Source organism: Trifolium pratense, linkage group LG4 (assembly GCF_020283565.1).
Source record: "Trifolium pratense cultivar HEN17-A07 linkage group LG4, ARS_RC_1.1, whole genome shotgun sequence".
In the NCBI taxonomy this organism is placed as follows: Eukaryota; Viridiplantae; Streptophyta; class Magnoliopsida; order Fabales; family Fabaceae; genus Trifolium; species Trifolium pratense.
Window position 1 is genome coordinate 13,310,995 of NC_060062.1, and position 137,567 is coordinate 13,448,561.

Consider the following 137,567-nt stretch of genomic DNA (forward strand, 5'->3'; position numbering starts at 1 on the left):
CTTGAACATTTCTTTTCTTCAAACCAGTATGCAACTCTAATGATTTAAGATTATAAAATGGCTGAATAATAATGTTATACTTTGATAGAATCTGCAGCCAAAAGGAAAAGAGAAAGAATGTCAACATATTTTGAAGTTAGAAAAAGGAACAAAACAGATAGATCACAGTACAAATGTTATAAAATAATGATTTCTAACTACGATCCAGCAGTGATATCAAAGTCTTTGATGTCTTTGCAACCGTAAGGTTTCATGACTCGTGACCGCAATTGAGGCTACATTATAATTATATCTAATATCAAAGATCAGATCATGATGCGACCACAATTTTAACCTTGATACATTAGACAAACATGCTTCGAACGAGTTAATGATATGCACATCAGATTTTGTATCTCTAACTCCAAAATTTACCAATGCAAAACAATAACAAATCAACTTTTGTCGACATCAAAATAGGAATGTCGATAATTTTATTAAATAATATTCAACAATTCATTAATCTATTAAAAAATTATAGAAACTTCAGACACAACCAATATACCTCGATAGTCTGGCTTTCAAGAGCTAAGGATCGAACATGAGACAATCCAGAGAAGAAGTCGTTAGCACTTTGAAGCCTACCCATATTAACTTTACCTTCCTTCAACATAAAGAAACCAATGGAAGCCTCATGCAACAAATTTGAATTCTCAAAAACAGTAACATCAGTCACAGCATTAAATTTCCAAATCAATTTTTCGAGCTTTGGCACATTCATTCTCACCCAAGTCTTGTTACAATATGCATCAAAACAACTTGTTACTCTCATTCTTTCAATTTTCGCACCACATACATCCAAACCTTGTAAGTGATAACATCTTTCCAAGTTCAAATCTTCGAGAGCGCGACAACCAACACGAAGATGTATTAATCCGAAACACATATCAAGATGCAAATTTCTCAAAAGAGGAAAAGACGACTCAGAAAATAGATCGGATAGAGAAGGCTGATTATACAAAATAACTAATGATAACGACAATGTATGCAAAGATTGAAACCCGTTTCTCATAATCGATGATGGAGGTAAACGAAAACCCGATTTCAATTTCAAAACTTTTAAAGATTCACTACTAATAACACATCTAGGAAAATTGAAAAAATCATCTGTATCAACTTCCGTGTCAACTTCAATATCAAGTTCTCTAACATTATGCCTAATAGCATTACGAACTAAATTATTTAAACGCGAAAAACTCAAACAAGCGCGAAAACAAAGAGCCCTAATGTCTTTATTCTTCGCGTTGCGAATAGAAAGCACTTGAGTGATGAAATCCATATTTTGTGAAGATAAAGGGTATCTTAATTTTTCAAATTTGGAAACTTTTTTATAATTTTTGGTAGAAATAAGTGGAAATGGATTAAGGGTTGTAAAATCAAGATCAGGAAAAGTAATCCAAAGAAATTTCCATCTCTTAGAAAGAACACTCATTTGTGCAACACATTTAATTGGAAGTAAAAGAAGGATATGATGAATAACATGATCAGGTAAATCACTGATTCTATCTATTGATGATAGTTTCAATTTGGCTTCATTTTCTTGTAAAATTTGAGCTATTTTCTTACGTTTTGCTGATCTTGTTTCCATTGCATGTGATTGCATCATATCCCTATACCTTTTTCTACATTGGTTAATTATAATATTAATATGTTCATGGAATGAAACAAAACAAGTACTTTAGTTTTTTTGTTTGTACTTTAATTGTTTGTTAGATTTTGAACTATTCAAAAGTAAACACAGTTAATTAGGAGAGTTTGTTTTGATTAGGAAACTTTCTGTTTTGTTTTTTAGAGAGTCACATAACTTATTGGCTATTAAAACAGTTGTCTAAAGACTCGGACATAACAAATTAAAGAGCTTAATGGAAGAGAAGTGGAGAATTACAAGTTCGTATCGACATCACATCATATGAAATGTTCTCGTAGACCTTTTTACTTTCTCTTTTTTAAAACGATAGATCTACTCGGTTATTTGACATACTCCCTCCGTCCCGAAATATAAGGGAAAATGAGTCAATAAAAATTCATGTATTTGGTTAAAAACTTTGACTAAATACATCAATTTTGGTTGATCCATTTTCCCTTATATTTCGGGACGGAGTGAATATCTTTTACTAGTAAAAGGAAGGTTGAGTTGCTCCAAAGCCTTCATTGTGATGATGTGGCACCTCTAATAAAATTGCTTACAAAAGGATATATCAATACTAAAAAATGAAAAAATGAAAAATTAAATTAAAAGGGACCAACTAAAATTAAATACTCCTAAAACAAAACGGAAATTTTTCATATAATTTGTGATTGTGTTAATCCTCTAGAACTTGAAAGAGCGCAACTTTTCATATATAAAAAACGTTTACAAAATTAAACATATTTGTAGTTGAGTAGTATCCTGTATAAATGTGCAATAACCTATCCACTTTCTCACATCATGCAATTGTAATACTCATTTTGTGTGTTCATTCTTTAATCTATCAACCTCTTTGTACTGAAATGTGTTTCTTGCTCAAAGGAACTTCAACAAGCTAAGTATCATCGTTTCAAACTCTCATTTTTTTGCGTTATGAGTATATTTTAAAGATTACATAAATTCATTAGTGTGTGTTTCTATATATATATAGTTACATTCCCAAGCATGCGACTCAATGTTTAAGAAATTGATATACATAGGTATGAGATAATTGTCTTTCATTTAAGTTTGTAAATTATAATTGTTTGATTGCTCTTATGATCTTATAAGACATCATATCTAATAACTTTTTTAATTATCTCTATCTTTTTTCAGGTTGAAAATGGTCATTTAGTGTTTTGTTCTACAGTTGCAAGTTTTAAGTAATTGTTAGAATATTGTATTTATTTTCAATTTTCAAATCTATTTATCTATCTTCTATCTATTAAACAAGCATTGTGATGATTTGACACCTCTAAAAAATTTCATGCAACTTCTTATTCAAGGTGAATAAATAAATAATATAACTTTTACAATTCTACAACTTTCTATCTATCTATCTATCTATAATAAAAAAAAATGATTTTGGATCATCATCGCTTTATTCAAACAACTATTTGATGATCCTCTTCAAATTTTTCATTGGCTTTTCTTATAGGATTGAAGCTGAAGTCACTATATATTTAGATTAACCAAATCTTTTTCCATTATTTTATTTCATAATATTGTGGATATTACATTGTATATGTGCTAAAACTTTCCGGTAAAAAAAAAGTGCTAAAACTACAACCGTCTTTATGTTCTACATTTTTCATTCATAATCATTATGAATTATGTCTTCTAATAATTGTGGATTACGTTTTTCTATAATGGAGTTATGTGTGCGGTCAAAATCAACATGCATTTTTTGGAGCTAGATATATGACCAATAACATGTATGTGACGGTTCGTCTTCAACAAGCTGTGTATTTTACTCTTGGTTATTTTGAAGCCTCCATATTTTTGCCTAGCATGCTTTAGAGAAAATTTTCTCTAGCTATATTTAAACATTACTCTAAAATTTATTTTGTGTCCATTTCATCATCCAAATCATTGGTCTTGAGACTAACATAAATTATATCTAGGCAGATTATAATGGGTTTAAAACAAATGCAAATATTGTAAAAAATAAAATGCAAGTAATATAATATTACGTTTATATATGGTATATTATATCTATGCATATATACCTTGGAAGTATTGGAAATTAATAAGTAACAAATAATGTAAATTAATTGTGCTAAAATAAAAAAAAGAGGATCAAAATTATAAAAGAAAAAAAATGAAAATACGTCACTAAAGTATGTATATATAAATTATATGTATGCTCAACATAAAAAATATACTATCGTTAACGGTATTTTTTCGGTGAAATCCAGCTATGCTAGTTTATTATCTTCAAGGCAGGACGAAACTTTGGATAACAAGGTGTTAGATGCTATACAACGGTTATGGAGAACAGATGTACCATCTAAAATTAGTTTTTTTGGGTGGAGGTTAATTTTAAACAAATTACCAACAAGGGTCGCTCTTCATCGCAGAGGTATATTATTTAATCCCCATGATCTGCCATGTGTTTTTTGTTTCCAGCATATTGAGGATTGTGCACACCTTTTCTTCTCGTGTCATTTTAGTAATGGAGTATGGTACAAAGTTTTATCTTGGCTTCAAAACTCTCTTCCTTTGGGAGCGGCAGGAATCGACCATTTTATGGCCTTTGGTGAGTTGTTCAATGTTAAAGATAAGGGGCGTATTCGTCATTTGGTTTGGTTGGCCACCACTTGGAATTTATGGAAAGTCCGAAACAACGTTATTTTCAATGGTGACATTTTGGACGTATCGGCGCTTTTGGAAGAGATTAAGCTTACTTCTTGGTTATGGTTCTCCCGTCGGTTTGGTCGTAAAGCTTGTATTCCTTTTTCTAGTTGGTGTTTAGATCCGTTGTCGTGTATCCTTAACTCTTGAGTTATTTGTCCTTTGTTGTAAGGGTTTAAGTACTCATTATTTTATAATATAATATCATTTGCTTATCAAAAAAAAAAAAAAAAAAAAATATACTATGTATATATAATGACATTTACTATTCTTATTCATTATTCAAAGGTTACATATTATTCACCTTCTATTAGAATGAAATAACTTTTTGCATTGAATACCTTATGGGTTGATGGTTACATTTCAAGTATTGGTTTTTGTTGTGGTTGATGAGTAGATCTCTTGAATATCAGTTATGTTACTCAATGATTAAAAAATTATATTAGTTTACATATATGTCTTTTATTGTTCATAAATTTCAATTTTTTATAGGTTCTCAAAATCTTTCAAGACATCAACTCTAATAATTTTCATGTGTAACCAGGTTACTGGATTTATAAATTGTATCCTTTATATTGCTTTTATGATCTTGCAAGACTACAATTCGATCTAATAATTTTTTGTGCATAATATTTTGAGAATATGATTTAAGAGTACTGCTCTATATTATAAAAAAAAAAGTACCCCTCTATAAAAAAAGAGTATTGCATTCTAATAAGCACTGCTAAACTATACTGAAAACCCGAATAAAAATTATTCAATAGCAAAAGACAAAAAAAATCATTAAAACATAAATTTTAGAAATTGTAGAAACTGTAGATATTAAAACATAATTACATAATTACATGCAAAATAATAAGGTGATTTAGATAATCTTATTCTTTACATATAGTGTGTGCATGTGATTTGAAATTCACTAAAAATTCCAAAATTATTGATTTAATTTAAATAATAATGAAAATATTTAAATAAAATAAGTACATATTCTATAAAGTGTTAAAAAAATGTTTAAGTTACGGCTCAAAATAAAATAGTGAGATGTTTGTAAGAAAAATATAACATTTTTTTAAGCAAATAATAAGATGACATGTGAAATTCTTCTAAAATAATAAACTTTCTTTACCTGAGCCAAATAACTAAGCCTAAATTCATATATATGAAGTCATCATCCAAACTTATATATTGACAACAAAAAATATTCACATTTATAACAAAAATAAACTAAGATCTTATAAAGAAAATCAACATCCAAACTAAGATCTTATTGAAAAAAAAATACATCAAAAATAAAAAGCAAAGTGGTACATGTGACTATACAGTTCCAATTCATATAAAGAAAACTAAGATCTTATACGATTACACTATTAAAATAAAATATTATTCTAAAATATTATAAGAGATCTATTACATTAAATTATAAACAAAACTACGATATAAATTAATGAAAAATCTCATATTTCTAAATAACTTTTTTTTTTTTTAATTTATACTTATATACTAATATTAAATATAATCATATTTTAAATTAATGTCTATCTTTTAACTATATATGATTATACTTATCACAATTATTATTTTTTATTTATAAAAATATTTTAATTATATATTTTAATCGAACCCGTGCAACGCACGGGTTTACCCCTAGTATTAATAGAAAGTATATAGATGAAAAAGAGAGAACAATAATTTTAGTAAAGAAAGCTTAATTTTTTTTTACTAAGTAAAGTAACCTTAATAAGTATTGATGTATTTATAAATTAGGGAAAAGCTAATGTGTATGTTAGTGATTCAAAAAATGAAATATTTTATCGTAACTCATGTATGTAATTCACTTTTTAAACTTAAGTCACTAGGTTTGGTCTAGTGGTGAGAGATTTTGATAGTATGCAGGAGGTCATAGGTTTGATCCTCTCTGACTCTATTGTAACCAAAAAAAAATAAAACTTGATCACAAATTAAATACACAAAATTTAAGAGAATATTTCTATTTTGGATTCTTAGCAAAAACACATGTTAGCAACACCTTATAATTATTATAAATGTAAAGTGATGCAAGTAATATTAGCTAGAGAACATCTGAGTTGTACTTTCCAAACAAATAAATTGATTTACAAAATTGATTATTCATCATAAATGATAAAGAAGGCAATTACTCACACTAACACAGCGTTACGTTTCGTAAAACAACGAGGACTGGACAGAATAGTACAGGACAGAACAAAATAATATATGACAGGACAAAACTGTACCGGAAAGATATATAGCGATAATAGTTTTATATTCGAAAATAAAATGGGTATTTTCGTTTTTTTTATAGTTGTGTTGTGGACAAAAAGTTGTAATGTGGTTCAGTGAGGGACAAAAATTGTTGTTTTTGTCATGTCCCTTGCTACCTAATTTGTCCAGTCCTGTAACCAATTTCAAATCAAACAGAGTACAACAAAAGTTGTCCACTCCAGTCCCTTGTTTTTTAGCATATCAAACACACCCACAATCTTCTTTTTACCTTCACATTGAGACAACAATAAATTAAACATGTTCTTATCCTCTTTTATTTAGTCTTATATTAGATGTCATGTAAATTTATATATTATCGCATGCTTATTTTTTTATAGGCCCTGCTTGCAATTTAAGTGCGTACATACTTGATATAATTATAAGATAAATTTTTAATGTATGAGATCCATATTTCTAATAACACATCAAGACAGAGATCGATTTTATATTAAAAATGTATATGAGTGCATATATTTTAACTCACATATTAGTACGAAGGACTTTTTTTTTTTATTCCACATGAACTTATATTTTTATTAATATATAATAATATAAATACCCATATTTTTTTATATTTTTTTATGAAATCTATGTGTTTACCCATATTAATATATGATGATTACTTTTTTTAATTACTACATATAAACGTATATTTCTTTTCATATATTAATGCGGGATTTATGTTATTTTATTGTAATTTCTACGGGAACATATATTTCTACTTATCATTAATACATATGACTTTTTTGTATAATTCTACTTAGATCTATATTTTTAGTCATATATTAAAAGGGAGACTTTTTTTAAAAATTCCAGCGGTAATCTATATTTCTGTTTAAATGTTTATACGGGGATCGATTTTTTTGTTATTTATATTGTAGTATATATTTCTACTCATATATTTATGCACAAACTTTTTTTTTTGTAATTCATATCCACCTAAAAAATCTATGACACTATACATAAATTTTACAGTTATTTTAATTATTAAATTATATAAAATTGTAAATATTTATATAGTTGTCATTAATTATTGGATTTAATTTATATACACTGACAGTGTAAAATATTTTTACACCGTCGATCAATATCAACCATGTTTTCCGCCACATAATCCCACTTCACCCCACTTTATTGATATGACATGGCAAAATGGTGGTTGTTTATTGGACGATCCTGTAAAACTATTTTGTTTATCTATATATATATATATATATATATATATATATATATATATAAATCCTAGATAGTTCTCCTACCACTAATCCTAACCCTAATTGTATCAATCAATCATAGCCTTTGGATCATTTCTTTTTGTGGATAAATCAAGAGTTAGATAATAAGTGAAACAATAACCTCTTTTAATGTTTTTTTAGTGCCAAGCCTTTTGATTGACATTTCCACTATAATAAAAATGGTTTTGTGAATTAATTATTTTATAATATATGTCATATATCCCTCCTTATATATATATATATATATATATATATATATATATATATATATATATATATATATATATATATATATATCCTAGATAGTTCTCCTACCACTAATCCTAACCCTAATTGTATCAATCAATCATAGCCTTTGGATCATTTCTTTTTGTGGATAAATCAAGAGTTAGATAATAAGTGAAACAATAACCTCTTTTAATGTTTTTTTAGTGCCAAGCCTTTTGATTGACATTTCCACTATAATAAAAATGGTTTTGTGAATTAATTATTTTATAATATATGTCATATATCCCTCCTTATATATATATATATATATATATATATATATATATATATATATATTCTCTACGGTTCTGAGACCTCTTGAGTTAATAAATTTTAAAGTTTTCAATCTTTTGAACTTTAAATTATTACTTTAAAATCTTTTCTTTACTTATCTTGCTTTTGATTCAACCCATAACCCTGAGTGTTGGCTTGTTTTGTAAGAAGATGCTGAATAGCTGGGTGGTCCAGGTAGTAAGACCCGCAGATAGGGCAGTGAAACCGTTGGTTTAGCCTAGTTGTATTCTTCTTTGAAACTCAAACAAAAATAAGGGGGAGAAGAGACTCACACAGTAAGATTAGTCAGAAAAGTTTTGAGAGTTTTAATTTCTAGCGAACCAGTTGAAAATTTAAAGATAAAATTAATTCAAAGATGTCTCGGTTACTGAATAGAGCTTTGAGTAGCATTAGTGGTAGAAGTAGCAGATCCAATAGGACTTTAGTTCCGCCTACTTCCTCCGATACTGAAACAACATTAAACCAAGATACTTTTCAAAATCAAGAATTAGAAGTACAAGAAATGGAAAATAAATTAATTAATTGGAATATGCCAGAGATTAAGTTAAATGAAGTTTATAAGATTAGCACCTTTGATTTTAAAAGTCAAAAGATTATACATACTCTAGAACAAGCTAGAAACGTAAAGAATAAACAAGAAACTTTTACGTTATTAGATAAAAAACTATTAGACAAACATTATAAAGATGGATTCAGATACATTCACTTGGGACTAGTTCAGGTGGCGGTTAAACCCTTACATAAATTAGGATTAAATTCACCCATATTACTAATTTTAAGAGATTCTAGAATTAGAGACTTTCATGACTCTGTTATAGCCATGTTAGAATCTAATCTTAATGATGGTCCTGTTTATTTTAATTGTTACCCAAATTACTCGATGAGTTTAAATGATGAGATCACAAGTTCATCTTTAGTCATCTGCGTCCAACATCAAAATGATAACTTTACAGAAGGAATATCCAATGTAGATATTATTACTAGAATAACCTATAAGATCACAAATGTTAACTACAATTATAAATCTTTAAGATCTACACCTAGAAATGAAACCTGTATTATAGAAGCTAATCTAAAGAAATCCAGTATAATTACCCCGAAAATATTAACCATTTCAGAATTAAAAGAAAAAATCCCAGAAGAATGGATAATAGAAAATACTACGCAACCAGAAAAACTAGAATCAAGATCTATTAGAGATATTATTATTGATCAAGATGGAAACATTCGAATTAGAATGAATAGAAGTCAATCGTTTAGATACAATCAGTCGCCCAGCATAGGATCTTCCTCTGCTAGACGTTCTGTAGACTCTACAATTAGATTAAACTTAGCAGGAGTAAATTTCGCTCCAACAATACCACAACCTATTTATCAGGAGAGAATCAGTAGATCTCCTTCACCTACTGAATCTCAAATATTAGGAATGATTAAAACAGAAGAACCTTTTGAAATTGATAAAATTTGGATTAGAGAAGAATTCTTGTTAGATTATAATAAAGATAAACGTAAATGGTATTTCGATACCTTTTTAAAGGATGAAAGAGACTCATATCTCAAATTGTTCTATCAATTTTTAGAACATCATGAAATTAATATTTACTTCTTTACTTGGTTTGAATTATATTGTTTAGAAAATAACATATTAAACCCTTATGCTAAAAAATTATTTCTAAACACCAAAACAAGAATGAGTATTAAATGGAAAACTTCTAAAAAGGAAATAGTTGAATCTATCCATCCACCTTTAGAAGCTTTAAAAATTACACCTCCTAAAGAAAATATTGAGATAGAAGCCTCACCATTTAAGGCCATAATTAACCCGACAGAACAGAAAAAAGATGTAAATAATATTCATAGTCAACTAAATTACACTAATCAAATATTATACACCATGTCACAACAATTAGAGAGAGTTGAACAATTTTTACCAGAAACTTTAGAAACTAAAGTATCTGACCCTACTAGGCCAATCTATCATTATAATATACCTACAGATAAAGAAGTTAAAGATTTGACCCTAGGATTTAATCCAGAACAGAAACTAGATGAATTAGTAGATAGATTAAAAATCTTAAATATAGGATCTACATCAGAAGTAAAAATTAACACTTTATCATTTGAAAATGAAGAAGAGAGTATTATTTCTCGATTAGACAAGGCCCCTCAGCCTAAAACTCGAAATTATTATCCTAGACCTTCCTTTGCTGATGTTCAGTTTGAGGAAAGAAATAGTTTCATCGGAGATAGTTACTCCGGAGACTGTATTATAGAATGGAACATAGATGGCGCGTCTGAACAACATATATTAAATATTATTCAGAATATGACTATGGCAGCAACTGCCTTCAAAATTAAAAAGAATTCAGATAGAAAAACAAAAGATATGCTTGTAATGGGATTTACAGGTCAATTAAAAGGATGGTGGGATAATATCCTCAGTGAGGAAGAAAAGTTAAAAATTGATTCAGCAATTAAAATAGAAACGAATGAAGAAATTTGTGTTACAACTTTATTATATGCTATAACTAAGTTTTTTATAGGAGAACCTTTAAAATTACAACAAAGAGCGTCTGATCAATTATTAAACCTATACTGTCCAACCATGTCTGATTATCGCTGGTATAAAGATATGTTTCTTTCTAAGTTATGTCTGCGTCCTGATGGGGCAGCCATTTATTGGAAAGAGAGATTTATTAGTGGGTTACCTAGATTATTTGCGGAGAAAGTTAAGAGCAACATTAAACAAAATTACAATGGTGAAATACCTTTTAATTCATTAACCATGGGAGAAATATCAAATTATATTGTAGAAACTGGTTTACAGATCTGTACAGATTATAAAATACAAAATAAAATTAAAAATGAAAAAGCAAATAATAAAAGAGAAATGGGATCATTCTGCGAGCAATATGGTGCTACCCCCATACGAGCTCCTAGTAACCCTAAAAGCAAAAAGAAATCTTTTAATAGAAATAAGAAAGATCTTAAAAAATATTATAAGAAAGATAACTACCAAAAAGAAAATTATCAAGAGAATAGAAAGTTTTATAAAAATCCAAGAAAAAAGAATAGAAAACACTCTTACCAAAAATCTAGTAACAAAACTAAAGATATTAAATGTTATAAATGTGGTCGATTCGGTCACTATGCCAATAACTGCAAAGTTAAAGAGAAAATTCAACAAATTAGTGGTCTAGACATATCGGAAGAATTAAAACAAAATTTAATTCGTACCTTAGAAAATATAATGTTATTATCAGATGAAGATCTCTCTTCGTCTTATGAATCTGAAGCTGAAGATATTAACAATTTAGTTGAATTTAGTGAATCTAGTGAAGAAGAATCAGAAGGATGCTTTAGGTGTAGTTTCTGGTGGTGAGTAATAGGCTAATTTAGCAGGACGAGTGTTTGTTGAGGAAGGGCTCGGAAGTCGAGCGGTAAATTGTAAAGGAGTAACAAGAGCAGGCCTAATTCCTGAGGGTGGTCTAATTCTTGTAATAGGCTGAGGGCTAGCCATAACTTTGTTCAAATAACTAGGTGATCCTAATGTTAATGTTTTTTCTGATGATCTTGACGAACTTAATGCTAAGGTCGTATCTGTAATTTTCTTTGGGGGTCCATAATTATCACGAGGGTCAGCAGGAGCTTTACTCATGTTTACCCTGCAGAAATTCTCTGGTTAAGAAATCTGGCAATGAATTTTTGATTCCTTGTATATGCTCAATTTCAAAATCAAAACAGGAGAGTAATGCTTGCCATCTTGCGAAAATATGTTTTGAAACCAAGTTTTTAACATCTTTTTGTAAAACACTAGTTGCAGCTTTGCAATCAGTTTTTAATAAAAAGGGTTTTGAAAACAAATCATCTTGAAATTTTGTAATGCATAAAACAATTGATAAGATTTCTTTTTTAATAGTACTGTATTTTAATTGGGCTGGGTTCCAAGTTCCAGAATAGTATCTGACCACTTGTTCCTTATCCATGCCCGGCAGTCTTTGCTTTAAAATTCCTCCAAACCCAAGATCAGAGGCATCAGTTTCCACTAATAATTTAGCTGTAGGATCTGGTATTCCTAAACAGGGTAGTTTTTTAACTATTGCCTTAAGTTGTAATATACTCTGGGTCATTGTATCATCCCATGGAGGTGGATTTTTTCTAAGTCTTTTAAACAAAGGAATACATATGATTCTTAGGTTAGGAATAAAATCTGACACATAATTAACACATCCTAAAAACCTTTGTAATTGGGTTTTATCCTTTAATTCATTAGGAAATTTACTAACAAATTCTAATGACCTACTAATTGGGGTGTACATTCCTTGCGCTATATCAAAGCCTAAAAATCTAATTTTTGACTGATATATTTTTTAATTTTCTCTCAGATAATACTAATCCATTATTTTTAATGATTTGATAAAATAATTCCATATGGTGAAAATGTTGATTAATAGAATCTGAAAAGACCAATATATCGTCTAGGTATACTATAGTAAAGTTTGAGTACTTATTAAATATAGTGTTCATAATGTTTTGAAATTCTGAGGGAGCATTTTTTAATCCTAAGGGCATAACATTCCATTCGTAATGGCCAAAAGGCACAACAAACGCCGTCTTGTATTTGTCTTTTTCTTCTAGCTGAATTTGATAATATCCAGATTTCAAATCGAATTTAGAATAAATACTTTTGTTATGTAATCTATTAATTAAGTCTTTTTTATTAGGTATTGGATACCTAATCCATTTTAATGCTTTGTTTAAGGGTTTATAGTTTATTACTAACCGAGGACTTCCTCGTTCTAGCTCTGAAGCATTAATCACATAAAATGTCGAGCAACTCCAAGGAGATTTACTTGGCCTGATTAAACCTTTATCTAGATATTCCTGTATTTCTTTCTTACAGTAGTTAAGGTGTTCTTGATTCATTTGTATAGGGCGAGCCTTAGTTGGTATATTAATTTCTTTAAAATCTGGCTCGTAAGGTAAAGAAACAGTATGTACTTTTCTTTTCCAGAACGCATTGGGCTGTTCTGAGCAAAGATCTTTTTTAAATTTTTCTAAAATATGATTAATCTTTTCTTTAATGGCTGGGGTTTCTAACTGTTCTTCTATTCTTCTAGAATGTATTTCTTTATTAATAAAATTAATTTGTTTCTTCTTTTTATTTATTAAGTTAATTCGAGATACAGCTATATATATATATATATATATATATATATATGGGCATGTGAAATTTCTATTTTGAAGGGTTATTAGTATTGTAGAAGAATGATATGTTTCTGAAATGTTATGATTTTATTGTATCTTTCTTTTTCTTTGTATTTAACGAGTGAGACTATTTTGTTGATTTTGCAAGTATATATAGATTTTGATGTTCTTTATTCTATTTTAACACTTTATCATAGTCATTGTATAACCCTTCTACCCAACCCTCTTTCTCATCCTTATTTCTTCATTTCTTTCCCTTTTAATATTCAATATTTATTTTTTTTCTTAGCATTCTTATTGTCTAATTTGTGATATTTCTGCAGTGGGACTTTGCATGATATTTACGAAACACTACAAATAAATTGTTTGAAATGCAATTACAAATATAATTCATATTGTTAATATTTTTAATTAAGTTTTATTGCTAATATTATTTTGATAACATCTATTGTTTCAATTATTAATTTACTATTTATACAAATAATTTTTTGACGCTTCATTATAAAACAACGCATAATGTCCGTGCATCACACACTACTACATTTACCAAGATCGATGCTCCACGCATTCCATTGAACCATTTTGACTTCATGTCATTCCAAGATATTTTGAATTCAACTGAAGAAGAAAAAATAGTTGGTAATGATTATTAGCTTTCGTTTTAATTTAAATCTCATATATTGATTGATATTTTAATCTAAATAATATGTCTCTATTTTAATTGTTTTAGATGTTATTGCGTATGTGATTGAAATAAGTGAATTCAACATTATTATAATATAAAATACCGCATTAACACCCGTGCATCGCACGGGTGTGGGACTAGTATATATATATATCCTAGATAGTTATGGAATTGTCTATCTAAACCTAATCCACAAACCAATGAAAACCTTTCATTTAGCCACATCATCCACTTACATCCATTTAATGTGGGGTACTAATTGTAATTATTATTGTTTTGGGTTATTATTCATTTTAATTTTTTGTGTTCATTTTATTATTTTGTGTATTTTATTGTTTTTTTTTTCAAAATAGTTAATGTTTTTGTTAATAATCTTTTGTCCAATCTTTGTTAATATAAGGAGTTGGTCGTTTGTCAAGACTACTTTTTTAATGTTGGTAAAAAAAATTAGATAAAATAAAATTTACTAATGGTTGTTATGCCCTGTATGATTTTTAACATATTCGATATTTGAGTATGAGTTAAGTTGGTTTATCTTTGCTCCAATAAGTTTCAAATTAATATAAATGTCAAATTCGATAATGCAGTAATTTTTTGGTAAGGGATAATGAAGACTCCAATAAGTTTCAAATTAATATATTTGCTCCTATTGTTTCAATTTTAAATTTACTACTTATGCAAATAATTTTTTGACGTCATAGTATAAAATAGCGCACAAGACCAGTGCATCGCACGGGTAAGTGTCTAGTAAGTCACTAAATCTACAAACGTATTTTTACCCGTGCGGGTCTGGATACTAGTTTAGAATAAAAACGAAGACATAAATTTTCTACTAATTAAATATATATTTTACTTAGAAAGTTAGGATTTGATAGTATTCTTAATATATATCTTTGACCTAAAATAAAATAATTAGTATATATCCACATTTTAAAATATGTTATTATATTTGAACACGAAGTAACCAATGAGGAATAATTTTCATCATATTTTCCAATTTTGGCATGAGAGGTGACCAATGGGAATAAAGCTTTGACGTATTTACCTTTAATTGTATGAAAGGGATCAAACCAAACTTCAATCATGTTATATTTCACCCATCATTGTTATATTTCTATGAAAATGGAAGTCCTTGTTAAAGATTTATATTTTGATTTGTTGTTTATCAAAGCAATGAGTAACATAAATCTTTAAACAATTGTAATCTCTTTGATCAGATCATCAGTTTTTAGAAGATTGGGGTTCTAGGATAGGTTTATGTCCCCCCACCCTCTAAATATTTGTTTTTTTTCGTTTCTTCTTTAATAAAATTTTAGTTTTTCGGAATAAAAATACATAAAATTTTATGTGGCAAATTAAGGTTAGAAATTTCTATCTCGTGAACCCTTGTCGCCGCAGCATAAGAACACAGAGTTTTGAAGCTGCGGTTGTCAAGGTTTAAAAGATCAAGAAAACGGAGAAATTCCTAACTTTAATTTGTCATATAAAATTTTATGCATTGTTATTCCTGAAAGCTAAAAATGTATTAAAGAAGAAAAAGTCATTGGTCGTACGGAGTTGTTGATTCTTGGACCGATTCAATCTTAGAAGGAGGAGTAGCTTTCGCCATGAAAAAAATGGAGCAATAATTTTACGAAATTCGTATTACGAATAAGCTTATTCAACTTTCTACTGTCAATGATGTTGAGTTATTCAAGATTAATGTTGTAGGGAAGAATTTGTGAGCAATCAATATATGCTTTCCATAGCTCTCTCTGGCAGATAACATCCTTGTAATAAAAAATATATATATATATATATATATATATATATATATATATATATATATATATATATATATATATATATATATATATATATATATATATATATATATAATATAAGATGTTGTAGCAATTTTACATTTCATGATAATTTATAACTCTTGCCCATTTTATTTCTGTGACTCAATGTAAAATTTTTAATCATTGTCGATGGAATAAAAAGAATATGTGATTATTTTCTCTTCTTTATTTTTTTATTTTTTTTAGGCACTCTTCTTTATTTTTTGACGATAATTATTTTCTTTGTTATATTTTTTAGTTATTGTAAATATAACTAATGACATAGTAAGAATTAAAGTATGTTACATTCTATGCACAAATGAATTAAAAATTAATTGATTTGCGGAAAATCAATTAATTTTTGGATTAAATATATTTTTTGTTTCTACAAATTTACGAGTTTTTAAAATTGAGGAGTGCTATATGGCATGACACCCTCTAAAGGATTAAATATATCAAGTGCCTCTTATCCGTTTTATAAAATACTTAAACAAAAAAGTATGCATAAATATAGGTCCCGTAAGTTAAAAACTGAGTGTTGTATCATTAATTAATAGATATATTAGAGTGTGTTTAATGGAGTCAGTGGCGGATCCAGGACCCTGGGTCAGTGGGTGCAAACTTTTTGGTCTTTTAAAATTTTAATTTTTTTTAAAATAATAACACACTTTAGTCTTCAAAAATATTTATGTCGATGCATGTAGTTGAATAATTTGTCTTCCGATTTAATGTTGGAAAGATAATTTTTAAAATTTTTGAGATATTAAATGCATAAATTTTTAAATTATTTTTTTTAAAAGATAATATTTTATTAAATTTGCATACACACAATATCAATGTTAATACACAATACCAATGTTAATATGGATACATTATTAAAAACTACTAACATAGCATAGTGGTTGATGATTTTACGCACAAGGTGATATGATTATCAAGTGTTTCTATCCCTTGGTTTGGATTTTGAACATTGGTTTAGATTTAAAAAAATACTATTATACTCTGTAAAAAAATACTATTATACTATTAGTACATAAAAAGTTGTGAGTCAGAAAACTATTGAAAGTAGTCAATGATCTCTGCCAAAAAGCTGGCCAGCGTCAATTGATGGGAGGAATTTTGGGGCTTAAGTGCAAAATTTATGGGTGTAAGGTGCAAAACAAATATTTCAGGGTGGTCAGAATATTAAAGTACAGAAAACTTAGTGCAAGTTTTGAAAATCCAGGGTGTGCAGGTGCACCCCCTCACACCACACTGGATCCGCCCCTGAATGGAGTGTGTTAGAGGCTATGACTAGGCATGGCAATGGGTACCCGCGGGTACGGTTTTTACCTTCCCCGTTCCCCATACCCGAATCATTGATAAATACCCGTTCCCCGCCATTACCCGACGGGGATGAAAAATTGAACCCAATCCCCGTCCCAAATGGGTTCGGGTATACCCAAATGGGTTCGGGTATCCCCGAACCTTGCCCTGCCCTGCTGAACCTTACCCGAACCCAAAATTTTCCCGAACACTGACATACATACAATACAAAAAATTTCAAATAATAAAGTACAAACCAAAATTTCAATGCATTAAACATACAAATGAAATGATATTCCAAAATATCAAACCAAAATTATCAAAACCATAAAATAGTACCGGTACAAACCAATATTCCAAAATACCGTCAAAACAACCACATAACCAAGAATGTTCTACATCATTGTTCACTGAAATTACTAAAAAAACAAATAACTAAGACCATTGTTCATTAAAAATCCTAACTCAAGTAGATAAATTATATGATCTGTGACATTATAAATAAATAAATAGGGGTAATATAGTAATTTTATATAAACGGGCGGGTTCGGGGACGGGTTCGGGGTGGGTACCAATATCTCCGTTACCCGCCCCATCCCCATGTTTTGAAATCGGGGAAAACCCAAACCCAGTCAAATAGGTTTTTCCCCGTCAAACTCGGGGTGGGTTCGGGCGGGTACCCGCGGATACGGGTTCTGTTGCCATGCCTAGCTATGACCCTAACATTCCTTTTTTTATAAATTCAATTTTTCGTGCAATTTTGTTAAGTTGATTGTTTTTCACCATTTTGGAGTTTTTGGAGTACAATGTTTTACTATATTTTTAAATATTAAAAATCTTAATTATTATATCTTAAATGGATATATGCAATAAATTATTAACCATGAATTTTCAACTATTTAAACATATTACATAAAAATATAGGATGTGTCATTATAAAAAAAAAAAAAAATATAGGATGTGATCATATTCTTATCTTAGTTTAGAATAAAATTGAGAATCCTAGTCATTGTTGACAATATTTGTAACATATCATATAGGGTTAAATACATTGTATCTATGCAAGCTATTATCTAAATGTGGATATTCTCATTTCTAGAAAAAGTTTAAATATTCAAGATAATGCATGAATTTTTTATTTTATTTTTTTGGTAAAAGAATATAGTGCATGAACTTAAAAATGAGAAATTAAATCCAATGTATATGCATTTTTATTTTGGCAAAAGAATATAGTGTATGAACTTAAAAATAAGAATTTAAATTCAATGTACATGAATTTTTATTTTGGTAAAAGAATATAGTGCATGAACTTAAAAATGATAAATTAAATTCAATGTACCTGAATTTTTATTTTGGTAAAAGAATATTTGGTGCATGAACTTAAAAATCAGAATTTAAATTCAATGTACACAATATATATCTTGTTTTGGTAAAATAATATTACATGAACTAGAATTATTGAAACTCCCTATAAATTTATGGTTGAACTCATTACCTTTACAACACTTGTAATTCACTTCTCCAAAATATGACAACCTCTCTCGAGTTTGCATAAGGTTTGGAAATTTCTCTTTACTTTTTTTTTTTGAAAACTTGGTATCCGGCCTTAGGACCGACTAATCCAAGGGGACCAATCCCACCGCCCACTTGCGGGGGTCCCATTTAAAGCCAGAGTTTTTTTGTTCTGTATGAACTTAACCCACCGAAATTGGCACCAGTGGGAATCGAACCTGAGACCTTGAGAGGAGCATACTCCAAGGGCTCAAGCCAACACCACTCAACCAACCCCAAGTGGGTTAATTTCTCTTTACTATTTCTCATTCACAAATGATATTCTTTTATAATTTAATTCATTTTTGTGAAGCTATAGAGGATTACCTCAGTCGAATAGTTTTACTCTATTAAACTCCGCCCTAAAATATAAGCAAAAACTAGTCAACAAAAGTTGATGTATTTGGTGTAAAATTTAGTCCAAATACGTTAAGTTTTATTGACTCGTTTTTGCTTATATTTTGGGACAGAGAGAGTATAATGTATCAACATATATATATATAATTATTTTTTGTTATTGTTTTTTTCGTAACTTTTCTATGACATTTTCCAGATAAAGCTCACATTGCAAACGAGAGGTCAAATATGTAGTCTTTCTTTGAGGAGTACAAATACATCGCACCAATTACTCTCCGGAGAAATTTGAAGATTGACGCCCGAGGAATACCATTCTTAATTGGCAGAGGCTTCTATGATACTATTTTGGAGATAAAATAAAAGGTTCAAAAGTATCAAGTGATTCCAAATTGCAAACAACTGATTTCTTTGATCAGTTTATCAACTTTTAGAAGACGGGGTTCTAGGATAGGTTTATATGTCCTCCCTCTCCTCTTTTTGTTTCTTCTTTAATAAAATTTTAGCTTTTTGAAATAACAAATGTATAAAATTTTACATGGAACCTTAAAGTTAGGAATTTCTCTCCTTTCTTCATCTTATGAACTCTCGCGGCTAAAGTCTAACATAACAAATTTTGAAACTGCAGTTGCAACGGTTCAAAACACTGTTGTTTTAGGTCTACCTGATTGTAACTATATCTTTAGTTATGCCTAAAGCAACTGAGTTTTGAACTTTGCAAGTGCAGCTTCAAAATCTGTGTTCTTAGGTTGTAGCGGCAAGGGTTCATAAGATCAACAGAGGAGTGAAATTCCTAACTTTGATTTTCCATGTAAAATTTTATGCATTGTTATTCCCCAAAGTTAAAAATTTATTAAAGAAAAAAGTAAAAAGTCATTTTGCTTGCTGCTCGCTGCAAAAAGTTGTTTGTTCTTGGATTGGTTCAATGTTGATGATTAGTCCCCAGATTGTAAACTTCTAATAGTTTGCTAGGATTAGCTAAAAGTTGATTGTTTGAGTCGTCCTCCATTTTTGTGCGGACACTGAGTTATGTTTATGTTCTCCCTATTTTTGTGTGTGTGTATATATATATATATATTATTAATATATTAGAGATTAGAGATATAAATAAAGGATGATGTTGTAGGGATGAATTTGTGAGCAGTCAATATATATTTTCTCTTGTTATTCAAGTTTTTTTGACGATAATTTTTTCTCTTGTTATATTTTCTTGTTATTGTAAATAGTTAATGACATACGGAGTAGTAAGAATTAAAGTGTGTGACATTCTACATGAAAATCAATTAATTTGTGAGTTAAATATATTTTAGTTTTCGTAAAATTACGAGCTTTTAAATTTAGTCCTCAACAAATATAGTCAGTTTTAGTCCGTATTTATATCTTATAAGGATTATTTTGAGGGCCTAAAAATATTATTTTTTATAAACAAAACTCAAAATATAAACTATTCTTACAAATTAAATTACAATTTATAAAGGACTAAAATTTAATAGGGACTAAATTTAAAATAACATTATTTTATAAAAACTAACAATATATTTAACCTTTAATTTTTTATTAAAGCAAAAGAGAAGTATATTATTATAAATATTATTTCATCTGTTCCTTTTTAAATGTCATTGTTTATCACTGCACACATATCAAGTCAATACATAACTTTGATCATCAATATATATCTTCTTATTATAAATAGAAGAATTTTTTTATAAATTAAAAAATCTTCTTATACAAGGGCATCACATTTTCTTATAAAAATAGAAAATTATAAATTTCTCGATTAGATGGTTAATTAGTTAGTCATATACTGGCTCTATATAAGAGCATCACATTGTTTTACGATCTTTTATCAAAATGATTTCCAATAGATTTTACTCTCATTCAAACACTCGAAACTTTTATCACTCAATTTCTCCAAATTCTCAAAATTTCAACACAAACCAAAAAAAAAATCAATTCTAACAAGAAATTTTTTTGTTCTATTATTGTGAGTATAAGCCTTGTGTATGCGATGGCAGACACAAAGGACTAGATAGAAAAGCCAGGAAATAACTATTTGCTCTACATTTTCTACAATTACAACATAGAGTCCTAGAACCCCTCAAGTCCTCAAAAATCAAGAAAGAAAAAAAAATCTAACCTCTAAAAAAATTAACATATTTTTGAAAGCCATACACACTAACTCATTTTCACTAGATATGCAATTACTTAAATAATACTCCCTTCGACCTTAATTATATGCAAATTTTCACTTTTCATATTTATTGAATAACTAATGTATCTGGAGTTAAGTATAGATCAAATACATTAATTATCCAATGAATTTAAAAATTAAAGACGGAGAATATCAAACAACAAAACATGTACACAAAATTCAACTCTCTTCAAATTTAGATGTGGTAGATTCAAATCTAGATGTGGTAGATTCAAGTGGCTTATGCTTACCTTTTGTGTAATTCCTTAGCTTAAACAACATATAAACTTTCATTCCAATTACAAATCCAAGTGAAGCACTTGATCCAACCAAAGAAACAGCAGTGCAAATAAGTGCCACAAAGAAATCTTCTTTACTATTCATATCTCTAGCACACAAAGCAAGTTCAATTCCAGCAAACAGAAGCAAAACACCTAAAATCCCAACTGGAAATTGCTTTAAAAATTCTGCCAAAGAAGTTCCTAAAACTATTCCTAATACCAATTTCGTTACACCGAGAAGTGCCACGCATCCTCCACTTCTTCCACCAAATTTATACTGTCCTGCTAGTCCACCGGCACCGTGACAAGTTGGCACGGCACCAAACCAACAACCAACTAAGTTCATTAGTCCAACTGTCACTGAAATTGAAGTAACTGAGAATTCTCTTTCTGGAAAAAGATCTGTTGATAACTTACAAACTGCTATGACAGAGTTCAAAATTGATAATGGAAGTTGAGGAATAGCACCTTTAACAAAACCTTTTTTCCATGATTGTTTAGTAAATTTCACTACTTCTATTGAAGAGGGTCCAAATTTAATTCCTTGCACTACACGTTTTCTTATAAAAACCAGAACAATCCCCAACATGAAAACTAAAAATGCAGAAGGAAGTGAAAAAACAAATTTTCTCAATTTATTGATCCTATTGTTTCTTCCAACTTCATCTTTGTTCCTTTCGCGATCTAAATTGTCTCGATTTTCTGGAGTATTGTGGCATCCACGATTTTTCTCACCGGCTCCATTGACGATCAAAATAAAACAAGCACAAAAAATAGCTAGAACCAACCCATCTAATCCAAACCAAGGTCTTTCACCTAAAGCTTTTGACTTAGGAAGATCTTGCACTTTCCTGACATATTTAACAGCGGTTAAAGCAAATGATAAACCTTGTGCTAGTTGAATTCCTCTTACAACAGGTAAAGGAATCCACTTGTATACCAGCTTCATTAATCCTGTGATGCCAAGAATGAATAATACGCCACTGGTTAAGATTCCTGCCGCCATGATCTCAGGTACGCCGAATTCTTTGTCTGATAAGGCCTCGGCCGCAATTGACTTCATGGGCTGGACAGGCATAGGGACACCATAAATGATACCGGTGATGATGTTGTAGACACCTGTAAGATATACCACACATGGATTACGAACGTATTTATGTATGAATGCATGTATGTATATATGTATGTATGTAGGTATTTATGTAGGTGGATATCGATTAGTTTCTTCTCAACTACATATTTATACCAATTAACATATCTCTTTGCGTCCAACACTATTGGGTTTGGAGCATGGGTATAAATGGTGGATAACTCAATCATAAACCTCGCAGACAGCCCAACGAATCGAGGAGAAGACTCTGATACCATATTAGAATTGAGAGTTTGGTCTAACTTGACCCTACAAAACCGACTTGTAAGGTGAGAATTGTACTCACTTATAAACATAATCAAATCTCGCAACCAATGTGAGACTTCTTAACATGTGCAATCTTGCATCACACTACGTAGACCGCATTAAGCCGCTATCAACCATATAGTGGACACATAATTTTTTTTTATCTTACTTTGTCTTTATATCATAGATTTATAGTGTTTTAAAGGATTGGAGATATTTTAAAGTAATATAGAGTTGATATATGTGAGTTATATATAATAATTAATAAATTATAGTATTTGATGCTAATAAAGAATAAATTCTAGCGCAACGATTGGAGTTGGAATATGCATTGCAACAGGTGCAAGAGAGCAATACCCGTAGAGTTACTGCCGCAACTGCAATTTAGAACCATGATAACTCATCGTGAACATGATTTTAATTTTGATTCAATAAAATTAAAAAAAACATAAAACATACCATTGAAAATCAATGTGGTGCCAAGGTTGAGATCTCTAGCTAGAGTGAGAGCCAACACTATGGGTATGTAGGTTCCAAGGTCACCCATGGCACCATTAAGTTCAGCCCATTTTGAACGGCAAACCAAGTTGGTTTTCAATTTCTTCACAGCATCTTTGGCTTTGGAAAAACATGTTGTTGGAGCTGTTGGAGTAATTTCAGGTGCTTCTGGATCAGAGGTTTGAATTGAAGGAAGGTTTTGGTTTGCCATAAGTCTAAAATGTTGTTTAGGCTTATAGTGGTTAAAAGAAAGGTTTAACAAATGGACAACAATAATATGATTTGGAAAATGTGAATTGTTGGTTTATTTATAGGAGTTAATATAATTTTTTGAATTTTTTTTTGAAATTATAGTAGTTAATATAAGAGAGTATAATTGTTGTGCATTGTCGGTGTAAAGATTCTTTACACATACATTCAATGATATGTTGCCACATCGTTTAATAAATTTGACACATCATGTATTTTTAAATATCATACATGATGTGTTAGTATATTATTGAATGCATGTGTAAAATAAGTTTAGTGCATATAAATTAAATTCTTAATATAATTATAATAAAGTCAATTTTTGCAGCAACTTGATGTCGTTTTAAGAAATGGAAAAGAAAACGTATCAAACAAAAATTGCCTTTTCAAGAAATAAAAAACTTGTCAGTTAAAATTAATAAAGTAAAATCACCGTATTCTCAATCATTTAAATTTCACTATTTAATGATTGAGTTGTCATTTTTCTTCTCGATCAAAATCACCGTATTCTCTTACACTTGATGTGAATGTAAATTGCGTATAAAATAAAAAATGTGAATGTAAATATGAAAGCAAAACTATCACTTTTATTGTCATTTTAACAGCAAAATATTCCTTACACTACAAATATTTTTTAACAGCACAAGACGAAGAGAAGCTACAAAATAAAGCAATAAATCATTTCCTTACCGTACTAGAGATTATAAAATAGGGAAATGCCAAATAGGTTAACGTTTCAATCATTTTGTGTTGACGGTTGATTCATTTACGATTTATTATACATCTGATTAGTGTTATGCTGAAATAAAGGTTAGACATCAATTGTTAGTTGGTTCAGTGGTGATTAATTCTGAACTTGGTAGGGAGGAGGACCACGGTTCGATCTCTCGCAACTGTGGTCGAGAGATGACTGAAACCACTTGATGCCAGAACTGACCCCCGAACTAAATTAAACTGGTGGTGAAAGGTAAAAAAGAAATAAAGATTGGACATTTGTGTTGTCTTAAACCATTTGAGTTAACCTACACATTGTGTGGTACCATCACTCCATTTCTTATATCTTTCGTAAATCTTTTTTTTTTAATATTATATTATTATGAGAATATAGTAATGAGACTCTCTTTAGACATACCATTTGGATACTCTCCAATTTTCCCTTATGTTTTATCTTCTTTTTCTTAATCTAAAGGTTGATAAATTACAAAGAATAAAAATGTGAGAAAATCAACCATTAAATTAAAAAAAAAAAAAAAAGAATTAGTATTCGGACCCGTGCCACTCACGGGTAAAATGAGACTATAAAAAACAACATTTTAATATTAAATTTTTCATAATTCTCAAATAAAAAAAATGAAAAATTATAACATAAAAAAAGTAGGATCCCATATTTATAAAAAATAAAATAGGATCCCGTATTAATATTTATAAATATAGTTCATGTGTAAATCACAAACAAAGTAAGCCCCATATAAATTAAAAAAAATAAAGCATGTCTCTTAATATATAAATAAAAATATAGACTCGTCTGTTCTTATAAAAAAAAATATGGACATGTATGTAAACTTTAAAAAAAAGACCCCCAAACAAACAAAAAAAGTTAAATTAATCTCATCATATCCATAGTAAAATAAATATGTGAAATTCCGGAAGACTGATGACAAATATCTAACCAACACCCTTGACTAAGTTCACAATTTGGAGTTGCTTACAAGCTTCCTCCAAGTACAATACTCAACTCATTACCTACGGGTTTCTGAGTGAGGATATAGTGACCATCTCACAACCTGAGTGGTTCACTTACACCAACTCTCCTAGAGTGGCTCAAAGACACGAAACTCTAAAGACTACATCTTTGATATTCGTTTATGATTCGGTTTCGATGTTTAAAATTAGGTCTTGATCTTCCTTTATATAGCCTGAGCTAGCATGTGCTAGGTCTTGAATTTGAGCTTCAGATCATAGCTGGTCCAAAAGTTCCAGCAAAGAATATTCTTAAATCAAATGTTGTGTTTCCTAAAATAGTTTATATGTTTAGAAACAAAACTATGTCATGGCCGCCTTCTAGAAGATTCATAAACCACGTGCGTCTTGATGAACAAGCCAGCACGAAACAATTTTTTAACCAGATCTTCAAAAGATAATGCTTAGAAATAAAACGAACTCGGACGCGAAAACAGAGCATACTAAATGTCGTACTCGATGGTGAAGCATCCGGTCCAACATCTTGCTAGAACATTGTTTTAACAAAATGAAGCCAACATATAAAAACCCCAACAATCGCCACCTTTGGCAAGTTTTGGCTAAAACAATTTTAGGCCATCAAAATAAGCTAGAGAGATACAACACATGCATTCCTTCAAATTGCTGCAAGCACACAATCTTGAAGGAAAGTAAAACTTCTTCAACGCTACTTCCAAAAGATTTCCTCAAATGAAAATAACGCACAGGGTAAAGAAATAAACTTTACCATAAAATACTAGAGGCATGCAACAGCGGAATCATGCACAACTAGCCTCATAAACATACTTCAGCAGAGAGAAATAAACTCTCACAATAACACTTGGGAAAAATAAAATCCCACATTATCAGGATGTTTCAACATCTGGTAGGACATCATAACACCCAGACATACATCAAGCACAAAACCAGCAGAACACTACATTTGTACTACTCCCCCTTAATATCAGACCAGAGAAAAAATACTTTTACTCCCCCTGAGTACATCAACTCATGCATATCAGAATGAGCACAAGATATCAGAAACAATTTTCTTACTCCCCCTGAATTTCAAGTCAGAACACAATCATCAGAAAGATTTTACTCCCTCTGAATACATTACTATATCACAAACTACTGCAGCATTTTCTTCTCCCTCATCTCCTTCTTCCTTGTCCATAGTGCTAGAAAGTATCTTCCCTGAAGCTCACCCAGATACAGAACAGGATGTCTGCTCTGATACCAATTGAAATTCTGGCAGGTTGGTGAAAAATACCTAGCCAACACCCTTGACTAAGTTCACAATTTGGAGTTGCTTACAAGCTTCCTCCAAGTACAATACTCAACTCATTACCTACAGGTTTCTGAGTGAGGACAAAGTGACCATCTCACAACCCGAGTGGTTCACTTACACCAACTCTCCTAGAGAGTGGCTCAAGGACACGAAACCCTAAAAGACTACATCTTTGATATTCGTTTATGATTCGGTTTCGGTGTTTAAAATTAGGTCTTGGGCTTCCTTTATATAGTCTGATCTAGCACATGCTAGGTCTTGAATTTGGGCTTCAGATCACAGCTGGTCCAAAAGTTCCAGCAAAGAATATTCTTGAATCAAATGTTTTATTTTCTAAAATAGTTGATGTGTTTAGAAACAAAACTAGGTCATGGCCGCCTTCTAGAAGATTCATAAACCACGTGCGTCTTGATGAACAAGCCAGCACAAAACAATTTTTAAACCAGATCTTCAAAAGATTATGCGCAAAAATAAAACGAACTCAGATGCGAAAACAGAGCATACTGAATGTCGTACTCGATGGTGAAGCATCCGGTCCAACATCTTGCTAGAGCATTGTTTTAACAAAATGAAGCCAACATATAAAAACCACAACAATATGAAACAAAAATACCTAAAGAAATCATCTGAATATATCTTATATTAGTTAATTTTCGCATCAATATCCTCCATATAAAATAAATATAGAACCTCATATAAATTATAAAAAAAAATGTCTTTGTGTTAATATATGAATAAAAATATAGCCCTTGTAGTAATTTTTTTTTTTTTTTTTGTATTAACCCTCTTGTTCTCATAGAAGAATTCCCTGATGATTCAGAGTTCGACCGGCCGGTAATATAGCCCCAAAATAATACATGTGCAAAAATACTTGCCCATATAAATTATAAACACCAAAGTCTCACGTAAGGAAAATGAGAGAAAACATGAGGAAAAATTGGAGAGGAATCCAAATCCACAATTTGGTGTGTTTAAAGTTTTTTTTTATGAAAAATGCTAAACAGTGTCCGATGCACTATTTAAGCACCTTAAATAGTAAGTTTTTGTTAAAATTTTATGAAAATGTGTGAAGTCAACGCATTGGAAATTGAAATATTTTACGTTTTGGATAAATTATTTCTTTAAATGGAATGCTTAAAGAGTGTCTGGGACACTGTTTAGCAAGACCTTTTTTTTATTATAACAACAATGTAAGGATTTTGGTCTCCTTAAGAATGTGGTAAGAGTTCCATTTTTGGTTCATGCATATGAAAAAAAATTGGTTGGGAGGGGAAACCCACCTTATGTGTCCCACAGGTTTCTTGAAACTTCGTTAACAAAATCAAACTTTGATTATCCCCTACTCCTTGGAGCGTTAATTATAAGAAAATTGCTACTTTATATATTCATTGAATAATTGATGTATTTGATCTATAATTAAGGTCAGATACATTAGGTATCCAATATATCTAAAAAATGAAAATTTGATTATAATTAAAACCGGAGAGAGTATTTTTGATGGAACAAAATAATGTAAATAAGTTTAAGGTCCGAATAGGTCTCCATTAATCAATTTGGTCCTTAAAAAAATCCGAATAGGACGAAACTGATTATTGGCAAATTGTCAATTAAGCATCTAAGTTTAATATAGGAGGTGGAAAGAGGTGGAAAAGGAGAAGAGAATCATGGATAGATGATGACGAGTAGTAGTAATAGTTCAGGAAAACATCAAACCAGATGAGAACCACCACAATGGAAAAAGAAATAGACACATTCCTCAGAAAACTTTCCATTGCCGCCATAGCCATAGCTTCACTAACACTCATCTACCTCTTCCTCCAAACCCCAGACACATGCGTTCCACCAGAAGCCCCATCCAAACCCCACCTCCGTTTCCCCAAATCCTCCTGCGACTTCACCTCAACCCGCCCTCACCTCCCCTCCGACAAAAAAAACAACCGTCTCTGGTCCTCACGTGACTGGAACAACAAACTCCATTCCTTTTCCCTTATCTTCCTCCCAATTCGCGATCTAAATCTTCTCCATAACAATTCCAAAATCCTATGCCTCTCCGCCGGCGCCGGTCATGAAGTCGCTGCGTTACAGCGTCTCGGTGTTGAAGATGTTACCGGCGTTGAATTGTTTGATTCTCCGCCTCTTGTTAGTCGGGCGGATCCGCATAATTTGCCTTTTTTTGATGGTGCGTTTGATTTAGCTTTTACTGCGAGATTTGATGAGGCGTTGTTTCCGGCGAGATTTGCGGCTGAGATGGAGAGAGTTGTTAGGGTTGGTGGTGTTTGTTTTGTTCTTGTTGGGGAGTGTGATGCTTATGAGGTGAGAGAGATTGTTGGTTTGTTTAGGAATTCTAGATTTGTTAGTTCTAGTAATGTTAATTTGATTGGAATTAGAATGACTAGTATTCTTATGAGAACTACAAAATCTTCTTCATAATTCTTGCTTATATTTTTTATATATTGTATGTATATTTGTTTATTTGATGTCATTTGTTATTAATTTGTTTATGTTATCATATGCATATTGATGTTGATGGATATAGATAGACTATGAAGCTATGAAGTAAGAACACTCCTCGGATTATATGTGTCCGTGTCAGACACGCACGAGTGTATGTGTCCTAGTGTCGGATACGCACGAGTGTCCGACACTTATGATTATATTGAATTATGTCATTTGTTTAAATTATTATTTGTGTCAACGGGTCCGTGTTTGTGTCCGTGCTTTATAGCGCCATGAAACATCAACATAGACATCTGATATGACACTATCCCTGACAGAGAAGACAATAATAATTTGAGAAAATGGATTTGATTGTAAATAATCAAATGCGTAGTGTCAGAGTCCGACACGTGTTGGATATTTGGACACATCTTCAATTTGAAGTGTTGGTGCTACATAAATTTTAGAATTTGTCAAGCATTTGGTTATGTTCACTCCAGCATCATCTGAATCAAATGTCTGTGGCAGTTTAAACTGTTTGAAAAAGTTCTGCTGTATGAATGAGTGTTATTGAACCGAGCTAAGCTTCTGCCGTTTTTTCTTTAATATAGAATCTTGGGAAGACGAAAAATCTTTGGTGTGGATGTATTGTAGTTGTTCTGTTTTGGAGGAAGTAGGTTAGATTAAAACTTGCAAGATGATATGTTTCTCTGTATCAATATTATGCCATCAACTCATGAGGTTATGAGTCATTGCTGATTTTGATTGATATTTCTCGATCAATATTAATTTGATTGTTATTTCTCGATCAATATTGTTGTGGCTTGTATGCATTAGGGAATTTCTTTCTTCGTTTTTTATAGAGTAAAGATAGACTTCATTAGATTAAAGAAAAGTTATTGCAAATGATATTTAGATTAAAGAAAAGTCATTACAAATGATATGATAGATTTGGTTAGTGACATTTCCAGCCCAAGACTTTGATCCAACAGATTGTGCTACTTCAACTAGGCCATGAGCTTCAGAATTCGTACTCCTACTGATATAAGAGACATTGACATCTATCTACCAAGATTAGACAAAATATCCCTACAATCAAGAATAACATTTAAAATTTCAGAGACATGGGACTGGTTTTTAAGACAATTAACCACCATTTCTGCATCCATCTCAATGTTTGTCTTTCCTATGATTTTGGTCCTGAAGCCACAACAAAATCCAGCACAGGAAAGTCCTGCACCTCTTCAGTTTTCATGGCTGCATAGATAACACTTCCAGCACAGTCCCTAACTAGCACATCCCAGAAGGTGTTTCCATCACGCGTGAAACCCACATCAATGTTGATTTTCAAAGTATCTACAGCAGGTGCCTTCCACTTAGATGCTTCGCGAGGGATAGAGAGGAGTACCTACATTTGCAGCATGAACCCTTCCACAAAGTTTGAGACAGCTTCAGCAATTAAGACCGATTGAAAATTAGAGTTGTTAAAAATTGCGACACACCTAGCCTTCCAAATCTTCCAATAGAGTTATGCAGAAAATTTGAGATGCTAATTTTTCTGGGTTGGACAGCCAGAACAGAATCCATTAGTTGAGCGGACATGAATGCCAAGAGAAGATGTAAACAAGAGTGCTTGTGCTGCAGGGTAGTGCATGAAAATGTGGTCTTGAGTTTCCTTATTCACATTGCACAGGGGGGAGAATGCTTCAAAATCAATACCTTTCTTCTTCAAGTTGTGCCTAGTTGGAAGGATGTTTCAACCTACTCTCCAAAGAAAGTTTCTCACACAGTTTGGCGCCTTGACTTCAAATTTCATTCCACAATTTATGTTGCATCGGATTTGAGGATTCAGGAGGTTCTCTTGCTTTTTCATTACATAAAATGTGGTAAGCTGACCAGACTTAAGCCATCTTTCACTTTGAATAGAAGTTAGGATTAGGATATTGTTATTGCTGTGATTTTTATTTCGTCCTTCATAGTCGTATGTGTAGGTTTGTTACATATGAATGATTTGCTTATTTAGACAGTTAAATAATTATCCTGATCCCATTTGATTTTTGAGCTGCATTTAAAGTTTCTGTTCTGTAATCAAGTTATATGAACCTCTGGTGTTACCTTTTGGTTCATGTCAGTGATGACTCCTTTTATTTGATGGAATTTTGTTGTCGTGGTATCTGCCAAGATAGTGTAAGACATCCTCTTTATGTGTGTCATACTAGAAAACACTTCAATAATATGATGATTTAATCAAATATGTTATCAAGACCAAAATCACACTAAAGAGTCAATACCAAGTTATGACCAAGTGTCAAATGTCGAACATATTTTATCAGTGTGGTTTCAACATGAAAGAAGCATATTTAGAAACAAACAATTGCTACCTCTTTGTAACTAGAAAAGTGTCATACATTATATGATTTGACAGACAACAAGAATGAAATTGTGATGGCCAATTCATATTGGCAAGGGAAAGTAGCAATTGTTCCTCTATTATGTTTTGTCTTAGATAATCTTGACAGATGTGGTTTTGGTTTGATTTAAATCCACTTGCAAAGAGCATAGATTCACATTTTACAGTGATATGTCAAAGATAAGTTACATCTTCTTTTTTTTTTTTGCAGTCGTTCTTATTCATTCACAAGTCTTCATCTTAGAGTATTATGTTTTAGTTTTTGATTTAACTCCTTACTTTGAACCTACAATATGGATCTCTTTTTCAAGATAGATGAGATTGCATATCAGTATGCTCTGGTAGACGACATACTTGCTGTAAACATTTATTTATATATGCCTATATGCCATGGCATAAGCTGTATGTTATTTACTGCTTTCTTGATATCTTTGACAGCATTCTATCTTCATGTTTTAAAAGCTGTACAAATCTGATGAACTTAAGTTTCTCAGAAATTGAAATCTCAGTGCTTCAACATCCACACCATTAGTAACCTCTCCATAGTTGAATTCTAAACATACTGTTATCCTAAGTAAACATCATTATATTTAACCAATTATAGAAGTAAAACTATCATTTACCCCACATGACTTAGCAACATTTGAATTTCATTCTTGTGACTCAATAATACACATGTTTCTAGCTCGATGTACTCATGAATTCGTAGTGTCCGATGCATCTCAAATTAAGAAAACTGTAAGCAGTGTTTAACAAATATTTTGGTAAAAAAAGTAATCTGGGTAGAATAGTCCCTCATTTCTTCTATCTGCAGAGGATGCTATCATCTTAATTTTTAGGCAAATTTGCAGTCTTGACAGTGACCTACTTTTTGTTTTCTTGTTTATACTATGAAATGAAAAAAAGAAAGAAAGCAGGGAACAGAAAGAAGAAAGTTGAGGAACTCAAATTCTTACAGGACTTATAATCATTGACTCTTACTTATATTCACAATTATATGATTCGAAGGAAAAAAATTACAAGCATATCTGTTTCTGCATTTCTTAGAAATTCTATGTTTCAAATATATGATGTATCATATATCACTCAATTTTTACTTTCTACACACGAGAGAATAAAAAAGCTGTTGAACTAGTGAAGATCGGTACCAGTGTCCCTTTTTCTGGTAACCCGAATATAGCAAAAAACAGCTGCAAAAATGGCAGTAACAAAACCACCAATTATTACACCTCCACCTGCCACTGACTTGTCTGTTGAATGATGCTTTCCCAGCTTTCGAATATTTGGAGCCTCTGCTTCTTTTGATTCTCGTTCTTTCTCTAACGGCGTCTCTGTACCTGAAGAAACTTTATGATCTTCAATTATATCATGATGATGATGCTGAACCTCAATTTGAGTTTTATGGTCCAAAGGGTTTAAGTTTGGTCCTTTGAGTGGTGCCTGTGCCTCAGAATCATGGGACATTGCTTGAAGTACTAAGACATTAACAACTACTAGCAGAACAACTAAACTAAGCTTGCTCATTTTTTAAACAAATTTGAGTACTTTGTGCAATGCAACTACTTTTGACAGGTTGATAAATTAGCTGATATGATAAATTGAGATTCAGTTTTTTTATTTTAAGGAAGACTGAATATAATCACTTATTAGATTCTGATGTAAAGCACACTGGGTGGAGGGGTTTTTATACAGAAGGGAATCATTGGAGTTTACCAAAAGTCCAACATAGAGAGGAATGGATGATTGTGATATTTTGTGGGGGAATGTATGGTTGGAAACTGTGGTTATGGTTCTGTAATGAATACAATCCCATTAATGGGTCCCTTGCAAAATAAATTATTGGATGTGAAATGAAATAGGGTAATCGGAGTTTGGCTTTAGGTTTTTGTTTTTGGTTGTAAATCCTTCACTGCATAATTTCTAGAGCCCGGTAGAACTGCAACATGCGGTAAAACTCTTGATATGTAAAGAGTTCTAACGATGTGGCATTTCTAAAATTGAATTCATGTTTGTTTCCTTGTTCAAATGTGACCGAGTGCACATCCAAAGCGAAGCTCCAATTTCAAGCTCCTCGCATATGGTGGCTCTGGGACGCGAGTCAAGCTAGAAAAAAGTGGTTCTGAATGAACAATAAGTTGAAAAACAAATTAATCATCTTATCGAAATGCTCTAAATGCTCTAAGTTTAGCTTTAAAATTAATATATATAAAGTTGTGCTTGTTATTTGACCAACAATCAACATCTTTCTTTTCCTCCTTGTAGAACAGTTGTGCAAAGAAGGTCCCCTTCGTGGATTGAGTCATAGAGAAAATAGGAAAGGAACAGTTGGCATTATATATGGCTGGAAATTAGCAGGTGACAGGTACATTCATGTCATGTTTGATTTGATCGCTCATTTACTTTCATCAAAACATAATCCATTCCATCTAAACCTTAAAGATGTAATGTTAATCCATGATTCTGGCCGTGTGTTGTTTATAAATTATCATCATAGTCATTACAGTGACTAAAAGGGATGGTGTATAGTTTAGTTTACTAACATTTACGTGTGACATAAATTGTAGATGATTTGGTGACTTAGGCCTTAACTGTTTGATTAAAGGTTCGATTTCTGATTGGTGGATATGAACAAATTATATATTTGAAGATATTCAATCACTTAAATGAATTTCAATCACCTTAATGAATAGTCTCCGTAGTTTTTTTTTTTTTTTATAGAATAGTCTTCACAGTTAAACATTGCATATTCTAAAGTCACAAAAAGAGAAAATATAAATACCAAAACTGCTCTAAAAAATGGAGTCTAAAAGAATAATTAAGCTTTAATTAAATTGAAATGCCTGAACAAGTTTTTTCGCGTCATATTGGAGGAGCAATTGAGTTTAGACACGCAAGACACTTTTTTTTAGTAATAAAAAAAATTGATTTAACATTTTAATGACATGACTCTTTGTGTGCGTACCCAAGCACTATAGATTTAGTCAGAGTTGGATCATCTCCAAAAGCTCTCTCTCATTTTCCCAATTCAACGTTGATTGATCCAAAAAGATAAAAAAAAAAATACAAAAAACAGTGCAGAAGATGATAAAAAAAAAAAAAAGAGTGAATAATTGAGGAGAAGAAATATTTGGGGACAAATTTCAAATAAAAAATATTTTTTCATTTATTTTTTTCCACTTGTATGTATGTGTCCAAATACTTTTTATCAACCTCAAACAAGACTTAAGACTTCTTCATGGTTGAAATGAAGAAAAAGGATGAATGAATAACATAAAGTAAATTATTTAGGTGGTTCTCGAGCGCGTTGTTCTTTCTTGCAGCTTATTTGACTTTTTTGTGTTTGGATTATTTGGAACGAAAGAAACCACAAACTTTTCAGAAGTTCAGAGATGTCAGTACCTCAATTGTTGGACTAGGTCAAACTCTATTCCTACCGGTAGTTGAAGACAACAAACATTAATCTTGTATCAAACTATCATAGTTGGTGGTCGAATCCGCCTACTTGTCTGGGTTTCGACTAATTCTTTTTCATGTTGTTTTTCTGATTGTCGCATCTATAAACTCTTGTAGTCTTTTTTAGCACATATTATGTTGAGAGGAGTTTGATGTCTGCTATATATATTTTATGCTAAATTGCACTTTTGACCTTCTCATTTTTAAAAACTTGCAATTTTAATCCTTTTAACTTTCAAAATAAAACTTTTTTTTTTGTTTATAACCTCTGGTTCCTAGTAGTCCAGAGTTCAGCCGTGAGGTAAGTAAAACCTGACCAAGAAATTGTTCCACCCAGGAACCGAACCCAGGTTCTCCCGAAATCTGTCCTTTTTGAAACTTTCTAAATAGCACTTTTGATCTCTTAACTTTCAAGATACGTTATTCGTACTCAACAAAATTTCAAAGTACCAAAATATTACCTTATTTTTTCTACAAAGCACCACTGTACCGGCACCAAATAAAACTCTAGATACCAAAATAGTCCTCCTAAAGTTATTTAAAAATTAAACTTAAATTTTGCAATATTAGAATAGCTAAAACACATTAACATTTAATCCCATACCATAACTCAAGGTTAGGACAGTATACTAGCTAGTATTGTATTCTTGTTCTCTGCTCTGCTCCATTAATCAATAACTGGACCCTGTTGTGATTGTTTGTCAGCAGCTTCATGAATACCGTTTTAGCTCATTGCAATTTGGCAAATTGCGGGTGGTTGTTGAGGCGTCTTATAAGACTATGACTATGTCTTCTACGTACTGTCTGCCTTAGAAAATTGTATGCACAGGTGATAATATCTACAACTCTTAAAGGGAAATTAATCATAACCTATCATATATAACTATAAAAATAGTTATTAGATTAAAGTAATGAGCCGATACCGATCATTAGTTGGTCCAGTGGTGATTGGCGCTGGATTTGGTAAGAAAGACCACAGTTCGATCCTCGTAGCTACGATCGGGATGGTTATATATGGACAACGGTTTGCTACATTAAGAAAAACACAGTTTTTTTTTTTTTTTTACGAAAAAAACACAGTTATATACACATTAAAACAATTTGTTTTTAGTGAATTCAGCCCAAAACAGAATTTGAGATATTGGGCTCATTCAGATGGTTTTTATTAGTCCAAAACAGATTCTTTTTGCCATTTTTTACCCCTCTTTCTTATTTCATTTTTTTTTGTTGATATTTAATATTATATTTTTGATCAATTTTAATATTCAATTTTTGGGTTTTAATTTGTTTATAAATTTATTTAAAATAATTGCTTGAAAAAATTATCATTTATGTTTATCCGGTAGAGTTGCATTAAAATTTGAGATGATCTACTGGATCTTTAAAATAAGTTGGATGAATTGAATTCAATTCAATATATATTTTTGTTTTATGCTTGCGGATGAATTACTAAGCAAAAATGGATTGAATGAATGAATGGATGGTAAATTAATCATCTAATTGTCCTTTCAAAGGTTTCTCATTTTGAAGTACATACTCAAATAATATGAATTGTTAGTTACTTTATAAGAGCTTTCTCTTTTCAAAGGTATGTCACTATTTTGAAGTACACATTCAAATAATGTGAATTGTTAATTTACTTTGCAAGATCTTTGTCCTTTCAAAGGTATGTCACTATTTTGAAGTACATACTCAAATAATATGAATTGTTTACTCTTTCTAGTCTGTAAATTTGACTTCTTTTTATTTTGACACATAAACTTGACTTTTTTAATACATTGAAAAAGTAATGTATTTATTCATAATATGCAACACAAACATCACTTTTCGAATATACCAAAAAATAAATTTTACTTATAATAATAACCAAATAAAATACTGTACAAGAGCTTTGTTCGTCCTTTCAAAGGCATAGCACTATTTTGAAGAAGTACATACTCAATAATATACTCAAGATCGATGTCACCTTTACTTCCTTTTTAAAATTAGTGTCACTTTGGCAATAATTTTTTGTTACAAAATAAGTATTTCCTCTGATATCTGACCAATATTATGAGTCAAATACATTAATAATTTTTTTTGTTTTTAAAAATTTCAAATACATTAATAATTAAATGGACTTAAAATGTAAAAATTTACTTATGCAGAGGGGGTATTTTTGAGTTAATTGTGTGAATCATAATACATTTGTTATTATATTTGACACTACAATAATGATTTTTCCTTCAAAAACAAAACTACAATAATGATTTTATTGCACTGAGCTATTATTCACCAACTTATTAACATATTTGTTATACAACTCTAAAATTTGGTCTGGTGATAAAAAAGACAAGTCTTAAAACTCTAAGATTTTTTCTGTTTTGAACAGAATAGCTTTCCGTCACCCTAAATTTTGTTTGAGAAAAAAAAAATACTTGTCGTACAATAGGATTCCAAATAGGAGTTTAATGAAAGCCACTAGATTTGATTTAGTGGTGAGAGATTTGGATAGTGCATGAGGTCCTAGGTTCGATCCTCGTTACCAAATTGTAAACCAAAAATAGGAGTTTAATGTACCACAATGAAATGTTAATCAGGTTTGGGTATAAAATAAGTCATGAAACAAACCACAACTAAGGCAAATTGTATTCTCTCTCACCACAAAATATACCAAAGGCTTTCAAAATTTTTTTTTGAAAGTTGAACATTTAAATATAGTAGTGGAAACAAACAAGATACAAATTTTACATCTTAATTTTGTAGCAATGCTATTTAGTGACACCAAATTCATCACAAAAACTCCCCAAAAAGTAATTCAACCAATTAACTCAGGTGTTGGACTGAAAAACAGAGGGTGCGGTGTAAATTTGTTATGTATCATTTCTACAGTGTAGCATAACACTTCGAGTTCGATTCCTAATGGTAACAATTTGCAAACAACTACTTACTTTGCGGCCGAACTCTGGATTATCGTGGTTCCGTTCTCCCGGAAACCAGAGAGTTAACACTACAACATTGGACATAGTGATATAAACTAGAAAATCAAATAACCTACATGAACACATTCAACGGTTCAATATTTTATATCAGAAGAGATTATAGATTGTAAAATATTTGAGACACAACACATGACACCATTAATATATATTAGGCAAGCCAAAAATTTCACATCTTAGAACTTGACTAAATATCCAGCTTACAAAGTTGCAATAGGTCAATACCAGAAGAATTGAACAGTTCACAATAGAGTTAATTTTGCAACATCTAATCTCCTGGTAGTTCAACTATCATCAAGATTATTCATCCTAGCTATTACATTGATAGCAATGAAGTCTAAAAGCTCTATGCAAAACTTACATCAAGATGATGAAGGATGTGATCAACTAGTCTTCGAATCACCCTCTTTTTTCCTCGTGATTCACAGTCACACTTAAGGATAAGGAAAGATGTTTCATGTCAACATCTTCAGCAGCATCTACACAAGCGTTATCTGGCGATATCTTGGACTCGGTATTCTCCAATGCTGTCTTTACAAAACCAGATTGATCTACACAATCTTTCAAAGATTCCAAATTAGAGAAATTGGACACTTCTACATTAGGAAAGTTCAGGCGCGCACTAGCACCGTACATTGCCCGCGCTGCTTCGTCATAAGCAAGAGCAGCGCCGACTGCATTTGGAAATGTACCTAACCAGAGCCTGTTTCCTCTGTTTGGCTCCCTAATTTCAGCAACCCATTTTCCCCAAGTCCTTTGCCTAACACCTCTGTAATTACAGCGCGAATTCTCGGGTCCTCCTTTACCTTTCATACACCCTTTTCTCGATCCCTTGGCAGGAACTTTCCTAACTGGCTTCGCAGCTTCCCCGCTCGATTCAAGTCGAGCATTGTATTCTTTCCATTTTGCCAATGTATCGGCGAGGGACTTGGATCCATCCCCTTTGTTTTGGCTTTTCACTAACATGTGATTCAAGTTTCAGTCCTTAATTTTCACTAAAAATGTCAACAGAAAACTTGAAACAATGACCTGCAAAATGTCATAATCAAGACCAAACATTCATACATGTAATATTCATTTCCAAAGAACAAAGTAACCCAATTTGCTAATTTGGTTTGTTTGAATCAGACTTATTTGAATTTATCTACTGACATAAACACTCGTGAGATTGTTTGGAAGAGCTTATGTAATCAATCAACTTATTACATATCTATATGATACTTTCAGCTTATTTTCATAAACTCTTCGGTATAGCTTATAAAAATAACTTATATGGAAAAACCATGACTTCATGATATCTTTTTATTTTTTGTCAAGTATCCTAGTGGCCAAAATTTGTCAGAATTTCACTAGTAAACGTGAATAAGTGGGAAATCCCAAGTTCAAACTTGGCCTCTGCATATTATAATGTCCTTGCCAACTGAACTATGCTCACGGGACGAATTCACTTTATCTTTTATTATAAAGATAACTTATATAAACAATTAGTATATACTAAGCAAATTATGCTATAACCTCTTAATTAAGTTGATAATCCAAACAGTACCTTAATATATGATAATGATTACTAAGTAAAACTCTTATAAATGTTTCACCTAAGCAGCTCTACATTCATGATTCATCATCAACACATTAAAAGCAAGTTTGAATAAACAAATAGTAAAATAATGCTACACAATATAAGTAAATAATGTAAATTTGAAAATCATGTGACTTTTTTAATTACATGAATATAAAAATAAATAATAAAAATAAAAAGGGTGTGAAGAACAAAAACTAACATACCTAACTGGTGGCAAAAATCTGGATCGAAGGAAGAGAAACAACCACCGACCCAGAAAGCATTAGAAGAAGGAATTAATGAATTTTGTGTTGAATTTGGAAAATGTCGGTGTTAAGAAAAGAGGGAAAATGGCAGTATAATTAAGAGCACCGCCAAAAAAGACATGATTAAGGAAGACAAGTGGACCAAAGAGGAAGGAATATAGTTAGGGTTCACCGCTTCATCTGCCGTCTAAAACGATACAAACAATGATATCATCAATTTTTGTCTAAATCTATGTTTCTACTTTCTACTACAATTTTATATTGTTATTTCATTTTTATTTTTTTTCTCTTTTGAAAAAGGTGCAAATGGATTTGGACTTGAATGTTGATGACATTCGGTGATATAATGTTTTTAGTACTACCTTTCCCAAAATAAATGGCTTAGTTGATTACGGTTATGTTTGTCGGTGTACAACTTTAATCGTTAATATTTTGAATTATGTTTTATTAAAAATTATAAAAATTATATATTTTGAAAATATTTATCGAGACAAATCAAACAACATCTCATATGTTAATATTTTTATTTATATATTAGTAAAAAAATATGATCAAAGTAAATAATATGAATAGAGATTCATATGATTTAGTGCTCTACATTTCTCATTCTACACCAATTAGAGATTTTCTCTCTCTCTCTCTATTTATATATCTCCCCCCATGATAATTTTCATTTTTTTTAATAATATTTATTTTTTTTTATTTTTTTTTTATTCTTTTGAAGGTTGTCTATTTCATTTTATGTTATTTTGAATGTTGCATATATTTTTCTTTCAGTTGTTTATGAGTTTGATTTTATTTAATTTACTTGAGTATGAAAATACAATCTATGTTTAAGGATGTTACAAAGGCATAGTGAGGTGGGAAGTACTCCCCCGTTCTTTGTTTCCCGTTCAACAAAACTAAGAGATTCTCTGTCTCTCCCTCTCTCTCACATCTCTATCTCCTATGACACTCTAGGGACTCCATTAATAAAAAATAATTGTAAATTTTATACTACTTTCAAATGAATATTAACATACTTTGATCATTGTCCCACAAAGAAGCAATTTTCACGCATAAACGTCAAATGAAAAAAATCTACGTATGGATCTTCACTCACATTCATAAATTAGCATTCCCGAAATGGTTCGAACGAAGGTTAATGGAAAGTTTAAAATTGGAATTATAAAAAAAATTCCATAGATTAATTATAAAAAATTGAAATTATAGTAATTTATTTTAGGTTTTTCATGGATTTCATCAGCCGGATGTAATCTAGTGAAAGTGCGATGGACACAAATATGGAAAAATTTCAGTTGTTGGAATTAGAAATTTAATTAGTCAATGTGTATTTATAATAGTGGAGTGGTAAGTATTTTCCGATTCATATGATATACCAATGTGAGATTCTCTCTCTATCTCTATCTCTATTTCCATCTCTTTTCTGTCTCTATTACAGGACTCTATAGAGACTCCATCAACAGAAAACAATTGTTAATTCCATATTAATTTTTTTAATAAATATTAATAAAATTCTCGTGCTCAGTTATTATTATCTTCTACTTACACTTTTTATTATTGGGGATCACTTTTCATCGTGCTAAATAAAATATGAAATATGAAAAATTGAAATATGAAATATGAAATTTTGAAATATGAAATATGAACTCAATGTGTATTTTTAAGAGTCGGGTGGGCTTTCCATTTTAAACCACTGAGACTCTCTCTCTCTCTCTCTCTCTCTCTCTCTCTCTCTCTCTCTCTCTCTCTCTCTCTCTCTATTTCTATCCTTCTTCTGTCTCCGTTATAGGACTCTATAGCTGCTCTATGAACAAAAAATAGTTGTTAATTCTTTATTATTTTTTTAATGAATATCAATAAAATTTTAATGTAACATATAACTTTGTATGACATATAAAATTCTTTATCCAATTAATTTAGTTGTATATATTCGATCATCCAACAAATAAGTGGAAAACAAAGTGGGTTAGAGAAAGGTTTTTTATTTATTTTAATAATGGGTTAGATAAGATTAAATTGAATGTCATGTAAGCAAACTCTCAACGAAGTGAGTTAGAGAATTTTTTTTTAAATTTTTTTTAATAATAGGTTAAAGATGATTCAATTGAATGTCAAGTAAGCAAGCTCTCTGATTGAATGCCAACAAAGTGGGTTAGAGAAGATTTTTTTTTAATACTTTTTTTTTATAATGAGTAAGAGAAGATTCAATTGTTTTACAAAAAAAAAAAAATTTAATTGAATGTCAGGTGAGCAGCTTTTTAATTGAATGTCACCTAAACAATTTCTATGGAGAATGCACGAAAGAGCTTCGTAGGAATCTCCTAATGTATATAATAGAGATGGAGATAGGAATTTTTCAATCAACGACACGTAAAGATGTACGTTATTTAAATTATGAACTTTTTGAGATGCCTACCATACTCCATCAATTTTAAACAATACATTCACCTTTTATTTCAACAAAATACTCTAGGTCCTGTTCCTACGGTTCCCAATCATAATTTTACACGTGTATTATTTTATTCTCATTAAAAAAATTACACGGTTAACAAACACCGCCCTGAAGCTATATTCATCTTCCTTTTTACGAATGAATTTTTTCTCTGCCATTTATCTTCAACTATGGCAACTCACCGTCATGAATACCTCACACCCACCATTGGATATTTTCATTCATCTCACAAAAACTCTCACCGCCATGAATAAGTCAATTCAATCCACTATAAGAACTCATCTTTGTCATGTTTGCTACAATAAAAAATTAACAATACGTTTGCCGGAAAAAAAAATAGTTTTTGAACAATATAAAGTCTTTTAACAATAAATTAAAAAGAATCATAAATAATTGAGTAAAAAAAGCAAAATAAAAATGTTCTATAAATATTTACTTTAGCCAACAAAATTATTTGTTTGCACCTCTGTATCCAATGTGATATTCATCCTATCAAAATTAAAAATAACAAATAAACATAAGCACAAAACCATCAATTATAGAAAAATTGGAAAAACGGGGTTTTGAAGCATGAATTTAACAATTATGATGTGCACTGAGACTGCAGTTCTGCATATATAATAGAACATAACTTTGTATAAGCTTATATATATCCGATTAATTTAGTTGTTTTTTTTTTTACAGATTAATTTTTATATATCCAACAATCAAGTGAGATACGATGATTTTTTTTTATACGAAGATTTTTTTTTCTCCTGTTTTTTAAATCTATTTTTGAGAAGATCTTTTTTTTTATTCTTTTGTTTAAAATCTTTTTTTGAGAAAGATTCAATTGAATCTCTCTAATTAAATGACACCTAAGCAATTTTTATGAGAATGCACGAGAGAGCTCCGTGGCAATCTCGCTATGTATATAATAGAGATTACACGGTAGAATTTGAGAGATATTTGTCTCTAATGGAAATTCCATTGGATTTTCTGCTGTGTGCATCTCAACTTTTGAAATTTATTTTTAATTGAACTATTATTCGATATTTGAGTTTGTCACTATATTAATATAGAAAATTTATTTTAAATTAAATATTTAAAAATTTATTATATCATCTTGTTAAAATATAAGTGAAATTATTGTGTTAATTATTTCTTGTAAACTTATTTATTCAAATTTTTATGTTTTAGTTCCTATCTATAATCTACTTTGTTTCTATTTTTAAGAATATCATCTTTCTATATATATATTTTTTATATTTATTTTAGTGAAATTACAATGAATGATATAAAACTTGCAACGCGGTTAAAAGTAATAAGGATAAATTAAGAATTTTGATGACAATCGATTTTAATATATTAGTAATAAACTATTAGAAAAAGAAGAAGAAAAAAACAATGAAAGGCTAAGATTTCAATGGAAAAATCTTCACGGGAGACAATCCCTACCTTTAGAACTTTTATACAATTTTTGTCTAAATGTTTGTTTCTACTACAACTTTATATTGTTATTTATTGGTATTATTTTTTTTTCTTTTTCTTTCACCACCAGTTTAATTTGGTTCAGGGATCAGTTCTGGTATCAAGTGGTTTCAGCCCCTCCCCCGATTGCAGTTGCGGGGGATTGAACCGTGGTCCCCTGGGCTGAGCACGTACGCGCGACCCGACTCGAAACCAATATAACCGAGAATACATTGAAGCATCGGGTCGGGTGCATGTCGGATCTCGGGTCAACTATTGCAAAAAATTGGCCATGAATAGTTGCATACGGCCGGGTGTATGTCTCTAAAATTCTATCTCTTCGTAACTGAAATCGACTGAACAATCCTTAAGATACCTGACGGTGGTTCTGCCAGTGCACAGAATCGCTACCAAGTAATAAAGTGATAAGTTTATCTTTCTCCACAGGGATTGTGCCAAAATTACTAGTTTTGCTTAGGAATATGGATAGTTGCCTTCACTTTGTTTGTTTAAGAAGGTATCTTTGCGGGTACTTTAGTAAATGCAATAAATAAATGTACGGAAAAGAAAATTGCGGAAAATAAATGGTGTGTGCGTGTCCATACGAGGTGGTTAAGTGTGGTTGGATCCCTCCCTTACTCTTGCTTGGTTGCTCAATTATTTCGCTCTATCAGGATTTAGACTGTTGAAAATAGGTTAGAAGCAATATCATTTCCTATTTCTATTACAAGCTATACATAGCCTAGTTAAAGGTTACTCTTACTCTATTTAGACACCATTATCCAGAGCTCCACTTTTTCGTTTAAATTTTGGTCTCATCACCTTGGTGATCCCTAAATTATAAGCTGTCACGTGTGCCTAAAAACTAGTCACCTACCCACAAGCATACTCTGCAAGGTAGAAATTATCGTACTTTCCAATCTTATACTAAGACCTCATATACTGAATTTAATGGTCCCATGTTGGCCCTAGCATACCGACTTCGGTAGGGATTACTAGCTTCGGTTCCTATGCGATATCCACTAGGTCCTTAGATTTTATTCTAATGTGATCAATATTAAAATAACTAAAACCAGACAATAAAAGAGTTTATAATAGAAATAACTGAATTTATACCCAAATAATATAAATTATACAACAAGCATTCGTAAGGAAGTTCCTCGACTCCACCTATCCTAGGAAAAATAAAGTACAAAAAGCAGAAAGAAAAGAACCTTGTTGGCCTTGGAGTTCTTTGGCCTCCTTGCCTCCACCTTAGTGTTCTCCTAACTCTGGAATGTGTTGGAATATTTTGGAATGTTGGTGAATGTGTTGGAATGAATAATAGTGGAGGAAGGAGACTCTATTTATAGTTTTTCAGCTGGGTTTGAGCTTTTTCTGCGCATCCATCGCACCCATCATGGCCACGATGGCGTGTATTTTTGCCTCATCGTGGCCACGATGGATCCTATCGTGGTGCGATGGAAGATTTTCTCAGGATTTTCTGCGTATTCTTCAAGTCATCATCGTGCCACGATGGTAAAGATTTTCAGCATATTTTCTTCAATTTTAATTGTCATCTCATCGCGCCACGTTGAACCTCATCGTGGGTACGATGGTTGCGCTGCTTTATTACATTTTTGCTCTTTTTTGCTGCTTTTTCTACTTTTCTTGCTTCTGGTCCTTGTAACTTCACTTTTCCCGATATTTGCTTGCTTTTGGGCTTCAATTACTATTAAAACTATCCTAAATTACTACTAAAAACACTATATAATTGGTTGTCATCAATACCTTTTCCTTATCTCCATCTCTCTCAACCTCGTATACTCTTCGCTTTGTTGATTTTATCCATCTTTGATATAAGAGAGATATATTATATTTTACTAGTTTAATTATAATACGTTGATGAAGAAAATCCGAAATATATATTTATACTTCTCTTCTACTTGATCATTTATCGTCTTTAGATCTATAAATTTGAAACAATGTAACATCATCTCACCCTCTTCGTTTTTTCATTTAGTTTTTCTATACTTTGTTACCTTGTGTAGAAGATATTGAACTATTTGAAAATTAGAAATTTTTGGATATTGGAGTTTTAGATGTAAACAAAGTTTCAATCTAACCCATAATAACCGACTCGTTCTACCCGCCATCCGAACAAACCGAAGACGTAGATGGTCGAAACTGGGTCCAAATTAAATGGTTGTGGTTTTTATCGTTTTGTGAGTGTGTTTTCCTTGTCAATAAATACAGGAAAGCAAACCATAAGGATTAACACATTAAATTTTAGAGAGCAAATACGGCAAGAAACTTTCCAGAGGTATAGGAACTCAATTTTTATCATTGGAAACACCTTTGAGCACTAAATTTCATCCGTTATTCATGCATAATTCTCAAAACTCTTTTGTTATGATTGTTATAATTATAAGTAGTTAAATTCCTTAGGTGAGTTTGTTAGATGAAGTTCCCTGGATCTATTTGAACCATGTAATTTGTAGAGGATCATATTATTGCAATTCATCGTTATATTTATTCAACTATCATCTTTGTTTAATGTTTTTCATAAATTTGTGAATTGATTCAGGTATCCGACCGAGTACTAACCCTAACTTTTGGTACTAGAACTGAGATAATTCTTCAATTATTTCATACTAGCCTAAGACATTAGGGTGTTGTTATTAACGAATAGGATTCTAATCCAGTATACTGGTCTTAACTATTTTTCTGTTAATTCATGTGATATAAGAATGAAGTGTAATAATGTATGAGTATGACCACAATTATTCAATAGTGATAGGAAAAAATTTCGAAACAACCTAATCATTTTTCTCATCTGAAGTTCAAATCAAATTTATTTTCTCATTGTTACTATTTTCATTTTGATTAAATCAATTTGACAACCTCCTAAATTATTGCCTTAATCATAAGTCAATTTTATTGCTTTCTCGAAATAAGCAATTCCTATGGAGACAAAACTGATTATAAATACTATTACTTGAACGACAATTTAGTACACCTTCTAAATATTCCATTAGAAGTGTTAATATTTTATTGTTTATCTATTTCCTCACGCACAAATAAAATTCAAGGAAAGTTATTTCTTAACCTAAAATGTTGAAATAGTTAGTTGTGAAAGGACGACAGTACCACCTCTCAAGAGCCCTTTTTCTTTTTCAAAAAATACGATCCAATGGAAAATCCTTGTCTCTCTTCAAACCTGTAATTCGAGAAATCAAACTCACTGATATGTTTTCGTGAACACCAGCTTTCAAACTCTTTTCCACATTTATCTTACCACACTATGTTCCTCACATAACTCAACTATCTTCAACTCTATGTTTCACATGAAAATAATAAACAAAACAAAAGGAAATCAAGAAGGAAGAACATTACCTTGAAAAGTTTGAAAGACTTGAAGCATTAACTGAGATGGAAGGTTGACCGAAGCAAATAAGAGCAACTTCTCAAAGAAGAAAGTACTTAAGCAAAGGCAAGAAATGAGGAGAGTAAAAAATTTCTTTGATAAAATTTTTGTTGGATATGCCTTGAAATCTCAGTTAAAAGAAGTCAGAAAAATCTTTGTTGAATCTTTTTGCATCTTTGATGTTTTGAAGATTTTTTGAAAAAAAAAAAAATATTTTCTTGGAAGATATTCTGACTTGGATTTGTTTTATTTTTAAAACAGATTTGTTACTAATTTTTTGGCATATATTTTTCTATAAATAGGGAGTGCTTTATTCATAGAAAAATTGAGAGAGAAAGAGAGCAACAATGTAGAGGCAAGGATTAGGGTTTGCCACCACACAAGGGCTAGGATTTTAGAGACGAAATAAAGTTTTCTCTTGGTATAACTCTAGGGTGGGAGAACTATCTTTGTGGTACACCTTGGGAACCACTTATCAAATTGAGTCTCTTGGCCACGGGAAGAGATTCGGGATTTGGGTAGAATTAGGATTAATTCGTGTAACCCAATTGGGAATTTCTTTGTAAAGTTACTCTTTGATATAGTGGAACGGAGGGGTTGCTCTCTCCCCCAGACTAGGTCATTATTGGACCGAACTGGGTAAACAAATATTGTGTTCTTTCTTCTCCTTTATCTTGTTTATCGGTTATTATTATTGCTTATTCCGCCTGTTATTTGGTTGTCGTTCTATTGCTCCACACATCAAGTTTTCATTGGTGTGATTTTAAGACGAATTCTCAACAATTGGCGCCCACCGTGGGGCAATCGGAACAATTTGAAGTGAGCACCATGGGTTTTAAGTCGGATATCGAGGGACTTTCCAAAAGCAATTTGGAATTGTGGAAGGTGAAGATGGAAACAATTTTAACGTTCGAGATGATGGGTAAAACATGGAGTGTCGTTACCCGATGCCTCGAAGATAAAGAGTTAATGGAGATTGCGAAGAAGGTTGGCCTGGAGAGGCGGTGGTAATAATACTCAGGTTACTTCTGAAACAACAACTTTATTATGAGGATGTAGAGGTGCTAGTGGAAGTTGGGAACTGGTGGAGTATTTGGGTCATGGACTTTTGATGCTCCTATCACATGTGGTCAAAGAATGAATACTTTGAGACTCTAGAGCTAGTTGAAGGTGGAGTCGTTCATCTTGAAGACGGAAAGCTTGAAGGTTCATGGTATGAGTTCAGTTTGTCTTACGAAGTTTGGCAATCATTAGTTTCTTTACACGATTTGAGGTATGTTCCTAAACTTAGATGCAAAGATAGTTGGTCATGCATCTATAACTAGCGGTGATTCTCATAATGTGGTTGAGTTGTGGGACTTCGGGTGGAACTGTTAGTGACATGGGTTTAGTTAGACTAATGAGCAAGGTTTACTAGGTGTTGAACTGAACTGGAATTGTTGGAGACTAACAATAGCTTGAAGTATGTTTCAGAGGAGTTGAATAGGTCTTGCGTGTTACAAGGTGGAGATCATGGTGGGTATACTTTGGTGGAAACTCAGTTTGAGGTGGAGTCTTCCAATAGTGGTAGACAGTCAACATTAGCTCTTGGCTATCTAATTGTAGATATGGAGGAGAGTGGTATTGTTGAACCAAAGGGGATGACCATGGAGACCTTGTGGATTATGTTTCAATTGTGGCTGAAGAAGTGCAAGACCTTGAGAGGATCTTCAGGGAGGCAATTGAAAGCAACAGGTGATCAGACTTGGTAACTTGTGAGACTGCTGGAGGTAGTTGGATACAAGGAGGGTTTGATGTTGCAGCTTGTGGAACCGCCTAAAATTCCAAGGTTGGTTTGGAGCCAAACAAAACTTCGAGAGTACGGAAGGCATTCCGGGGTCGAAGAGTGGTGGAGGCTTGTAGGGCTATCGCAAAAATCCATGGATAGTCATAGGCAAGCGATTCTTCAGGAGGACGGAAAAGGCACAATTCGGGGGCTGAAGAGGGATGGTAGAGCTTGTTGAGCTATCTAAAATTCCGATGATAGTTGGGAGCAAGCGTTTCTTCAGGGAGGTACGGAGTTGACCACTTCGGAGTCTGAAGAGGGTGCGGTGAATCTTGTGAGGCTACCTAAAATCCTATGGTAGTGGGATGCAAGATCTTCATGAGAGCGGAAGGCATTCCGAGGATGAAGAGGGAGGTACAATCCGGTGATCTTGAATAGAAGATTCAAGATGGAGAGAGCAGCACGGTGGTTGATGGGATCACCATCGATTTAAAGGCAAGGTGGAGAATTGTTGGATATGCCTTGAAATCTCAGTTACAAGAAGTCAGAAAAATCTTTGTTGAATCTTTTTGCATCTTTGATGTTTTGAAGATTATTTGGAAAAAAAAAATATTTTCTTGGAAGATATTCTGACTTGGATTTGTTTTATTTTAAAACAGATTTGTTACTAATTTTTTGGCATATATTTTTCTATAAATAGGGAGTGCTTTATTCATAGAAAAATTGAGAGAGAAAGAGAGCAACAATGTAGAGGCAAGCATTAGGGTTTGCCACCACACAAGGGCTAGAATTTTAGAGAGGAAATAAAGTTTTCTCTTGGTATAACTCTAGGGTGGGAGAACTATCTTTGTGGTACACCTTGGGAAACACTTATCAAATTGAGTCTCTTGGCCACGGGAAGAGATTCGGGATTTGGGTAGAATTAGGATTAATTCGTGTAACCCAATTGGGAATTTCTTTGTAAAGTTACTCTTTGATATAGTGGAACGGAGGGGTTGCTCTCTCCCCCAGACTAGGTCATTATTGGACCGAACTGGGTAAACAAATATTGTGTTCTTTCTTCTCCTTTATCTTGTTTATCGGTTATTATTATTGCTTATTCCGCCTGTTATTTGGTTGCCGTTCTATTGCTCCACACATCAAGTTTTCATTGGTGTGATTTTACGACGAATTCACAACAATTTTTATACTATTTGGGGAAAGATCAACACATCAAGATTAAAGATAAATCAAATTTCAAATCCAACGGCCCAAATGATAACTTGGAAAACCCAAAGTACTCAAGTAGCCTAGGCGTGTCATTGTACACCTACGAGCGAGTGGGAGACAAATACATTAAATGCAAATGCAAACGTCTCCTCGTTGCAAAATAAAGGTCCACGTCACAGGCCACTTGTTACTTTGCGAAACAATGGAGAATCAATAGTCTCTGGGCACAACGGATACCCAATGATCTGGTTACAACTTGTTTTCAAACTTCTACTTTATCTTTTAACGAATCCTCTCTAAACTGGAGCATTTGAAGACGAACGAAATCCATGACGAAACAAAATCCGTCTTTCAGTCCCGTCCTAAGACAAAATTCAAATCCTTATAAAACTTGAGGGGCAATTGTTACGGACTGACCAAAGGCTCAATACATAAAAAGCCCCAATGATCCTTGTAGTTCAAGACAACTCAAAATAGTACAATAATAGTTCTTTTTTTATACTATTCCTTATTCCAGTCACGTAGTGGAATTGTCACTCTTCATGCATATCGATGCGGGAAGCTGCCTATAATGTACATATGCATCAACACCAAGGTACACACAATTCACCAAATTCATACACATTTCCCTTAAGCAAACACTGACTTGAGCGTCGTAGTGATAACATTTTTGCAAATATATTTCTCTCCATGCCTGAAGCACTTCACCACCACAAGCTACCTCTTAGCCGCACTAAAAAGTTGTTCCGTTCTTCCCATTCAATAGTTATTATCTTTCTTATAATAATTCTATTATTTTATATTTACCTAAAAACTTCAAACGACATTAATTTAAAATGGAGCATTATTCACTTGCCTCGTCCATGTCGTGTGTCAAATTTTGTATACTTTTAAATTTTGTTAAAATTATTTTCTCCTTTTTCTTTTAGAAGAAGTGCCACACCCATGCATGTCGTGACTTTAAAGCAATCAACAACTTGAATAATTTTGTTAAAATTATATATCCGCCTTTTGGCATTGTCAAGTTAACATTATGAAAATTGGAATATTACACATATTCGGTCTACTGAACCGTCTAATTTCATTTGGGTTAAATAGTTTTAACTCCCTCCCGATCACAGTTGCGGAGAATCCAATTGTGATCCTCCCTATCAAATTCAACGTCAATCACTATTAGACCAATTAACGATTGATATCTTATGGTAATTTTATTATATAAATAAATATGTTGTCACCTCTTTAATGCTTTATTCATTTATACAACTAATATTATTTTATCATTCATTGTTGTTGTTTCTCTTTTAAGATTTTCCATGTCTATCACGAAAGAGTAAAATATAAATCAAATATATATATATATATATATATATATATATATATATATATATATATATATATATATATATAACGAAATTTAATAATATAAAAATGCATTTTGATAATCATCAAAAAAATTTAACAAATGACTTCTTGTAATGTGCTAAAAATTAAATGAGATTACATATTGATCAGACACATTTAAAATTAATTCTAATTTTACAAAATGTCTTATTGCAACTACTAAGTGCTAAGCTTTTATTAACAAAGCATGCAAACTTTTACTTATAAAGCGGTTCAAAAACATTTTATGTATGAAATGCAAAATAAAAAAAATATGGCTAAAATTTCCATGTTTGTTTATGCTATGATGGTATTTCTTTTTTCGTATCTCGCCCTTTTTAAGCAAAGTATGTCCTTTTTCACACTATTTTCAAATTTATCTTAAATAAAGATCTTAAATAAAGGAAAATAAAAAACTTAGCTTGATAAAATGAGAAAAAGATTACGATATTTCCACTATATTTTCTTTTCTTTCTTTGTCGTTGGATTTGCCAAACTATATTTTTTTAACAGTGAATGGTAATTATCATTTGAGTGGGAATTGATGTGTATTTTTTTTTTTTTTCAGGTAGGAAATTCTATTTTAAGTCTGAATATGAGCGGTAAATTATAGGGGTAATTGTTTCAATTCGAGAAGCAACATGTCTTCATAGAAAATGAAAGACTAGAATTATTTTCTGAATAATTTCTTCATTGTCTTTTACATGTACAATTTAAAGGAAAAAAAAAACTCACTTTTTTTTCCCAAATAATTATAAGGGAAAAACACATACATTTATCTTTTTCAAGATTTTTTTTTGCTTATTATCATTAAATTAAATGCAAACTGTATTTAATTAACACTCTCTCTTATCTTTTCCATAACAAATAGCCAATAAAAATTATTTTTACATCTTACTATACAACTATTTTCAAGAAAAATACAAAGAAACATATTTTAAATTATTATGTTTTGATTTTTCTTAATAAATGTGTTTTTTTATTTTTTTTTTTCCCTTATAATTTGGGACAAATGAAATATATAGATAAATACCTTAAAACTACTAATAACTACCTATATATAAAATTACATAATTAATAATTTATATTATATATTACAAATAATATACATATATTAAATAATAATAATAATATATGTTTAATTATACATGTATCTTTACTCCATCGGCCCACGACAACCTTGTCCTCAATGTCCTAATTAGAATGAATGAAACTTCGATTATCAAAAAAAAAAAAAAAAAGAATGAATGAATGAATGAATGAAACTTCCACACCAAAATTATACTGTATATGACATTGTGCCCTCCATTAATGGCAACAACATTGTGGAACATGGTTGCATTTTCACCAGCATTTGATTTTCCATTTTCACCAGCAAAGCGATTGCTTTGTATCCATGCCATTGCAGCCGTTGATCTTCATCAGACGGCATAAAACCTCTCCACCTAGATCCAAACAGGACCGTCTGATTAATCAGACAGTTACGATCGATCCTGCCCCTTTTTTTATCCTTTTGTTTTTTACACCCTTGGGCCTCCCTAGGGCTGGGCCTTGATTTTCTACTATTTGCACCTGTTTTATTTAGTTTGCACCCTCATCCTGACCTTTTTATTTATTTTTATTTTATTTATTTCATTTATAATTTGATATATTTATTTTCGAACTCAGCATAAAATGTTAAAAAAAATACACGAAAAATATCAATTTTAATTTTATTTCATTTGAATCAATTGACATCAAATAAAGTTCTAATAATAAATGTGGACTAAAAAAGAGATCGGCGAATGTAAATTTGTTTATCTCTCGGATAATCGAGGCTTAACGTACGCTTTGTATACTGATTATTGTCTTCCACACCTAAAAATAAATCCAACACATCAAACTAAATTTTTGCCCTTGCGCAAATAGTGTGGTGAAGTTAGCGAGGACATCCAACTCAAGAATAGTCAATGCTAATTTAATGTGTAGTTTATAATCATGTTTTAATATACACTAAACTTAATAAGTAGACGTTCTACCCGGCACTTAAAAATTATGTTTTAGAAATGAAAAACACATTATTTTTAGGTTTAACTACACATTTGATCTCTTACGTTTATTTTAGGTTTTAATTTGGTCTCTTACATTTGAAAAGTATTAATTTGGTCCCTTACGTTTATTTTAGGTTTCAAGTTAGTTCTTTCCGTTAATTTTATCACACGTGACAGCCAATTTGCATATATGGACAGACACGTGACATTTGTACACACTCATACGTGCCATTTTTTTTACAATGAAATTGAGGATCGAATACATATTATCTAAATCTCTCAGTATTATATCAAACCTAGTAATTTTGCCTCGTGTATGTTGTGTGTTAACTATTTTATTCTTTTTCATTTTTGTTAAAATTATTTTTGTCCTTTTCTTTTACAAGAAGTCCCACACCCATGTCGTGACTTCAGTGCAATCAGCAACTTGAACCACTCAACAGCTATCCTTTTATCTTAGCTCAGGCTATAAAAACAGCAACATCAACAACAATTCATATTCACCCACGTTTTACAAACAGCTAGCAACAACAACAACAACAAAATTGCAAGCAGTAAGATGGCCACAAACATTCTTCTAAATTATGTTCCAGTTTATGTCATGCTCCCAGTAAGTGATCAAACACATAAATTACGTGTTTCTATAAGCTACTACTTCTAGCATTTCAATATAAAATAAATAACTAGCTCATTATTATGCATGTTTGTGTATTTTTGTTGATTATAATTTTTTTAGTTAAATTATTTTTTGTCTCTAAAAATATAGCAAATTTTTATTTTAGTCCTTAAAAATAAAATCAAAATGTTTTTATCCTCCTAAAATTTTATGATTCGTTTTCGGTCCCTAATAGACGTAATTTTGACATTTCTAGAACATAATCTGAATATAGAGAGGTTTGACAGTTTGACATAATGATATCTACCAAAAAAATAGAAGTTTGACATAACGAATTGACATATAGACACATATCAAACATAAAAAGGTTCTTAACCTTAACATTAAAATGAACATAACTAGTTATTAGGGACCAAAAACAAAACAGAAAATTTTGGAATGACTAAAACATTTCATTTTTATTTTTAAAGACTAAAATCAAAATTCACTATACTTTTAATGACGAAAAATTTATTTAACATTTTTTTGTCAAGTAGTATAGTGACTAGACTCATACACTTTAAAATATAGAGAAGTGAGAAATCCGAGATTCAATTACTGGACTTCCGGTCACTCCAATAATATCTCTTGTAACTACCAACTGAATTATATTTATGAGGGACGTATATTATAAATGTATGAGCTGATGTTCGAACTCTCATACGCTCAACTTATTGGATTTGAGCGTATGTATTAACTTAACAACATAAACTAAAATAGAGTGCAAGAAAATTTTGTAGGGACAACAAGAAAACATCACTTTGTTTATGGGAACGAGAAATAAAAATTGATAATTCCATAGAAAAATAGTATTTAACCAATAAAAAAAATAAATAATGGTACAAAGAGTAACAAAATTTAGATAGTTTTTCGATCCACCTCCCTATATGTTCAAATCTGTAAAAAAAATAAAGAAAGTGTTGACTCTGAAGTTAGTTGGCCAACACATTAAGTAGAAATCAATCATCCATAATTAGACTTTAGCGTCAGGTGTAATGTCGGCAGAGTTGACGCTACATAGCATCGGTCATCAAAAAGTCGATGCAAGTTATTAGCTTCAAGTCTTTTAGCCTGAGCCACGACACTAATGCAAAGTCTACGCTAAATCGTTGTTAACATCGATTTTTGGGTTTGAGCGTAGACTTTAGGCCAATGTTAAATTATGTTTATCTTGTCGTGTCTCTTCATGCTATATACGGAGATAAAAAGCTAGAGTTGTTTATTAAAAAAATTCTTCACTAATAATTAGTATTACGTTTTGGGAAATTAGTACTATTATTGTTAGTTGTTTTTTTTGGTTCCAACTATTATTTTTAGTTGATCTTGAGCACTTCTTAATTGATTTCAATGTAGTTTTCTTTTTTTAGGTCTTTGGCTTTCTTCGCTGTCAAAAAGATAAAACTTGAAATAATGATCATATATATGATGAAAAAACGACATTTTATTTTCCTAAAAGAGATCACATGATGAAGACAGAAGATATCATTTAGCCAAGACTAGAGAAAACAACAAAAACTTTATGAGATAATAAAAGTTAAATTATTTGTTTTTTCTTATGAGAAGAGATATGTTAAATTATTAAAGCAAAATATTACATTTATGTTTACTAGCTGGCTGCGCCTGCCTGTGTCTAACTTATGTTAAAAAATAAAATGGCTTATGTTAGGGTGAATTTGTTAATAAATTTTTTTTGCTGCTAACAAAAAAAAGACGTGTCTTATGTTATTGTGATTTATAAATGTTTTTAATTATTTATTTTTGTCAAATCTTGATTTTATTCCACTTGAAATAATGATCATATATATGATGAAAAAACGACATTTTATTTTCCTAAAAGAGATCACATGATGAAGACAGAAGATATCATTTAGCCAAGACTAGAGAAAACAACAAAAACTTTATGAGATAATAAAAGTTAAATTATTTGTTTTTTCTTATGAGAAGAGATATGTTAAATTATTAAAGCAAAATATTACATTTATGTTTACTAGCTGGCTGCGCCTGCCTGTGTCTAACTTATGTTAAAAAATAAAATGGCTTATGTTAGGGTGAATTTGTTAATAAATTTTTTTTGCTGCTAACAAAAAAAAGACGTGTCTTATGTTATTGTGATTTATAAATGTTTTTAATTATTTATTTTTGTCAAATCTTGATTTTATTCCACTTGAAATAATGATCATATATATGATGAAAAAACGACATTTTATTTTCCTAAAAGAGATCACATGATGAAGACAGAAGATATCATTTAGCCAAGACTAGAGAAAACAACAAAAACTTTATGAGATAATAAAAGTTAAATTATTTGTTTTTTCTTATGAGAAGAGATATGTTAAATTATTAAAGCAAAATATTACATTTATGTTTACTAGCTGGCTGCGCCTGCCTGTGTCTAACTTATGTTAAAAAATAAAATGGCTTATGTTAGGGTGAATTTGTTAATAAATTTTTTTTGCTGCTAACAAAAAAAAGACGTGTCTTATGTTATTGTGATTTTGTTAATAAAAGATTTTTTTGCTAATAAAAAAATCAAAGGTATTCTTGTTAATAAAAGATTTTTGCTGCTAACAAAAAATACATGTCTTATGTTAGTGTAAGTTTGTTAATAAAAGATAAAAAAAAAATCAAGGATATTGTTGATATTATGAAAAGTCCACACCAAAAATAATTTATCCTCTTATATTATATATAGATAAATTTTTGAAATTCGAAACCAACGGATGAAAATAGGACAAGTATCCCATCAAGATAACTTTTTTTAGAATTCTTCCATCAACATATTTGTTAGAGGTCCTTTTTTTTTTGTTAGTGGTCCTCTTTTTTTATTGAGTACCAGTATATCTAGGTAAAATTTATTATGTCATCTAATTTTATTAATTTAAATTTTAAATAGATTTTACCTAGAGGGTACCGTCCTCAATATTGTAAGTTGGGTATCTAAAAATTTACCTTAATTTAATGATTTATAAATGTTTTTAATTATTTATTTTTGTCAAATCTTGATTTTATTCTCTAAATTTCTAAATTCATAGTCTCTCATTTTTTAAATTTCAAAATAAAAATTCCACAACTAAATTTGTAGTTTATTATAGGCTTAGTTGCACTTTTAGTCCCATCCAACTCATAAAAATAGGGCCTCTATTTTTATAGGATAGGATGTCCTCCTTAAAGGGACAATAGTCCATCTATTTTAAAATCAAGTTTTTTGGTTTTAAATTTTCATATTTGTTACAATTTTGGTCACAACCCTTTAGGACGCCAAACATCACAATTTTCAGAGAAAAAACATGAGCTAGGACCAAATTATATTTTCATTACGAAGTTCAATTTTGGTCTCAACCCATATTTTTAATTTAACAAATTATATTTTCATTACATCAAATTAACTATTTTTTTACAAGTACATCAAATTAACTACCATTCTTTAAAAAAATTGGATTTTTCATTGGTTCTCTTCACCAACGATAATCTTATTTTGGTACACCTCGAACACTAATTATCAACTCACTTTTTTAACTAGAATTCGAGAGAGAGAGAGATAGAGGATTCTCTTTATTGACATAATGGTAAAAAAAGTTCAACCCTTGATTTGGAGGGAGGGAGAGGGAGAGAGAGGGAGGGAGGGAGAGAGAGAGAGAGATGAATTCAAGAGTGATGATGGACGCACTTGAGAGATATGAGAGAAAAAACTTGAGACAATCTTGTTCTCAAAATTCGAACATTAATTTGTTACATCTGTTATTTTGGGGAAAACAACACATATTTCACGCAATTTAAGATCTCAGCCATTAATTACATATCAAATGGTTTAGATTAATATAGCTTTAAAATTATTGTAAACAATTTCAAGTGCACAATTTAGATTAGATAGTTAAGTCAAAAAAAAACAAATTCGATTAGATAGTTATTAGATTCATTAAATAATTGGTCTATTTAGACTATATTACAATCTATATACATTGATTCTTTAATAAATCTAAAATGTAAATTTTTTCTTGTATATAGGACCGGAGGAAGTAGCATATCATTTATTTATTTATTTATTACAGTTTCCATGTATGTATCGTGTAATGTATGAATTGAGATTGAGTGATTTGTAGAGGAAAAATTATGGTAACATTAGTGTAATTTAAAGTGATTTGTGAGAGAGAAAAAATAAAAGGAAAATGGTAATTAAAATAAGAAAGAGAGTAATATAGGAGAGAGATAGAGAGAAAGTCATTGACTTTCCCTCCCCAAAGTCACCCAAGGCTGTAACAACGATTTCTTATTTTTTGGTCAAGTAGTTTAGTGGTTAGAAATTTCACACTTAAATGAATAAGTGGGATGATTGGAGTTCGAACCCTGATACCCTACTTATATAATACAATATCCCGCCAACTGAGTTAAACTCACGGGACTCTGATAGTGATTTCTTCTTGTACTAATTTGTTAAATTTATTTTCTCTTCTTTTACAAGAAGGACCCACGCACTCATATCATGCGTGACATCAAAGCAATCAGCAACTTCTAGCAAGCTTCTATCACCCTTCTAAATAGAGTATGGAAATAGACAACCACACTTGTTTAAAAAACAAATCATATCTATTTTTAAAAAAATTAAAATTTGAGTATGATCTATTATTTGTTATATGTGTGTTTGATTCTAAGATGGCAAAAAATGATTTTGAATTAATTGATTCTGTAAAATTCATTTTACTAAGAATTGAGTTTGTAGGTAAAGTTATTTATGTTTGAATATATTAATATAAAAAATGAGTTTTTTTTTTTTTGAACGTATAAAAAATGAGTTGAATAATAGATTTCAGTGTAAATATCACGTTTAGACACGAGAAAAATTTAATATCCACTCGGGTTTTAAAAACAGCAACATCTAAAACAAACTTGAAAACATTAAGATGGCTACTTCTAACAAAAACATGTTGCTAAATTACGTTCCAGTTTATGTCATGCTCCCAGTAAGTTATCATACATACACATAAACTAGTGTGTTTCTAAGCTACCATTTCAAGCATTTTTTATGTGTTTGTTGACTAATATTTGTTTTATTGTTTTTCTATGTAGCTTGGAGTTATTAATGTTAACAATGTCTTTGAAGATCCAGATGGACTTAAGGAACAACTGGTGCAGCTACGAGCAGCAGGCGTCGACGGTGTCATGGTTGATGTCTGGTGGGGGATCATTGAACAGAAAGGACCTAAGGAGTATGATTGGAGTGCTTATAAGAGCTTGTTTCAGGTTGTTCAAGAATGTGGTTTGAAACTACAAGCTATAATGTCATTTCATCAATGTGGTGGAAATGTAGGGGATGTTGTTAACATCCCAATTCCACAGTGGGTTCTTGACATTGGAGAATCGGATCCGGATATCTTCTACACAAACCGTTCCGGAACTAGGGACAAGGAATATCTGAGTGTTGGTGTTGATAACAAACCTATCTTTCATGGAAGAACAGCCATTGAGGTGAGTTGAACATTGAAATTGTAATTATCTTTCTTTTAAATAACATCAATACATGATATGCAAATGCAGCCATGTAAGAGAATTAACTAGTATCATTTGTAGATTTTACTTCGAGACACGGACACTGACATGTAAGCGAAATTGACATAATTCAGTGTAATCACGAGTCAGTGTCGTGCAGGTGTCTAACACCGACGCGTGTCCGATACTGGGACACGCCTAATTTGAGGAGTGTCCGTGCTTATGATCAATGTATCATTTGTAGATTTTACTTGCATAAATGCATGTCTACACTCTACAAAATGGGAGGAACTTGTTCCACCACTCAAAATCACTTCGGATGTACGTATTCGGAAAAAACACAATTTTTTGTGCTGTTAAAACTAGCATGGTTACTACTTACTATAGCAAGTTTGAACTTTCTACTCTTTACATTTACACAGATATACAGTGATTACATGAAGAGTTTCAGAGAAAACATGTCAGAATTTTTGAAGTCAGAGCTAATTATAGACATTGAAGTTGGCCTTGGCCCAGCAGGAGAACTCCGATACCCGTCTTATCCACAAAATCAAGGATGGGTATTTCCTGGAATCGGAGAGTTTCAGGTGATTCTGGCGTCGTTTATAGACAAATAATTAACACGCAAACTACAATTTCATTTTAGCACTAAAAATAAAAATGAAATTATGCAGTGCTATGACAAATATTTGAAGGAAGATTTCAAAGCGGCTGCAGCGAGGGCTGGCCATCCTGAATGGGAACTACCGGATGACGCTGGCACGTACAATGACGTACCAGAATCTACTGAATTCTTCAAAACAAATGGAACATACCTCACTGAGAAAGGGAAATTCTTCTTAACTTGGTATTCTAACCAATTGCTGAATCACGGTGATCAAATCCTTGATGAAGCCAATAAAGCTTTCCTGGGCTGTAAAGTCAAATTAGCAATCAAAGTAAATTTCATAACACCGCAATTAATTATAGACAGCTTACCTCCATTTTATGCAAAATAATTAACCTCTTACTATGATAAAAGGTATCTGGAATTCACTGGTGGTACAAAGTTCCGAATCATGCTGCTGAACTTACTGCTGGATATTACAACCTTGATGATAGAGATGGATACCGTCCCATTGCAAAAGTGGTGTCTCGTCATCATGGCATTTTGAACTTTACATGTCTTGAGATGAGGAACTCAGAACAAAGCTCAGATGCACAAAGTGCACCGCAGGAACTTGTTCAGCAGGTAATTCATTATAAGTTTATAACTTCCATTGATTTCATGAATTGCTTGCTTTACATATCAAGGGCCTGATTGGATTGACTTATCAGAACTTATCTACTGACATAAGCACTTGAGAGAGCTTATGAAAACAACTTATGAAATGTCCATAAGTTGTTGTCAGATTATTTCCATAAGCTCTTTAGGATAGCATACAAAAATAGTTTATAGCTTATATAAAATCAGTTTGAATTTATTGTCTTTTGTTATAAAAATAGCTTATACAAAAACACTTATAAGATAAACTCTTATATTATAAGTGCTTGATTAAGTTATTTATTCAAACATAGCCTAAATATGATGTCAAATGTAAAATTTACTTTTAGAACCAGTATGCTCTAGTGCATATGCAACCATCGAAATCCCAAAACAAGTTGACAGTGCTTGATTAAGTTATTTATTTCAAACATAGCGCATGATCTCTTATATTTATGCACAGGTATTGAGTGGAGGTTGGAGAGAAAACATTGAAGTTGCTGGAGAAAATGCACTTTCAAGGTATGATGCCACAGCTTATAACCAAATCATACTGAATGCAAGACCACAAGGTGTCAACAAAGACGGACCTCCAAAACTTCGGATGTATGGAGTAACATACCTTCGTCTATCAGATGAACTATTGGAGGAAACAAATTTTGATATATTCAAAAAATTTGTGGTAAAGATGCATGCAGATCAGGTGAGAAGATGTCATGCATTCACTTGAAAGACAATATTTTTGAATTTGTATTCAGTTTAATAACCACCTTGCTGCTTCCTAACCCTATTCCCTCAAATTGTAGAGTCACAGTGATGATCCTCAAGAGTACAATCATGCCATACCACCATTAAAGCGATCAGGACCAAATATTCCTGTTGATGATCTTCTTGAAGCAACTAAGCCAATACCGCCGTTCCCGTGGGATTCAGAAACAGATATGAAGGTTGATGGTTGATATGGGAAGAATGGTTAAAATATCAGCTGAAAGTAATATCCACTTCTCAGGATTTGAATAAAGCACCTACCTACATGTGCAATGCAACTAATATTCGAATAATGATGTATATGTCTAAACTATAGACATATCTACTGGTTTGTACTTTCATATGTGTGTTTTCCTATGTGCGAGTTTAATAAACTATGTTATTGAGGCACACAACTCCGCTTATAAAGACATTAACATTACCATCTTAAAAAAAATGAAAATCTATTCTAATAGCATTGCATAGTTTCATCATCATCTTACAAAAGCATATAATTGTGTAACCACATTACTTAAATTTGATATTGTGATCATACAAAGTCAAAACAATTTCTTAATTCTATTACAACTGTTATGGCCTAAATGAATTATCAAGTTAGATAAAAAAAAAAACGCCTATATGTAAAGGGGAACAAGTTCTACATTTAATATTTGAGCGAACTTTGGCAGCATAGTTAGTACTTAGTAGCATGCATACAATGTATCTATTTCCATTTGTATAAATTTCATTTCTACTTCAACAAACTTCCATCAACTCACCAATATCCACCGGATGAGCATATGCATCACTATCTTTCATAATAATCACTCGACTCACGAGCTTAGAAATCATTTTCATTACCGTGTGACAATCTCCACAAACACGAAGATTCTTGGTTATTCTGTTTGTAGTCCCTGGACCAGCGTTAAGAAGAACAAAAGCAAGTGCCAACCTCTCGCTATGATCCCAAAGCATCTTCTCCTTTATTTCTTCTTCAACCATCATAGAGAACAGAGCTTGTGTCAGGCTTTAACCTTCTTTCTTATGTTTCTCATTCAAGTCTTTCAATTTGGCGTATATATCATGCGACTGTTGCTGGGACTTATCTCCAACAAAAAACTAATGAACCATCTTATTTAGCGCAACAAAACTGTAACTTGGAGGTTTTCTCAATCTTCCATTTCTCACCAATGCCCTCACCTTTTTAACATCCTTCCATTATCTCTAGGCAGCGAAGATGTTGGAAAGGAAAACATATCCACTCATCCTGTTCGGATTCATTTCAAAAAGCTTTTGAGCTGATATCTCAGTTAACTTGACGTTTCAATGTAATTGCAAGCAGAAAGTAGAGCAGTCCAAACATCCTCATTAGATTTCAATTTCACATTGTCGATAATCGCAGATGCTTCACCTAACGTCGATCCTCCACATTGTAGTTTCTGGTCATTTTATAGAAAATTTCTTTACCTTCAGCCACTAAAAACTGAAATGAAAATGCCCTCATCTGGAGTAACATCTATACCCAACATTTCCTAAAAAATGGAATTGGCCTCTCTTCCCTTCCCATGAATTCCAAAGCCTGTAATCATCATTGTCCAAGAAGACAAATTCTTTTCAAGCATCTCATTAAAAGAGCCATATGCGCAAACTAAATTTCCGCAGTTAGAGCGATAAGGACGGTTCCCACCGCAGTATTCCTTCCATAACCCTTTCTAACAAAATACGAATGAACGGACGATCACAGTTACTTCGTCGGCAACTCTACCTGCCCTGAACATTTGACCGAAAAGTTCAAGAACTTTAAACCATCCCCGTGCTTTTCATAGCCAGAAATTAAAGAAATCCATGAGACAGTATCCTTCACTTGTTTTGTAACCCTTCAAACAACTTCCAAGCACATGATATCATTCAGGGAATTCATCAGAAACTCATTACACAGCCTACCATTACCAGAATTCCTAACATCACCATGAAAGGCATAGTAGTCTCATCTCCAACAACATCACATCTTCTAATTTCATCAAAAACCACAAAAAAGAATCCACTGATTAACCCTTCTTAACATACCCTGATATCAAAATATTCCAACAAGTTAAATCTCTCACAGGCATTTTATCAAACAGAAAGCTCGCAATTTTTATTTTGAAATTAGTGAATTTCCCACATAAATATCTACCAATCAACACCAAAAGCATAAACCTATCTACCCATTTCACGAAACAAAAAATCACCACAAGCTTTAAGGAAAAAAAAAAAAAAAAGGGCATGTTGGGTTTGTTAGAAGTATGAGAAGCGCTAAAAAGAGCAAAAATGGAACAAAACATGGCATGCGACAACAGAACATTTAAGTAAGAAAAAAACACAAAAAAGTGCAAAAATTGTTTTCGAAAATGGAGATGCGGGGTATCGATCCCCGTACCTCTCGCATGCTAAGCGAGCGCTCTACCATCTGAGCTACATCCCCTTGTTTTTAAGGATGCTTCATTACTAAGTAAATATCATTTCGATTGAAATTATAATCTTATAGTACAATCTTATATAGATCCTTTTTTTAAAAAAATTATTTTAAAAGAACATTGAATTATTTGAGTCTTTGCCTTAGACATTGTTTTCTGCTTATGTTACTTTCCACTGATTTATAAGAAAATGGCCTAAACAAAGTGTAAAATAGTTGGGTTTAGATAGTTCAATTAGGTTCATTTACGGTTAAAAGAGTTGGAGTAATTTGAATTTAAATTATGGTGAAGAATAAAAAATATTAACTTAACACTTAGTTACTAATGTTGGTTTAAATAAGTCTTCTACTTTTTTATATACATCAATTTAGGCATGTTAACGGGGGAATTGAGCGGGGATATTTTTCCACTACCTTCTCTACTCTACCATCTAAACGACTCCTGTATTCCCCACTTCGGTAATATTCTTTCAACATTCTCAACATTAAAGAAAATATTAAAATTTAATCATAAAACAAATAAAAAATCAAAACAACATTGTGAGTCTTGTGACAACAATAAACATCGCATATAAATAAATATAATAAACAAAGTACTTGAATATACGAATATAAATGTTATTTTAACAAAATACCTGGGACGTAGTCTCCATGGGGCGCGGATGATAAAATCGCATCCACATCCCCAAACTTCTTTTGGGAAGACTTTCTCCCCCATCCCCCATGGAAAAATTCACCGCCTTCAAGTCCCCAAACAGGACAATCTCCACGGGAATCCTCACTTATGAATACAATTTAAATCCATACATCAAACATCTGTAAAAAAAAAAAATTATAAATAAATGTATCTTGTTAAATCACATTATCAAACTATTTGAGTTTACTGCCACGATCCGTGGTGCTCTTAATTATCATTATCTGTAATAATACCTTAGTACTGGCTCATGGAATGTACGAAATTAAGGTCCTTTCTCATTCTCATGTAAAAATCATTTCTCACTCTTGTAATTTATTCCAAAGTTGAAATACTTTTTCTTAGTTTTATTTCTTGTTTATATAAGTTTTCTATTTTGCTTTCATGTGCTATAGTTATTTAACTAACCTTGAGAGATCATTTGCTATATTTATTTAACTAACCTTTAGAAAAGTTTTTAAATTGATTCATCATAGTAAAAAAAAAAAAAACTTGGTGCCATGTTCTTGGATGAAATGAAACAAGAGTATATTTTAAAATTTGAGAGTTGCGCAAGATGTATTTAGGGAATGGGCAGAATTTCCCCTTAAAAGAAGCCTAGTCTAACCTACTATGCCATTGTGTTAGTTGGTGTAACATATTTCTATCCATAGCCATAAGTTGTTTTGATAAATAAATAAGCTGTAAGGTGTAAGGTGTAAGTCCCATAAAAAAAAAAAAAAAAAAACAACAACAACAAATATTTTGGGGTGTAGGATGGCAAATTAACATGACATCAAAGATTTGTCCCACATTATCCTCCCCACATACCTCCCTTTTAGGACTTAAAACTTATATACAAATGCATTGTTGTTTTTCTCTCTCCTTTGGAGTCCCCCCCCTCCCTCCCACCCAGCACATACAAACTTTCGTATCTTATCTTGCACAAAACTCAATCATTTCTCCAAACATATTAACAACAATAACAAAAATATTAATTAAACCCTCAAATTATAGATAGATTGAACCCTTTGTTTTGTTAAGGAAAATATACCTTTGCATGCATTGGTTTCTTTCTTTTCAAGGTAACGTTATTCGCGTTACATATATATATATATATAATTTTATCAAATATTCATCTATTGTTGTGAATTTTTCTTCTTATTCATTATTATTGTAACAACATTATTACAATAAGAATTTTGAATTTCTAAGATCCTGTGAAATTTCAAACTTTCGTGGGATTTTGGAAAAGATTGAATATTGTACACATTTATTTGGAATAAGTTAAAGGGTTTTTGGCAATTGAAAGGAAGGAATTGATAGAGTGAAATGAGATATGAAACAATGAATTATTCGGTTGGGTTGGTGAATTGAAATTTTGAAGCAATGGAAGTGACAAGAATCCGCGGTTGTGCGGTTGTTTATGTCATCCTCCTTTGTGCTTTGGCTCAAGGGGGCTCAGAGGGGAAGAAGGAAGATGAACTTTATAATGATGATCATCAAATTTTTTCATTTTTCAATAACATTCATGGAAAACAGGTATATTTATAAAATCGTTCTGAATTTGATCATGTTATTATATTCCTATGTTTGGTTTTCCTTGTTTTCAACTAATTGTCTAGTGCAAACCAAGTTTGGTTGATAATTCTGTGTTTTTGTTTGTGTTTTTGTTTATGTTTATGTGATGCCTACCATGTATTAGTATTAATTAAATTGGTATTAATGGTTACTTTAGAATTGTCTTCGAAGAGATTTGAACTCCGTCCTTTGAGGTTACATGCTCAAGCATGTAATGGCTAGGATGTAGAGTATCTTGTGTTTGTATAACAAATCCAAGGAGGTCAATTTATTGTGAATTTTGTTGAATATTCTTTAATTTACTATGTCTTTGTTCTTAATGCATTGATCATAAATTCATAATAAATGAACATGCCTCTACAATTAGTTAAGTTTTTGAAATAAACATGACAGTGATAGTATAGGATTTCAAGTAGTATTACACATTCCTTTTGACATTTATAAACTCCCACTGTCCTTAATTAATTATAGACAAAAGTTTACTTTTTAGATTCATTGAAAAACAGATATATCAAATCAATATTATAGATCAGATATATCAGTTATTCAATAAACTTGGAAAGTGAACTTTTGGAATATAGCACAGACACTTTATATTGAAGGTGTGTCCGACAGCACACTCGTGCGTGATTACATGCAATAATAACTTCTGTTTTCTAAAATTATCAATGGCGTCTATGTACTAGTGTTTGTATTGTATAGAGTATCTGTGTTGATGCTTCATATGTAATCATCATGAGATAAATTAGTCAATCTTTTTGAGGTATATTGAATGGCACTATCCTCTCATTTTGTTGATGCAGGAAGAGAAAGTGTGGAAACATTGCATTAAACAATTGATAGAGAAGAACAATGATGTAGAAGAAAGCAGTGACTTGCGGTCTATTCTTTCGACAGAAAACAATATTCACAAAGCAACAGAATCATTACCTCTCCATATGAGAAAAAAAGTTATGGATTGCATAAGAACAAGTGCTACTCCTCCTGCTCCTATTTCTGAAGTAAAAATTACTTCAAGATACTTGATAAGAGAACGTTCTAAACCAACCTTAGTGTCAAGAAACGATCATCCTCATTTGATAACAAGTTCGATTTCTGAATCACGACAAAATCACATATCACCAAGTCCTAGTACTAAAATGGTAGCAGAAATTCATGTTTCAACACCAGCAAGTGCTTCTTTGTCTTCACCATCACCGACACCAGCAAGTGCTTCTTCACCTTCACCGACACCAACACATGAGCATGAATTTGAATATTTACCATTTACTCCAGATAGTGTTGCGTCGTCTCCACCTCCACCGAGTAAATCTAGTGATCCTTCTCGTAAATTAAAACCTAAAACAGATGCTCCAACTTCTCCACCTTCTTCTAATAATGACTCAACAATGAAGGATACAATTATTTTAGCTGTTGTTATCTCAGGAATCATAATCTTTATTGGATTATCCCTTTGCTATCGCGAGGCCAACAAAGATGACGGACCTTTGCTCGTATTAACCTCGGGCGATTATTCTGGAGGTATGTTTATACATGTTCATGCTTTTTAAGTGTCTAGTTAGTCCCTAAAATGGATGATTTTATAATTACAATACATTTGCGAACTACAGTTACATTGTCTCATATATTTAGGCATCAAAGTAATACACTTAGTCCTTTAATGTGACACATTCGTTTTGTTCTTCCTATTACTTCAGGTACACCGAGGGTTGTTCGATTGGGAAGTATTAATAATAAAGAAGAATGTGATATTAACAAAGGATGTCCTTTTAATAAAGGAAGGAATACATCTAATGTTAAAAGTTTGTCCATTAAGGCCGAAAATAATAACGATTCTTCACTAGTCGAAAAAATAACTACAGCAACAGAAACAGCAGCAGAAACAACAACTACAACAACAACAACAACAACATCAACAGCAGCAGCAGCAGCAGCAGCAGCAGCAGCAACAGAAGATATGAGACAACAAGTAACAGAAACTTCTTCTGAAAAACCAGCCCCTTCACCTCCTGGTCCTCTGCCGCCGCCTCCTGGTCCTCTTCCGCCGCCTCCTGGTTTTCTGCCGACTCCTGGTCTTCCGAAACCTCCTCCACCACAGCCACCTCCTCTTGCTTCTCGTCCTCCACCACCTCCAAGAGCTGGCCATCCACCACCTGCTCCTCCTCCCAAACCAATGGCTGGTAAAAACAAAGGTATACCTCTTGCACAAGCAAAAGAAGTAAGTTCTGAAGGTGATGCTCAAAAGCCTAAACTAAAGCCATTTTTCTGGGAGAAGGTTAATGCAAAACCTGATCAATCAATGGTGTGGCATGAGATCAATGCAGGGTCGTTTGTGTAAGAATACTAACTCTTTGCCATGTTTGGATGAATTATTTGAAAGAGCTTAAAAAAACAACTTATGACATGTCCATAAGTTGTTATCGGATTATTTTCCACAAGCTCTCTAAGATAGCTTATGATAAAAAAAACTTATAGTTTATATGAAAACATTCTGACATTTATGACTACTTATCAGGTTCGATGAAGAAATGATGGAGTCATTATTCGGATTCACAAACCAGAACAAAAACGAACGGAGAAAAGATTCAGCTTCTGCGGATACTTCAGTACAGTATATTCAGATTATTGACCCTAGGAAAGCACAAAATTTATCAATTCTTTTACGTGCTTTGAATGTGACAACAGTAGAAGTTGTTGATGCACTTAACGAAGGTAACATGATATACTTTCACTATGATAACGGTTTTTTATGAATGTGTTAGGACTCACATAGTGGAGTTAGATTCATAAAGTTGTTCCTATGGTTAAAAATTGTGCATGCGGTTACATTCTGAACCTTAATATTGCTGTAAACTTCGGTGATGCAGCTGCAATTGCAGTCGCAGAGACCTCTAAAATCGTTATATTGCAACTGCAGTTGCGGCTGCGGTTTAGAACTATACCCTCAAGCAATAAATTTAGAACATGTATATCTTTTTAGCATTCCCTCGGATTAAGATTTGAAAATTACAAAACAAACTCATTACGGAGTATAATTGACTGAATCAGGTAATGAGATTCCTTTGGAGCTTATCCAAACATTGTTGAAGATGGCACCAACACAAGAAGAAGAACTGAAACTTAGGTTATTTTCTGGAGAACTAACTCAATTAGGCCCGGCAGAGAGGTTTCTCAAAGTATTGGTTGAAATTCCATTTGCTTTCCAACGTCTTGAATGTCTCATGTTCATGCTTATTCTTCGAGAAGAGGTTTCAAGCATTAAGGATTCCTTCGCAACATTAGAGGTAATCACTCAAACTCCTACAAATTTACTTTGAATCTTTAATGTGTGTATTCATATATACTAAACTATTTAGAACAATTTTTATTTCAAAAATATATCATTAAACATGATTTACAATGAGATATAAAACGAGCCAAGTTTGACTCATTTAGCATACTACTTGATGATTCAATTTTGACAATATTTCAGCCACATTTTCGCGCATTTTAGCAGCATAATTGCAATTGTGTCCATAACTGCAATTTAAAACCATAGCATGCACTTATCTATGAATGAATCATTTCTGTGATAAATAAAGGTGCTGCAAACATATGAATATGGTTAATTATTTTGTTTCATCTTATTAATGGCAGGTTGCTTGCGACAAGTTGAGAAAAAGCAGATTATTCTTAAAACTACTAGAAGCAGTACTCAAAACCGGCAATCGTATGAATGATGGTACCTACCGGGGGGGCGCTCAAGCATTTAGGCTCGACACACTTTTAAAACTTTCTGACGTAAAAGGAACAGACGGAAAAACAACATTGTTACATTTTGTGGTTCAAGAAATTATACGTTCTGAAGGAATAAGAGTAGTAAGAACTGAAAGAGCAAGCAGAAGCATTTCAAGCGTAGGAACCGATGATGTAGAATATGAAAACGAAAATTCAGAAGAACATTATCGTAGTCTTGGACTTCAAGTAGTTTCAAGCTTAAACAGTGAACTCGAAGATGTTAGAAAAGCAGCATTAATAGACGGTGATGCATTGACCAGCACAGTTTTGAAACTCGGTCACTCGTTGGTTAAGACTCAGGAGTTTATGAACAATGAGCTTAAGAATTTGGAAGGGACTGAGTTTCAAAGTTGTTTAGAGAAGTTTATGGATCATGCGAAAGGAGAGGTGATGTTTCTTGTTGAAGAAGAAAAAAGAATAATGGCATTAGTTAAGAGTACGGCGGATTATTTTCATGGGAATGCAGGGAAAGATGAAGGGTTGCGCCTGTTTACGATTGTGCGTGATTTCTTGTTCATATTAGATAAGGTTTGTAAGGAGGTTAAGGAAGCTGCATTAAAGGCGATGAAGGATTCCGCTAAGAAAGAGTCTTTGTCAGCGTCGGTGCCATCTTCACCGAGTGCCAAAAATCATCAATCGTCGCCATCACAGCAACCGACGTCAGCTTCTGATCTACATAGGCGACTGTTTCCAGCTATTGCAGAGCGGAGAGTGGATTATTCTAGCTCTGATGACGACGACGATGATGAGTTTTAGGGATCCAGTCATTGTTTTGATCTTGATAGCAGTCTGCTCGCACTCTACCTCATTGGTTTAAGATCTCGGACGGCTAAAATTAATTACTTTGTCGCACATTTGATGTGTGGAATATGAAGTTGTAGCTATGCATGTAAGTGCTTTGATGATGAATTTGTTGTGTGCTAATGTGGGTATATTATATCCTGTACAGTGATGAATGTTATTATAAAATGTACCAAGTGTGGTGTTTCATCATCGTCGTTGTCATCGTCATTATCTCATATTCTGTGTTTTTATTTTAACCTTCAACAAGTTCATTGAAATTTGAACATAAATGGGAAAAGATGATAGTATATACCGTTGATACGATAATTAATAGATTCAACCGTCAAAAGACTAAATTTACCTAAATGGTCCTTGTCTTTTGACAGTTGAATCAATTTAGTCTATCAGATTAAAAAAATTCAAAATAATCTTTGTCATTACATAACGTTGATCAAGTTGGTTACTCCATTTATATGTTTGTCATTCAATAGACTCAAAGAGATTTCCATTTCCTAATTACTATTAAACTTTTCAAATTTCTAATTACTTCATTCAAAGACACTCAAACACACTCTAATTTAAATATTGTAGCAAAAGACATTAATATTTCTACATTTCTCTTATCTTCCACACTATGTTTCTTCAACCTAAAACTAATAATACTAACATATGTGATTTCAAAAGAAAGTTGATGTTATTATGTTACAAAATTCGGAACCGCATACTCTCCAGCCACTGGATGGTGCTGCGCAAATTTTAGTCATTGATTTAAATTTACTGTAGCAGTCAACATGGACTAGTAGATGGACGGCTCAGATCAATGCAGGACAAGAAACAGAAGAGGAATAATGGCAGGAGAGAATCCAGATCCTACTGATCCATGGAGGAAGTGGCAGAAATGTAATATATGACACAGAATAAACCATGAACAAAACAAGAAATGCCACCAATGGACAGGAAGTGATGATGTGAGAAACCACATGAACCATCTGCCCTGTTGTTTGACATAGCCCCTATTGCCAGCATGGACAATCCAATGGCCACCACCACCCTGATCATTGATCAACAACACAATCATAAGGATAAACTAAAAAAAATGTTTACATATTTAGTCAATGATCCTTTAATTCTAGCATTATATATGTATAAGTTGAGGTTTTTAACCAGAAATCAAAATACACATAATTGTTTTCAATACAATGGTTTTTACAAGGCAGTCTATGATGCATAGGTACGGATACGGAATACGGCATTTTGTAAAAATTCAAGGGTATGGGTACATTAATATAAAATATAAAAAAATAGAAATTGAGTGAATTAATATCATCATGCTTCATAGATTTACTTTTTTGTCGCATCCACTATTTTCATTAAAAGTGAGAGATAATTAAAATATAACAAAAATAAATGGATACGAATCGGTACGTATAGTACAAGTACCGCGCACGCGTCCATGGTACTTGGTACGTATCCAGGACGAGTACTTCATCATTTTAGAAGTACAGAAAAGACAATGTAATAGTGGCAGAGATACAGTACCAGGTTAAAATAAGGCAAGCCACTGAGAGTTGCCTATTGGAGGAAGCTTTCTCAAACTCTTGTTGAGAACAAACACAATTGCAGCCACCCAACAAATTTGCTATAACATGGGATAATCCCAAAAGCACTGCTGCACCCAACCCTAACATGAAGGCATCATGACTTGGCTGTCTACACTCAAATATCCACACCTTCAAATGCTTAACCTGCTTGTTAAAAATTAAATAAGTATTATTATAACATAGATTTTTTTTTTATAAACATTATATTAACATAGATTAATTCACAATGCACATAATGCATAGTTGTACTTATAACAACAAATTTCTTAATTGAACTCATAAAAAAATCTCAATAACAAAATAACAAGTAATGGTTTATGAAGCACAATTAGATCTGGATTGCATGCAGTTGTCAAGCAGGGATGATCTGGTCGTGCAATTAAGATCGGACGGTTTAGATTTCTTTAATCGGACGTCTAAATCTTCCCTGACTGCATGCAGGTTTGACTGCATGCAATCTAAATCCAGCACTAGAGGTGGGAACAGGCCAGGCCGGCCTACATGGCCTTAAGGCCTAGCCTACATAGGCTCAGGTCAGGCCAGCCTATTTCTTTAAATAGAGCAGACCAATGCTTTTTTATAAGCCTATTTAGCTAAAAAAAGGCCAGGCCGCAGGCCATTAAAAAAGCCTTTGAGGCCTACTAGGCCGGCCTATTTAAGTTAACATGAATAATATTTTTATTACGATTATTATTTATATATTAAAATTTATACTTTGATTAAATTATAAATCTATTAACTTTTTAAGTAATTTAAGTTTATTAATCTACATTAGTTTTTAACATATATAAATGTATTATTATAAACTAGAATTGAAATATGATGACATATATAGTCAAATTCTCTAAAATATCAAATGGAACATTATTTTATTAGTTCATAAGTATATTTCAAAATAAATATAATTATTTATTTAAATATGTTCATATGAAATAGGCTTTTAAACAGGCTAACAGGCCACATCAGACTTTCAAAAGGTCAGGCTCAGGCCTAGAATTTAAGCCTATGATAGGCCACAGGCCAGGCTCAGACCTTCGATTTTTTGACAGGCCAGGCTCAGGCTTGGCAAAGCCTAGCTCGGCCTAGCCTATTCCCACCTCTATCCAGCACATACACATATACGAACACATATCATACAATGAACTCAACTTCTATCAGAAGTGTCGATGATACCAAACTAACAATTAACATTTGTTATTTAAAAAAAAAAAAATAAATAAATAAATAAATAAATAAAAGAGAAGCATGTTCCGAAAATCTTTTCAAGATGTTTTCTATATGTTTGACACTTTTGATTTCTTAGTACTAAAGTAATGGTCGTGAGTCTTCGACAAAGAGTTCAAAAAATTATACATAATAATATTGTATCTCCTAAATCTATTAATATTGTTTTTAAAATGATTCGTTTTGTCATTCAAAAAAATTAGTGACGTAGCTTGTGTTTCTTTTATTCATGTGTAATATCTATAGTATTTATTAACTTATGGTTTGATCTTGAAAAGAGAAGATTCTAATTTCATCAAAAATAGAGTTGGCTAGAACCATACATACCTTGTTTTGTGCTATTTCAGCCTCAAAGCCAAGAATCCCAGCAGCAACATCCATGATTACAATTAGGAGACAAAAAAAAATGCCTCCTACTCTAGCCATTTGTGTATAGGACAAATAATTCTGGGATTTTCTTTCGGTTCTTCTAGCTGGTTTAATTTGTAAACAAAGTTCTAAGATTAGAAACAGTGGGAAAATAAATGTAGTGGGAGTGTATATAAGTGGAAAAAAATAAAAAAGTACTCTGTAGGAGCTAAGAAAAATGGGTAAAGCTTATTTTCTCTACACACTCACATACACTGCAATGCAAACTTTATATTTGCTTTATTGTCTACTTTTTCTCCATTCTTGGATTCCTTTGTCAGTAAAGCATGAGCTCATCATACTTAAATGTGAATGTGAATGATGGAAGGTTTGGTTCTTTGACTTTTAGGTAGTAGTACTAGTATGTTTTTTGGTTACCTCACTCAGTGATAACCAGCTGGTTTAAATTTATAAATTAAAAATGTTATTTTAGCACAAAAAGTTTAGATAAGAAATCGTACATTATACCATTTTGATTTTCCAATTTTTTTTTTCTTTTTCAATCAAATGATTCAAATCAACATTTGAATAGAAAGTATTTTTGTGAGGTGTCTGCAACTTTTGTGTCTAAATATCGTTGTATATTAAGGAGTTGTTTGATCTGCAAAATATAAGTATTGATCAAAACATTAATGAGATTGAACACTTCAAATAAATATTTTATCTTTTATGTGAATTTCGCATCAATATCATAATATTACCCGAGATTGAATTAAATATGAAATATAGGTAAATTCTAATATGAACCACTTTATCAAGTGGTCCATGGTGGACCAGTCGTGAATAACATTATAACGAATACGAATTTTACAAAATTCACCGTTGGATTCAAAGTTTATATCATATAGGTCATCCATAGAAAAATTTAGAAAAATTGAAAATCATTTGATATGTTATTGAGACACATCAAGATTAACCATTTATTAAATAACGTGAATCTTGATGGGTCTCAATAACATATCAAATAATTTTCAAAAAATTTAAAAAGTTTATGCATGATCTATACGATATAAACTTTCAATTCAATAATGAATTTCGTAAAATTTATATTCAGTATCTCACTTGTCCACGATGAACCACTTGTGAAAATGGTCCCCTAACCTTAGCCATGAAATATATGATGAAAAGCTTGAGAAAGAGTGTATAGTAACAATCTTGAACTTTGATGATTTCACGTGATTCTGTTTCACACTACGTGACACTAGCATACGGGATAATTTATAATTTTTGACTTATTGTCAAGTTTGAGAAAGCGTTCCTAAATCCTAGAGATACCAAAGAAAAATAAACATCCCAATTAGTCTCGGGCTACATTTAGACTTATATATTTGTTTTTGTATGCACTGTCCCTCTTGAATAACGTTCGTAAAAAACAAAATATTCCTCTTGAATAACACAAGAGACTCAAACTCAACTGCAGAAGGCCTTTTTTGTTTTAATTCATTTGGAAAATTTGCCGATGAATTATTGCTTTTAATAGTCAAAATAGATTGAGACCTGTGCACAGTATGTAATTTTTTTTTTTTGGTATCATTTGTTTAGGATTAGTATTAATATAGTAATATTTTAACCTGAGGCATAAATGTGCTGTAAGTTTGAGTTGATAATATAAATTTTAAATACAGTTGAGGGACATTTTCTTTAGAAAGAAATCTATGATTGAAATTACACTGCTTAATTTGTCAATTTCCCTTCCAATGTGACACAGACTTGTTACAAGACCTACCGAAAACGCGCATGGTTCAGGAAGTGGTCCATCTTTCTGCATGATGCTTCACGACACACTAATTAGAAACCATCTTAACCAAGAACCTTACAATATCTGTCCAACCTTTGTGCATAGAAAGAAGAAAGTGTTCTTCTTCACAAGATGAAGGGTCAAGGGTATACAAAGAACCAGCAGTTCCTTAAATTATCAATAGGCCTTTCAATCTTCATTCGATGCTCCTTTATAAAAAAAAAAATTAAAAAATAAAAAATTGGCGTTTCTTGTAAAGTTTTTTTCACCTTACATTTCTTAGACAGTTTGCAAAGCTTTGACTAGATTTCCCCCATCTCTACAACATTTTGATACGGATCATAGACAATACAAGCAACTTCAAAACAAAAAAAGTTTAGAACTACTAGCTTCAGAAAAACCTCATAATCTTAGAAGAGAAATGTGTCCAACTGTACAAGTTGAGTCTACAGAGAATTATTACATAGATTTCTGGAAAAGCATTTTCAACTGCATGTTTGCAACCCCTGTATGATGTTTTTCTAGATATATTCATCTACTCTACAATGTCTTGTCCAAGTGAATTTTCAAGCCAAAGCATGAATATCAACAAGGCTACGGCTGAAAAGAGCTTGACCAAAAACTTATGCCCTACTTAAAGAAAATTTTCCGCCCTTTTGATCCCATGGAAATAAGGTTTCATTGAAGTCTCAGAATTACAATCCAAGGATCATTAGGATCATTAATGTGTAATTAGAGCTGTTGAAGATAGATCCAAAAAGTTGGGAGAACAACTAGAATAGGGATATTATAAATATAAACAGTTTGGAAGTTATTAGTCCTCTTCATGTTCGGTCAACTATAAGACCCATTCATCCAAAATGTTCAAAGGCAGATTCAGATAATCTCAGGTTACAAATCTGAAATTTTATAGTCGTCACTGAGACAATGCAAAGTAAATTTAAATACTCCACGTCCAAGCATGTGAAAATATGCTCAGTTCAGTTTATCGGAAAATATGAGAAGACAGCAAAAACCTCGAATTAAACCTTTTTTTTTTCCTTCATTTCATTTCCTATTATGAGTAAAATAATGTCCTACAACCAAATGAATTACAAATCAAAGGCTAAGAAAACTAACTGTACACAATAATGACGGAAAATGCGGAACAAGGAATTATGCTTAGAATTAATAATGTACAGACTCCCCACGGTAAAAGAGGCAGGCAGCTCTGAATGATGAACCACAAAGGTTTGACCAGAATGGCTCTGTCTTCTTCAGCAAAACCATGCAAAATTTCACTGGTCCCACATGGCCTGGAATATAGCAGGTCTGTGCTTCAACCAGTGAACCATCTCTCTATCCAGTGGAGTATTATTAATTACAGCGTCTAACATTGGGCTACCAAAAAATTTAGGACTACTTTTGAATGACCAAATCTGGTCTTTGGGCCAAGGTCTCTGGGGATGCTTCTCCTGGATAAAAAAAAAAAAAAAAAAAAGCAGCATATGTTTAATCACCAGCAGCAAAGACTACAGAAAGCATTTTGTACAGAGAGCACTCAATCTCCAAAGAATTAAACAGATTACATGCTAAAAAGCCCAGTAGCACGCAATGGCCTGGCAGGTAACAATTAGTATTACCATGAAACATACAGTACCACAAACTAAATACCATGATTGTCAAAGAACTAGACAGGTAGTATTTTCCTACATTTTATTTACAGCTGTAATGGTAACAAAAAGAGAAAATAAACATGAAATGCTTAAACAAGATTTAATCCAGAAACACTCATAACAGTCGGTTTCTTTTTTACTACCAAATTTGGCCACAACCAACTAAACAATACGGAGTAGTTTATAACCACCCAGTAACTACCATGTTTCAGAACTCAATTAATTCCAATTACATAGTTGGAATTACTACTGTGTGACTAAAAGATTACAGTTTTGAATGGGGAGGAATTAGGCTTGTATAAATAAATATAAAGTAAAACTAACTACAAAACCATATTTGAAACAAATGTGCGTGAAGAAAACTAAGTTGGAATTACTACTGTGTGACTAAAAGATTACAGTTTTGAATGGGGAGGAATTAGGCTTGTATAAATAAATATAAAACTAACTACAAAACCATATTTGAAACAAATGTGCGTGAAGAAAACTAAGTTGGAATTACTACTGTGTGACTAAAAGATTACAGTTTTGAATGGGGAGGAATTAGGCTTGTATAAATAAATATAAAGTAAAACTAACTACAAAACCATATTTGAAACAAATGTGCGTGAAGAAAACTAACCATTCTTGCCAACATAGATCTGACCGTCTTTGGACCATAAACACGTTGCCGTGAAGGCTTGTGAGCCTTGGCATAAAAGGAACTGATGTCTGGCAATGACAAGCTACCCTTGCTGGCTCTAGCCAGGGTACAATCAGGCTCCCCATCACTCTGATTATGCCAAAATATCAGTTGCCCTAAACAATAATTTTGACCATATATCTTCCGATACTCCTGCAATCCTGCTCCCAATTTGTCAGCACACTTGGGACCTAAGTCAAGTGGACTAATATAGACAGGTGGTGAAGTAATAGTTTTATAATCCTGCACACACAAAAATAACTTCAATTTTAAACTAAAACTAAAAATGATAGGAAGAGTAAGCATTTAGACTATATTACGGAGCAAATAGACATTAACAGTAGAGGAACATACCAGTACTCTGAAGAAGTACTTGGTATAAGCATAAATGTGGATCAAGTCAGCAGCAGCATCATGCCGACATTTGTATGTACAGGGAAGATTTCGAACCTCGTCTCTCAACCTTCAAAATGAGATAAAGTAACAACGTAAAGATGGCAAGTTCCAGTAGGACAAATTACACACAAATTCGGAGTGCCAGCACTTACCACAACAGAGATTTTTGCACCGCTTTCTGAATATCTTTAGAACTCAAAGGATCACGGGCACGAACTTTGGACTTGAGATCATTCAAGGAAGATTCTTCCACATGAGGGGTCATGCACTGAAGAAGCTCCTCAACAAATGAATCCTCTCCTTTCCAGAGGAATGAAACAACTGCTTCAGGACTGAGCTTCTCAAGAGGAGGTGGAGCTTTCATTGGATCACCAAATATACATCTCATAACATACCTTACCTGTAATGCAACTCAATGATTAACATCATTTTCAAACAGGAAACAAAATTTACTTGCAAAATACAGCTATTTAATGAGATCTGAATGTACAGAGCAAAAGAGTGTAGTTACATAGAGAAGAGTGTAGTTGCATAGAAAAGAGTGTAATACACAATCCACTTCACATTACAGAGTGTAGTCACATAGAATCAAATGTTCTATAGAATGCAGTGCCATGCAGCTTATCATAAAAATGTATTGGCTCAGTGTGGTACTTGTTAGCAGTGATACTAACCACAAAAGTTAACATTTGCCAATTGCCATTACTCTTTTAGGACAATATTTTAAATGCAAAGCCTTCTTCCTTCATTAAAATCTAGAATAATATAACTGGAAAATACAGAGCAAAATGGGAAGCACAATCACCTTATCAAGAGTGACTGCAAGATTCTGAAGCCTCTGGTTGTATACACCCTCAGCCTGAGTCATAAAGAGACGTAGGAAAGGAAATAAATGTTATTTAAACTAGTCTTAATTTGATAATAAATTACTGGAAGAGAAACAAAGAGCACACCTGAACCTCTGCGTCACTCCTCTCAACTTCAAGACATATCTCCGAAAAATATTTTCTTTTTTCTTCCAAATTATGCTTTAGAATTGCCTCAGGAAGTTTTGTTCTTTCAAAATTAATAAATCTCACCTACACCAAAGCACAAGTGTCAGAAAAAAATAAAGAATAAAAGAAGGTAGAATGTGAAAAACATCAACAACATGGAGGAAGCAAGGCACATACAAGGCGAGCCGCATAAGCAACTAGCCAATCTGGCAAGCCTCCAAGCAAACAACTTCCTAAACCCGCTCTTCCCAAGTCATTATAGTCCTCTTCAGAAACGGAGTTTAATTCACAGGCTTCTAGCATCAAATAATGACAATCAAGAATCCCATGCCATTCCTTCAGTACCTGAGAGGACAGAAAATACTCCAGTCAACAGCTAAAATGGGCAGGTAAAATAAATTACAATAAAAAACAGGACTACTACAATTATTACAACAACTCTAGGGTTTCATATAGATAAGAACAGAGGAAATATGGTAAGCATGCTGAGACTTCTTGAATTTTGCCCTAAGCAGCATGGATACAAAAGAAACTAATACCATACTATAATACGTGTATGTGTATGTGTGTGTGTGTGTGTGTGGCACAACATTGTGAAATATAACCAGATACTTTAGAATTAATTTGATCTGTGTTTGAACTACACTAGAAAATATTGATATAAATACAAATATTCATAATACAAGGATTTACTGTGACACTCTACCCTTAAAACAAAGAAACGGTGAATAATCATGTTATCTTTAACACTCTCCCTCAAGCTAGAACATATAAATTATATACAATAAGTTCAGGATCTTTTGATGACTTAGTGAAGACATCTTCCAAATGATCCTTTGAATTTATGAAGTTAGTGGCAATATGCACAACAACCTATATCAATGTGTTTAATCCTTTGATTCAACAGTAGATTTGAGGCAATATGCACAACAACCTAATTATTGTAAGGGAGTGGCATTCTATTGGTTGATTATAACACAGAAAATTTATTTCTTTTAATGTATCCTAGCCATGTCTTGTCCTACAGTTCTAGAAATGTGTTTGTCCTTATGTCAGACTGTCAGTGTGTTGTAGTATCTACACTTCCTAGACTAATAATTTATCTGTTGTAAAATCTCACTCACAAATCATAATGATGTGAAAACAAATAAAAGGACAGCAGAATGCAGCCAGAAGTATCCAATTGTGTCAAATGAGTACCCAACACCAATAAGGGAGTCTATTTTGACATCTGTGCTTTTTAAAATTATAGTTCTATCTTTTATCAGCACTTAAAAGTTAAAGATTTGTCAAACCTTTTGGAAAGCCCCTTCACCAGTCAGATTTAGATAGCTCCCGCGGCAAACTTGGCTTCCACATAAACAGACTGATGCTTCATATTCCTCCTTGCTCTGCAGTGTGATGAAACAGGTATTCATTAGACAAAAATATAAAGCAGAAATATTTTCCTTTGACAATGCAGAAACTTGACGAGCAGCCGGACAAACCTCTGTAACCGAATTGTAATCAAATGTGATCTCCTCGCCATGCTGAATTTTACGAACACTATAAATACCAATTTGATAATGACCACCTACAGCAGTAACTCTGAAAATACAAATGGAAAAGATAATGACTAATCACAAATCCATTCAAATAAGTTTAAAGAAATAGTTAACTATAAATATATTATAATCATCTGCCTCTAAATAATATTCCAAAGACACACTCTAATTGAAGATTAAATGTGTAAATTTTTCAGTTGATTCCGGACTCACTGTTTAATTCGACACCTGGGTTTCATATGGCAATACAGCATACAAGAACCGGGAAGGGTGGGGCATGGGAATTTTGACTGGGACCGATGGAGAGAGGAATTAAAAGGAAGGTGGACCCACACTTGGCAAAAACATAAATGCCTCACAATGGATATAATGTGTACAACGAAAACTATCATGATTGCAGTAGGTAATGGGTGCACATAAATTTTTTTAAGCATATGAATTTCCTAAAATATACAATTATGCACTGAAAAAGCTAAAAACTGTATGAAAATAAACAAAACAATCATCTAGTTCTTAACAAGTCAGCAAACATATTGGAAACAACTGTAGAAGACAAATGAACTTACTTTGCTTCACAATTAGGTCGGCATGAATGACATATTCGACTGGCATAGTTAGCCTTATGCATAGCATCAACAACAACTAAGTCATAACCATCAGCATCACCCTGTCATGTAAATGAAGATTAGGCTAGTCCACAAAGTTGATAGATTGGTAAACAAGAGAAAGTTAAAACAACAAAAATTCTGAATCATCATGCACCTTTGGCCTCTCAAGGTATATGTTATAAAATTCTGGTGCTGGATCTTTGCTGTTTTTTTGCAGAGATCGTATCCCATCTTGTTTCTCAAACCACTTCCACACAGGATACACCTGTTAAAAGTAAAAACTACGTAAATATAAGAGAAATAAAAATTCCCAGCCATTGTATTAAGACTAGGTTTCTAAACAACATAGCGCACACCAAGTGAAGAAGATAAAAACTTCATATATATATATATATATATATATATATATATATATATATATATATATATATATATATATATATATATATAAACAAATGATTAAAAAATTGTCATAAAGCAAAGAAGAATAAAGATTAAGACCTCAATTTTAAAGCCAAACATCACAAAATAAATCATCTAATACTGCATGTGTATTTTCAAATGTGCAGCAATCAATCATAAATAGTTTGATGATGATGGCAAATATGGAATAACCATATTTTCTACTCTCACCATTAGATACATTAGTGTAGATACACATAGATATAGATAGCCATACCTCTCCAAGAAACTCCACAACAAAATCATCTTCACCAAAGCCTTCTTCCTTATTGCAAACAACACCAAGTCCCTGCGTGATCCAGATCAATAGACAGTTATAGGCAGCTCAAAGAAGGAAACAAAGTGAACTTAGTAGTGAAATGAAGTCACCTTGAACGAGAGTCGGTGTAAGCTAACCTTTGAGTTTTAGTGCTTCATAAATGCATAAACGAAAGGATGTATATATGTATGTATGCATGCATGCATGTATAAATTCATAAAGAGCATATACCTTTCTATAAGCTACATATTTGTCATCAGGACGTCTGTCTATGGCTTTTAGGATCCCTTGACACATACTGATCATTCTTGTGTCACAGTGCTCCACTGCACTCTTTTCAATCTCTTGGACAACAGGCTGCAAAGGGTAGCTCATTGGAGTGCTTCCAGTTCCAGTAAAATGCCTAACTTGCATATTCAATGTCCGAAGGAGTGTGTCTTCTATAAACACATGCTTCTCTTGTAGAGACCATTCTAATTCATCTGGCATAGAATCAAGTAAAAGATTGTGTGTATAGGGATCAATTCCATAAACCTCTTGCTCAACAACCTCATGTTCAAGCATTTTTCTGGGTTTGTAACCCTTGACTTCAGGAAGTTCCATATCAGACTCCTCAGTGCCATTCTTTTGTGCAGTTAACTTCTCGGCATAGTCATCTGGTAATGAAACCCGCATCTTCCTTTTCACATCATCCTCATCAGCTACAATGACATATTGATCAATGACATCATATTTCCTAGTAACAGGAGGAACCAGACTTGCTTTTGTCATGCGAGCTCCCCATTCACGCTCATCAGTAATGAAATCCAACTCATCATTAGGTGTTAAGTATCCATTTCCTTTTGACTCCCTGGTTCGACTCTCTAAATGAACTTCTTGGTCACTATCAGTATTGGAGGATGAAGTATCCCCATCACTATTGCCATCTTCAGAAGATCTATCAAGGTCATCAGATGTGTCACTCTCTGAGTCCATAGATTTTTTATTCAACTTTGATAAACGCCTTCTGATTTCTCTATCAGAAGCACACTGTCCATTATCCAAACCACCATGCATGTCATCACTTCTATACTTTCTGTCATTCACTAATCTATTCTTCTTGTACTTGGAGGAACTAGAACAGAATGCGGAGGGTAAACCATTTCCCCATAACTTCAAAAGTGCATCTCTGTCATTCACATATTTAGAACTCTCCTCCAACCGTGTTGCAAGCTGAATAAATAATGAGATAACATGATTCATATCATTAGCATCACCGCGATTCTTTGCCCTGTAATCAATATGCATATAATAAATTATTAAATAAATAATTGGAAAAAATCACACTTCAATGACCCAAGCAATATGTGATGAATGAACAAATCCATGAACAGAAGCACCCAGCCACATCATATAATATTATAAATTTTCATGAAAATGTGAGGACCCAAAAGAACTAAGCTGTATGCAAAGTCTCCAACCAATCATTGATGAAGGAAGACAGAGTATTTAAAGTGTATTCTAGAAGGAGAAAAAGGGGTGTAAGGGAAAGAGAGAATTTGTATAAGAGTGAGGAACTAATTACACTGGTTATAATGCTGTAGCCTGTAGGTGGGTAATTAGTAGAGTATAAATAAACAAGGAAAATTGAAAAGGAGGCCATTGGAGAATTGTAATGGAACTGCTGTAGGTTGTAAGGGGAACTTATCCCTTGGAAGAGTGAATCCATTCTCCGAATATCATAATGGAATTGATTCGCTCCTAGCACAATTCTATTATTTTCCATACTCTCTTTCAAAAACAGGCTGCTTCTAACATGTGCATAAGTAGCCCAAATTGTGCACCATGCACAAGTTGCTCATATTATTATAACGAATACGAATTTTACAAAATCCACCGTTGGATTGAAAGTTTATATCATATAGATCGTCCATAATTTTTTTTAAAGAAATCGAAAATCATTTGATATGTTATTGTGACCCATCAAAATTAACGGTTTATGAATTTTAATTGAATACTGTTAATCTTGATGAGTCTCAATAACATATCAATTAATTTTTAATTTTTTTTTTAAAAAATTTATGGATGATCTATATGATATAAACTTTCAATTCAACGATAGATTTTATAAAATTCGTATTCGTTATAATAATATTCGAAACTTGTGCACCATGAAAGACTTAGTGAAGTCTTCCATGTTAGCCAAAGCCTCAAAAACATATCATCTTTTGTATTTTTGTTGTGAGCCCACATAAGTTAAGAAATATACACACTCCATCCCTATTTATAAGCACCAATTTGGGTGTGGGGGGATTGTCCCAAAATATAAGCATTCTTTGAAAAAATGTATCTAAAATTAATACTACTAATTTGTCTTGCACGATGAAAAGTCAATACTGAATGCATTTATAAACAAAGGGAAATTTAGTAATAGTCATACACAAAATGAACACATTAATTACAGCATCAACTTTTCTTATTACATGTCAAAGGGACAGGGGATTATATGACAAAAACCTCATTCATATGAAGGAAAAGGAGAAAACAGAGAGCATAAACTTACTTCATTGCATCACGGCACATTCTCCGTATGTCCTCCTTCACAGAGCTCAACCCATGTCCATTGTAATAACCTCTTTTCATTTTAGCCTCAATTTCTGCAACCTATAAGCAAATAAAACATAAGAAATCATAAATAACAAAAAAACAATTGAGTCATAGTTACTTTAAAAGAATTTATTGCAGAAATTATTCATGTACCTTGGGGACAAAAAAGTCACAAGCATTTGCCTTCATAATTTCCCTCAGTCTTGAAGCAAGAAATTCCTCCATCCTTTTGTAACCACTTTCAGATTTCTTAATTGACCATCGTCTTGTACGAGCATCTCTAGAGAGAATAGAAGAGGACTTTCTAGCATCATATAATTTTGAACGCTTGTATAAGTTTTGACGGAATAATTGCTTCGCTGTGTCTCTCTTGTCCACACTATCAAAATAAACCTTCAGCTCACCAAAATCATCCCTAATACCTAAACTACTGGCCTTAGAACCAGACAGAGAATGATCACTAATCTGCTTGAGGCTTCTGATTTTATGTGGCTCGTCTGCAATTTTAGTTATGCGTGAATTTCGACTCTTGATCCATTTCAAATTGGTAAATTTAGGAGTCAGCTCCTCAAACTGATTGCACCCTCTAATGTCTAGTGTAGATAAACCAGAAAATGAAAGAAGAATTTTCTCTAGCATGTCAGCAGTAATGTTGGTGCAACCCATTAGAATCATAGATTTGATCTTGTCTTTCTTGTAAGTATTCTGCAAGCAAATAATCAGATTAAAGATCAGAAAAACAATGAAACTTTCCTGACAAAGTTAAATGAAAAATTTATACCAAACCTACCACAATGTTCCACATTATGGAATCTGTGCAAGAATGACCAAGGGATGACAAGTTGACATTTCTCGAGACTTCTTTGTAAAAGTTTATAGACGCTTTCCAATGCTTGCATGTCATGGACGCAAAGACGAGGGACTTCAAATCAGACCTTAAGAAGTGGAAGACTCGTGCCAACATTCGACCATCCAATAAGCCCCACCTTCCCTCCTTGGAAACAGTAATGCCACTTTCTTCGGTAGAGAAAGTAACATCACCAGACAGAGCCTCAAGAGTGGATTCGTCGTTCTCAATAATAAAGCTGTCATCTACAAAATCACTCTCTTCTTCAATATCATCAAGCAGCACTCTGGCTCTTTTGGAAGCATGTGTGTCACCTTCTGAAATAAGTATGGCCCAACACAAGTCGATATTTCAAGTAATTGAAAGTATGATAATATAAATAAATTTCAAGAATGCAGATATTTATTTTATACTTTCAAAGAGCAAAATAGAAATCAGTGTGCACAACAGAGTTTCGAAGACGAACATGAACGAAAAATTAGATAGATAGAATAAGAGAAGGGGCAGAGAGAAGCACTGAACATAAGTGTACAATCTGCAATAACCAGAACCTAGAAGCTGCAAAAACCAGAATCAGAACAAAGATGTAGGCAAAGATGCTAAAAAAAAGCATGCGAGAAGTTGAGAATCCTGAATATAAAAGCTTGTTGGATGCTTTAAGCAAGTAGCAATCATTGAGGAACTGAGAAGATAAGCTCAAGGGAGAGACATGCATCTGAAATTGCTCGTTGAGTTAGATTGTTTTCCAGTAAACGGGTTTTGTGAACTAGGCTGTCAAGCAAAAGAAAGGCTCAATAGGAGCTAGGATCGCTGAAACTCGCCCGTCCCACCAATTTAACGCTTAAGATCACTGATCGGACACAATTCGAAGGTTCCCGATTCTGAATCCAAATTGCTCAAGGGATTGAAAATGATGAAACTTGTGATTTTGACTACACTGGTTTAGAAGCCATATGATATAATCATAGCATTTAAAGCAACATACATAATTACCCCAGCATATGAAAAATCTTTACTGGGATTCTCAATACAGCATATTGACATGGATAATGATGCAATATAGAGCACCAATTGATTCTCCACATCATTTTGTCAATCACAGTTAAAACTTAATACAGACCACTAAATAGATGTCACTTATCAAAATAGAACTAGTGAGAACTAGAACCAGATAGATTGCAAGAGTTTGAATCACAGAAGGGAATACCCTTTTGGTAAAGATATACATACAGAAAGGAAAAACAGAGGAGAACACGTCTAAACAATGTACCTATAAATTATTCAAATGTGAAAGAAACAAAAACTACTCAGGGTAAAAGAAGACAATGCACATATCACATATTCGTAGATGGTTGAAACAAACACAGGGATAGCAGTAAATTTTAAAAAATAAACTGTTACCTGATTTCCAATATATTTGTTTCTCAATTTCCTTCTTTGGCTGTCTTGCATTGATCCAAGGATCTAAAACCTCGTTTATTACTGCGGCAAATTCCCGGCTCTTGTATGATTTAATTACCAATTCATGTAGTTTCCCACGAGTATAACCAACAAACTGGGGGTATAAGCTGTTAAACATAGTTGACTTTGAATGAGGTTCACCAAATGAAACACCTGGAGATTGCACTGATCGATGTCCAGAAAATTCACCAGACACTGAACTGCTTTCTTGGTGGCTCTTGAGATTAACATCATAAGTTTCTGTGGAAGAAGTAACAGGAACCCAGAGTTTATCGCATTTCCTGAATACACTGCTGTACTTCTTTATAATTCCCTGGTCTACTAAAGACTGTAGATCTGAAAACGACGAAGGCCCTCTTTCGCGCCCAGAACCATCAAGATAATACCAGTCACCCAAATGCAACTGCAAGTCATTGACGTCACAGAGATGGTCTTGAGAAATATTAACGAATTCTACACTCCTGCAAGAGCCTTGAGAACCTTGATCACTAACAATTTTTGACTGGGAATCCTCTTCAGCTGATGATTTCTTGCTATCACTGGTTGAAGAGAAAGGTCGAGCTGACCATGAACGATATCTATCCTTGCCTTGGGTCTTGTGATGTGACTCAGAAACCAATGATCCCTGGTCCTTGACCACACATGAATTTATCCTGACCACTGAGTGAACATTTCCTTTCACTCCTCTAACAGAACCAAACTTACTTTGAATTGCTCTGCTTACAGCACCACTGCAATCAACCAACTCATCTGTACAAAAAGCCCAAAGAGGAATGTCAAGCTTCCTGTTGTGAGATGGATAATACAAATCGTCTTTGCTAGACCACCGAGGATCTTCACATCCAGACTTGGGCATTTGACATAATGGAAACCCATCATTTAGGACCTGTTTCTTTTTACAATATCTATCTTGGGAATCATCGTTCCTCTTCCAGTCACCACCTTTGCATGACCATCGAGCAGAAAACCAGTCATCAGGAACACCAGGGGTAAAGCCATTATCCTTGTCAGAGGGCATAATTAACTGGGACTCAGGCTGACTTGAAGCAAAATCAATTTTAGAATCATGGTCCATGCTCGGACAAGTATCAGGCCCAGGGAAACCTGCACAAAAAGAGATGAGAATACTTGTCATGGAGCACATACCTCTAATTGTCATTTTCCTATTGAACTTTCTTCAGATGAGAAGCAAACATCAATGAAGGAACTAGTTTTGGGAACATAACAAGACCAATGAAATCACAATTTTATTTTATCATTAGTTTACATCAAAATGCATTATTTTAAATATAAGTGAAAACATGTTACTTTATGCACCTGATCTACATGTAGCATAAAAATGTCGAAACGTTTATGCCACCACCATATTACTTGTAAATCTGAAGCAGAATACTAAATCACATAAGATGACAGAGTGAGCATAATTCAAATTATTTGTTCAACTGAAATAAATAGCAAATTTATGCAAGCATTACAAAAGGATAATGGAGTTAAAACAAATTATTTGCACATTACCATATATAATATAAATGACTAAGTGCTATATAGAACATTTAAAACAGTTGCCACAACAGATATCCACATGCATTCGTTTGAAAATATTCTACCTACAAATTACAGTGTGCATCTTATTGGATGCATATAGACAAGTTTTAATTTATTTATTTTTCCCTCAATGTCAGAAGAGAGGGCGAGTCAAAATAGTGTGAAACCATCTCAGAAACTAGTCAAACTATAAGAAGACACCTTCTGATAATCAAACCAAGACATCAGTAAAGGATTACACGACAACAAACATCAATATTTGGCGTGTACCAATAAACAAGACCAAAAAGGAAGGACTAATTAAAAAACAACAATGAAGTCTTTACTCACTAAGTGGGCCAAAACAATTAAAAAACAATATTAAAATAAAAAACATTCTTTTGAATATCATACCATTTAATGCTTCCAATCAAAGCTAAAAGTATAGCTTGTTAATCACCACATGACAGCATTAGATAAAGAAATATCAATCCTAATTCCTAAATGTCATCAATCCTAATTCCTAAATGAACCATTGGGCTGTCCAGCAATTACATACCTTTGTAGTCTCCCAAATCGTCCCACTCTGCATATTCAAAATTCATTTGCAAAGCTCCTACAAGACAATTAAAAAAAATGGAAAAATAAAATATCTCAGTAAATAAGGAAAAATGAACAGATTGGATATAAAAATATATTTTTTCTTTAGTAAAAGAAATCCATACAAATTTTGGTAAAAAAAAGAAGAAGAAATCCACACAAATATCGTTAACAGAAGAAAACACCTGTTATTGCCTCAAGCTCCCTTCCAGGAATGACATCATAACCTTCTAAAAGAACACCAACCCTTTCATCAAAGTGGCTGTCCTCCAACAGCTCAGATGCAAGCACACTTTCATCAAGGCATAACTTTGACTGCAGGGAAGGGGATTGCCTTTCCTGATAATTCTCAGGTCCAGTTTGAAGAATATCACCAGTATCTGACAAAAGATTACCAGGAGCTTCTGGAGGGTTTACAAACTGGGTTATGGTGTCTGACACAATCAATGGAAAACTCTGAGCTGCCAATGGTGATGCCGCATTCTCAACAGTTAACCACCTGTCACTATCTATGTGCTTAATAAAATGATCCGGCTGTAGTACACCATCATCAACAAGAACCTTGATGTCAGACAATTTAGAAGGACCCTGTTCTACACCATAATAATCAAGATAAAACCATTTTCCTATTGATGAATCAGAAACCACTGGAACATGTGGAGGAGTATCACATATGTCCATATCTTCTTCCATATCTTCTACCAAAAAAGGCTGCTCCTCAGGAGGTAGCTGCAAGCAAGGAGAATCTTTGCAGTTTACAGCTGGGCTGCAGGACTTTTGTTCCTTTTCAGGTTCATTGCAGCCACCTTTATCTACAGACCCATTGGCATCATGTACGTTTCTTTCACCTTGAGATTCTATACCCGAAAGATTTGGCTCCTTTTGAATATTCTTGTTTTCAGGATTTTTACAGCTATATTGTGAGTTATGTTTTTCACTTGATACGGGTTTATTACTCGTTTCTCGATCAATATTTTCTCTTGTTCGATCAAGTGGGGATTGCTCTATCAAGTTTGGAGTCCGATCCCTACAACCACGTTGCCGACCTCGATTTTGTGGGGACCGCTCAGCATGAGTAGGACTTCTTAATTTATGATCACGGTGACGGCTTCTATCCCAATTCCTATCACATGGGGATCTTTCACGACCATACGGATATTTCTCACGGCTATATGGAGATCTATCACGGCCATAGGGTGACTTCTCATGGCTATATGGAGATCTTTCACGACCATGCGGATATTTCTCACGGCTATATGGAGATGATCTATCACGGCCATAGGGTGACTTCTCATGGCTATATGGAGATATTTCACGACCATGCGAATATTTCTCACGGCTATATGGAGATCTATCACGACCATAGGGTGACTTCTCATGGCTATATGGAGATATTTCACGACCATGCGAATATTTCTCACGGCTATATGGAGATCTATCACGGCCATAGGGTGACTTCTCATGGCTATATGGAGATCTGTCATGGCCATAGGGTGACTTCTCATGGCTATATGGAGATCTGTCACGGCCATAGGGTGACTTCTCACGGCTATATGGAGATCTGTCACGGCCATTCTCACGGCTATATGGAGATCTGTCACGGCCATGAGGTGACTTCTCACGGCTATATAGAGATCTGTCACAGCCATAGGGTGACCGACGGGGAGGAGCGTGATCTTTATTATCATAATATCTAGCTCGATTGTGTGGGGATCGTTCAGAATGACCAGGACTGCATCCATGTTTATCATAAGCCAATCTGGTAGGCAAAGATTCATGATACCTAGAAGAATATTTGTCGACAGATAACTTTGAAGAACTATTTCTGTAAGATCTCTCCACAGAAAGACGAGAATAGTGCTCTGAAGAAACACAGTGCTCTGAATAAACATGGCGTGAGCCATCATCAGATACCCTTCGACTTTTGAAACCAGTATAATCTCCATACTGCTTCCGCTCCCAACCATCTGAATCATTGACATGCCTCTTCAAACGACTTCCAGAAGAGTAATCCCTTGCATGTATCCTACCATTGTCTTCATATTTGTCCTCATCCACAATCTTTGAACTGATCCTTACATTTCTTTCTTGTCCACTCTCCCACCTGGGTGCACTTTTCATATGTTGACTCCCACTTCTATTAAAATCCTTCTTCCTAAAATAATCATTACTTGCATACCTACCAGAAGGCGACATGCATTCCACGTCACGTTCAGTTTTCCACCCTTTGTCCCTATATGACTCGTACCTGTTGATTCTACCGTACCCATAATCATCCTTCCCCGTGTCTCCCCTGTGCCACCTATCTGGAATGAATTCTCCTTTCTCAACATCACCCTTTATACCACCTCTCCATGACCCATAAGCCCCTTTCTCACCTTCTCCTTTCCAGCTCTTCTCATAAACTATCTCCTCTTTTCTCCAATTGTCAACCTCTCCCTTCTCCACCTGCACTTTTTTCCACCTCTCACTGACAATATCCTCATTTTCAATGTCATTACTCCGCGGTGGTGGTGGTGGTGGTGGCGGCGGAGGCAGCTTCTCAGACACAAACTCTCCATTCTCCAGTTCACTCCCCGGCCACTTCAAAGTCCCCAATTCACCCTCTTCCACTTCTTCCTTCTGCCCACCACATATTTCGCCACTCTCAACACCATTGCTGCTCACTCTATCTGACACCAATTCTCCTTTCACAGTTACAGCCTTCTTTGTCCCAGCCACTACTTTCTTCTTCACTTTTTTCACCACCTTCTTTATAACCTTCCTCACCTTCTTCTTTTCAGGAGCTTTAACCACCTCGGAACTAAAACCATTCTCACTCTTCCCTTCACAACCCGCTTCCTCCCCAGCATTCGGCAACTTCTCAATAACATGTTGCTGTTGTTGTTGCTGCTGCTGCTGCTGCAAAGGCATGCACGCCACGCCTCCATCACCCATTGGAATCTTCGACTCCAGAATGATGAAACCTTGAAAAAAACCCTAATTCTCCCGTTCTCCAGGACTCTCAATGCTCATGCTGCACACAATTCTCCTCTCCTCAATCCCAAAGCTCAAATTCAAAACCCTAAATTCAATAAAAAATCACAACAACAAAAAAACAAGTTAATTAAATCACAATTAAAACGAATGTAGGGTTTTGTAACCTCCAACACATTCGCAAACGTGTGGAAAATACATAAACCGCGAATTTTTATTTTCAATAAAAAAAAAACGCAAAACGGAAGAAGAAGAAAGAGAAGAAAATTACCGAGAAAATGAATGAGAAAAAGAAAATTAGGGATCGGAGAGAAAATCGTTAGACGGTGGTAATCGGAGAAAAATTGAACGAAGACAGATCGAGAAAACTATGGCTCTCAATTTGAGACTCTGTTTTGACGAATCAAAAAATCTTTTGTATGTGATGTGAAGTTTCTTCTCTCTCTCTGTATATATATCTTCGTGTTTTTTCTCTCCCGCTTTGCAACTTCGCTTGTGGGCTTCACAGAATGAACGAAACTTTTTATTCATTGGCATTAGCATCAGTTTTTTTTTTTTTTTCTTAGGGTGTTCAACTAGTATTTAATTGATATATCCTAAAAAAAATATTTCTCATTTTGGAAATCATGTCAAGTAAGGTATTTTTGACATTCAAAGTGAGTCCAACACAAGGTTTGGATCAACTATGGACTAATCTTTGTTACCAAAGAGTTAGGGTTTTTTCTTGGTTTTTAGTCTCACATTGCGGGTATATTAGAGTTCGAACTGGTATTCTATTAAAATATTGAAATTGAGATGATTTACGTGAAATTCAGTTAACAGTTGTTTGAACTTGACCAATAATTGGATGTGAAGTTTGATTTATGTTGTTTTCTATTTTTTGATTAAAATAATTACATTGTGTTTTAGTTAGTTATGTTGTTAAGTCTTGTTGTTTGATGGTTACCTTCAATTAGATTTTATTAATTGTTTCAATTATCGATTGGTTATGGAACTAGTTCGATCTCTATTGTGATAACTGATATGTGTTTTTTGGGAGGTATTTTTATCAACGGAAATGCTCGTTGAATAATTGTTTTGTGATGTGGATACACTTAAATTTGTTCACCAGTGCCGCCAACAAATGAGTTTGAGGGGCATCCAAATTTTGTTGCATTGAATGCTTCTTTCTGTGCTTAAAAGAGTTACGGTACACAGGTATGTGCAAAATATCATGTTATGAGGCTCAAACTCATAACTGAATCTGAATCATTTTAAAAATTAAAATAACAAGATGCAGTTAAATGGTTATCAACCATCCCATTTTCAATTGATTGGACATCGACCAATATTATATTTTCAGATCACGTTGTTATTTGATTTTTATCCACTCTTCAAATCGCATATGGAAGTCAAGTGAAACCTATTGAACCATACGTTTAGAAAGGAATTTTCCACAGGTGGATATCCTCGTACTCCTCGTCGGTGTAAGCTTGGTTCCTCCTCTCAACAACTGAACAATGCTCCTCATTGCAGAACCCAAAAATATGTCAAATGTCCTTCAAGGATTTCAACAAAGTTGAATTACAAAGAGTTTTGTGTTTACAGAGATTGATTCTAAAATAAGCAGATACCCAAAGTGAAATACGTAATTTACACTTAGAAAAAATATGAATATATAGATCTAATGATTAGGCAGGGCAACAGAACTTGTACCCGCAGGTCCCCACCCCGTTTTGACTGGGTTTAGGTTCGAGTTTGGGTTTTCCCCGATTTCAAAACATGGGGGCGAGGTGGATAATGGGGATATTGGTACCCACCCCGAATCCATCCACGAACACATCCCGTTTATAAAAAATTATTATATTACCCCTGCTTATTTATAATGTCTCGTATCGTATAACCTCGCCTTCTCACCTCCCACTTCACGTCTTTCCCACTTCCCACCTCCAACTAATTCTCTTTTTCACTTCCAACAATTTCACTTCTCAAAAAGCAGTAATGATTCCTTCTCTCTCACTTCCATTCCAAACGTTTCAAGTTTTACATGTTTTATATTTCAACGTTTCATTTTCTTATGTATATTACCCCTTCACGGCTTCAAATCCTTTATCTCCTTCAACAGAAAGTCCAGAACGAATTATCTACTTGTGTTAGGATTTTCAATGAACAATGGTTCTTATATATCTACTTGTTTTTTTTTAGCAATTTCAGCGAACAATCATGTAAAACATTCTTGGTTATGTGGTTGTTTTGATGGTATTTTGGAATATTAGTTTGTACTGGTACTATTTTATGGTTTTGATAATTTTGATCTGATATTTTGGAATATTGATGGTGGCTCTGCAAGTGCACAGAATCGCAACCAAGTAATAAAGTGATAAGTTATCGTTCTCCACAGGGATTGTGCCAAAATTACTAGTTTCGTTCAGGAATTTGAAAAGTAAAAGTATTTTGCATTCACTTTGTTTGTTTGAAAGAGTTGTGCATATAAATAAATTGCAGGAAAGTAAAGGACAAATAATAAAAAGGGGGTGTGTGTGTCCACACGTGGTGGTTAATTGTTTTCGAATCCCTCTTTTACTCCTGCTTGGTAGTTAGTTGTTAATTTCCCCTATTCCCCTCTATTAGGATTAGTCTTTATAAAATAGGTTCAGGAGCACTCTTTGCCTATTTTTATTAAAATATTAGAAGAGCCTAGTATAGGTTGCCTTTACGTTGTTTATAATTATCCTCGTCTTAGTCGGTTCCACTTCTTTGTAGTTACTTATACTTAGGTATCGTTACCCTTAAGACTCAATGGTTTCGCAAGTTGTCATGTGTGCCTACACTAGTCCTCACCCTAACTCATGTAGAATTGATTGTTCTTATTATTAGCTTTAATCCTACACTAAAACCACATATACTGAATTTAATGGTCTCCTTAAGAGATTTAAATGTACATCCTTCATTCGGAACAATTAGCTTCATTTCCTATGTGATATCCACTAATTTTCCTTAGAGTTTATTCTAATGTGATCAATATTAAAATAACGAATAAAAACTGGACAATAAAAGAGTTTATGTAAGAACAATTGAATTTAACACCAAATTATACAATATCAAGCATTCGTAAGGGAGTTCATCTACTCCACCTAACTTAGGAGAAATAAATTACAAAAACAATAAAGAAAATAATCTTATTGGCCTTGGAGTTCCTTGGCCCTCCTTGCCTCCTCCTAACTCTAGAGTGAGTATCACTGTTGTTGAGTGATTTCTAAATGAATAATAGTGAAGGAGGATGACTCTATTTATAATTTTTCAGCTGGGTTTTTGGCTTTTCTGCGCGTCCATCGCACCCATCGTGGCCACGATGACGTGTAGTTTTGCCTCATCGTGGCCACGATGGATCGTATCGTGGTACGATAAAAGATCTTCTCCAGATTTTCTGCTTTCTTCAACCGCCTTCATTGTGGCACGATGACAAGTCATCATGGTACGATGGTAAAGATTTGTTACAGATTTTCTTCAATTTAAACCGTCTTCTCATCGCGCCACGCTGGATCTCTTCGTAGGTACGCTGGTTGCATTGTTTATTACGTTTTTGCCCTTTTTTGATGCTTTTTCCACTTTTCTTGCTTATGGACCAAGTAACTTCACTTTTCCATGTATTTGCTTGCTTTTGGACTTCAATTGTTATTAAAACTACCCTAAATTGCTACTAAAAACATCATATAATTAACTGTCATCAAATATCATTTCATTTGTATGTTTAATGCATTGATATTTTGGTTTGTACTTTATTATTTGAAAAAATTTTCTATTGTATGTACGTCATCGTTCGGGGCGAATTTTGGGTTCGGGTAAGGTTCACCAGGGCAAGGTTCGGGGATACCCGGACCCATTTGGGATGGGGTTTGGGTTCAATTTTTCATCACTGCCGGGGAACGAGGATTTATCAATGATTCGGGTTCGAGAAAGGTAAAAACCGTCCACGATCTGCCCCATTGCCATGCCTACTAATGATTTGAAATTGTAGTGAGTTTTGTGTGTAAGAATTGTTGTTTCAGGATTCTTCAATGAATTCATATCCTTTAAATCCTCTTTGTCCTCTTTTTATAGCAAATAAAAAATTGTACGATTAAGATGAAGGAATTGAAACTTCACAACTATAAATTGTGGCACGAGATAGTGATGAATTCTTCGGATTACCGTTGGTAGTACATTTCATAATGGTTCACCTTGTCTATCCATTTAAGGAAAAAAATCCTTTTGGTTCTCTTTTGTACTAATTCCATTTGATTCTCTTCAAATATATCTTTATGAATCATTAACTTCGTATTAGAAATTAATTGAAGCTGTAAACTTAAGAATGATTATTTGTAGAGATTGTGTTTGTTATTGCAGAAGCGTTGAACATAGTCTTTTCAGAATGTTGACTTTATCGAGACTAAATCCTCTCCCGTAAATGGAGGGTCCAATCCAATCCTGACCTTTAAAAAATAAATATTAAAAATAATTAAGTGTTAAAAGTTGATTTCAGTCATAAGGATTGTCACACATGAGGCACATGAAGAATTTCCATGGGAGAGAGTCCTTTCTTGACTTTTTCATAGCATGACTTGTGCTCAAAGTCCAACATCTACTTCTTTCAAAGTTGCTTATCATAGTCCACAATCACATTGTTCAGAGTTCAGTGTCACTTTCTTTTTGAGTAAACAGCCACTTTTGTCCCTGAAAGTGTCGCCCGCTGTCATAGTAGTCCCTGAATGAACGAAAATTAAAAAAAACATCCCCGATTGTTAATTCCGTTAGTCAATTTAGTCAAAAACGTTAAACAACAGTTAACTATGATGATGTGTCCTATGATTTGACATTTGATTATGATATTTATTGATCTGTTGGATTTTTTTTATGACCACATGGTTTTTATTTTAATTAACATAAATTTAAAATGAAAACATAATAAAATACCAAAAAAATTAAAATAAATACATACATACAACCCAACCTTCCCCAAATCAAGAAACCTACCCAGAATTCATCACCAAAATTCATCCCCTTATTATTGAAACCGAATACCTCTTAATCTGTGAAAATCAACTCGGTTGCGATTGTTCTACCTTTTGAATTTGTTGATGTTCTGAATGTCCTCTCGTGTAACTTTCGTTTCGAATACCCCTCCCTACTCCCTCTTTTTGATTCAAATTCAATGTAGGGTTTTCATTTCTTGATTCATCACCAATATGACTCATTGACCCTTAATTCCCTTATTCATTATTGTTTTCGATTCATTATTATGGCTCACCTTCGTCCTCTACTCCACATTTTCTTCCCATCTGATTTTCTTGTAGATCTTGTTTTGTTTGTATTTTCTAGATTTAGAAAAGGGTTTTGGACATGGAAGAGAATTTAAGAAGGAGGAGAAGAAGAAGAAGAAGAAGAAGAAGAAGAAGAAGAAGAAGAAGAAAAGTTTGCCATAAACAGAAAGAAAAGGAAGAATGTGGCAGTGATATGGGTTCTCGGTTTTTTAATGTAGTTTTGAGTGTGAATTTGTAATAAGGCGAGCAAGCTTTCTTGCGTGCGTGAGTTGAAAATTTTGTTTCCCATATTTGGATCAATGGTGGGTTTGATATGTGTTGTTATTTTTAATTTTTTTAAAAATTAATATTAATTAAAATAAAAACTATGTGGGCATAAAAAAAAGAACAAAAAATCAATAAATATCTTAGTCATATGCCAAATCATATGACACATCATCATAGTTAACTGTTGTTTAACGATTTGGACTAAATTGACTAACGGAATTAACAATCGGGGACGTTTTTTTAATTTTCGTTCATTCAGGGACTACTATGACATCGAGTGACACTTTCAGGGACGAAAGCGGTTGTTTACTCTTTTCTTTTTCTTATTTTCTACACATCTACATATAGAAATCCTAGATAGTTATCCTATTAGTTCTCTAAACCCTAATCCACTTAAACCAATGAAATTTCTTCATTTAGCCATGTCATTCACTTACAATGTCACATCATTTCTCCTTACATTATTGTCATATTGATCAACTTTTCATATACCTATATTTATATGTGTGATGATGCATTAATATATCAAAAAAAAAACTGGCCAATTATATTAAAAAAAAAATTGTCTGATTATATGTTTATATAAGAAAAAAAACGTATGGACTAATAGAAGCAAATAGCACTATAATGATTGAATATATCTAATCAAAAGGAAATAAAATAGTCATTAAATCATCATATTTGGCTAAACAATTGTTTAAACAATTGTCACTAAATAATCATATTTTGTTTAAATTCTATAATTTATTGTTTCTTTATTATGTATTGAGAATTCTATTGTCATGATGTCATGCTGAATGTGAATGATAATGAAATCAAAAGTTTTTCGTTGAATGATATAAGGATGTGACTTCTTGATCAAATATATATAAATCCTAGATAGTTGTGGAATTGCTTATATAAACCCTAATCCACAAACCAATGAAAATCTTTCATTTAGCCACATCATCCACTTACATTCATTTAATGTGGGGTACTAATTGTAATTATTATTATTATTATTATTATTATTATTATTATTATTATTATTGTTTTGGGTGGTTGGAGGAAGTGATAAGTACATCACTTTTATTATTATTATTATTATTATTATTATTATTATTATTATTATTATTTTTATTTTTCACAATACTTATTGTTACAATTTATACGAATAATTTTTCAACATTATAATATAAAATACCACATAACACCTGTGCATCACCCGTGCGATGCACGGATGTTATGCGGTATTTTATATTATAATGTTGAAAAATCATTCGTATAAATTGAAACAATAAATATTATGAAAATTATAATAATAACATCAACAACAGCAAAATAATAATAATAATAATAATAATAAAGTAATGTAAATATAAGATAGATATTAAAGATGTGTTTATACATTTCGAAATGAGTACAATGGATCATATTGCATATATCTACCAAAAATATACAATTGACGTCAATGTGCGCTATATAATTTTTTTTTTTATTCTTCATAATATATGATATTTAATTAACTTACTCCAAATCTTCTAAAGTTAGTTCCATTAGCTTTTTAATATTTTCATCTTTAGGTTCTCTTTGATATCACTTCTTTCAATCACATGCCCAATAACATCTAAAAAAATTAAAATATTGACATATTATTTAGATTAAAATATCAATCAATATATGAGATTTATTTAAAATTAAAACGAAAACTAATAATCATTACCAACTATTTTTTTTCTTAAACAGTTGAATTCAAAATATTTTGGAATGACATAAAATCAAAATGGTTCAATGGAATGTGTGGAGCATCGATCTTGGTAAATGTAGTAGTAAACATGCAATTCAGCTTATACTTATGTGATATAATTTTATACTTATCACTTCCTCCAACCAATATATTTTCAACCTTATATGTTGATCCTTCTCCAACTATTTTTTTTTATCTTTGACACCAAACTATTTCCCACAGTAGCAAGAATCTTATCGCACTGGATGATCAAAGTAAAAAAAGGGAAAAAGTCAATAATAAAAAAAAAATCAATAGGGATTTTGTGAAAATGTGAAAAGTATATCAAGATAGTTCATCACATTTTCATCAATAAACAACATATTTATAGATGTAACCTCAGTTGGTTTGTATTTGTTTGTTACATTCCACACATGAATTATTCAAACTTTCAACTTTAGATTTGCTTTTCTAGCTACTATAGCGGACATAGGAGTGTAGATAGGAGCCATGGTTTGAAAGGGAATGTCAATTAAAATTGATACTTATTTTGTAACTGATATTAGGAATATAAGTTAATTGAGTCATGATCTCCACTAATTATTGAGCAAGGGAAACCAAAGATCAAAAGATACACATGCACGACCTTATAACAAATCATTAATTTTTTCAACTTAATTTTTGATGAGAATTGATCATGTTTTTTTTCATACTATTCAATTTGTTTAGTACTGATGATTTGATGTCATGCAAAGAGTTAGCTAAAAATAATCGTAAAAGAAGTTAGAGAGTCCTAAATATTGCTTTTATTATGTTAATGATAATAAAATAAGTTACAAAAAGTTATATGATATGAGAGTTAATTACGAAGGATATAAATACACATAATAATGAATAATAAGTAAGTTAATTGAGGGTTATAGTACACATAAGCATGAATGCAATGAGAGAAGACACATAAGCATCAACTCTTGCTTAGAAAAAAAGAAAAAAATGAGGAGCTTTGTAGTGATGACACATTTAAGCTTTGGGTCATCATCTTTTACTCAAAAGAACTAAACTATGAGGTTGATGCTCTTCACATATGTCCCTTTGGAATAATTTTAAAAGGTATGTACCCTTTAATTTTATTTGTTTTATTTGAGTTTTTCTAATTCTGTCACTATTTATATGTCAATTGTGTGACTTAGATTTTGCCACATCTCTATTATATTATTATTATTATTATTATTATTATTATTATTTTGATAATATTTAATGTTTCAGTTTTATGCAATTGTAAAATAAAAACAATCGCATCACACCCGTGCATCGCACGGGTAAGGGTCTAGTTTAGTATAACAATTAGTGTACAAACTTGTTTTCTATGCTTTGTTATCATCAAAATTTAAAGTAATAGTTGTAGAACCATACTTGTTCCAAGAATTCTTTCCCCCAATGTCTCAAGAAATCCTAGGTTATTCTCATGTTTTTCGAATCTCATGTCTATTGCTGATTGCACAACGATGGCCTTCTTCTTTCGATACTTCAATCACCATCTACGAATAAAACATTAAAAAACATAGGATTAGATTAAACATACAAAATACCATAGATTAAATTAAAGAAAAACCACTTTAACTAATCGTACCTTTGTCATGTGAAAACCTTATTTTTAAGAGTAAGATAGATGTACCTTAACGCCGCAAAGCAGCTCTACTTCTCACGAAAGTTGTTAGCCTGTCCTAGATTAATGCAACACGATCCCTTCGAGCGGATTCACCTACCTTAGATTTGCTATAGCGGGGTTGCCCAAAAGTGGTCTTTTACCCCCGAAGAAGACTGATCACTATGACTAATCGATTTTTCTTTAATTTATGTTAAATATTCGTTGTTGAATGTAATGAATTGCGATGTAATGTAATAATATTTATGTTATACTATTTTGTTTTATCTGTCAAATGGCAGTTCGCTACATAAGTAGCGAATGGCAAAAAAACGTAAAATTTCACACATAGCTTCTGGGGGCGTGGGATCTAAATCGATCAAAAAATTAAGAATTTTGTACCCATCCGCTGCTTAGGTAACATATTGAATCCGCTGCCTGTGTAACAGACAAAGGTGTTTTGATAAATTAGTAGAGTACACAAGAAAAGAGGTATGGTAGCAAAAGAAATTCTCATTTTCGGTTATAGCAAGACTTTGTGGCCCAATGGATAATACATTGTCTATAGAATCAAAGATTCCGAATTCGATCCTAAGCAAAGTCATTGTGATTTTTTTTTGGATACAAGTGTCAAATTTCTATTGATGTAGTTTTAGTAATTTATTCAATTTAACAAAAATAAATAATAAATAGTCAGGATGGCCGAGTGGTCTAAGGCGCCAGACTCAAGTTCTGGTCTTCGAAAGAGGGCGTGGGTTCAAATCCCACTTCTGACATTTTTTTTATTAATATGTAATATTTTTTGTCTTTCCATATAAAGTAAACCACTCCCTTCCGAAAATAAAAGAAAAATATTGTGCTGAGATGACAAAATAAGAAAATATGAAAAAAAAACATTAAATATATGTGAAAATTAGATTTATTTATCTAAATTGGCCTTGAATCACTAATCTTTGATAGATCACGAAGAGAAAAAATGGTGTTGACTAAGGTTAGAAGAGGAGAAAAAAATACTGGTAAAGTTGTTATTTTATTGAATATATTTATTTATTATATTAGTTTTTAGATTCAAGAAGTTGAAAAAAAAGTTGCGACGAAAGTGGTGACGGCTAAAGTTTAGAAGAGGAGAAGAAAAAATACTTATAAAGTTGTTGTTTTATTGAATATATTTATCTATTAGATTAGTTTTTAGATTCAAAAAGTTGTGACGATTAGGGTTAGAAGAGAGACAAAACTATTTACATGGTTGGTGCATCTCCATTAAACTTTTTTTTTTTTGGTTAAATAAGTTTTTCGTCTCTATAAATTTCTTGTGTAATTGCAAATTTAGTAATTATTTTTTTGTATTCATGTCTGTAATATTATAAGAACATTTGTCATAAAATTTAATTTTTTTTTAACATAAAATGAATTATTGATAAAATTTTTAGCACAAAAAACTTAAAAATTCATATTTAATTTATTTATTGTTAAAAAAAATTAACTTTTACAAGTGATATTGCCGTAATGTACCAAATATTACCGAAAAAAAAAATCAAAACTTCAAATGATATTATACATGAATTGACTAAAAAGAAGAAAGAAACACTTGTGACATAAAACATTTGAGGGATCAAAAAGTTGCTAAATTTTTTTCTATAATCTAAAAACAAAATTTAAGATATCTTTAAAGACAAAAAAATATATTAATTTTTTTTTCTATAACAAAAGTACTTGTAATTTTGTAAAGTTGTTTGATTGAATATAGTTGTATTTATTATTTATTTATTAGTAGATTAGATTCAAGAGTTATTTTTATGAAAAATGAATAACAAAAACAAAATCCGACCTGCCGGATTCGAACCAGCGACCTAAGGATTACCGAGGCATTACCACTACAGTCCTCCGCTCTACCAACTGAGCTAAGGTCGGAATCTTGTATATGTTTTGTTAACTAGAGATAAATAGATTGAATTCAGGTTAGCGAATAAAAGTGAAAACCAAAAAAATGAAATATAAAACGTCGACAGCAGGATTCGAACCTGCGCAGGCAAAGCCCAACAGATTTCGAGTCTGTCTCCTTAACCACTCGGACATATCGACTTGTTGATTTAATTTTCAATCCATTCTAATTTAATATTTGTGATCATAATAGTGCTGGTGGGGCAAAGTTCGTGACTTGGTCTCTGATGCACGTGCCACGTAAAAGTTGTACATTATAAATTAGGTCAATTAATTGACATGACATCCTCAAATAATAAAGAAAAGAGTAACGGGGTCAAGAGGGCAACTCAAATTTTGGACTGTGGTGTAGGTGCATAAATATAAATTTTTATTTTTTTCTAACTTTGTAGTTTTTAATAGAAGAGATTTCTGTAATACAAAATTCAACTCCATGAGGTAAATAAGATTTGATCAACAATGGTTTACATAAAAAAATTGGATTTGGGCTCTTTTCGAATAATTTATTTTAGGATCAGGTTAATATGTGCCATAAGGATTAATGGATGTTAAGATATTTAAATATAGTCCAAAAAAAAAGATATTCAAATATAAAAAATTAGCATTTAATAAGATATAAAGTTTAATGATTAAAACATTGAATGCATAAATCCTAAGATAATAGTACTTCCACATTTACTTCCTTACTCTTATTAGGTGCGTAAAAAAAAATACCCTTAGAGCACACGATAACATTTTCCTTTATTTTAGCGAAAACTCATTAATTATTTGAGCCTAATGTAATAGTTAAACTATAAAATTTTTTTCTTCAAAACAAATTATTCTGATCCGACCTCAAGTCCACATCTCTAAGAGATTTTCTGCTTTGAGGTTAACCCATCACAGTTTTATGCTTCGTAGAAAAGACGACTCGGTAGTTTAAAATGTGTGAGTCTTTAACCTCGATTATCAAACATGTGAGACTATTTTGATGTATCTAAATTCGAGAACATAAATATAAAATATTTTGTAGAAATGAAGATATATATATATATATATATATATATATATATATTAATGAAAAAGATAAGTCAGATATAAAGCTTGACTTCTAAGTTTGCCTTTGTTTTTTCCCGTGACTTGCTGAATAAAATAATTTTTTTTGACAACTGAAGAAAATAGTTCTAATTAAAATAAGTGGTTTTGTTTATAGGGGTCTGTCATGTTTTTGTAGGAATGTCAGTGTAGTAGTGCTCTATATTATATTATTGCGGAGTGGATCTCTAAATTGGTCCTTTGAATTAAATATTAATCCATGTGTAGTATTTTATTAGGTTTTGTTTATGACTTTGAAGGGAAAGAGAGGTGAGAGTTTTAGAAAAAAAGAAAGAGCAAATTAAAATAATAGAGAATTTTAGGAGGTGAGACTGTGAGAGCTTTGGGTAAATGATTGAATGGGTCAATTAAAAGCAAACATATTTCACTTTTGCTTATTAGTTCTCTGTAATAAGATGAAGTTCAAACTCCTTTAAGAACCATTGTACGTAAAATGATGATTTGGTGACATTGGTAATAATGATGTCTTATTTCAACAGAATAAATAAATAATAATGATGTCATGTTTTTCCAATTTTTTGTTTTTAAGAAATACTACTACCTCGTCATTCATATATATGTATTATATCAATGATTTGCTTATCATTTAATCCATCTATATTCCATTCATAAATGGATTTTCCAGAATAATAATTCTGGAAAGTCTCTGTTTCCTCAAAAAGCAAATCTTGAGGAGAAGGTCTTTTATAATAATGCTTATCTAAAGCTAATTAGCAAAAAATAATGCTTCATATCCTATAGAATGTGTTTAGTTTGAGAGAAAGAAAGAGGAGACATATAAAAACAAGAAAATTTTAGTCTAAATTTATTTACATATTGATTTTCATATTTTTTCTGTCTTCTCTTTTTCTTTTTCTGAAATGAAACACACTATTAAAAATAAAATAATTAATTAGATGAGTATGAAGACTCTTTGGCCAGCAGAATGTGACTTTCTTTGTGAGATGAGTTTTGAGCTTTGGTTGACTAATCATTTGAAGGACCAATGTGCTTATGCGTTTGTTGCGAAGCTTTGGTGGAATTGGAGGATAAGAAACATATTGCGTGTTGGCAAAGAATCAATGAGTTTGTTCTAGATTGTGTTGGAAGTGCAGAAGTTCATTACAATTATTACCTCTTGTTTTCCTAGTTTAGCCCTTGGTAATACCAAATGAATAACTTGGCATCCTATGTGTGAGGAGGTTTGTATTTTGGATGTAGATGGAAGTTATTTAATTTGGGTGTATCTGGTAGAACTAGGTTTGGTGGTCCGTTTCAGTAAGAAGATGACAACTGAATCATTGATTTAGCGGGTATGTCAGCATTATGAATAATACTTTTACTGAGCTATGGTGATTTATCGTGGACTGTGCATTGCTAGAGACATGAAATATATGAGAATTTGTGCTATTCGGATCTTCAAACTGTTATCAACCTTATTTTGAATGACTATAAATTTCACGTTACGCAGTTGTTACTGCAAATATTTAGGATATGATGAAGGCAAATTAGGAGATTACTTTCTCTCGTTCTCTCACGGAAGAAAAATTTAGTGCAAACTTTCTTGCTAAGTCGAGATCGAAAACAATGATAAATTTATTATTTGGAAGTCACATGAAGAATTGAAGATCATTCTTCTTAGTGATGTGTTGAGGGTGCTTCACCCTTCTTTTCTTTGCCATTGTACCCAAAAAAATGGGAAAGTATTGTCTCCAATGGATTTTCCACTACATTCCCTCAAGTGGTAATCTCAACTGCTAAATTTCTTCTCTCTCTTCAACTTTTTCTTTTTCTATTTTTTTAAAGAGTTTAATTGTTGTGCACCGTCGGTGTAAATTTTTTTTACACATACATCCAATGACGCGTTGCCATATCATTTAATGAATGTGACACATCATGTGTTTTTAATGACCATACATGATGTGTCGGTATATTATTGAACGCATGTGCAAAATAACTTTACACCGACGGTGCATATAAATTAAATTCTTTTTTAAATGGTTCTGATGTCACTGGATGTAGACAATCCACTCCCCAAGAAAATGTATTCATAAAGTAAATAATATGTTTTTTTTTATTAAATATTCTATTTTTGGTGATTTTTTTTTTTTGTTTTAATAAGTCACAACTATCAAATATTTCGTGCACTCTTTCACGTTCTAAACTATAATTATTAATTAGTGAATTTTTGGTGTAACTAATTGCAGTCTTTTTTAGTCTTATCTTTTTTTTTTTTTGAATTTGTCCTTTAATTTAAGCTGTGTTTGTTTTTTTAATCAGTCATTTATGTTACATTTCATTTTGTTTTTACAATTTAGAATTCCACCGCAAAATAAATAAATATGATAAAAAATTATTTTCACTAAAAATCATACCTCAGAATTTCTAAACCATTGGTCTTAAAGATTTCATTAACCACGAGATAAATATCTTGGTTAAACAAGTTTTAATTTACTTTTGCTTGTGGTTTGGTTTTGTGTTTATGTTGTGTTGTGTGTTCTCTCTGCCTAATTTCCCGTCCACACATATATTATATGTAACTCATTCTGTCTTTACATGCTTTGTTGCTTCTTACTCACTTCGACCTCTGTCCTTGTTTGTTGCATCCACTCCTCCAAGTGAACCGCATTACTTCTGCACCAATTGACCACAACACAACCCTTTTCCTTACTTGTTTTTGTCTCTCTGTCTTTTTTTGCTTTGTCTTCTTCTGCCTCTTAGAATATATCACCATGTCTCATCAACATCAACTTTTCCTTTTCCTCTTCCATCCCCATTTTTGTCACCTCAACTAAAGAGAAAAGACATCCCTTTTAGTTTCTTTTGTTTTTCTTTTTCACTTATTTTGTTTCAAGTTATGGATGAACAAGGTTATTGTAATCTTGAAGTGGATGTAAATGGAGAAGAAACTTTCATGGTTGATAAGGTAATCCAAATCCAATCTTTCTTTGTTCTTTTTTATTTTAATTATGTCATTTTTGTTTAGTAAATGGAGAAGAAACACTTTTAATCAAATGAATAAGCTCAAATGGTTAATGATAACGAGCTTTAGTTGAGGTCGAATTGTTCAGGAGAACTGACTTTTGAGTCCTGAATCAAAGAATCTTTGGTGATAATTTATTGACCTCATGGTTGAACTCCAGATTACCATAACCTTTTCCCCGACAACATGAGGGGCTAAGTTTAAAGTCACAAAAATTCTCAATCCTAACGAGTTTTAGTTGAGGTTGAATTGTTACGTAGTACTCACTTTGAGTCCTTACTCAAAGAATCTTCGGTCATAATTTATTAACCTCCTGGTCGAACTCCAGATTACCAGAACCTTTTCCACGACAAAATGAGGGGTTAAGGTCAAAGTCACAAAATTGTAAATCCTTTTATTTTGATAGTTTTTGGTTTTAGGATCTATACTATAGACTATAGTGGTTAACAAAATAGGATTAATTAACAAGGTTTGTCTTTTGGTTATTATGATGATTAATATTTTTAAAGTTTATGCTAAATGTTGTTATTCTTTAATTTAGAAAAGAATATAGTTCAATAATTTTACCTAGTAGTTTTTATAATTTCACTTTATAGCTATCCTTATGGTAAATAACTTTATGATTGTAGCTTTCCATCCATAATTAATTTGCACCTACATAGCAGTGAAGTGGGGCAAGTTCTGTTTGTCCATGCTTGCAATGATTTTCCATCACTACTTTCACTAACCAAAAAACACAAGACACTATTTTTATTTTGTCATTTTTTGTTTTATTTATGTCACATTAAATGTTGCTGCAATGGTCTTCTTCTGCTTTAATGGCTGACCTTGGTATTTTTTTGTTTTTATTCACATTTTTGATAGGATCTGAGGGTTGCTTTCAAGTTATTTAATTCTTTTCTATACTCTTCCATGCTTAATTTATTATTATTTTTATCATATAAAGTTCCTTGATGCTCACCCTCATTCTCAATTTATTGTCTATAATGACCCCATCAATTTATTTTTTGGTTTCTGAGCATTAATTATTATGAACCTTTTCTTTCATTCTCTGCATTTTCTTCTATTTTTATACCTGTAGTTACTCTTCTTTTCTATGTGCTTTAATGCTTCTATGTTTTTGGTAGGTTATTTTGTATTTTTGTTATTTAATTTAATCAATTTTCACTTAATTTCTTTATTATCTAGTTAATTAATTGTGCATTATTTGTTTTAAGAATTTAGATTAATCTAAGTTTGTTTTAATTGAAATTTTGCAGTCTATTATTACTCAATACTCAAGCAAATTGGCTAAAGTATTTGGAAAATCAAGTGGTTCAAGTGGAAAGCTTAAAGTAATATTCCATGATTTTCCAGGAGGTGCAGAAGGTTTTGAGCTTATGTTAAGATTCTGTTATAACAATGGAAAAGGTAATATAAGTCCTTCGAATTTGTTACTTGCGCGTTGTGCGGCTGAATACATGGAAATGAATGAATCTGTCAAAAATGTTTGTAACTTAATGGACCAAACTGAGAAATCACTTCAAGGGATTAGTTATTGGTCGTGGTCCGAAATTTTGATTGCTTTGAAGCAATGTCGGAATTTAGTAGTTGAAGATTCTTGTGTGATGCTAGAGAAGTGTTTGGATGCTATTGTAGGGAGGTTGGTTTTGGCAAGTGAAGCGAGTCCGTGTCCATCAACTTGTTCTAATGATAGTTCAGGGATTAGGTTTTCGTGCGACTCGAAAAGTACCGAGAGTATAAAGACGAGTTTTACTCGTTCGGCTTGGTGGTTTGAAGATCTATTGTTTTTGACTCCTCAAATGGTTGTCATGTTGGTTAAGTCGATGCTTTCGAGTAAATTGGATCATCATGTTATAAGCAAGTTTCTTCTCTATTATCAGAAGGTGAAATTCGCGAATGCTAGTACCGATGAAAAGTGCAAAATCATTGAAATGGTGATTGATATGCATTATGAATTAAACCAAAGTTCTGTTTCTTTCAAGACATTATTTGGGATTCTTAGGGTTACTTTATGTTTGAACATAAGCAAAAATTGTAGGAACAAGTTGGAGAATATGATTGGATCACAATTGGATCAAGTAACCTTAGACAATTTGCTTGTTCCATCTCCTTATGGAATAAACTACTTATATGATGTGAACCTTGTTCTGAGATTTTTGAAAGCATTTCTGCGGCAAGGAAATGGTGCGGTTGTCGCTCCCATTCGGATGAGGAAAGTTGCTAACTTAATAGATTTGTATATAGCTGAAATAGCCCCTGATCCTTGTTTAAGAACTTCAAAGTTTTTGGCTCTTGCTACAGCTCTTCCAGATTCTGCTAGGGATTCTTGTGATGAACTCTACCATGCTATGGACATGTATCTTGAGGTATAATGATTCTTTCCATTTTAAATTTGGTAATCTATAACTTTAGTCATGTGGTTATAACTACTTTTCTAAAACAAAATTGAATATCAGGTCAAACTCTTAAGGTAGAGGTAATGGTCATTTTACAGTTTTTTCGCGGGGATTTGAACTTTGTCCCTAGAGGTTATCAGGTCGAACTCTTGCCACCAAGCTGACACCTGATAAACAATTGGTATAACTACTTGATTAGAAAGTAATTTGAAAATCGTTCAGAGTCGACTTAAGATATAGCCTAACTATTGCTCATAAAGTTTTAGCAATTCTCACCTTATAGGCCGATTAGTTTTATGAGACCTAGTTAAGTCCCAAGTCCAAATTGTAACATGATATTAATGTTTATAAACCTGTACAAAGGTTAACTAAGACATTGAGCTCAAATGTTCAATGAGCTCCCCCTAGGACGAATCGTATGAACTCTCCCTAGGATGAACCGTTCGGGAGAACTAGAATTCGATTCCTGGTGGGAACAATTTTTGGCCAGACTTTACTTATCTTGCGGCCGAACTCTGAATTACCTTGGGTCCCCTTCTCTCGGGAACCAGAAGGTTTATACCAAAAAAAATAACCGTACAAAAGTTGAATATTCCATCCAAATGCAATGCTAATGTAGTTAAAATGATCACATTTTATCATAGGTACATACTCAATTATCACAAGATGAAAGGATAAAAATATGCTGTGGTTTAAATTATGAGAAACTTTCACCTCAAGCATGCTTACACCTTTCAAAGAACACAAAATTTCCATCAAAATCAGCAGTTCAAGCTCTCATATCTCAACAATCTAAGCTCAAAAATCTACTCAATGCTACTACTCCTATTTCAACTCCATACAATGATTCATTGTGTGGTTCAAGTGGTTCTGCTCAAAAGGGAAAGAAAGAAAAAAGCAGTGAACAAGTTGTTTTATATGCTGGAAATTTTGATATTCCACCTGATAATGAGAAACTTAAAGCACATTTGCAAGGAATGCAATGTAGGGTTATGGAGTTAGAGAAAATTTGTAGGAAAATGCAAACTCAAATGGCAAAGATGACAAAGTCAAAAGCATCTTCTCATAGTTATGGTAAATCTTTGCCAAAGCTTTGTTCATGACTGTTTGAGTTTTTATTTTTATTTTTATTTTCCATTTTGTAATTTTCATATTAATTTGTATAGAAAAGGTATCAGTTTTGTGTGTGTGTTGAAGTTTGTGCTTAATTGAGGTTGTTGATTGAGTAAGAACACTGCTATTTGATTGTATAGTCACTAAATAATGGAAGAAGAGTTTGCATATCCATGAGTTATTTCTCATTTCTCAAAATTAGTCACATTTTTCTCAAATATCCATGCACAAAATTAGTCACATTTCTCAAAATTCAATTAAGTTCCACTATTTCTCAATTTAAAGTCATGGTATTTGAAGTTATCACTACTAATACTCTTCAAGATAAATTGTATTTAAGCACACAATTATAAAAAAAAATTAAAATATAAAAAAATTAAATGATGTGATTAATTAATTTATTTTTTTAATATTATCTATTTGTATGCCGTACTATTTTTTAAGAAATGAATTGAACGCAATTACTGTGTTAACACGGTAATCGTTTCGACCGTTCGATAAAAAGTGAATAGCTGAGATTAGCTCCGGTGTGAAACTGCGTGCTGTTTTTACATCGGCGAATCTTGTCCTATTTTTTTGATGTGTGTTCTTGTAGTAAAATCAAAGTTGACCCACAATTTGTGGAAGTAAAAAAAATAGCTTCCTAGATCATGGTTTCACATCAAGTTTCAAGTCAACTATAGTAAAATTGTGATTTGTTTGCTAACCACTATAGAAGAAGACAAGGTAGCAGTTGAAATGCCTTTTCTTTCTAATACAAAAGTATACAGTAAATTAACAGAGGGGGCCATGAACATATAATGTTCATACCATCCACTACAATGAAATGCGTGCAAGATTACTTCATCAAATTCCTGAGTTTTTTCTTTTTGAACTTTTTTTTTTTAAGAAACTCTTTTTGAACTTAAAAGATGCCTATGAGTTTACTTTGAATACTCTTTTATCGTCTCTCCAACAAACAGGAATAAATAAATTCTCTCTGGTGAAAGGAAAGGTTCAGTGACATCTTGACCTTCTAAAATTAAAGAATTAGAAAAGGCAAAAATTGAAGGGTGTAGATGAAACTTGACAAAAATGTCATGGGAGATAGGCCTGAGCATCGGTTGGTTTCGGGCTGAAAATTATTAAATTGATAAAAACCGCAACCATTTAATTTGGACCCAATTCCGACCGTCTATATCTTCGGTTTGTTCAGGTTCGGGTCATACGGGTGGCGGGTTGAACGGGTGGTTATTACGGGTTATATCGAAACTTTGTTTACATCTAAAACTCATCCATTCTAAAAAAATTCCTAATTTTCGAATAGTTTAATACCTCGTACACAATACAACAAAAGATAGACGAAGTAAATTAAAAAACAAAGAGGGTTAGATGCAATTACTTTCTTTCAATATGTAGATCTAATGACAATAAAATATGAAGTAGAAGAGACGTATAAATTAAAATAGATCTAGAATATATATATTAGAATATTTTTCTCACCTTCATCATCATATTATTAATTATAAGCTTTGTAAAATATAACATTTTTATCTTATATCAAAGATGGATAAAAATAACAAAGAGAAGAGTATATGAGATTGAGAGGGAGAGAAGGAAAAAAATTAATTTGCATCTAATGGTTGTTCGGTCGGTTTCGGTTATGGAGAGATAGAATTTTAGAGACCCGCACCCGCCCGTATGCAACCATTCATGCCCGGTTTTTCGCAATTTGTTGACCCGAGACCCGACCCGCACCCGACCGAATGCTTTAATATGTTGTCGGTTATATCGGTTTCGAGTCGGGTCTCGGGTTCATGCTCACCCCTAATGGGAGATAATCCATTCCCCCAACACATGGATTTGGATCCTTTACATCTATTTGTGTCCGACCCTCTCTCATTTTCCTAGTCTAATGATTGTTGATTTATAGAGGGAAAAAAATAGTATAGAAGCGAGAGAAAATGACGAATGAATGACTGAGATGAGAACATGATGAAGAACATGAGAGAAATGATAGGAGAGAATCCAGATTCAACACACATCATTTTTTTCAAAAATTTGGCATTCGTCTAAGGGTCTGTTTGGCAAGCCAAAAAAGCTAACTTATAGCTTTTGTCTTATGGTTTATAAGCTAAAAGATCTGTTTGGTAACAACGTTTTCAGAAAGAGCTTATAGCTTCTTTTACTGACTTTTAGCTTATTTTCCAGAAGCTATTTCAAGTAGCTTCTGAGCTTCTAACTTATATTTTTTTATTCCTCTTCTACTCTTATTATTTTAATTAAAACCCACCTTTTTACCCATGGAATACAAACAGTCTTTTACTTGCTGGTACACCATGTATTGTTGCACCGTTAATGGATCCTAATTTGGTTCAACCCATGGAACGTGTTAATGTAGAGGAAGAGGATATAAACTTCTAATTGGAAACTTAAATTCTCATATCATAATGTTTATTTTTACAACCAAAAATGTATATTACATGTGTAATTTTAAGTATTTTAAATATTAATTTGATATAAATTTTATTATAAATAAAAAAATTTATATATATACTTCGACGTAAAATATATATTACATTAAAATTAAATTAAATTTCAGCATACACAAATTAATTTAATAATAAAATATGAGAGATATATTAATTAATAAATTTAAATTACTATCTTAATTAACAATGTCCTTTTATGTCTTTTTACATTTATCAGCTAGTTGAACCGCTAATTTTACCAAACACTTCAATTAGCTTATCAGTCATAAGCTATTTTTGCCAAACAGAACCTAAACAGGAGTTTTAAATATTTTGAAGGATATATATAAGTTATTAAAATAGATTTTGCAGAAATTTAGCCCTTTAAAAATTTGTATATACAATTAACCACGTTAAAGTAGAAAATTAACCACCGTGAGAAAGGAAATTGACCTTGAACGGGTGAACAGAACAACACAACCTCAGAGGGGCTTTCACGGTGACGCATCCGTGAAAGTTGATCGCACCACCGACGACAGTGGCTACATGTTCCGATTTTGGGTAGGTGGTTGGTTGTAGGCATGAAACAGTGAAGGATTTAGTTGCAGAGATTGAAGAAACAACCATTAGAGAAAGGGTTTTAAAAAAAAAATCTCTTTTTGTTCTTATTCTTATATATTTGACAAAAGCATGGTAAAATAAAATCAAAATCATACTAAATTATAAAGTATAGAAAAAAAATGTGTACTTTAGACTTTTTATTCTTGATAGAGAAAAGTAGTAATAGCAATTCAAAAATAAAGACATAAAAAAGTAAAAAACAAAAGCAGATTAGTTGAAGTTGTTTGATAGTTTTTTTTTTTTTTTTTGAAAGGTAAGTTGTTTGATAGTTAGAACATTAATATATTAAACCAAATTTTATTAAAAATTAATTTTATTTAAATATAAATTAAGAGTATCTAGGCATTAAAGATTGAGTAGACATTCCAATTAAGTTGATACATCTAAACACTCTTATCTCATACATATAGTTCATAATAGTATAAATATAAAAACAGAAAGAAAAAAAATGAACATGTGGGCTAGACCTTATCCCTAAAGTAACCAAAATAAAAGTAGTACTCCCTCCGTCCCATAATATAGGCAAAAAAAAATATTTTCACACTTATTAAGAAAAGTAAAATATGATAATTTCAAGGTTGACTTTTTATGTGTTTGTTGAAATAAGTTTAATGGGAAGATGTAAAAACAGTTTTTATTGGTTATTGATTATGGGGAAAAGAAGAGAGAGAGTAAATTAAGTAAAAGTTTATCTTGAAAATGATAAAAGTTAGTTTTTTTTTCTTATAATTTGGGACATGAAAAAGTGATTTTTTTTGCTTATAATATGGGACGGAGTAGTACAAAATAACCTTCCTTACAAACAGGGGCGGAGCTGGGCTTGGGCTCGGCAGGGCCACGGCCCACCCCAGTTTTTTTTTTATAAAAATTATAGTGATAAAATACGTACATATATAATGTTTCATCATATATTAATTAATGATGCATGTTGGCCTAGTGGTTGCTTTAACTTTTGATATACAATATGATTTGCATATTTAATTTATAATTTTATTTTACGGCCCTCTCTATTGTTTTATGCTAGCTCCGCCACTGCTTACAAAGAGAATTCACGAAGAACTTTAACTTCTGGTTTGCCAAACCTCTCCCATTTCATAGAGATATGTGAGATGTGACATCCCTAGAACGAGTGTTATATGGTTGCTCAACACTCCTAACCAATTTTTGTTCTTCTTTTAACATTTAGTAATAAGAGTGAAAGACTTCTCTCTTTTATCCATATACCCAAACTTGTTTAAGCAACTCACAGGTCCTCTCTGACCACCCCATCAAAATCATCATCTAGCACTATCACAAACCTTTTGCGTTGTTTCAGGTATAGCGCACGCAGAGACATCAATAAGCGTTACGTTCTTTTATGCCAACTCCACCTCTTCCAGAGTAGTGTTATATATCCACCTGTTAAAGCACTTCAAGTTGTGTTTCAGGAATCACACAAGATGAGTTATCTCTAAAATGTTGTTCATATAAAATATGTATTTGTAATTTCTTCATGCACTACTTCATTAGTCACACTCTACAAGGCCACATGAAATATTGTTGAAAGATTAAAATAAAATATATCAAACTTGATAAAAGTAACTAATTTATAATAAGTTCATCGCCACAAGTATTGTGTCAAAGTAACTAATTTCATTTAGGAATTAAACAATGAAATAAAATTGCATTCGCTTATAAATTGGATAAAAGATAGATTGGGTAGATTGGATAGATTAATAAAGGATAAAGATGAGAAAGGTAGGTTAGACGCTTTCGAATCCATCCCATATTCCTGTTTGATTATTTGGCGTTATATCTCTTGCAATTATTTCTATTATCTTGCCGATTAACACTAATATAGTGAAAGTTTTTGCATAATAAAATCACCCTATGCGCATTGAAAACACTGGCCACTAATTAACATAAGTTGAAAATCATGCGAGCATTAATTAATTTAGTGAACATTAATCCTATAGCCTCTAGCCTCGGGTGCTTGCAAGATTTTAAATACATATTATAAATACATGTAGGGTGCATCAATCCATGTGTGTTACTGATGACAACAGAGCATAGAACAGAGCATAGCATAAGGGAAATGAAGAGGAGCAGAGATACATATAAAAGATCTGAAGAGCTTTTTGTGTTTGAATTTGAAGAAGTTTTCTTGATGATATTCATTATATTTTAGCAACTTGTGATTGGTGTTGATTATTTGAATATCTTATGCAGTGTTGATTATGATTAATAAAATTTGTTTATCTCAAGTTTTGATTTGAATATAGCTTGATTACGAGTATAATAGCCTAACTACAAAAGACTGGGTAAATTTTTTGGAAAAAATAAAACGACTTTCAATAGCGCTGTTTTTAAGAAACGCTATTAAATGTTGTCTCAGATTATATAAAATAACTTCCTAAAATAACTTTTTGGACACAGGCGCTATTAAATATATCCCTTATAGTAGCGCTTCTAAAATAAAGCGCTATTAAATCTCGTAACCAAAGCACTTCTCAGGTGGCCATAAACAACATACGATAGCGGTTTTTTCAGGAAGCGATACTAAAGGACGATATTTGATAGCGTTTAAAAGTGCTATAATAGGTATGTAACTTATAATAGCGGCAACAATAATAGCGCTTTTAAGCGCTATTAAAGGGGTTTATTTGGCGTAGTGATTGAGTTACATTTCCTAGTGCCGGCTAAACTAAGTATTTCAACTAATATAATCTTTTTCAAACCAAATTATATAAATCAAGCATTTTTAGAGGAGTTCATCTATTCGATCTAACCGTAGATACTTAACTACTCATAGGCATATATAATTAACATAACAAAAGAGTTAGAAAATTACACATAAAAGTAACCTCGAATAATCGCTGGAAAAGTGATTCGCTATGGTAGGAAGTTGCCTCCGTTGAGAGCTCCTTGCTCTCCCTTTACTGCTCCCCCGTGCTTCTTGAGAGATGCTTCGATCTTCTTACTTTTTCTGAATTTCTGAATGAATAATTGTGGTGGTGAAAGACTCTATTTAAAACAAATTATTGGACTTAAGCATTAACCATCGTGGCATGATGCATATGCATCGTGACACGATGTCACTCATAGTTGCATCGTCACACGATGCCTTCCATCGTGACACGATATATTTGAGCTGATATTTTCTTCAATTTTTGTTCATTTTTGTGTAATTTCTTCTACTCTTTACTTCTAGGTCAAGTAACTTCATTTACAAGGTATTAGCCATGCTTTTGATCTTGAAAACTACTAAAACTATTTAAAACTAACCTAATAATTAACTAAAAACATCATATAAATTCCTATTATCTGTATACTATCGATATATTTATGCTACTGATGACAACCAATTATATGATGTTCTTAGTAGCAATTTAGGATAGTTTTAATAACAATTGAAGCCCAAAAGCAATCAAATACCTGGAAAAGTGAAGTTACAAGACTCAGAAGCAAGAAAAGTGGAAAAGGCAGCAAAAAAGAGCAATAATGTAATAAGACAGCGCAACCATCGTACCCACGATGAGTCTCAACGTGGCGCGATGAGAAGGCGAATAAATTGAAGGAAATCTACAGAAAATCTTTTCCATCGTGGCACGATGGCTTGTCATCGTGGCACGATGATGACTTGAAAAACACCCAGAAAATCCTGAGAAGATCTTCCATCGCATCACGATAGGATCCATCATGGCCACGATGAGGCGAAAATACACGCCATCGTGGCCACGATAGGTGCGATGGATGCGCAGAGAAAGCCCAAACCCAGCTGAAAAACTATAAATAGAGCCTCCTTCCTCCACTATTATTCATTCAGAAATCACTCAACAATAGTGATATTCACTCTAGAGTTAGGAGAACTCTAAGGAGGAAGCAAGGAGGCCAAGGAACTCCAAGGCCAACAAGGTTCTTTTCTTTCTGCTTTTGTAATTTATTTTTCCTAGATTAGGTGGAGTCGAGAAACTCCCTTACGAATGCTTGATTTTGTATTTTATATAATTTGGGTATAAATTCAATTGCTTTCTTATTGCGAACTCTTTTATTGTCTGGTTTTATATTTATTTTAATACTGATCACATTAGAATAAAATCTAAGGACCTAGTGGATATCACTTAGGAAATGAAGCTAGTAATCCCGAACGAAGGACGGTATGTTAGGGCCAAACATAAGACCATTAAATTCAGTATATGAGGCCTTAGTATAGGGTTAAAATGCACGATAATTTCTACCTTACAGAGTTGCTTCTGAGTAAGTAACTAGTTAGAGACACACGTGACAGCTTATGACACACGAAGTCACCGAGGTAATGATACCAACCTTATATACAAAAAAGTGGAACTTCGGGGCGATGATGCTTAAATAGAGTAAGGGTAACCTTTAAGTAGGCTCTGTACAACTTGTAATAGAAATAGGTAATGATATTGCTTCTAACCTATTTTCAACAGTCTAATTCCTGATAGAGGGAAATAATTGAATAACCACCAAGGAGGAGTAAGGGAGGAATCCGACCACACTTAACCACCCCGTGTGGTCACACACACAATTTATTTTCTGTCATTTATTTTCTGTCTTTAATTTCCTGCAATTTACTTTTACCCGCACAACTATCTCTAAACACCAAAGCGAATGCAAACTATCTATATTCCTAAGCGAAACTAGTAATTTTGGTACAATCCATGTGGAGAACGATAAACTTGTCACTTTATTACTTGGTAACGATTATGTGCACTTGCAGAACCACCGCCAGCTACATAAAAATAAGTTGTTCAATTAAAAGAATAAAAAATATTTATTTGTTAATTAGTACAACGTGTATGCATAATAAAAATACAAATTATTTTCAATAAATTTTTAGTCAAAAAGTAAAATAATACAAAATTTAATTAATTTTTGGAAATTATGAATGATATTAAATTTATTGAAATAAATTATATCAGATTTATTTAGACATTAATTAATTTTACAATAAAATAATTAGAAATTAAATAACTAATGGATATGATCAAAGTAATATATATATATATATATATATATATATATATATATGTAAGTTTTTCTTTTACCAAAATATTTTTTTATATATTATGCCAAATAAAAAATTATTTTTGAAAAATAGTAAAATAATAAAAATATTGAGAATTAAAAGAAGCAACATTAAATATGTTGAAAAAAAGATAATCAGAAATTAACTAAAAAATCAAATGAAATATTTATTTAATATAATTAAATGAATATATGTAGTTTACTAAGATATTTATGTCAATTAATAAATCTTGAATTAAAAAATTAGAAAATTAAAAATGAATTGCAAATTTTTTATTTATTTTTTGATAAATTAAGAGCATCCAAATATCAAGGTAGTGATAAACGCCCCAACTAACTTTGTTGCCACCCCTATCCTTCACCGTTCTCCATTTGTAGCTCATATTATTATTAAAAAATAAAATAAAGAGATATATACAAAAACTGGGGGACATATACCTAACCTAGTGCGTCTACACAAAAGTGCGTAAGACAAGAAATTATACTCTCTCTAGTCCTATATATAAGAAAATGTTGACTTTTTAGATACATTGTAGAATTGATGTAACTAGACTATAATGTTGTCTAGATACATTGATTTTATAATGAATCTAAAAATCAAACATTTTATATATAGGACGGGAGGGAGTACCAACTTCTAGTTAATCCTAAAATACTCAATAAAGAAAGTTGAGGTGAATTAATCGATCGTCAACACGAAACGGTCCACACGTACCCGCTACTCCCTGCAGCAAGCAGCGAGCGATGATGGTTTTTTCAAGCTAAACAGTCCAAAATCAATGAATGATATATATATTAAAGCATTGATTATTTTATTTGTAATGAATTGGTAATTGTTTGCAACATTAAATAATTATATGTCTCACTTTAATTATGATAAGTTTTTCTTCACTCAATTTTGATAATAAATTGCTGATAACATATTGAATCCTTAAGTTGATTTTTTTTTCTCTAGGAAATATGAGGACATACCGTGTTCTTGCTGAAAACCAAAAAAGTACTAATTTTGAGCTAGATATAAAAGCAGTATATTGGTTATTGGGTTGTGTTGTGTTTTTGAATGTAGCATATTGGTTATACAGGGGCATTAGAAAGTGGGTAACTTCTCAAACTCCTAGAGTTGAAGAAATTGAAATTACTCATGCACCACAAAATTCCGAAGCTTCGATTGCAACAACAACAACAGAAGAAGCAGCAGCAACAACAACAAATCATAGAATGGTGCATGTGAGTGAGGTTTCATACAAGACATCCATTGCTCTTATATTTAGTCAAAACGATTGTGCAATATGCTTAGAGGAATATATAAATAATGAAAAACTATACATGTTAATATGTGGTCATGCATTCCATAAGAATTGTCTAACCACATATTTTCAAGGAAATAATATTGTAACCTGTCCGATATGCAGATGGGTAGTGTAGGGTTTGTTGTTCTTGTTGTTGTTGTTGTTGTTTTTAAAAAGTTTTGTTTATCTTCCTTGAACAATGTATTGGAATTTATGAGGATTTGTATTTGATGGATCGAAATTATGAGGAGTTAAATATTTATATGAGTTATTTATAATAAAATATAATGAATGTGCCTTTGTACCAAAAAAATAAATAATGAATGTGCCTGTGATGTATATATGCCTCGATCTAGAGGTGGTGAATAGATCGCTGATTTAAAAATCTGAGATTAGTTGATGGCAGAAGCTTTTTCGGATCGACTCACGTCAATCTCGAACGCGATCGAGGAAATTGTTTGCGTTTAAACCATTTTCAAAAATTTTGTTTTGGATTTATTGATGAGAACACGAAATTTAACTAGATGTGATTTGAGAAGATTAATTTGATTCAATCGAGTTAATTCCAAGATACATATCTCAAGTTTCCTTTGTTGAACCGATTGACTTCTCTCTCTAAGCTATCACCGCCGCGCTATCCCCTTTACATCCAAAACCCATATTTCCGATATAGACGCCCTGGTGGTGCCAGGAACGACACAAAGCCTTCCCACCACTCTTTAACCCCAACGGGTTTCAAATCACAGGGTTGTTAAAACCCACGTCTCGGTGGTCGGTGCTCCATTTAGTTCATCAAGTTTCGTTCGTTTGGGGGTTCTAGTTCGATTCATTGCTATGATCTATTTTGCAGTTGTTGGGTATCTCAAACCGTCGTGGCTAGCCTCTTTGGCTAGGGTTACGGTGGTCCGTTTAGTATCTATGTTTCGATTCGATGGAGCTATGTTCTCTGATGGTGCTTTGCATTCCAGATCTGTTTCGGGCTCACCGAAATGGACTCGTTGTTTGTGCTCAGATATGTACAGTTGGCGGTCCCACTAGCCATTCTTTGTCAGTTTGTTTGTTTGTGCTGTTGTGGGTGGTAGGTTCGTGCTTAGGTTCTAGTTGCCTCCATCGTGTCGGTGGACTCAGATTGCTTGACTATGAATAACATGTTAACTTGTCGTCACAGTGAGTAGTTGACCTCTGGACCTGTTATCGTGTTGACGATCGGACTCATTGTCATTCTCAAAGGTTCGGGTTCATTTGGACTCGTCCTGCTCTTGCTTGTGTTCGGTTTGCACCACTTTTTTTTTTTTTGCAATTTTGTTTCGGGTCCATACACGGGCCTGCTGGATATTGTGTTGGTGATGTGTGTTTGTACACTTGTTGTTTTTGTACCCTTTTGGGTTGGCTTGTAAAACCCGTTGGGTTGATTGCTTTTCTGTTTATTTTTTGGTTTACTGGGTTAGACTTTACGCCCCCCAGTCTTTTGTAATCTTTTTATTTTAATCTAAAATATATATCAAGTTAATTGAATCAATGATTTTATGAAAAGTCGTTTAATCAAATTTCGCACACCTTTACGAATTACCGGCAGAACGCAAAACCAAAAAAATTGTGATTTGGCAATTCAACAAATACCTTAACATAAAAATTACTAGCAGAAAAATTAACATAAGGGTTCAATTTTATCATGATCAAATTATCCAAAAGATTAAACTTGTTCTATTGACAAAACCAAAAATTTTACTAGACATAACTCAATTTTTTACACCTAAAGTCAATCTCAAACATTAAAAGAGAGAAGGTAGAAGAAGATCACAACATGATTTGTTTACACGGTTCTCCAAATCGTCGTCGCTAGTGGTTACGTCTGCCCCGAATCTCCGAAGAGAGATTGAGATATGTATTGCTTTGCAAAAGTATTTTTACAAGGACAAAGATATACAAAATCAAAATGATAATGAAGAACTTCACAAGTCTTCAAATCTTTGATAGTATTTCACTTCTTGTTCTCCAAGCCTTTGATCTTGATCCTCCAAGATCAAACCCAAGATCTCCAATTGAATCTCTTTTGTTACTCCATTGCAAGAATATTCCTTTCGCGAAGTTTCACTTCCTATTTGATCTTAAAGGCTTTCACACAAGCAAGCTTCCAGTTTGTAAGAACTTGTACAAAAACCCCAATTCTCAAATTGAGGTGGATACCCAAACTCTGGACCCAAATTACAAAACATTTTTTTTCCTAATTTGAACAGAAAATTTCTCATCCCACCCACTCACTTTTTCACCTACCCCCTGTTTTTCCATTTTTGCCCTTGGTCAAAAAATTCGTAACGCGTTTTCCGAATTTTTTTTGCTTTTAAAAACAACTTCGGAATGTGTTTTTCGAATTTTTTCCAAATTTGAACTAAAAAAAATCGGAAAACGCGTTCGGAATTTTTTGACCAAGGGTAAAAATGGAAAAACAGGGGGTAGGTGAGAAAGTGAGTGGGTGGGATGAGAAATTTTCATTTGAACATATCACTCATCAATTGTTAATTATTCTAGTGTATGTTGTCTAAGAAGATTGAGAATGAAGATGAAGAGGAACTCTTGGTTTTAAACTTATATAAGTTTGATGTTACTATTATCCCTACATATTATTTGATATTAGTCTTGATGAGTATAAATTTTCATAAAGCTATTAACTTAATATTTCTTAAAAGGGGTATTAATTAAATTCGATCTCATTGGTTAATGTAACACATACAATCCTCTCTAAAAACATACAAACATATAATATCATGCATCACCATACATAGAAAATAGGGTTAAAAAAGTTTTTAATCCTTATAAATATATTAAATTTCGTTTTTAATTAGTCTATATTTTTCAATTCACTAAAACCACCTAAGTGCCACATCAATAATAAAAATGTCACCTCGTCAAAACTCACGAGGGACTAAAAAAATTAATTGACTTTTATAACATAGGGATCAAAAAGTTGATTTTAGAAATAAGAGGATTAAAAGTTTAAAAATATCAAAATAAAGAATCAAAAATACATTAAGCGGATTAAAAATTAGAAAAATGACACAATTCATTACATTCAAACCCAACCAGTAGAAAATGTATACTGCACGTTTTCTTTGGCCCATGAAACTTGGTTTGTAGTTTCGACGATTTGGATTAACTACAGACTCTGTTTGGTAAAAAAAATAGCGGATATTTGATAAGTTAGCTTATAGCGGATGAACTTTATAGCAGACAACTTATAAGCTAGCTTATAGCAAATAAGTTAGTTGGGTGAAGTGCAATACCGATGGAGCCTCTAGAGGTTCTCCAGGGATTTCTTCTTGTGGTGGCATCTTTAGAGACCATCTTGGTACTTTTTTAGGTGCATTTTCGGCTAACATTGGTGTTGCAACCTCTCTTTATGCTGAAATTTGCGCTGCAATTTATGCTATTGAATTTGCTTCTGCTAAAGGATGGACCCGTCTTTGGCTTGAATGTGACTCTATCCTCTTAGTTCAAGCTTTCACTAATGTGAATGTGGTCCCTTGGAAGCTGAAGGTTAAATGGAAAAATTGTCTTCATATCGTTAGAAATTTTCGTTTTAGATTTTCTCATATTTATAGAGAAGGAAATACTTGTGCAGACAGATTAGCTAATGCGGGTTTTTTTGTTGATGGGTTAGTCTGGTGGGATCAATTACCAAGTTACTCTAGAGAGAGTTTCTTTAGAGATAGAGTTGGTTTGTCTAATTATCGCTTTCGCTAATCTTGTTTTGGTGGGTTTGGTTTATGCCCCCCCACCCTTTCTTTTGTTTTTTCATTCTAATAATACTTTTGGTGAGATGGTAGAGGAGTGGTAGTGCATTGAGGTGCCAACATAGTTGGAATGTCGATGTCTTACTATGATGCCATGCTCTCCATTTTTGATAAAAAAAAAAAAGTTAGTTGATTGAATTTGTAGTGTTTGATAAAATTAGCGGTTGAACTAGCTTATAAGTATGAAATTATATAAAAAAAATGTTTAATTAATATTTAATTTTTTCAAGTAAGATGATAAGAGTAAAATTGGAAGAAAAATTGATAAACTATAAGCTATTAGCTATAAGCTCATAAACTACTTGAAATAGCGTTTGAAAAATAAGGTATAAGCTAATAAAATAAGCTATAAAATCTTTTTTAAAAACTGTGTTACCAAATAAAGCTTATAGCTTTCTCAATATTTGGCCTTACCAAGACGAGCCATAGTCAGAAATCGATGTAGTTAGGTGTATTCACCACCTTAGAAGTTGGAACCGTCTCATAAAAATCATATAATTCAGACCTTCAAACAACTTTTTTTTTTCATTTTTATTTAATCTAAAATTCTGCCTGCATGACTGCACTCAAACAGTCAAACTCAATCAATAGTTTGGTGGTACCTTCATGTACATATAGCTCTATTTTTATTTCTTTACAAATAGCTAACATACTAGCTAGTACACATTTTTTGTATAAAAAAAATAAGAAGGCATTAATTGCATCAAGAGAATATAAGAATTTCAATTATTTCCTCAAGAGTTTAATCAATGGGTTCAAGTATTAATGCCTTTATTCTATTCCTTGCTATGGTATCAGGGGCACCATGTCCATCTCCATATTGATACGTGCAATGAGAAATTCTAGCAAGGTTGATTGCTATTTCTACAAAATATTTTGAAAAAGTTGAATTGGTAACTCTATCTTTGTTCATCTTTTTCCAAGTTTCATTAAGCAAACTATGGATGTGTTTGTAAGCAGCTTCTTCACTAACACCATTTTCGTTCATGTAGCATATAATTGAATTTGCTCCTTCACCTCTTTGTAACTCCGCCTATAACATTACAATAAGATCAATTACAATGATTATTTTCATGTGCTAGATTTTACGAATAATGATTCATTTGTTTTTTCACAATTTATTAAAAGTCAATTATTTCTCTAATCGAAAAGCTCAAATTAATCATTGACATTTTGATATGTAAGACAAATTAGTCACTCGATCTGTTAATTTTGATTCATTATAATAGATGAACCAATTTATTCTCGTATAAAATTGTTAGAGATTAAATTGACAAATTAAGTTTTAGTTTTTGATAATATTTTCTTAGCTACTCTTTTGTTCCGAACTGGACATAAGCCCAACTAGGTTTCAAGCACAACCCACTTAGGCGTTGTGTTCAGCCCAATAGCATGCTGGCCCAACATTTTTATACGACATCAAAATGATTGATATTTATTGTCAATCATGACTTTTTAGACGTTATTTCGATATTCATTAACGTCGAGGCCACAAGATTAATTAGCCCTCATATTAATGATCTTGACTCTATTCTAGGGACTATATATGTATCATTCTCTTACTCTCGCAAACTTCTCACTTCACATATACACTAACTTGAGCGTCAAAATATCTTGCATTTACCCCCACCCCCCACACTCCTCATGACCACCAGCACACTGAAGGGACATTCCACCAAACATGACTATTCTAATTAGGTAAGGTCACTTTTTTATTTTAGACTTTATTTAGTATTATGACATGACAATATGCATGTATGGTTAAAGAAAGGAACAAATCAAACTTACCGATGAAGTAGCCAAATCATTGCAAAGTCGAAAAATAATGGATGGTCTCTTCAACAACATATGACAATTTTCCAAGTATTCAAGTCCCTCCTTTGTTAGGCTATGATTTAGTAGAAAATATGTATGAGTCAATAAAACTACACCGGAGGCAGACACCCAAGCATTGTTGAGGTAGTCATCAAATTTTGGCAATTGTTTATCATGACACCACCTTGCTTCTTGTAGGAATGCTTTCAACATATCAGACCACTGTAATTCAAGGCACCGGTAAGTGTGCAGCAGTAAAATGTGACACTTATTTTGGGATGAAAGTAAAAAAGAAACCATTAATGACTAAGTTTTAGTCTTACCGCTTTGACGAGGTAGGGAAGGATGTCGTGTCCTTTGTCCTTAAGTGTCTCGTATGCGAATTCATTGACAGTATTGTAGAGTGCTAAGAAGAATATTTTCATGTATTCCGGAAGAATTTGAATTGCATTAATATCCCAACTGAAATTAAGAAACATAATTTTATTATATAGTGTGATACTACAATTTAACCAAGAAACTTAATGAGGAAAAAAAATAGTACTATTTACCTTTCAACAGCGGTTGTGAAAAGCTGCAATTCATCCAAGGTGCCATAGACATCATAAATATCATCTATTAAAGTTATTAGAGAAGCCACTTTGGTTAAACCCTTGCGGAGATCACTGAACTTAGTCTCAAATGGTGTCATTCCAACCGCCCAAAAATAACATTCCATTAGCCTATCACGACCAAAGCTTAACCTTGGGGCAAGTCCCATCCCCTTCCACCACCTTCATAATGTTTAAATTGAAATTAATTTTAATTCTTGATATCTTATGAGTAAAATATTCTAAATTAAAAAAGGAATTGATTATGAATAAAATATTCTTATTAAGTCATTAAGGAATTGGTATGGGTACAGTGCAGGAATTTGCTGTTCAAAAAAAAAAAACGTGTATGAGATACGACATTTAACGAAAAAAAAAATACAATCACATATACATCAATGAAAAATGAGAGAAAGATTGTTCGATTCACATCGGAACATCACAATAAAAGTATAAGGATCCGTTTGATCTGCAAAATATAAATACCGGACAGAACAGTACAAGACAGAATAACACATGACAAATATTTAAGATATTGAATAAACTTTGCGTTGTACGATGTTTGGTGGACAAAAGTTATTTTGATATTTTATAGACAACTTGTGCCGAGGACAAAAAGTTGTCCTGTGGTTCTGTGGGGACAAAAATTTCAGTTTTTGTCCCGTACCTTGACCCCCAGTTTGTTCGGTGGAACAATTTTAAAATCAAGCACACTACAACAAAAGTCCAAAATTATGTTAGGTTAACTAGCTAGAAGTGTCAAAATGGATGGATTGGATTGCTAATGGATGAATCAAAGTAATTCATTAAATTCATTAACAATCCATTAAAATTTATTCAAACAATCCAATCCATCAATTAGAGATAAAATCCATCCAATCCATCAATTATCATCTTTCCGATGGATGAATATCCAATCCATCCAACAAAATTAATTTAAATATTACTGTTTAGTTTAACAAAAAACTAATAATTGGAATTTGTAATTAAATATCATTGTTTAATTTCATAAAAAAAATCAGTATTTTAATTTAATTTTTTTTAAAAATTGTGGTGTTTTATATTAAAAACAGAAAAAGAAAAAAAAATTATGAAGAAATAATCCATTGGATTTTTAAAAATTGTTGGATGGATCAAATCCATCCATTTAGTTAGATGGATGGATTGAATTCAATCCATTAACAATTTTATTATCTAATGGATGGATTTAAATAGATAATGGATAAAATTGACACCCCTGGTTACAACAATAAATTTGTGGTATCTATGTACTCTTGGGAAATCCATAAAATTTGGATAAAATTGAAAAATGTTGAAGTTCTAAGGACATATCTTAAGGAGGTTTTTTTTTTTTTTTTTTTTTAAGCAAAATTGAATCATAAGGAGTATAAGGATACTCAACTCTTACAATTCAAAGAAACCACATCAGATGTTTTGAAAACAAACTAATGGATCATTACATCAATCAGAAAAAACAAGATAATAAGTATTTCCTACATGCCTATAAACCAAAATCAGAAAATAAAAATAATCAGATCTACTAATTAAAGAGGACATAGTTACTGCTTAGCTCTGAACATGATAAGAAGGTAAATATAAAAACATTTTCTTAGAGGATATTTTACCAATGTCAGCATAAATTTGTCTTTCCCATCAAATTTTGAATAAATTTTATCTAAAACTTTCACATAACAACCTCTAAGTTGTTTTGACGGAAGCAAACTTAATTTATTTCATTCAAAATAATGTGTTCAATACAAGATGGACAATAATCATAAACATGAGGACGGGAATGGATTCTCTCAAGTGTAATTTACACTTGAGAGAATAAAGTGTGGTTTGTTACCATTGATCAAGAGAGAGAAACATATAAAAATTTAGAGAAAATGAATTTAGATGGTGTTAGATTACACTTTATTCTCTCAAGTGTAAATCACACTTGAGAGAATCCATTTCCTCCATTTATTGCATCGTTAACAATATATAATTGCAAACTTAAAACTTTGTATACGTAAGAAAACAACTTACTTAGATATTTCTTTAAGTTCCTGTTGTAGATTTGATTGCAAAATGTTGAAATCCATCTTGGCAGCTTCAACTAACACCATGTTTGCGTCCTTTCTTTTTTGATATGACTCAATATACCATCGAGCTTCAAGCCTTTGGAATCTACGATGTAGTGGAAGTTCCAATGAACGATTCACTTGCTCAAAGAGAAAACTACTTTTATCTTCTTTAAGGCCTCTAAGGTGGAAGCTTGTGAAGGCATTGGCTTCATCCAAAATTTGTTCTCCTTCATAAGATAGGAATGATGCCTCATAGAGACTTAACATTCCTTTGACATCTTTGACTAGACATTCCTTAAAATTTCCATTGTGGTCTTTAAACCTCTCAAAAATATCTGTGTATATGATTAAAATACGAAAATGTCGATTTAAATGTTAGCTGATAATTACCCGTCAAAAGAGAATCAAACTTAAAAGACTATTTAATAGGTAGGAGCTCGTGACTCAAGTAGTATTCCCTAAAATATTAGTACAAATATGTATTTTATGATATATTCATGATTGAATATTGCATATGTTAGACAAACCCTAATAAATATTACGTACCTTCTGAAACATCATAGCCATAATCTCGAAGTAGCCTGAATCTCAAAGCAGTTTCATGTAGACTTGTGTGAATAATTGTATTATTGAATTTTTCCAAAGACAAAAACCTATCAATGGCTTCTCCTATCTCCTTTTCAAAATGGTAGTTGAGGCCTAAGCGTTTCACAATGTCAATTAACTCCAATATCTCTACATTTTCTTCCTTAATCATGTTCCTTACTTCCTCTTTCAACCTCCTTCCCCTTTCAACATATCGTAGATCCTACAAATATATACACTATTTGTTTAAAATGATTTAATCATTACTAAAAAACTAAATTAGCAAAAGAAAAAAAATTGAATATGGAGTATTATATAAATTTAGCAACAAAAGAATTAAGCTTAAATGAAATGACAAAGAATTAGCAACAAAAATTGCGGTAGGCATAAAATGTTGTAGTGAAGTAGATTGACAATTGTTTTCGTCGCTAATTTTTGTCATGAAATTACCGTATGGTCTTGTTTCAAGGATTGTAAAGTATCGTAATTCCAAATATTGGGTTGATAATTGGCTGATTTTCTTTGAGAAATATTTGTATTTGTATTTGTAGCTGTAGCTGTAGCGTAACATGGAAGAGTAGAACCATTTATGTGGCCAAGAATATTAGTTCTTCCTAGTTCTTGATTTTTGAAGAAACTAGGAAGTAGAAGAAAGGTTGAGTTTAGTAACATTGAAATTAATTATTGCTAGATGTGAATGCTCAATATCTTGAGTTTTGAAGAAACTAGATGTAAGAAGAAAAGATGTAGTGGTCGTATTTATATAGTTTGAATAGATGACGCGCCATTATTTTACTGTAGCAATAGCAATGGGATTATGAAAATGAAAAACATGATATCCACGATTTAAATAAAACTTTAGAAAAAGAAAACTAGTATTCATTGGAATAATTATTTTACAAAAATTGGACAATAAAGCAAAAATAAAGACTACATAAATATAAGGTGGAGCTTCTGTAATCCACATATATTTCGGACTATAATGAGCATATTTAGCTTAGTTAGCCTCACAACTAATATATATATATTTTTTTTGTCAAATACTATAATGACTAAAAATTCACATTTTAAGGTGAATATATAAATTGAAGTATCAGCTTCGAACCACACTCCCTATATATTACATGCAACATTCCTCTACCAACTGAGTTATCCTCACGAAAATAATATATACAAAATATAAATTATCAAATTAAACATTAAAATTAATATAATATTCAATACTAAAGACAACACATTAAAGTACTAGTCATTCATAAAATAAAATAAGGACGGTGATTTAAACTTTTTTAGATTGAAGCCATTTCCAAGAAACAATTTGGGCTTTGTTTTGTCTTTTTTTAGAAATGATTTTTTAGTGTTACAAAATTTAGTGTAATTTTTTTTTTCAAATAAAAATTTGGTTTGAATAGTTATTCTTAAAATGTTATTTTAGGTATTTCACTGATGACAGTCAATTATATGATGTTTTTAGTAGTAATTTAGGTAGTTTTAATAGCAGTTGAAGCCCAAAAGGAAGCAAATACCAAGAAAAGTGAAGTTACTTGGCCCAGAAGCAAGAAAAGTGGAAAAAGCAGCAAAAGGGCAAAAACATAATAAACAGTGCGCACCATCGTACCCACGATGAGATCCGGCGTTGCACGATGAGAAGGTGGTTTAAATTGAAGAAAATCTGCAACAAATCTTTCCCATCGTACCACGATGACTTGTCATCGTGGCACGTTGATGACGGCAAAAGCACGCACAAAATCTTGAGGAAATCTTTCATCGTACCACGATATGATCCATCGTGGCCACGATAAGGCAAAATTACTCGCCATCATGGCCACGATGGGTGTGATGGACACGCATAAAAGCCCAAAACCCAGCTGAAAAACTATAAATAGAGCTTTCTTCCTCCACTATTATTCATTCAGAAATATTCAGAGACATTGAATATTCACTCTAGAGTTAGGAGAACTCTAAGGAGGAGGCAAGGAGGCCAAGGAACTCCAAGGCCAATAAGGTTCTTTTCTTTCTGTCTTTGTAATTTATTTTTCCTAGGTTAGGTGGAGTCGAGGAACTCCCTTACAAATGCTTGGTTTTGTATAATTTGGGTATAAATTCAATTGTTTCTACTTTCAAACTCTTTTATCGTCTGGTTTTATATTTATTTTAATACTGATCACATTAGAATAAAATCTAAGGACCTAGTGGATATCGCATAAGAAATGAAGCTAGTAATCCCGAACAAAGGACGGTGTGCTATGGCCAAGATGAGACCATTAAATTCAATACCTGAGGTCTTAGTATAGGATTAGAACGAACGATAATTTCTACCTGAGGCATAGTTAGGACTAGTTAGAGGCACACGTGACAGCTTGTGACACATGGAGCCTTAAAGGTAATGATATCAACGTTTGTAACAAAAAAGTGGAACCGGCGGCAAAAATATTTAAGCAGAATAAGGGTAACCACTAACTAGGCTCTAAACAATTTGTAATAGAAATAGCGAACGAGTGCTTCTGAACCTATTTTTAATAGTCTAATTCCTGATAGAGGGAAACAAGGGAACCACCAAGCAGGAGTAAGAGAGGGATCCGACCACACTTAACCACCCCGTGTGGACACACACGCACCATTTACTTTCCTGCAATTTACTTTTCTGCTCTTCAATTATTGCAATTTACTTTTACCCGCATAACTATCGTCAAACACCAAAGCGAATGCAAATTTCATTCATAAGCGAAACTAGTAATTTTGGCACAATCCCTGTGGAGAACGATAAACTTATCACTTTATTACTTGGTAGCGATTCTGTGCACTTACAAAATTAGTGTTTCAATTTAGAAAAAAATGAATATAAAAAAACTTGTAATATTTTAAAAAATACACAGAAAAAATCATTTTTTTTAAGCCAAAACAAACAGGCCCTTTGTATCTCCTCCAATTCTCTAACCCTTGCTTCAAAAATCATTTCATTTCGCGAACGCCAAAACTCTCACACCACCGCTGCCAAACCATCAACGTACACCTTAGAGACTCTCCTTCCATTATACTGATTTGGGTTCTTTACGTGGGTCTACTTAAAATTTTTATATTATTTTTATACTTTCTAATTATTTAAGCCATCTAACTACAAAATATATATGTATAACCCATCAAAAACTTTAAAATGGGTCCACTAAACCTACAATATTTCCCATATTTATATCGTTTTTGATTTTATATTAGTTCTTAGTACCACCAAAGCATAAATAATCATTCATATGCAGATGAACACTTCAGAGTTAAAGAACTCAAATTAAAAGGAAATTATCGGTTTCTATATGACGATGTGATGTTGGTTTTAGTGTAGGAACAAATATAGAGAAGAAATTTTAGTGCTCTAACTCTCGCATCTAGGAATGCAATTGGACACATATTCAGTGGGTATCTACAAAAAATATATACCTACAACGGGTAGGATAAAAACTTGTACTCCCTCCGGTCCTTATTATAAGGAACAATTTGGTAAAAACACACATACCAAGAAACCTTATCTTTCTTAATAAAAATTCTAAAATTTTACAATTTATTCCAAAACTAACCTTGGTGTATTAATTTATTCTTAGGGAATATGTCACTCTAATTAATGCATAACTTTGGAATAGATACAATTTAATAAGGGTAGAAATGGAATTGTAAGAATAAATTTAATGATTGTTTCTTATAAAAAGGACCAAATTTTTTTTCCAAATTGTTCCTTATAAAAAGGACCGGAGGGAGTATTATAGATACGGGCACCTATATGAATAAGGAAAATGCTAAACAGTGCCCTCGGGGCTGTAGTTAAGGATATAAATATAGAAATTTTATCTCGTAAATTGTGCATTCAATGTTTTAATGATGTGAAAAATTATTCTCTCTCATCATTAACTTTATCATTTGTTTCCTTTTTTAGTATGCTTAACTAGTGCCCCAGGGGCACTGTTTAGCATGACCCTATGAATAAATATTCAAAAAATGAGCGGATATGAGTGCGGGTACGAGTACCCACCCCGTCTCATACCCACATTATATATTATATATGCATATCAATTACACATTTTTAATTAAAAGGTGTATTTAATTATAACATAATGCAAACATAATACGAATATGTTAACAGATATATGAACTTTATGATGAGGTTGGTAATAATTATATTTATAATTTTCATGAATCAACATTAAAATCTTTAAAATTTTGGTAATTTTATTAAAATACTATAATATTTTATAATTGAACAATTTATATTTAGCAAAAATGCGGGTAACAAAAATTGTTTTCCATGTAGGTATGAGAATGAATAATTTTTTTAAAGTGCTGATATATGGATGGGTACTAAACTACCCTATCTACTACCATCCTTACTCGCCTCAAACCATGTAATTAAAACTTGTGTTATTTAATTAAAAAAAGAAAAAAAATCAAACAATAGACATATATATATACTATCATTTTTTTGTCTTAACGTTTTGAAAAACATATTCATACGAACATGAGTTACAACAATATGTAAATACGTTTGTAAGATTTGCCAATAAAATTTTCATATGCTTGAACCGTCATATTACAAATGAAAGTTTTTGACTTGTATAATTTATTTTTATTTTTTATACAGTATAATTTTTTTTTAAGCATAACTTAATTAATAACATTAATATAAAGAATGATAGTATGGTGTACCAAAAAAAAAAAGAATGACAGTATGGATAAGCCTCAAATCTAATTAATGCTAAATTATGGTTAAACTAAAAAAAAACTACAAATTATTATATATAAAATACTTCGTTATAATTTTTTTCTTCAAATTATACCATTTTAGTATCGCTAAGCCGTGAATTTAAATGTTTCTTTTTTATTGGTCAACTAGTTCAGTATCTATAAATTACACCTTAAATTATCAAAAAATAAATAAATTACACCTTAAATTGATTAAATAAGGTGTTTGTGGGAACAACTTTTAACTGTGTTTTACATACATTACAACTGAATTTTGATTATTGGAGTCCTTCTTCTAGAAACTATAGGTTAAATAAATCATACATTAACATGATTCACATGTTCAATTAAAATAAGATATCTATAACTAATTGGGGGGTTTTTTTTTTGTTACATTGGGGGATTTAAAATTTAAAATCGTATAAAAGAACTAAAATGTGCATATACATGATTCAAATGTTTAAAAGTCAAAAATGATTCAAATGTTCAATTAAAATAAGGTACATGTGTGGGCTTTAGGCCCTCTATGGTACAAAAAAAAAAGTGGTACATGTGGATGAGAAATATGCCAAACGTGTGGCATCTAATCTAGCGAACATATGATCCACATGATTCCTCAAAAGAAGTTTGCACCAGCCGGCAATGCCAACTGCCAAGGACATATATGGCATATTTGGTGGGGATTTGGATTCTATCATGTCTATTTTGTTCAACTCTTTTATTTTTTTAATCGAATAGTTGATTATTTCATAAGAATAAAAACATACTAGTGTTTGTGGTTCATTGTTTAGATTGATTTTTTATCTTATCTGATCAGAATAGTGACTGCGTCTGGCGTTGTTTCGTTCTAGCCCCTCGATGAAGCAGAGAGGGTTGTGTACTTACAGTTGCTCCGACGCTCGAGTTAGTGATTTGGGTGAAGCAAGATTTTCAGTAGGTGAGAATGCATATCTGAGTCCACCGCATGAGTGGAGTTTATATAGCACCAGCGCTGGGCCAAAGCCCTTGATGACATTAATGGTCATCAAGTGGCTGCCGAAAACGGCTGGAGAGCCATGATGAGCAGTCAATGCTCATCATTCCGGTGGTCGACCGTTACAATACGCAAGTGTATTGTGACCGTTTGACTCGTCTCAAGTCTTTGTGGGCTGCTCCTCATTGGGGCTTGCTCGACGATCCAGTTAGCCGTTCCTCAACTTTTGGCTTCTAGGCCCTATCCAGAACAATTTTGAAGTAAAAATTCATCAGATTTAAAGATAAAATCATTCATAGTTTTAATTTTGGATGAGTTATGAAAAAATTTAAACTGATCCGATCTAACTCTGTGCACTTTAATTTGGACTAATAAGTAATATTAAAAAAATAAAAACCAACCAATAATAGTTAATATAATATATCATACTAAAAAAAAAACATTAAGTAAAAGAAAGAAGATAAATAAATATTAAATATATATGTATGATTTTGTTCGGTTTTGAAAAATCAATCCAAAATTTGATTAGTTCCAGCAATTTTTACAAAAGAACATCAAAACACATCAAAAATATTCAATTTTTTATGAAATTTATAGTTTTTTAGAATCAATTTGTTGTTTTAATTTAGATCAATTTAAATTGAACACCCTAAATGGGGGGACCTGCCAAGGAAGGACGCGTCTTATAATTTCTTAGGTTTAGTGTGTAATAGTAGTTTATGTATTTTTCTTTATAATGTTCAAAACGTTCTTTTTATGTGAGGAACAAGGTTGATTTCGACTATTGAGAAGTCCAACTTATATATATATATATATATAGGGGATACTTCAAGTGAGAGGAGTGTCTTATTGTGAGAGATGAGAGGAATTAATATTAGCCTTTAGATTAAATTTAACGGATTAGATTAAAAAGGTTCACCTTAAAAAATAATATTGCCTTTTGCTTCATCTCTACCCCTTCATCGTTTCAGTTATCTCAAATACAGACGCAAAGACGACGACGAGAATACGATTGACGGCAACAGAGCAACAGGATGCCGTTACGGCGGCGATGGACTTTTTAAAGGGGGTGTCCATCTTCTCTCTCTTTAGAATAATCTTATAATTGCGTAAAGCTTCTTTTTTGTATTCAATAATTGGTTTTGCCCATTAGTGTGGGAATCTGCTTAGATTGCCATGGATGCACTATTGAGGTTTGACTATTAAAAATGAAATCAAACCATTCATTAACTCAAAGTTGGAACAACAATTTTGAATAGCACAACTAAATCAACCACATGCCTCTTATATATCTAATTGTAAAATTTGTGGAACAATTGAAAGGTTACTGCGTTCGATGAATTGGGTGCAAGTAATCCAAAAGAGAGGTCGGAGAGAGAAGACAAGACAGAGATAGCCTGCAGTAGCGCATAAAAGTGGAATTTAATCTGAACCATTGATTTACATCATATGGTTTATATTTTCTCCTCTCATCTCTCACAATAAGACACTCCTCTCACTTGAAGTATCCCCTATATATATATATAGGGGTTGCTAATTTACAACCAACTACAAACATGATGGTGTAAATTAGCAATGCGCACCTTTTCACTTTGGACAAAAAACCCTTGACATTTAGTTATTTTACGCTAGAAATTTGAGGGTTAGTTAGATAACTTTTATTAAATGTTGTACACTCATTTGCTAATTTACACCCAAACAATTATAAATATAAGCAACCTAAGTAAACAACCTAGGAAATCAAACAATCCAAACACAATTCCTTTAGACAAAAAAAAAAGACAAACAATTTTTTTTTTTTTACCGATAGTCAAACTTTATTTTTTATAATAGTCAAACTTATTTAATTATAGTATAAAAAAAGCATCGAAGCAGCATTTGGTGAATTAAAAAAAAAGGAGCATTTTTTTTTACGGAGCTAGAGCATGTATAGTGAAAAAATGGAATTCATGTTATAGTGAAAATCTGGATCATATATATTGAAAATCTAGTAACTTTACATGAATTAGAAAAAAATCTGGAGCATGAAAAAAAAATTAAGTGTAGTTCACATAAATCAATGGCTTTAATTAATTCATCAGCTTGAATATTCAGTTTTTTTTTTTTGAACTTGAATAAAAGATGAATTTGGATTGTATATGCTTTCTCAAGTTGTCTTTTTTTTTTATTTCCTAGGTTGTCTTTGTGTTTATTATGGTTATATATATTTATAATTGTATGGGTATAAATTAGCAAATGAGTGCACATCATTTAATAAATTTTACCTAACTATCATGATTTTTTTGTCATATTAGAAAAGGTACGCATTGTTAATTTACACAAACATGTTTTTAGTTAGTTGTAAATTAGCAACCCCATATATATATATATATATATATATATATATATATATATATATATATATATATATATATATATATATATATATATATATATATATATATATATATATATATATATATATAGTTTGGTTCAATTCAGATCAATTTTAAAAAATCAA

General features: G+C 32.2%; 10 protein-coding genes, 2 long non-coding RNA genes and 4 other non-coding genes across 19 annotated transcripts in view; 6 read left to right on the forward strand and 10 right to left on the reverse strand.

Moving 5' to 3' along the window:
• Positions 1–1,627, reverse strand: part of LOC123881541 (putative F-box/FBD/LRR-repeat protein At4g03220) — a 2,491-nt gene extending 864 nt beyond the window's left edge. Inside the window, exons 1-2 of the mRNA XM_045930249.1 lie at positions 545–1,627; positions 1–91 (exon numbers count right to left, since the gene is read on the reverse strand). The exon at positions 1–91 is cut by the window's left edge and continues 83 nt beyond it. Coding sequence (XP_045786205.1) covers positions 1–91; positions 545–1,627 — 1,174 coding nt within the window. The remainder of the gene's footprint in view (positions 92–544) is intronic.
• Positions 1,628–21,291: 19,664 nt separating this feature from the next.
• On the reverse strand, positions 21,292–23,990 carry LOC123919505 (molybdate transporter 1-like). Its single transcript, XM_045971420.1, has 2 exons — positions 23,666–23,990; positions 21,292–22,929 (listed from the first exon to the last, which is right to left on the reverse strand). Exons 1-2 carry the CDS (start codon positions 23,913–23,915, stop codon positions 21,710–21,712), a joined length of 1,470 nt encoding a protein of 489 aa, XP_045827376.1. The 5' UTR covers positions 23,916–23,990; the 3' UTR covers positions 21,292–21,709.
• A 4,584-nt stretch (positions 23,991–28,574) lies between these two features.
• LOC123923512 lies at positions 28,575–34,334 on the forward strand. 2 transcript variants are annotated; one of them, XM_045976198.1, is made up of 2 exons: positions 28,575–29,276; positions 34,077–34,334. In XM_045976198.1, exons 1-2 carry the CDS (start codon positions 28,680–28,682, stop codon positions 34,317–34,319), a joined length of 840 nt encoding a protein of 279 aa, XP_045832154.1. In that variant the 5' UTR covers positions 28,575–28,679; the 3' UTR covers positions 34,320–34,334. The 2 variants fall into 2 exon arrangements, with proteins under 2 accessions (XP_045832154.1, XP_045832156.1); XM_045976200.1 differs by lacking the exon at positions 34,077–34,334 and adding an exon at positions 30,371–31,443.
• A 4,039-nt stretch (positions 34,335–38,373) lies between these two features.
• Positions 38,374–40,365, reverse strand: LOC123881867 (putative dehydration-responsive element-binding protein 2H). The gene is made up of 2 exons (XM_045930618.1): positions 40,026–40,365; positions 38,374–39,269 (listed from the first exon to the last, which is right to left on the reverse strand). The coding sequence occupies exon 2, from the start codon at positions 39,204–39,206 to the stop codon at positions 38,640–38,642; it is 567 nt and encodes a 188-aa protein (XP_045786574.1). The 5' UTR covers positions 39,207–39,269; positions 40,026–40,365; the 3' UTR covers positions 38,374–38,639.
• A 6,594-nt stretch (positions 40,366–46,959) lies between these two features.
• LOC123923724 lies at positions 46,960–47,480 on the reverse strand. The gene is made up of 2 exons (XR_006814483.1): positions 47,347–47,480; positions 46,960–47,170 (listed from the first exon to the last, which is right to left on the reverse strand). It is a non-coding gene; the product is annotated as an uncharacterized LOC123923724 (long non-coding RNA).
• A 4,339-nt stretch (positions 47,481–51,819) lies between these two features.
• LOC123923723 lies at positions 51,820–52,519 on the forward strand. Its single transcript, XR_006814482.1, has 2 exons — positions 51,820–52,078; positions 52,300–52,519. It is a non-coding gene; the product is annotated as an uncharacterized LOC123923723 (long non-coding RNA).
• Positions 52,520–54,149: 1,630 nt separating this feature from the next.
• On the forward strand, positions 54,150–62,303 carry LOC123923722 (beta-amylase). 2 transcript variants are annotated; one of them, XM_045976445.1, is made up of 7 exons: positions 54,150–54,371; positions 59,481–59,879; positions 60,323–60,487; positions 60,575–60,838; positions 60,922–61,131; positions 61,607–61,846; positions 61,950–62,303. In XM_045976445.1, exons 1-7 carry the CDS (start codon positions 54,321–54,323, stop codon positions 62,100–62,102), a joined length of 1,482 nt encoding a protein of 493 aa, XP_045832401.1. In that variant the 5' UTR covers positions 54,150–54,320; the 3' UTR covers positions 62,103–62,303. The 2 variants fall into 2 exon arrangements, with proteins under 2 accessions (XP_045832401.1, XP_045832400.1); XM_045976444.1 differs by lacking the exon at positions 54,150–54,371 and adding an exon at positions 58,955–59,374.
• A 1,978-nt stretch (positions 62,304–64,281) lies between these two features.
• TRNAA-AGC lies at positions 64,282–64,354 on the reverse strand. Its single transcript has one exon. It is a non-coding gene; the product is annotated as a tRNA-Ala (tRNA).
• Positions 64,355–65,843: 1,489 nt separating this feature from the next.
• Positions 65,844–71,449, forward strand: LOC123921899 (formin-like protein 5). Its single transcript, XM_045974613.1, has 6 exons — positions 65,844–66,560; positions 67,403–68,120; positions 68,297–68,933; positions 69,115–69,311; positions 69,648–69,883; positions 70,236–71,449. Exons 1-6 carry the CDS (start codon positions 66,408–66,410, stop codon positions 71,130–71,132), a joined length of 2,838 nt encoding a protein of 945 aa, XP_045830569.1. The 5' UTR covers positions 65,844–66,407; the 3' UTR covers positions 71,133–71,449.
• Positions 71,450–71,831: 382 nt separating this feature from the next.
• Positions 71,832–74,703, reverse strand: LOC123922817. The gene is made up of 4 exons (XM_045975503.1): positions 74,607–74,703; positions 74,312–74,457; positions 72,699–72,904; positions 71,832–72,210 (listed from the first exon to the last, which is right to left on the reverse strand). Exons 2-4 carry the CDS (start codon positions 74,408–74,410, stop codon positions 72,030–72,032), a joined length of 486 nt encoding a protein of 161 aa, XP_045831459.1. The 5' UTR covers positions 74,411–74,457; positions 74,607–74,703; the 3' UTR covers positions 71,832–72,029.
• A 2,444-nt stretch (positions 74,704–77,147) lies between these two features.
• LOC123924754 (histone-lysine N-methyltransferase ATXR3-like) lies at positions 77,148–93,334 on the reverse strand. The gene is made up of 20 exons (XM_045977723.1): positions 92,997–93,334; positions 89,935–92,813; positions 89,709–89,765; positions 87,566–88,729; positions 86,108–86,481; positions 85,471–86,022; positions 85,274–85,374; positions 82,963–84,001; positions 82,690–82,761; positions 82,165–82,275; positions 81,969–82,069; positions 81,346–81,445; positions 81,154–81,249; positions 80,036–80,203; positions 79,817–79,942; positions 79,669–79,722; positions 79,016–79,263; positions 78,822–78,930; positions 78,408–78,710; positions 77,148–77,584 (listed from the first exon to the last, which is right to left on the reverse strand). The coding sequence occupies exons 2-20, from the start codon at positions 92,684–92,686 to the stop codon at positions 77,408–77,410; spliced, it is 7,704 nt and encodes a 2,567-aa protein (XP_045833679.1). The 5' UTR covers positions 92,687–92,813; positions 92,997–93,334; the 3' UTR covers positions 77,148–77,407.
• Positions 93,335–102,313: 8,979 nt separating this feature from the next.
• TRNAL-CAA lies at positions 102,314–102,397 on the forward strand. Its single transcript has one exon. It is a non-coding gene; the product is annotated as a tRNA-Leu (tRNA).
• Positions 102,398–103,443: 1,046 nt separating this feature from the next.
• On the reverse strand, positions 103,444–103,532 carry TRNAY-GUA. Its single transcript is given in 2 exon segments — positions 103,444–103,479; positions 103,496–103,532. It is a non-coding gene; the product is annotated as a tRNA-Tyr (tRNA).
• An 89-nt stretch (positions 103,533–103,621) lies between these two features.
• Positions 103,622–103,703, reverse strand: TRNAS-CGA. Its single transcript has one exon. It is a non-coding gene; the product is annotated as a tRNA-Ser (tRNA).
• A 3,425-nt stretch (positions 103,704–107,128) lies between these two features.
• LOC123923993 (BTB/POZ domain-containing protein At3g22104) lies at positions 107,129–111,301 on the forward strand. Of its 2 annotated transcripts, none has more exons than XM_045976745.1 (3): positions 107,129–107,562; positions 108,879–109,988; positions 110,663–111,301. In XM_045976745.1, exons 1-3 carry the CDS (start codon positions 107,494–107,496, stop codon positions 111,119–111,121), a joined length of 1,638 nt encoding a protein of 545 aa, XP_045832701.1. In that variant the 5' UTR covers positions 107,129–107,493; the 3' UTR covers positions 111,122–111,301. The 2 variants fall into 2 exon arrangements, with proteins under 2 accessions (XP_045832701.1, XP_045832702.1); XM_045976746.1 differs by lacking the exon at positions 107,129–107,562 and adding an exon at positions 108,472–108,742.
• Positions 111,302–124,887: 13,586 nt separating this feature from the next.
• Positions 124,888–130,102, reverse strand: LOC123881736 (tricyclene synthase TPS4, chloroplastic-like). The gene is made up of 7 exons (XM_045930468.1): positions 129,820–130,102; positions 129,331–129,592; positions 128,747–129,119; positions 126,680–126,901; positions 126,452–126,590; positions 126,102–126,350; positions 124,888–125,346 (listed from the first exon to the last, which is right to left on the reverse strand). The coding sequence occupies exons 1-7, from the start codon at positions 130,039–130,041 to the stop codon at positions 125,056–125,058; spliced, it is 1,758 nt and encodes a 585-aa protein (XP_045786424.1). The 5' UTR covers positions 130,042–130,102; the 3' UTR covers positions 124,888–125,055.
• Positions 130,103–137,567: the final 7,465 nt, after the last annotated feature.

Bases quoted from the DNA above. Each gene is read 5' to 3' on its own strand.
- LOC123923722 (XM_045976444.1), top strand. From the start codon at position 59,315: ATGGCTACTTCTAACAAAAACATGTTGCTAAATTACGTTCCAGTTTAT. The intron at 59,880-60,322 runs GTGAGTTGAACA...ACATTTACACAG, and splicing joins ATGGAAGAACAGCCATTGAG to ATATACAGTGATTACATGAA. The intron at 60,839-60,921 runs GTAAATTTCATA...CTATGATAAAAG, and splicing joins AAGTCAAATTAGCAATCAAA to GTATCTGGAATTCACTGGTG.
- LOC123919505 (XM_045971420.1), bottom strand. From the start codon at position 23,915: ATGGCAAACCAAAACCTTCCTTCAATTCAAACCTCTGATCCAGAAGCA. The intron at 22,930-23,665 runs GTATGTTTTATG...TATATCTTACAG, and splicing joins CACCACATTGATTTTCAATG to GTGTCTACAACATCATCACC.
- LOC123924754 (XM_045977723.1), bottom strand. From the start codon at position 92,686: ATGGGTGATGGAGGCGTGGCGTGCATGCCTTTGCAGCAGCAGCAGCAG. The intron at 79,943-80,035 runs GTATGTGCCTTG...GCTTTGGTGTAG, and splicing joins TTGCTTATGCGGCTCGCCTT to GTGAGATTTATTAATTTTGA. The intron at 79,723-79,816 runs GTGTGCTCTTTG...TTTATGACTCAG, and splicing joins GGAGTGACGCAGAGGTTCAG to GCTGAGGGTGTATACAACCA.
- LOC123923512 (XM_045976198.1), top strand. From the start codon at position 28,680: ATGAGAACCACCACAATGGAAAAAGAAATAGACACATTCCTCAGAAAA. The intron at 29,277-34,076 runs GTGAGAGAGATT...CTTGTAGAACAG, and splicing joins GGGAGTGTGATGCTTATGAG to TTGTGCAAAGAAGGTCCCCT.
- LOC123881867 (XM_045930618.1), bottom strand. From the start codon at position 39,206: ATGTTAGTGAAAAGCCAAAACAAAGGGGATGGATCCAAGTCCCTCGCC.
- LOC123881736 (XM_045930468.1), bottom strand. From the start codon at position 130,041: ATGTTACTAAACTCAACCTTTCTTCTACTTCCTAGTTTCTTCAAAAAT. The intron at 126,902-128,746 runs GTAAGTTGTTTT...AACATTATGAAG, and splicing joins GAACTTAAAGAAATATCTAA to GTGGTGGAAGGGGATGGGAC. The intron at 125,347-126,101 runs GTAAGTTTGATT...GTAATGTTATAG, and splicing joins ATGATTTGGCTACTTCATCG to GCGGAGTTACAAAGAGGTGA.
- LOC123923993 (XM_045976745.1), top strand. From the start codon at position 107,494: ATGGATGAACAAGGTTATTGTAATCTTGAAGTGGATGTAAATGGAGAA. The intron at 107,563-108,878 runs GTAATCCAAATC...GAAATTTTGCAG, and splicing joins AAACTTTCATGGTTGATAAG to TCTATTATTACTCAATACTC. The intron at 109,989-110,662 runs GTATAATGATTC...ATTTTATCATAG, and splicing joins CTATGGACATGTATCTTGAG to GTACATACTCAATTATCACA.
- LOC123922817 (XM_045975503.1), bottom strand. From the start codon at position 74,410: ATGGCTAGAGTAGGAGGCATTTTTTTTTGTCTCCTAATTGTAATCATG. The intron at 72,905-74,311 runs GTATGTATGGTT...TTTAACAAGCAG, and splicing joins CTGAAATAGCACAAAACAAG to GTTAAGCATTTGAAGGTGTG. The intron at 72,211-72,698 runs GTACTGTATCTC...ATCAATGATCAG, and splicing joins GCTTGCCTTATTTTAACCTG to GGTGGTGGTGGCCATTGGAT.
- LOC123921899 (XM_045974613.1), top strand. From the start codon at position 66,408: ATGGAAGTGACAAGAATCCGCGGTTGTGCGGTTGTTTATGTCATCCTC. The intron at 68,934-69,114 runs GTAAGAATACTA...ACTACTTATCAG, and splicing joins ATCAATGCAGGGTCGTTTGT to GTTCGATGAAGAAATGATGG. The intron at 69,884-70,235 runs GTAATCACTCAA...TATTAATGGCAG, and splicing joins ATTCCTTCGCAACATTAGAG to GTTGCTTGCGACAAGTTGAG.